At 37.7% G+C, this 142,429-nt stretch overlaps 14 protein-coding genes, 1 non-coding gene and 1 pseudogene across 16 annotated transcripts; 2 read left to right on the top strand and 14 right to left on the bottom strand.

The window, feature by feature from the left end:
• Positions 1-5,400: 5,400 nt before the first annotated feature.
• Positions 5,401-13,128, bottom strand: LOC141594136 (uncharacterized). Its single transcript, XM_074414327.1, has 5 exons — positions 13,022-13,128; positions 12,173-12,720; positions 11,756-12,131; positions 6,290-6,448; positions 5,401-5,834 (listed from the first exon to the last, which is right to left on the bottom strand). The coding sequence occupies exons 2-5, from the start codon at positions 12,190-12,192 to the stop codon at positions 5,562-5,564; spliced, it is 828 nt and encodes a 275-aa protein (XP_074270428.1). The 5' UTR covers positions 12,193-12,720; positions 13,022-13,128; the 3' UTR covers positions 5,401-5,561.
• A 2,097-nt stretch (positions 13,129-15,225) lies between these two features.
• On the bottom strand, positions 15,226-17,034 carry LOC141594719 (uncharacterized). The gene is made up of 4 exons (XM_074414714.1): positions 16,537-17,034; positions 15,936-16,178; positions 15,629-15,784; positions 15,226-15,507 (listed from the first exon to the last, which is right to left on the bottom strand). Exons 1-4 carry the CDS (start codon positions 17,032-17,034, stop codon positions 15,226-15,228), a joined length of 1,179 nt encoding a protein of 392 aa, XP_074270815.1.
• A 1,984-nt stretch (positions 17,035-19,018) lies between these two features.
• On the bottom strand, positions 19,019-20,620 carry LOC141594717 (F-box/FBD/LRR-repeat protein At5g56420-like). The gene is made up of 3 exons (XM_074414713.1): positions 19,676-20,620; positions 19,384-19,542; positions 19,019-19,294 (listed from the first exon to the last, which is right to left on the bottom strand). Exons 1-3 carry the CDS (start codon positions 20,618-20,620, stop codon positions 19,019-19,021), a joined length of 1,380 nt encoding a protein of 459 aa, XP_074270814.1.
• Positions 20,621-29,469: 8,849 nt separating this feature from the next.
• LOC141594716 (uncharacterized) lies at positions 29,470-31,751 on the top strand (annotated as a pseudogene).
• Positions 31,752-36,263: 4,512 nt separating this feature from the next.
• On the bottom strand, positions 36,264-38,998 carry LOC141594135 (F-box/FBD/LRR-repeat protein At3g26920-like). The gene is made up of 4 exons (XM_074414325.1): positions 38,898-38,998; positions 37,280-38,231; positions 37,003-37,161; positions 36,264-36,830 (listed from the first exon to the last, which is right to left on the bottom strand). Exons 2-4 carry the CDS (start codon positions 38,210-38,212, stop codon positions 36,564-36,566), a joined length of 1,359 nt encoding a protein of 452 aa, XP_074270426.1. The 5' UTR covers positions 38,213-38,231; positions 38,898-38,998; the 3' UTR covers positions 36,264-36,563.
• Positions 38,999-48,866: 9,868 nt separating this feature from the next.
• LOC141594715 (uncharacterized) lies at positions 48,867-51,265 on the top strand. The gene is made up of 3 exons (XM_074414712.1): positions 48,867-49,517; positions 49,613-49,973; positions 50,055-51,265. Exons 1-3 carry the CDS (start codon positions 48,867-48,869, stop codon positions 51,263-51,265), a joined length of 2,223 nt encoding a protein of 740 aa, XP_074270813.1.
• An 11,467-nt stretch (positions 51,266-62,732) lies between these two features.
• Positions 62,733-62,839, bottom strand: LOC141597749 (small nucleolar RNA R71). The gene has a single exon (XR_012522968.1). It is a non-coding gene; the product is annotated as a small nucleolar RNA R71 (small nucleolar RNA).
• A 13,064-nt stretch (positions 62,840-75,903) lies between these two features.
• LOC141594134 (uncharacterized) lies at positions 75,904-103,222 on the bottom strand. Its single transcript, XM_074414324.1, has 5 exons — positions 103,111-103,222; positions 102,569-102,830; positions 81,952-82,652; positions 81,460-81,618; positions 75,904-76,406 (listed from the first exon to the last, which is right to left on the bottom strand). The coding sequence occupies exons 3-5, from the start codon at positions 82,324-82,326 to the stop codon at positions 76,134-76,136; spliced, it is 807 nt and encodes a 268-aa protein (XP_074270425.1). The 5' UTR covers positions 82,327-82,652; positions 102,569-102,830; positions 103,111-103,222; the 3' UTR covers positions 75,904-76,133.
• LOC141594713 (uncharacterized) lies at positions 86,946-88,493 on the bottom strand. The gene is made up of 2 exons (XM_074414711.1): positions 88,005-88,493; positions 86,946-87,908 (listed from the first exon to the last, which is right to left on the bottom strand). Exons 1-2 carry the CDS (start codon positions 88,491-88,493, stop codon positions 86,946-86,948), a joined length of 1,452 nt encoding a protein of 483 aa, XP_074270812.1.
• Positions 94,298-96,117, bottom strand: LOC141594712 (FBD-associated F-box protein At4g13985-like). The gene is made up of 3 exons (XM_074414710.1): positions 95,008-96,117; positions 94,701-94,856; positions 94,298-94,579 (listed from the first exon to the last, which is right to left on the bottom strand). Exons 1-3 carry the CDS (start codon positions 96,115-96,117, stop codon positions 94,298-94,300), a joined length of 1,548 nt encoding a protein of 515 aa, XP_074270811.1.
• Positions 96,834-98,997, bottom strand: LOC141594131 (putative F-box/LRR-repeat protein At5g41630). 2 transcript variants are annotated; one of them, XM_074414321.1, is made up of 4 exons: positions 98,921-98,997; positions 97,686-98,653; positions 97,439-97,569; positions 96,834-97,246 (listed from the first exon to the last, which is right to left on the bottom strand). In XM_074414321.1, the coding sequence occupies exons 2-3, from the start codon at positions 98,634-98,636 to the stop codon at positions 97,540-97,542; spliced, it is 981 nt and encodes a 326-aa protein (XP_074270422.1). In that variant the 5' UTR covers positions 98,637-98,653; positions 98,921-98,997; the 3' UTR covers positions 96,834-97,246; positions 97,439-97,539. The 2 variants fall into 2 exon arrangements, with proteins under 2 accessions (XP_074270422.1, XP_074270423.1); XM_074414322.1 differs by lacking the exon at positions 98,921-98,997 and adding an exon at positions 98,768-98,909.
• On the bottom strand, positions 100,838-102,867 carry LOC141594133 (F-box/FBD/LRR-repeat protein At5g56420-like). The gene is made up of 3 exons (XM_074414323.1): positions 101,896-102,867; positions 101,415-101,573; positions 100,838-101,291 (listed from the first exon to the last, which is right to left on the bottom strand). The coding sequence occupies exons 1-3, from the start codon at positions 102,811-102,813 to the stop codon at positions 101,019-101,021; spliced, it is 1,350 nt and encodes a 449-aa protein (XP_074270424.1). The 5' UTR covers positions 102,814-102,867; the 3' UTR covers positions 100,838-101,018.
• Positions 103,223-110,137: 6,915 nt separating the features above from the next.
• LOC141594710 (uncharacterized) lies at positions 110,138-111,805 on the bottom strand. The gene is made up of 4 exons (XM_074414708.1): positions 111,308-111,805; positions 110,718-110,960; positions 110,406-110,561; positions 110,138-110,284 (listed from the first exon to the last, which is right to left on the bottom strand). Exons 1-4 carry the CDS (start codon positions 111,803-111,805, stop codon positions 110,138-110,140), a joined length of 1,044 nt encoding a protein of 347 aa, XP_074270809.1.
• Positions 111,806-112,490: 685 nt separating this feature from the next.
• Positions 112,491-114,370, bottom strand: LOC141594130 (F-box/FBD/LRR-repeat protein At1g13570-like). Its single transcript, XM_074414320.1, has 3 exons — positions 113,417-114,370; positions 113,137-113,295; positions 112,491-112,914 (listed from the first exon to the last, which is right to left on the bottom strand). Exons 1-3 carry the CDS (start codon positions 114,359-114,361, stop codon positions 112,639-112,641), a joined length of 1,380 nt encoding a protein of 459 aa, XP_074270421.1. The 5' UTR covers positions 114,362-114,370; the 3' UTR covers positions 112,491-112,638.
• Positions 114,371-131,495: 17,125 nt separating this feature from the next.
• Positions 131,496-132,754, bottom strand: LOC141594709 (putative FBD-associated F-box protein At5g56560). Its single transcript, XM_074414707.1, has 3 exons — positions 132,382-132,754; positions 132,018-132,227; positions 131,496-131,719 (listed from the first exon to the last, which is right to left on the bottom strand). The coding sequence occupies exons 1-3, from the start codon at positions 132,752-132,754 to the stop codon at positions 131,496-131,498; spliced, it is 807 nt and encodes a 268-aa protein (XP_074270808.1).
• Positions 132,755-133,021: 267 nt separating this feature from the next.
• LOC141596417 (putative F-box/LRR-repeat protein At5g02930) lies at positions 133,022-135,350 on the bottom strand. The gene is made up of 4 exons (XM_074416563.1): positions 135,229-135,350; positions 133,969-134,914; positions 133,695-133,853; positions 133,022-133,520 (listed from the first exon to the last, which is right to left on the bottom strand). The coding sequence occupies exons 2-4, from the start codon at positions 134,629-134,631 to the stop codon at positions 133,257-133,259; spliced, it is 1,086 nt and encodes a 361-aa protein (XP_074272664.1). The 5' UTR covers positions 134,632-134,914; positions 135,229-135,350; the 3' UTR covers positions 133,022-133,256.
• Positions 135,351-142,429: the final 7,079 nt, after the last annotated feature.

The following is a 142,429-nucleotide window of genomic DNA, read 5'->3' as shown; positions in this document are numbered from 1 at the left end:
GAGGGAGAGAATATGGCGAATAGTTGTGGGTTTAATAACGGGGCTAAATGTTTCGGAGTAGTCGAGGCCGGGTCGTTGATGAAAACCTTTGGCTACTAAGCGGGCTTTGTGTTGTTTTAGTGTACCATCGGGATTGTATTTGATGCGGTAAACCCATTTGCAACCAATGGTATTTGGGACAGAGTCAGGGGAAACGAGTTGCCAAGTGTTGTTTCGGGTTAAAGCGTCATATTCGTTTTGCATAGCAGCTCGCCAAAGGGGATCGACAAGGGCCTGCTTGACTGTAGTGGGGGTGATGTAAGAAGAGGGAAGGGTAGCTAGTTTGGCATATTTGGGATTGGATTTTCGGATATTATGGGAGAGACGAGTGCCATGTGGATGGGAAGGAGGAGGAGGGGGTGGTGGTGGTGGTGGTGGCGGGATAGAGGATGGGGAAGTGGTATGGGAAGGGGAGGTGGATGTGGTATTGTCGGGGTGAATTGGGTTAGATGCAGCAGCCTGGTCAGGAGAGGTAGTGGAGGTGTGTTGCGGGTCAGATGTGGGAGACGGGTCAGAGGTGGGACTGGTGGCGGGAGGAAGATCAGCAAGTATGGGAATAGAGAAGTTACACCATTCATTTGGGGACATAGCTGATGGGGTCGAAGAGAGTTGGGCTAAGCGAGAATATGGAAATTCATCTTCGATGAATCGGACATGTCGAGATACATAGATGCGAGAGGTAGTCGGGTCTAGACACAAGTAGGCACTTTGAGTAGGAGCATAGCCGACAAAGACACACTCAAGGGAACGGGTTTGAAGTTTGTGAGAGTTGTAGGGTCGTAACCAAGGAAAACCAAAATTATGGAGTTTTAAATAATTAGGTTCTCGATCAAATAATTTAGAGTACGGGGATTGATTTTGTAGTGACGGAGTGGGTAATCTATTAATTAAGTAAGCAGCTGTGGAGAAGGCATATGGCCATAAGGTGAGAGGTAAACACGCATGGGTGAGTAATGACAGCCCAGTTTCGACAATATGACGATGGCGACGTTCGGAGAAATCATTATGTTCCGGGGTATGAGGGGGAGAAGTGAGATGAGTAATTCCATCGAGATTGAGGTGAGGCGTAAGGGTAGTGTATTCGCCGCCATTATCGGAGTAGAATTTTCTAATGGGTTTGTTGAAATACTTTTCGACAATAGCTCGAAATTTGTTAAATGTGACTTGTGTGTCGGATTTACGTTTTAAGGGATAGAGCCAAATGTAATGGGTGAAATGGTCGACAAAAATAATATAGTATTTGAAGGAGTTGGAGGAGAGCACTGGTGACGTCCAAACATCAGAATAATTTAAATCTAGTGATGAATTAGACAGTAAGGTATTGTTGCCAAAAGGAAGTTTGTGGCTCTTATTTAAATTGCACGAAATACATGAAGCGGAATCAGAAATACGTAAGTGAAATTTGGAATTAATAAACTTAAAATTTTAGAGGACGGGTGGCCAAGGCGATGATGCCAGGAAGCTTGACGCGGGGAAATAACGAGATGGGCTGATGGTTGAGGATGCGTCCAAAGATACGTGCCATCAACGAGTGGCCCCTGGAGTAGGATCGCTCCCGTCTGATTTTCCTTAACATAAAAAGACGAGGATGAGAACACAGCATGAGCATTATTATCGGTACAGAATTGAGATATAGACAAAAGTTTGCGAGATATAGACGGGACAACAAGAACATTTGTAAATAAAAGAGAAGAAGTGGAGGAGGGAATACAAAAAAGAACCGGTATGAGTTATTTGAAGAGCGGAGCCATCGCCGATGACTAGGTCATCCGGACCATCATAAGCTTGATGAAGGGAGAGGGTTTGAAGGTCGTCAGTGATGTGGTGAGAATCGCCACTGTCGACTGTCCAAGAACGATGAGAGTGCGGGTTTGAGGAGGAGGCAGAGTGGGCTTGTGGTGGTGGCCCTCGGGGCTTGCGAGAGGGAAAGACAAAGGAGGGGTATTTGGATTGGAGGTCGGGGCAGTCAGAGGCAACATGGCCAACAGTGTCGCAGTATTGACAGCGGCCTTTAAAGGGTTTAGGAGAGTAATTAGGTTGGGTCGTGGTGTTGGATTTCGGGGTATAAGCAGAACCACGGGTTTGATAGTTGGTACGATTGTTGTAGCGAGAGTTTGCAGCGTGGGCTGATGGGGTGAAGACCGAGGAGGAGGAATCATTTTTAAGACGAAGCTCTTGTTGAATGAGTTTCTCATGCAACGCTTCAAAGGAGATAGGGGTATCACGGGCTCGAACGGCTTCAATAACGGACCTATACTTGCCATAGTTCAGTCCGTTAAGAACCTTGGCAGTAATATCGTCTATGTCCATCGGGTGTTCTAATTGGGCTAAATCATCGGTGCAAGATTTTATTGCGGTCATGTAATCGGTAATAGACATATTATCAGTGTGTGAAAGGTTGTCTAGACGATCCTTAATTTGCAGACGGTGTCCGCGAGAGGAGTTTGCAAAGGTTTTGATCAGTGTGGACCAAGCATCGTGAGAGGTTGGGTCGTTGGCAATAAGGGCAGCTATGGGAGGGGCGAGAGTACCGGCAAGAGCACCAAGGATCAGTTGGTCCTGACGGTACCAGGTTGTGTATGCGGGGTTGGCTTGGGTTGTAGTTTCAGTGGCGGGTGGGGTGGGTTCAACAGTGATGGTTGGGGCAGGGGCCGGGTTAGAGCCGTCAAGGAATGAGAACAAGGCGAGACCATTCAATATGGCGCGAACTTGGAAACGCCATTGTCTGAATGTGACGGAGTCCTTAAGTTGGATGCAATTGGCAAAGGTAACAATGGTGAGAGGGTGATTTGGTTGAGCGGGGTTGGCGAGTTGAAGTTGATGAGCCATCGGAATGATTGATCGGGTCGAGAAATTGAATCGTGAATAAGCAGGATGAAAAAAAAATTTGTTTGATCGTGAGGATCTAGTTAGGCGATACCATGTAAACGTTTAATGTGATTATTATTAATGATTAAAGCTATTGTTAGATACAGTATATATAGTATTAGGTTACATAGGTTAACAAGCTAACAAACTACCTAAATACAAGATATTTGCATGATACTAGGAGAGTTACAAGGAAGACTAATAACCATAATAATTGACTAAATAATATCAGTTAGGATATTTCCTTAATAAATATAACCAGCACAAAATAAGATTTAAAAAAAGAGTAATTTAATAATTACACCCTTTTATATACCACTTTTCAAAAATTACTCCCTTTTGAAAACTTTTTAATAAATTACTCCCATAAAATGTTCTCAGGTTAAAAATTGCACCCATTTGGACATTCCGATGAAAAAACGTTTTTTATGACCGTTTTGCCCCTCCCTTTCCTTTCTTTTCTTTTCTTCAAACTGAGCTCTCAAAAAAGCAGCAACAATGCCAACAAGGCTCTTCATCGTCCCAAATTATTAGAAATCAATCACCATCAACTACGAACCTTGTACCACCATTCCCACAATCAATTGTTCACTTCATTCATCCCTCTTCATTTCTTTTCTTCAAATGAAGAGCTTCCCACAATCAATGAGCATTTGTTGTCCAATTCCCACAATCAATTGAGCTCTCACACATAAACGATCATTTCCAAAATCAATCACCATTTTCGGTCCAACTTTGAACCCAATCAACCTGCATCTCGCTCCACCACACTCGACAACCTCGTGCTCAATCGCCAATTCGAGCCACCATCAACGAACCTCAAGCTGTCCCTGCATCACGCCATTAATCAATGTCGTTCACGCCGTCACCTGGTACCACTGTGTTCAACAACCAGCACTACTAATTTGAAGCAATCGCAAAGGCAAATGAAGACCAAAATTGCAATCAATTTCTGGGTTCAAAACCATAATTTATTGGTGTATAACCCTAAATTGTGTGCTTCAAACCCTAATTTATGTGGTTTAATGTCTAATTTCTGGGTTTGTAGTTCTAATTATTTATGTGTTTTAAGTCCAATTTCTGGGTTTGAAACCCAAATTACCTGCGCTCCCCAATATCGGAATATAACGGGACTTCATCAAACATCAGCTCTTCATGTCCCAAATCATTAGGAATCAGTGACGTTGATGATTACATAATTTAAGAAGAGGGATGAATGAAGTAAAAATATAAGAAGAAGATTGAATGGAGAAGACATGAAAATATATGAAAGGGTAAAGAAGGGCATTTTCGTCATAATTTTAGGCTTTAAAACAGAAAATTTGAATTTTGACGGAATATGTCATCGGAATGTCCAAATGGGTGCAATTTTTAACCTGAGTACATTTTATGGGAGTAATTTATTAAAAAGTTTTCAAAAGGGAGTAATTTTTAAAAAGTGATATATAAAAGGGTGTAATTATTAAATTACTCTTAAAAAAAATTATAAAAAGCGGTTATCAAAAAGACAAAAATCCATTTGCAAAAATTCTTGTATAAGGCCGTCTTACCAAAGAATTTGTGCCATACACATCAAATGACAACCCACTTCATGATAATCGCTAAGAAATTGTTGGAGAAATAAAATAGGAAGTTTTTGAATAATTTATTGGAGGGAATTGATCATCAAAATAAAGCATGAGGATGAAGATGGCGCAGTTTACCTGATGAACAATGACGGTTTCCGAAGGAGACTATGATGGAACTAGGTTTGGTGCCAGACTCCCACCTCTAATTTATCCTCAAAATTTACTTTTATGAAATAAACCTAAAGGTTATACTTGTCTAATTCTGGTCAAAAGTGCGGGTCGACCCGGCCCGTACGACCAATCCCGACCTGTCTCCCAACCCGGCCCGCCCCGTCCTATATTTGGGTCGGTTCCGGGTCCCCAAATCTCAAGCCCGACACATCCCAACCCGGACCCGCCCCTAAACCCGCTTAACGGGTCATCTTTAACCCGGCATGGCCAGCCTCGACCCGTCCCGACCCGTCCTCTATCTCGGGCCGGTTCCAGGTCTCCCAAGTCAAACCCGACCCGCCCCCTGACCCGGACCGAATCCGGCCGACCCGCACCATTGACCAGCCCAAATATTCCATACATTTAACATTTACCACGGTTACTATTGTTTCTTTAAATAATTCTGCTATTTTCACGGTTAAATTGACTACCTCAAATTTAACAAACTTTAGTCGACCTATTTTTTTTTTTTTTGAGGGGAACTTTAGTCGACCTATTGGTCAACCTGGAACCCGCCTGCCTTTAATTCATTTTCTAGACAAAATTCCTTTATAGTAAGCCAAACCTGTATAAACCCACATTTTCCAAACCCAATTCTACACCCGACTTATATTTTACCTGAACATTAATTTCACGAATCTATGATAAGTCTAACGATTATTTGATTGGTGATACAGGATTTTTGGCATACCGCATATGCAAACCCTTATAATAATCGAAATTTTATGGATTGCGGTACCGTCTTAAACAAGAAATGGTGTTTCTGAATAGTCCTACGTCATTTTGGTAAATCACAAGTTCAGAAACTCTACAACACAATCATGATACATTATCAGAACCTCTAGTCATACTATCATATACAGAGTACTATGCTTGTCAAGCAAAGATTACCCTGGCACTTGGTGAGGCCTTCGGGAAGCTCAAAAACTTCTTAACAAAGTCCAGCTCTTCTGCTTCCGTCAGTCGACGTTTCATGGGGACAATTACCAATTTTTCCAAAACAGCTGCACTTTTGAGCAAGAGTTTTACAAGTTGAAGCTGACCTTTCCAAGATTTCTCATAGCCATGCAGAGTGATGGTCTTAAGTTGTGGTGTCACATATGAGGAAGGAAGTTCTACTCGGAGCAAATTGGCACTGGCCTTGAAATCCTAATATTATAGAAGAGAAGAGACTAACCGTTAATTTGAATAGGCTACTAAATCATCTACATAATCTTGCACATTCTTATATGAAACGATATGAGAGAAAATTGTCATTTGATATGTGGAATCGTCCCACAATAAGTTAAACGAGTGAATAAAAACTAGCTGTCAATTTGAGTAGGGAAATAAATCATCTATACGAACTCAACACATTTCTTACATGAAACGATCTTTTATTTAGATAAAACTATTATTTGAAATGTGCGAGCGACCATTCTAATTTCTATTGTGAAGTGGTCAGACAAAAAGTTACGCCCTCTATACCAGTCATTTGTTTACCTTTGATTAAAACACGCATCACAAAGACTAAAAAAACGTAACCAAATGATTGGGACGGAGGGAGTACTAGTGTACTACAAGACAAGCTCATACTAAGAGGTACGGAGTATTAAAACACTTACTTCTGTGGTGTATATAACGAGTTCTTCCAAGTGTTTTAAACTATTCATCAAATGATAAACGCCTAAGAGGCAGCTTTCGCAGAAGTCCTGCAATTCAAGAACAATACGCCTCCATCTACATTCGAACAACTGCAAATTTTGTATCTCATCGAGGAATTCCTGAAATGGAACGGAATGGTCCTTGGTAATCTCAATCAACGCCATATATACGAAGTATATAGCAATAAGTCTAGTGATAAGTAATAGACTCCTATGATCACGGCTCAAAGAGCCGTTGCACACAGCCTGGCAAATCCCTCAAGATCAAGGCAACAATCCCGACTTTCCTATTGTAAATATTTTATAGCTGTTGGTTTATTTACTTCCGCAAATAGCTTGTTCATATTGTATTATATATAGACTACAAACTTATGTACAAACACACAGTGAATCAATACAACGATACAATTATTCCATATGCTATATCATCCATACAATTATATTATGGTATCAGAATAGGGTTTTATTTTTTTTTACTGCCTCCGATTTCTTTTCGATCTCGATACAATGACAAACACTGATGCAAATCAAATCATCGACTCCTCAAAAACTACTTCACATTCATATATCCATGTCGAAAATCCGGGTGCTAACATCACTCAAGTCATGTTCAATGGCCAAAACTACGATGAATGGTCACGAACGTTTCACCTTGCCCTCCTCGCTAAGGGGAAACTCGGGTATATCGATGGTACGATCTCAAAGCCGGCCACTACGGCATCGAATTTTGAGTCCTGGCGTTCCGCTAATGCTTTGGTCACCGCTTGGATTTTTAATTCACTCGAATTCAGCATCCGCAAGTCGATTTCTCTCCGTCCCGAAGCCAAGCAGGTATGGCTTGATATTCGAAACCGTTTTTGTCAAAACAACGATGCTAGAATCTATAAATTGCAGGCAGAATTGATGGCCTGTCGACAAGGTCCCACGGAGTCCCTCATGACATACTATGGTCGTCTCATGAGCCTTTGGGACAACATTCAGGAAGTCGACACTATTCCATCGTGTGATTGCAACCCCTGTGCCTGTAACTGGCTCACTATCATCGACGCCCGTCGCGACAAGAAACGGGTACGTGATTTTTTAATGGGTCTCGATAGTCGTTTTGATAATGCCCGTTCTCAGCTATTAGGCATCAATCCCCTGCCTTCCCTTGACTTAGCATATAACATACTTCTTCAAGAAGAAGGAATCCGTTCCATTACCTCTGTCACCACTGAAACTAGACCCGACACCATGGCTTTTGTGGCTCGCACTCAGACTGGACCACGACCTGCAGGGGGGGGACGTGACCCCAACCGTCCCTTTTGCATAGCATGTCGCCGCTCTGGTCATATATACAAAATCTGTTTTCGTGTTACGGGAAATTTTCCCGATTGGTGGGGCGATCGACCCCGCGATCGTATTTATATTAATGAATAAGATATGAGTCGAACGGTGGTTCCGGATGTTCAAGGACGGGCCCAATATGAGCGTAATAAGCAAGTGGGACCGTCTGCAACACCTTCATCAAACCATCAATCTGCCCGTGCTCACATGGCTTCTGGCCAGTCACAACCGAAAGCAACCACTGGTGATGGTTCTTCCTCATCTCGCTCCTTCACCAAACTCGACAAACTCGACCTCAATAATTTAAGTCCGTCCGAACTCGAAGAAATCTCCCAATTATGGCAGGCTCGAAAACAGGAAGCATCGAATGATCGTCTGAACGGTAACTATTTATTTAATTGGATTATCGACACCGGTGCATCGCACCATATGTCGGGTTGTTTATCTCAATTTACGAATATTCGAAAGATAACCCCGTTATCAGTCGGGTTACCGAATGGTGACTTAACAATCGCCACTCAAAGTGGCGACATTTATTTGTCACCTCGATTAATTTTAAGAAATGTATTGTATGCAGCCAATCTTACGTGCAATTTAATCTCTGTTTCAAGCCTGTTACACGATACTTCTCTAACAATTCAATTTTCTTATAAATTATGTCTTATTCAGGACCGTTCCTCGAAGATGGTGATTGGTGCGGGTGAGCAAAGCGAGGGGCTATACTATCTAAAGGGTGTTCGACACGATGATGTTCACGCGTGCACAATAGGTACCATTGACACAACCGAGCTTTGGCATCGGAGGTTGGGGCACCCATCTTCCTCTATCTCACATTTTCTTCCTTTCTTTAATAATAAAGCTAGTTTTCAAAGCAAACATTGTGGTATTTGCATTCGAGCAAAACAGACTCGAGAACATTTTTCCTTAAGTTCGAACATTGCCAATGGTATTTTCGATTTAGTACATTGCGATTTATGGGGTCCATATTCTGAAAATGCCTCGTGTGGCTCACAATATTTTTTAACAATTGTCGACGATTTCTCTCGCTCTACTTGGGTTTATTTATTGCGTCGGAAAAGTGACACTCGTCAAACTTTACTTAATTTTTTCGCCATGGTCGAGCGTCAATTTAATACAAAAATCAAAACCATACGTAGTGATAATGGTAATGAGTTTACATGTCTTAATTTTTTTAACGAAAATGGTATTTTGTTTCAAACTTCTCAAGTCGACACTCCTCAACAAAACGGTCGAGTCGAGCGAAAACATCGTCACATTTTAAATGTCGCCCGCGCTCTCCTTTTTCAAGCAAGTTTACCTATTTTATTTTGGGGAGAAAGTATTCTTACGGCAGTATATCTTATAAATCGAACTCCCTCGACTATTCATAAGGGTAAAACACCGTATGAAATTTTATTTAATAAACCGCCACCCATGGACCATATTCGTACCTTTGGGTGTCTATGCTATGCGAAAAATATAAATCGGTCACGAGACAAATTCGCACCTCGTGGCCGTAAATGTGTCTTCTTAGGATACCCATTTGGAAAGAAAGGATGGCGGGTTTACGACTTAGACACAGGCACCTATTTCTCATCTCGTGACGTCATTTTTCTCGAACACGAATTTCCCTATGAACACCTCAATATACACGACTCTCCACCTGAACACTCGTCCTCACTAGCTGACACTCTCATTCCCATCGACCACCTCTTTGTCCCAGAAACCCCTTCCGACACACCTACGACCTCCACCACACCCTCCACGGACATCCCTGAGCCATCCACCGAGACCACCTCATCACCGGATCCATCATCTGACCCCATATCACCAACCACACCCGACACGACCACCCAACAACCCACAAACGACACACCCAACCCCGAGCTCACACACTTGGGCAAAGGACATCGACCCAAGATCCCAAACTCACGGCTCAAAGACTTTGTGGTCCCCTCTCGACGCCCCTCGACACACTTGCTCAACGCCCAATCGTCATCATCAGGTACAAAATATCCTATCTCTCATTTTATTAATTACGCAAAATTTTCATCTAACCACAAAATTTTTCTGTCGGCCGTGACAAAAGGATACGAGCCAAGTTTTTATCATGAAGCTGTGCAGGTACCCGAATGGCGAACGGCGATGAAACTCGAACTCGATGCCCTCGAAAAAAACGGAACTTGGACCCTCGAAACTCTACCACCGAACAAGAAAGCAATTGCATCGAAATGGGTGTATAAAATAAAGTATAACGCCGATGGAACAGTCGAACGTTATAAGGCTCGCTTAGTGATTATGGGAAATCGACAAGTTGAAGGAATTGATTATAATGAAACGTTCGCTCCGACAGTAAAACTTGTCACAGTGCGAACTCTCCTCGCTATAGCTGCAGCTAAGAAATGGACTCTACATCAAATGGATGTCCACAATGCTTTTCTCCATGGGAACCTTCATGAAGAAGTCTATATGAAACCACCACCCGGATTCCATCCTTCGACCAATGGGAAAGTTTGCCGATTAAGAAAATCTTTATATGGCCTCCGACAAGCTCCACGATGTTGGTACGCAAAACTTGCTTCCGCCCTTAACAATTATGGTTTTAAACAATGTCCGCTCGATCACTCACTTTTTTCCATTTCTACACCCAACATCGAAGTTCACGTTCTCGTCTATGTAGACGACCTTGTCATTTGTGGCAACGACCCAACTCTAATTGCAAAATTTAAAACCTATTTGAGCACATGCTTCCACATGAAAGACTTGGGCCAACTCAAATATTTTCTTGGTCTTGAAATAGCTCGCAACGACTCAGGGATTTTTATATGTCAACGCAAATATGCCCTCGATATTCTTACCGAATCCGGCTTACTTGGATCAAAACCAGCGCCTATTCCCATGGAACCCAACCATCACTTGGGTCTATCAAAAGCCGATCCCATGAAAGACCCACAACCTTACCGACGCCTAGTGGGCCGGTTGGTCTATCTCACTATCACTCGGCCTGAACTCATTTATTCGGTTCATATTCTTGCCCAATTCATGCATGCTCCCACCACGGATCACTGGAACGCTGCCCTACAGGTTGTTCGTTATCTTAAAAACTGCCCGGGACAAGGCATTCTTCTACGGTCTGACGCTAAGCTTGCTCTCCACGCATATTGTGATGCTTCATACGCCCCTTGTCCCACCAGCCGCCGCTCCTTAAGTGCATATATCATATTCCTGGGTAGTTCCCCTATCTCCTGGAAAACGAAAAAGCAACACACCGTGTCTCGATCTTCATCCGAAGCCGAATATAGAGCAATTGCATACACGACTTGTGAACTTAAGTGGCTTAAGGGACTCCTCTCCTTTCTCGGTATCCATCACACCCAACCGATACAACTCATGTGTGATAACAAGTCCGCCCTTTACATTGCTCGCAATCCCGTTTTTCACGAACGCACCAAACATATCGAAGTGGATTGTCATTTTATTCGTGACGAGATACAAAAAGGCGTTCTATCTTTGAGCTACGTTCATACAAAGCAACAACTAGCCGATATATTTACAAAAGCTCTTGGCCGCCTTCCATTTGACGATTTACTCTCCAAGTTGGGCGTCTCCGACCTCCACGCTCCAACTTGAGGGGGGCTAATAGACTCCTATGATCACGGCTCAAAGAGCCGTTGCACACAGCCTGGCAAATCCCTCAAGATCAAGGCAACAATCCCGACTTTCCTATTGTAAATATTTTATAGCTGTTGGTTTATTTACTTCCGCAAATAGCCTGTTCATATTGTATTATATATAGACTACAAACCTATGTACAAACACACAGTGAATCAATACAACGATACAATTATTCCATATGCTATATCATCCATACAATTATATTAATAAGCAGTAAAGAAAGATTGATAGAAATATCATAATCCAAGAATTATCAGATACTCAGGTTCTCTTTTTTCGGACTATTTTTCAATTCTATTAATTTAGTTAAGTTCAATTCAGACTTTTAACTCAATTCGTGAGTACCACTATGATCAGTTATTACGGAAAAGCTATCATTTATCGAAAACATCATGACAATCGAAAAAATATAGGAGAAGGACATACCTTAGAAGCATCACATGATAATTGAAAAACTTCGATACCTTCAAACGTTCCTACCAACACATGATTTATCGTAGGTACTTCTTCGTCAAAATTCATGAAAAAGATCAATTTTTTGATGTAGATGTTGCGGACAGATGAAACATCAATGATATTTAGTAGCCAACCATTTTTAATTTCCAAATACAAATTTTGGAGGTTGGGGAAGTAAAGCAACATAGGCCGACTCCATTGATCTTCGTCCGTAAGAACAAGTGATAATTTATCAATATTTGGAGCAAATATACTCAGCTTTTTCATCCCAAAAGGATTTGCAATAATGAGTTCCTGTAACGACGGGCATCCAGATATAAATCTTTGGAAATTTTCATCAGTCATCCAAACATGGCTAAGTGACTTCTTCTTTAAGCATCCTAAGTCGACTTGAAATTCTCCCTCATATGCACAAGAATCGAGTTCAAGTGTGACAAGAGATTGACTCGTGAACTTAGGCAAGATCAAACTGGTACCAAAGTCATTGTTGCATTCATCAGATATTTTGATTTCCTTGGCTTGTCGACACAACGCAAACTTCGACCACATACTTATATCAGGACCAGCCATGCGTCTTTCATAACAAGAATCGAAATCAATACAAACATGAAATCTATCAATGCAGAGGTTTTGATGAAGTATGAGCACATTGCGGACAAAACGACAGAACCACTCAATATGTTTGCTATTGCATTCCCAACGACAGAAATTGTTAAGGTATTCACTCATATCAAACTCAAGGGTATGAATCCAGGTCCAAAGGTTTCCAAAGCGACGAAGTAAAACAGTTCTAACAGCATCAATGATAGGCAGACATGAAAGAATGCGCACGAGTACATCATCTAGCATTTCACTCAACCTATCTCGGTCGACATTATCCTCTGACAAACGTATACGCTTTTGCGTCCTTAATGTCATGATTTTCAAGTGATAACCTGATAAAATATAACAGATCGATTCATATTCATATATCGAATTGGTCTTCTGTGAGGCAGTTTTACATTTAAGATACAAAAACGAATATGGTTAAAAAATTTTAAAGAGCGATTACCAAAAACTCGTTTGCAATAATTCTTGTGTCATACACTCATACATCAAATGAAATGACAACCCACTTCATGATAATCAACAAGAAATGATTCAAGTAATAATGAAATAAGAAGTTTTTAAGTAGTTTACATATGGAATGAATTGAATATCAAAATAGAGCACGAGGATGAGGAAGAGGCAGTTTACCTGATGAACAATGAGGGTTCCTTTGATACTGGTTCTGGTCTTTTGAAAAATACAAACCTAAATAAATTTTTCCTGATTTGGTAACCGTTGGTAAATTAAGTAGATCTGCCAAAGGCGTGAAATATGTTAGTTTTCATCATAATACCTCGGATGATAAGATAAAAATTAAAGAAAATATAAATTAAACTAAATGTTCTATCTTTTCTGACTGTCGGAGAGTTGCTGTTTATTGCGTCAATATTTTGTGGATCGACATAACTCAAGGATAGACTTGACGGACGGGTTAATTACGTCAAGTTAGTTCCGGTAGGATCACTTTGAGATTGCAAAAATTCGGGTCATATTGAATCAAGGTGGATCAGTTTGGGTTAGAGTCATTTTCGGACTAGTTGTTGTCAAGTTATTTGGGAAAAACCTAAGTGACCTGGCAAACTGGTCAATTGGATCGAGTTATGGTGGGGTCAGTTCGGGTCTCATTGATTTCGGGTTAATTCGGGTCCAGTCGGGTTATTTTGGGTTTCGGTTCTGTTTTGGGTTTGTTGGTTGGGACTGTTTTAGGTCAAGCGGTTCGGGTTATTTTGGGTCGGGTCAATGAATAAGAGAGAAAAAGTCATTTCAAACCTTTTGGGTTCAACTAGAGTTATATTTTATTGGGTCATTTTCGGGTTTGGTGGTTTCGGATCAGTCATTTTCGAGTCAGGTTAGTTACGGGTTAAGAAAGCTTTGGTCATGTTCGGGTTGGATTGGATCAATTCAGGTTTCGGGTCACATTCGAGTGATGTAGTCTCGGGTCAGCCTTTTCGATTCGGGTCAATTGGGTCGGGTTTCTTTTGCCAGGTCTATCAGTATGCGATAATAACATTCAGGTCTGGTTGAATAGAATCAGATCAATTCGAGTTTTGGGTCAAATTGAGGTGCGGGTCTTATTCCTATTCGATTACAGTTGAGGTCGGGATATCTGATTGGATTACTATTACCCATGTTCTTTTGAACTTAATTTCAGCTAATTTCACTGCAGTCGGGTTTTGACCCCAAAATTTCAGCCGCAATTTTTTCCCTAAGTGGAACGTCCTTACGAGATCTTCAGTTTGGAACAAAATTCGTGTTTTTCTGACATCTTAGAACGGAGTAACGACTTGTAAAAGTTTATTCGTTCAAGAAACTTTGACTAACTTTTATTTTCGACCACATGCAGAAAATGAGTTTTTTTTTTTTAAATGTCGTTTCGAGATCTATAATTTTAGAAAAAGAATCGCGACTTTACGAAATCGTGACCGAGAGATATGAGCGGTTAAAGTTATTTTTCAGAAAAGTACGGGCATTTGAGAAAAAATGCAAACTTCAAGGATGCCATGGAAATTATCCCTAAAATAAAAGTCGTCATAATTTATACTCTGACCAGTATTCTAAACCTAATCCGACCCGAGACTTATATAACCCGACCGTAATCTACCCGATCTGTATTCTAACCCGACCGGCCGACCCAAATAACCCTACTTGGAATCCAACCCATCCGACCCATTTAACGGTATGATCTTACATACTCTAAAAAACTAGGGTATGTGTGGTTCTCACATGCGGGCATTATGAAAATCACGAGTGGATAAAATACGAATTGTATAATACTCCCTTTGGTCATTTGTTGTTCTTTTTCATATTGGAGGTATTCAGTCAATTGTCGTCTTTTCTATTTTAAGAATGAATTTGATGAACAATTTTATCATTTACACTCAATTTGTGCCACTTGTCATTTAGCAATTGGCTCCTTCCTCTTTTCTTGGTATTTGTGCCAAAACCAAATGACAACAATTGACCAGAACGGAGGGAGTATATAAGAGAGCCTTATGCTTATCTAATTTGCGTACGTTAATTCAAGACAATTGCACAGCACTGAAAGGAAAAGTTCGAGCATGACTGAGTTGTTCGTCTGTTTGATTGTTTTATACTAGCAATTCAATTATAATTGAGTAGTTCAGCGATATTTTCCGATTAGAGTCCGATGACACGATCCATCACAACCGGAAATTAATAGCATGAGGAGATAGACGGAGCCACGGAGGTAGTTGCTTTGAAAGTTGAGGGAAAACGATAGCTCATCACATTCTAAATTCGAATGTCTATTAGACCATTGTCCATTAATAAAGTTCATTTCCATTAGATTCGTAACGAAAAAACAAGCATAACACTCATGTAGACTATACTTGTCAAGCAAAGATTACCCTGACAGTTGGCGACGACATCTCGAAGCTCGAGACATGGTTAACAAATTCAACCTCCTCTGCTTTCTTCAATGACTTCACGGGGACAATTACCAATTTGTCCAAGGTAGCTGCGGTTTTAACCAAGAATTCTATAAGTTGAAGCTGACTCGTCCAAGACTTCCTCCAGGACTTCAAATAGCCATGCAGGGTGATGGTCTTAAGTTGTGACGTCGCACAGGGACGAAGAAGTTTGATACGATCCAAATCGATACACGCTAGGAAATTCTAATTTCATATAGAATAAAAGACTAACCGTTAACTTAATAGACAAATGAATCGGTTAATATAGATTCGGACATTCTTATATGAAATAAAAGTTATCGTTCGACATGTATGAAAGACTTACCTTTGTGGTGTATATAATGAGTTCTTCCAATTGTTGTGAGCTTTCTATCAAATGATACATGCCCGAGAGGCAGCTTGCGCAAAAGTGATCCAATTCCATGACTACTCGCTTCCATCGACTTTGTAAAGCCTCCAATTCTATTGAATGGAGAAATTTCTGAAACGGAAAAAATGGACATTAGTAATCTCGATAATTTAGCAATCAACACCATAATAGCGATAATTTCAGTTCCGTACAGTTCAATTCAGAAAAACCAAGACTTTAATTCAAAATAAAAAAGAAAGAGGAGAAGAACTAGTAAAATTACCTTAGAAGCATCACGGGACAGTTGAAGAACTTCTGTACCTTGTAACTTTCCGAACAACATTTGATTAATTGCGACTACTTCATCGCGATTGATATGGAAGGTTGAATAATTGACGTAGCAATCACGAACAGATGAGACATCAGTTATGTTTAGTAGCCAGACATCAAATTCCAAATACAAACTTCTAAGATTAGGGACGTTAAGTGACAGTTGATGGACAATGTTATAATAATCATCATCATTCTTCATAATAACAAGCGATAATTTATTAATGTTTGGAGCACTAAAACTTATGTTATTCATCCAAAAAGGATTCACAATAAGCAGTTCTTGTAACGAAGAGCATCCAGATACAAACTTTTGGAAATTTGCATCACTCATACAAACAATGGTTAAGTGACAACTTCTTTAGAGATACTAATTCGACTTGAAACTCTCCCTTGAATATGAAATAATCGAGATCAAGTGTAACAAGAAATTGACTCGATAACTTAAAATTATTAGGGAAAATCAATCCTCGATTGTAATCATAGTTGGAGGTAGATAATCTGATTTCTTTAGCTTGTCTTGTGTCTAACGCGGATCTCAACAATACTCTTACATCAAACTCCTCCCTGTCGTCAGACCCTATACAAAGATGAAATATATCAATTGAGAGGTTTTTGTGAAGCATCAGCACATTGCGGACGAAAGAACAGAACCACTTAATATGAGGATTGCCAGTGTTTTTATAATCCCACATGGTTCTAGGGTAATAATCATCCATGTCAGACATTGGAGAATCATAGTAATCATCCATGTCAGACAGCGGAGAATCATAGTAATCATCATCCATGTCAGATATCGGAGAATCATAGTAATCATCCATGTCAGATATCGGAGAATCATCCTGAAAGATTGCAAGGTATTCATCCATGTAAAACTTAAGAGAATGAACAAAGGTCCAAAGATTTCCAAAACGACGAAGTAAAACAGTTCTAACAGCATCTATTGTAGGCATACATGAGAGAATGTTAATAATTATTTCATCTGGCATTTCACTCAACCTATCTCGGCCGACATCGGAACATACACAGTTTTGAGGCCTTGATTTCGTCATCGCTCCTAAATCTCAGGTCTGATTTGCCCTATTAACAAGTTTAGGAGATAGGGAAATATAAATAGTGTGCTCTAAATATTTCAATAAAATACTTCTATTAATCAATTACCTAATAATTAGAATATCGGCTTGAGGATCAAGGAGAGCGTAATTTACCTGATAAAGATTAGGGTAACTTTTATGGAAGGTGAGTCGAAAACTTGACCCGGCCCTATCCGATTGACCATCGGAGGCCCACCCGCTTTAGACTCAAAATCCCTAATATACGGCCCTGACCTCTATAAATTCGTATTATTTTTCAAACCTAAAATACACTTGGTTTGTATTTTAACCGATCCCTAGATTAACGAAGTCATACATATAACCGGTCCGACCGTCCCATTCGATAGATATACGGGGAAGTGGTGATTTACCCCATAACTTTGTGCAATTGTGAAATTAACCCCCATAACTTTCAATTGGAGTGATTAAGCCCCGTAACTTACATAATAAGTGAAATTAAACCCCTTTGTCAAAATCTCGCGAGAAATTCAATCATATCACATAAAAATGGTTATGTTTTTATGAAAAATACAAAATAAAAGTTTAAATTAATAAAAAAAATTAAAATATACTCCCTCCAATTCATTTATTTCCTCCCTCATTCTTTTTTAGGTAAGTCGGGGTTTCTTCCCTCTTTCCCTCTTAATTCTTGTGCAAAATAGAAGGAGGGGGGGGGGGGATAGGGGAGTATTAGATAAAAAAAATAAAATATTTTACGAAAACAAATAGTTTATTATTTTTATATAATTTCAATTTTTTTACTGTACAATTTTTGTAAAAAAAAATTCAATTGCAAAATATTTTGTTAGATAGTTGTCTTAAAATTAGAAGTCGGAATAAAATATTTCATTACAAAAAATATAAAAAATATAATAAAAGGGTAAAAAAATATTCTGATTTTTCTATTTTTCAACATTTCAAAATGATTCGCATAAAATTGTTAATTGTTTTTTTTTTTTCAAAAATCATACCGAATTACATAATTTAAAAAAATTGTTTGTTTTTGTAAAATATTTTAATTTTTTAATCTAATATATTGCTATTTTATTTAATTAATTTTTTAAACTTTTATTTTTTATTTAAAAAGGGGTTCTATTTGCATTAACATCAGAACATTTTGATAATTTTTGGATGGCCTACAAACATCTAAAACGACCATGAATGGTTGTAGATGAATCAAATTGGTTCAGTCTAGAAAATCCTAATTTATGGTGCAGAAAAGACTAACCATTATATATTTCGGGGATGTAGCAAATTACCCCCATTATTTTCATACTATGTGTAAATCAACCCCTTAAGTTTCACTTGTAGCAAATTAGCCCCATAAGTTTCCAAATATGTGTAATTAAGTACAAATCAAATTTTCTACCATTTTTTTTAACTAAAATTAATATTTTCTATTATAAAAATGATTTTAAATATATCTATTAAAAATTAAATATAATATATTTCTACATATTCAACGGAAAGCGCAAACGAAATTTAATTTAAATAAAAATTTGGTCATGTAATTTTGTAACTTCACTTAAATTCTCATATTGTGAACATTTTTTCACCAAAATAAATAAATAAATATTATAAAAATATATTTGAACATGTATTTTTGATAATTAGGAATTTTAGAATTTATAATTGATTAAATATTTGGACTTTCAATAATAGTATAATAATTAATTTAGTAAATTTTATTCCTAAAATAAAATTTGTGGTTAATTACACATTGAGAGAAACTTATGGGGGTGATTTGCTACATTTATAAGTTAGGGGGCTTAATTGCACCTAGTATCAAACTTATGGGGGTAATTTGCTATATTTATATATTTATATAAACTCGCACACTAAATTGTTTTCATCTAGAGATGCGGGATGAAACCAAAATTGGTTGTTACATCGTTTTGTCATTCCTCGAATAGTTGCTATACTATGAAGTAAAGAGTGCTTCTCAAGCAAAGACTACCCTGGCACTTGGTGAGGCCCTCGGGAAGTTCGCAACATTCTTAACAAATTCAAGCTCCTCTTCTGCTTGTAATCGATGACCTTTCATGGGCACAATTACCAATTTGTCCAAGGCAGCTGCGCTTTTGAGCAAGAATTCTATTAACTGAAGCTGACTCCTCCAAGTTTTCCCATCGCCATGCAAGGTGATGGTCTTAAGTTGTGGCGTCACATAAGGAGAAGGAAGTTCTAGTCGGTGTAAATCTGTACTAGCATTGAAAGCCTGGTATTACATAGAGAAATGAGTTACCGTTAATTAAGTAGGCAAATGAATAACTTATCATTAGACTTGTAGGTACTAAACACACATACCTTTGTGGTGTATATATCGAGTTCTTCAAAGTGTTTTAGACTTCTCATCAAATGATAAATGCCTAAAAGGCAGCTGTCAGAGAGCTCCTGCAATTCCAAAACTATACGCTTCCATTTATGTCGTAAAAGCTGTACATCTTGTATTGCATAGAGGAATGGCTGAAATGGAAGGGAATGGACATTAAATTAGTAGTCACAATAATTTCTCAATCATCGTTGCATAGCAATACGTCGATACAAAAAGAGTTCTTTTCAAAAGAGAAAAACATGAGAAGAAAGGTGGAGTACATACCATAGAAGCATCATTTGACAGTTGAAAAACTTCAATATTTTCAAGTTTTCCAAACATTTTTTTGGGTATAAATGGTTGATTGTCATGTAAATTCCCAGGAACTTTAAAATATTTGACATAGATATCACGAACTGATGAAACGTCAATGATGTTCAGTTTCCAAAAGTCGATTTCCAAATACAAACTAATAAGGTTGGGGAAATTAATCGAAAAAGAATTGACACACGTAAGAAAGAGAGATAATTGGACCTCAAACGTAAGAAAGAGAGATAATTTTTCAATGTTTGGAGCACTAAAACTTAGGTCATTCGTCCAATAAGGATCCTCAATAACCAGTTCTTGTAGGGAAGGACATCCAGATATAAATCCTTTGAAAATTTCATCACTCATATTAATCGAGTAAAGTGACAACTTCTTTAGAGATCCCAAATTAACTTGCAACTCACCCTCTAATTTGCAATTCTCGAGTTCAAGTGTAACTAGAAATTGGCTCGTCAAGTTACGCAAGATCGAACTGCAATCAATATAAAAATCACATTCATCACTTCCATTAAATAATCTGATTTCCTTGGCTTGTCTATCCAACGCAAACCTGAACCATTCACTCAGATCATCCACAGCCGCCTTGTCGAACTCTATACAAAGATTAAATGTATTAATGGACGGATTTTGGTGAAGCGTCAGCACATTACGGATGAAACGACAGATCCAGTTATGTTGGGTGTTTCCCTTAATACCTAACTTGTCCCAAAATTCAACATAGTCAAAGTTAAGAGTATGAATAAAGGTCCAAAGGTTTCCGAAACGACGAAGTAAAACAGTTCTAACAGCATCTACAATAGGCATATAGGAGAGAATGTTGACAATAAGATCATCTGGTAATTCACTCAACCTATCTCGGTCATCCTTTGACGAACATATATGCTTTTGAGGACAAAATTTCATGCTTATCAAGCGTAATTACCCTAATAATTATAAGAGATATAAGTTTGTGAATAAAAGTTGTAATTAACATTGAAAGGGTTACAAGTATTTATAGTGTACATAGGTGAGCAATTATGGTAAGGAGGTAATTTACATAATAAAGAAAACTATACTTTCAATATTTACATGATCACTTTATACAATTTCCTAGATATTTGGTTAATAATAATAACAATTTCAAATTAAAAACTTTCAGATATTAGACGACGACTCAACTCATAAAAATCAGGGTTATGCTGACACTTCCAACTTTCCAATTATTTGTTTATCTCTAATTTAAATATTCCTCCCAATAATCAAAGAATCAATCAATACTATATATTAAATCCAGAAACCAAGGGACTTCAATGTAATTAAAGAAAGATATACAAATTAATTATACTATATAGTTTTAAATCAATAGCACCGTGTGATGGACCCGATTAAGGGATCTCAATGCAAATATTATATAATTTGGGTTAAAATTAAATTATATAAAAACTCGGTAATTTTCCTAAACATGGTCAATTTCCTTAAAATAAAATAATTAATTAAGATGGTCAATTTTTTTAAAATAAAATAATTAATTAAGATGGTCAATTTCAAGGAGACTAAGTAACTTTCCTAAATATTTAAATAAGACTAGAAGATGGTCAATTTACTTAAAATAAAATAGTTAATTAGTATAAACATGCACAGTTATGGTATTAATTATTATCATCATAAAATTATATATTAAATTTAAAATCTATGGAATTTTATTAAACTTTATAGTTTATTAGATGTATAGAAATGTTAATTATTTAACATACAAAATATAATATAAGTAGGTTATAAATAATTCAAGTTAGATTCAATAATATATAATCTTGCATAATTCTTTCGATTTGATTTAATGCATATATGTAATATATTTATATAAATATATAATCTTCTTAAAATTGCATGCCTAAGTAGTAAAAGTAATTTCATCAGTAAAGAAAAGAATTGTAGTAACATTGGATATAGTTATATGATGGCAATCACTCATTTGAATAGTAAAAGTAGCAATATTATCAGCGAGATTAGTGAAAGTGGTAGAAACAACAACGGGAGTAGTGAAATAATCAATATTAATGCGGCAATAGTGAAAGTAACAATAATTACGACGGGAGTAGTGAAATTATCAATATTAATGCGGCAATAGTGACAGTAACAATAACAATAATTACGGCGCGAGTGTGAAAGTAACAATGATTACGGGCAAGTAGTGAAATATTATTACTATTGTTTCATTAATAAGAGTAAAATATTAATAGCGGGAGTAGTGAATTTGTCTTATTTCATCGTAATTTTAGGATATGTCATAGAAAAATATATTAATGATAAATTTATGGGTTATGCAACTTTAAATAATTTTATTTAATGAAAATAATAATAATAATAATGGTAAGTAGAGGTAGCCCGGGCGAAGCCGGGCACCAATACTAGTACTATATATTAAATCCAGAAACCAAGGGACTTCAATGTAATTAAAGAAAGTTATACAAATTAATTATACTATATAGTTTTAAATCACTAGCACCGTGTGATGGACCCGATTAAGGGATCTCAATGCAAATATTATATAGTTTGGAATAAAATTAAATTATATAGAAGCTTGGTAATTTTCCTAAACATGGTCAATTTCCTTAAAATAAAATAATTAATTAAGATGGTCAATTTCCTTAAAATAAATTAATTCAAGTTAGATTCCATAATATATAATATTGCATAATTCTTCCGATTTGATTTAATGCTTATATGTAATATATTTATATAAATATATAATCCTCTTAAAATTGCATGGCTAAGTAGTAAAAATAATTTCGTCAGTAAGGAAAAGAATTGTAGTAACATTGGATATAATTATATGATAAAAATCACTCATTTGAATAGTAAAAGTAATAATATTATCAACGAGATTAGTGAGAGTGGTAGAAACAACAACTGGAGTAGTGAAATAATCAATACATATATATAAAGCAGAAACTTTTCGAGCGATTATAGGGAGTCCAACTTTTTTAGATTACCTAACGTGAATCGAAATTAATTATTAATCGTAGTATAATAATGTGCACTTCTACGTATAAAGGGTCTCTATGCCATAAACTAGAATTTGTAGAACCTTATAATTCTTCACCTTACAAGTATGATGTTGATTAGCATACAAACTATCATTATATATAAGTTTCCTACGACCAAAATTGTTTTTATATGAAATTTTGTATGCAAATATCCCCTCCCCTATTTCCCTTTCCATATTATTTTTTTGAAACGTAAATTATTGTGTACACCTAATGCGTAAATTAGTTGTTTTTTATCCATTTTTTATTATGATTCTTAACAATGTTTCTTATTCTATGCAGGCTGAAACATATATATTTAATGAAGAAAGAAAATACTAAAAGCCAAAAGATCAAAGAGCATTATCTACAAATTTGATCTAATAACGTAAGATATACTCCATTTGTCCCAGTGAATTGTTTACAATGGTTCATTAGTTCAATTATACTGAAATTCAATAATGAGATTTTCATCGAGTTGTTTTTTAAATTTCTTATTTTTTTTAGGTAAAAGTCATACTTAAATTGTGAAGATTTCAACATAATAATAGCAATCTGATGATGCTAGAAATTCCACATACTTTTCTAATGATATATGTGCGACTATGCCTTTAATATCCTACTCCTACTCCTATTAAGAAATAAGCTATACCATTAAATGATGGTGAAATAAGATCATGCAGTTGACAAAATATTTGTTTATAAACAAATATTTTACTCATACACTCAGAAATAAGTCGTGGTTAATGTGAGTATGAGTAGTCATTGTTGAACTCTTATTCCCAAATCTTTGATGTTTTTACTCATTATTCCATGGTTAAGAGTTGGTCAAACTCCTATTTCAATTCTTTTTGTTAGGACAATATATTATTGATTATATAGGATGGTGCAATTAGACGTTTTCAAGCCTATCAAAGTTAGACGTTGTACACTTGCTTTAATCACACCTTCACCTTATAATTGTAATTTGCCTAAGAAATCTCCAAATATCAACCATCAATGCCATCTGGTAGCTTAACTCGATGTAAAATTGTCAAGACTCAGTAACACCGTACTCATCAAGGCATAACCCACACATCAAAAGACGAAGACTGTCCCGTCATATTAGCAAAAGAGTATGTAATTACCAAGGGAGTAGTCTTCTATCATAATTAAATATTTGAAAGGATTTTATTAAACATTATATACAAGAGAGAAAGTGAAATTGTGAAGAAACAGGTAACTATTTGAGTGTTATCCCACTTTGACGAAAGAGAAGTGGATTTACTACTTTATAAAGAAAGAGGCTACTTCTCTATGGCCAATTGGCTTTAGAATTGAACTTTCTTATTATGAAGAGGGGTCTCTTTCATCCATTATGAAGAGGGGTCTCTTTCATCCACTATAAAATTGGAGGTAGTACATCAGATGTATAGTCCTCTTACTGCGTCACCAAGGGATTAAAGTTCTACATTAATGATAGGGAACAAGTGCATTAAGGCCACACGAAAAATATTGTTTACAAAGAATTTTTCACATTTCTATTAAATTAGGTGTCGTATTATATATTTTGCATGAAGCTATAAGGAATCTCAGTCTTAATTGTAAATAGTCAAAAACATTATATTGTGCCTTTCAAAAAACAAACATTCTATTGTTTAGAGATCTAACAATTTTTTCAAACAAGCTTCATATATAATTGAGATACTTGTTGTTTATGTAACACCATTCAGCTTTTACACTGAGTAATTGAGATACTTGTTGTTTATGTAACACCATTCAGCTTTTACACTGAGTATACTATAATATATTGGTAGGTGTTGTAGGTTAATCTAATTTGCGAGTCTCATAAAAGTCCCTCTTAGTCGTTACCACGTGTTCATTTTGGGGAACAAAATAAACCACATTTCGACAATAGCGCTTTATATTAACTAAAAACAGGTGGTGCGTGCAACAATAGAAATAGGTAACTACATAATACAACAATGTGTTTGAATGTGATACAACTGATATAATTGATAACAAATGAAGTAGCTTTTATGTTAAGCGGATTGATGATTCATCAATAATCAACTAAATCAACCTTTCAGAGAGTTTCGCAATTTTCAACATAGTAATACTTTTTTATTTATCAACTTAGCTGACTTCTATTATCAAAACATAGCAACGTAAACCAACGTTTACGATATGTTTTGTTCATCAAATTCTTAAAATATGCAACACGCATATTGTTAAAGATGATCCTAATCGGAGCCCCGTGCATTGCACGGGCTTTTCAACTAGTCAATATTAATGCGGCAATAGTGAAAGTAACAATAATTACGGCGGGAGTAGTGAAATTATCAATATTAATACGACAGTAGTGACAGTAACATAAATTACGGCGGGAGTAATGAAAGTAACAGTGATTATGGGTAAGTAGTAAAATGTTATTACTATTATTTCATTAATAAGAGTAAAATATTAATAGCGAGAGTAGTGAATTTGTCGAAAAATTTATTTTATCGTAATTTTAGGATGTGTTATAAAAAATATATTAATGATAAATTTATGAGTTATGCAACTTTAAGTAATTTTATTTTATGAAAAAAAAATTTAAGGGTAAATAGAGGTAGCCCGGGCGAAGCCGGACACTAATACCAGTACTATATATTAAATCCAGAAACCAAGGGACTTCAATGTAATTAAAAAAAGTTATACAAATTAATTATACTATATACTTTTAAATCAATAGCACCGTGTGATGGACCCGATTAAGGGATTTCATCAATGCAAATATTATATAGTTTGGGTTAAAATTAAATTATATAGAAGCTTGGTAATTTTCATAAACATGGTCAATTTCCTTAAAATAAAATAATTAATTAAGATGGTCAATTTCCTTAAAATAAAATAATTAATTAAGATAGTCAAATTCAAGGAGACTAAAAGAAACAAGATGCCTGGTAATTTTCCTAAATATTTATAGAAGACTAGAAGACGGTCAATTTCCTTAAAATAAAATAATTAATTAGTATAAACATGCACACTTATGGTATTAATTATTATGATCATAAAATTATATATTAAATTTAAAATCTATGCAATTTTATTAAACTTTATAGTTTATTAGATGTATAGAGATGTTAATTATTTAACATGCAAAAATATAATAAGTAGTTATAAATAATTCAAGTTAGATTCCATAATATATAATATTGCATAATTCTTTCGATATGATTTAATGCATATATGTAATATATTTATATAAATATATAATCCTCTTAAAATTGCATGCCTAAGTAGTAAAAGTAATTTCGTCAGTAAAGAAAAGAATTGTAGTAACATTGGATACAGACAATATAGTTATATGATAGTAATCACTCATTTGAATACTAAAAGTAATATTATTATCAACGAGATTAGTGAGAGTGGTAGAAACAACAACGAGAGTAGTAAAATAATCAATATTAATGCGGCAATAATGAAAGTAACAATAATTACGACGGGAGTAGTGAAATTATCAATATTAATGCGGCAGTAGTGGCAGTAACAATAATTACGGAGAGAGTAGTGAAAGTAACAATGATTACGGGCAAGTAGTGAAATGTTATTACTATTGTTTCATTAATAAGAGTAAAATATTAATAGCGGGAGTAGTGAATTTGTCTCAAAATTTATTTCAGCGTAATTTTAGGATATGTTATAAAAAATATATTAATGATAAATTTATGGCTTATGTAACTTTAGTAATTTTATTTAATGAAAAAAAAATTAATGGTAATAAGTAGAGGTAGCCCGGGCGAAGCCGGGCACCAATACTAGTATTGTGAAATAAAGAAAACATATAAATATAATATATAGAGAGTAGAGAGAAATTTAATATAGAGACAAGATAGTGAAAAAATAAGGAAAACAAAACTATATATTCTTATTCCAAGGGTATATTATTAGTATATATACTAGTTTTAAACCCGTGCAATTTGCACGGGTTTATTATTTAGCATATTGTAACAAAGTGTGTTACTAAAGGTTGTTCTTTAATTGAAATCATATTTTATGTTCTCAATGTCTATCATAATTCCGTTTCCAATTACCAAATTTGTACCTATTGGTGTCTGAAATATGGTACAACAAAAGTAGACAAATTTGAATGAAAAAAAAAACAGCAATAAACTATTACGGTGTACAATCATAAGTGAATATTTTACAACAATGAACTATTACGATGTTCCTAAGAAGCATCGCTATAGCGAAACCGTATTCTGACCCTGACCCGACCCGAAACTCATATAACACGACCCGTATTCGACCCGATCCGTATGTTGACCGGGCCCATATTCTGCCCTGCCCAACCCATTTGACAGGTCTAATCTAAGACGATAATTATATGCTCAAAGTTAACAAATGTACATTCTATTCCCCGCGTCTTAGTCATTTGTTTAAATATTCTATTTTATGGCGTCTCATTCATTTGTTTACCTTTCTATTACTGGAAATAATTTTTACGTGTAATATGATAATCCAATGAGGCTATTGTCCACTTTTCATTCATTAACTATAATTACAAATTTTCTCCTCTTCCTTTCTTTTATTCTTTGCGTTAAAAGTAAAGGTAAACAAATAATCGAGAGATACCTTCCATTACCTCGTAAAAGCATTTCACCACTACTTGCATAATTATAGCCACTAACTCCATGTTTATTGCCATGTTTATGGTGGAGTTATGCCACTATCTTTGTGATTATGATGTTAATTAATCACTATAAATATGAGAAATGTAGTCATTTGAGATATACATCTTTCATATATCTATACTACTTCTCTATGATAATTTTGAGTATATCATATGAGTTCCAACTCCTAATGGTTGAGTACACAACTTTTAGGAGTGTTGTGTGACCTTGGGGACGACGCCTATATCGATTTGTACCGTAATCGGGGCGATTTCGTTTCTCATTCAGTGGCCTCCATACCACGACACAACAACAAATATTCTCTAATTATATCTTCGCCCCTATAGTGATACTATATTTCCAACAATTGAGAAACGAAATTTTATCGCTATTATTGTTGTTGTGTTCATTATTTTTGTCATTTGAATTATTTCTATTGGCCAAAAATATTGTTATTCGTATATAAGAGGCAGGCCGCGGAGGGTGAGACAGCAATTTGGTATTTTGGCCATAACTCGGTCTCTGGAGCTTTGTTTGAGGCGTGTAAGATGGCGTTGGAAAGCTAAGAAGAAGGGCTACAACTTTGTAGTTGAAGCCGTGAGCATATTTGGTCATCTACCATGCTTAAAATGGACAACAATGTCATGGTAGTATGCTAAAAGTTTTTATGAAGACTTATAAAAGAATGGTATTATCTATAATTTTATTGCTCAATTCCATTCTTGTGGTTAAGGTATGTTCTCGAGACTTTCCTTTAAAATATTTATGATGATAAATATGAAGGTTTGGTCAAATTATATATGCCTTAATCGTTCGTATGTTTAAGCTACTACTTTATTTGGTATGATATGTCTATAATCTTGGCAAAATTACTCTTCGATAATTGATTTCAAGAATATGTGAATGAAATTGTTCCAGGATTTTTGATTGACAAGTAGTTAGAATGATTAAGTGTCCAAGATATTGTTATGTGTACAATATGTTTATCAAGCAAAATATTTCACACATTTGGATGGCAGGGCGGTCTTTGGGCCTGTGCAGCCCGGGCCGTCGCACAGGGCCCCAAATTTTTGAGCCCAAAGTTGGTAAAAGTTAGCCTTTATCGATAAAAAAAAAAAAAATTTGAGTAAATATCAAACACAGCACACGTTTTCCCTAACTTCTTCAGTTCTTCCAACTTCCTCTTTTAATTTTTTTCTTTCCAAAATCTTATATTCTTACCTAATTTCAAGGCTAGAATCAGTCAATATTCCTAAACAATCTCCTTCCCAATTTTTCAATCTTGCAATTTCATTCCAAGATTTCCAACGGTGCAATTCTTGGGCTCTTGGTATATAATATCAATGATTTTAATCCTCAAACTCAATATTCTCATCTACTGTAGGAATTTAAGGTAATTTTTTTGCTTATCAAAATTCTGAAAGATTCAATGTTCTTCGGTTCTTGTTATGGTTTGATTTTTGTGGAGAAATCGGCTGATTTTTGATTTGTAGTATATTATAGCGATTTTTAAATTATTTGTATAATTGTATAATATTGTTCCAACATCAATTAATTTTGTTTATTTTTGTAATTGTTTTGCAGAAATAATAATCAAATTGCAACAGACGAAGTGACGAACAATCAAATTGCAACTGACGAACAATCAGTCGAGTCAAATCGTCAATCACTTACGAAATTAAGGTTCAATCAACAAATAGGTGCTTTCTTAACATCTTACTGATATACGGTTTGATTTTTTTTTTTTGTATTGCTCGTTTTTCTGATTTTTTGTTTTATCTGTAGAGTCATGTCTTCTAAAATGAGAAAATATGATTCCGGTTCTGAAAAACGTAAGAAAAAACAAAAAATTGAAGAATTAACTCGGTCTCAAAAAGGAGCTCTTGATAAATTTGTGATAAGAAATGTTGATAATTGTGATCTTGGTAATAATGTGGATTTGAATGAAACTCTTGGTAATATTGCTGTCAATCTGGATGTTAATGAAACTTTGCCTCATGAAAATGTAACCGAGGTGCCTCACGTCAATGTTGAAAATTTGCCCACCGAAAATCTTGACGACTTTGTTAATGAAACTATTGAAGATGATGTTAATGTAGATCATGTTCCATGTAGTGATAATGTAGAGTCTGGACCGTCTGGTATTACGATAGATATATATGATCCTAGAAACTCGGACAATTTGAATGCGAAATCGAAAGATAGATTAGCAGTTAATGGTCCAAAAAGAGATTTAACAATTGAAAAAGGTCCCTATGATCAATCTAAAAGACATTTTTCATCAAAATTTTATACTAGAAAATTGCCTAATGGGGAAAAATGGGATAGAGAATGGCTTGTTTACTCAATTTGATCTTGATAAGGTTTTTGTTTTTTTTGTAAATTGTTTGGAACATGTCAAGGAAGGAATGTTTTAGTAACAAAAGGATATAATGATTGGACTCACCTTAGCGAAAGGCTTAAAGAACATGAAGTTAGTGCGCGACATGTAAAAAATATGACGATATGGTATGAATTGCGTTTAAGGTTAAAAACGAATACAACAATTGATGAAAAAGCCCAAGGCAGATTTCGGAAAGAGAAAGAACATTGGAAAAATGTATTGTTGAGAATTATTTCAATCGTCAAATTCCTTGGAAAGCATAATCTAGCATTCCGTGGCTCCAATAGTAAATTGTATGAAGATAGTAATGGGAATTTTTTGGGGCTGGTTGAAATGTTAGTAGACTTTGATCCTATTATGCAAGAACATGTTAGCCGTATAGTAAATAAAGATACTCATGTTCACTATCTTGGTCATAATATCCAAAATGAACTGATTCGATCGCTTATTTTGCTTCTAAAATAAAATCTAAAATCATTGAGAGAATTAAGTGTGCGAAGTACTTCTCTGTTATTTTAGATTGTACCCCTGATATTAGCCACAAAGAGCAAATGACTATGATTTTACGTTATGTGGATGCATCTTCTGGTGAATTTTTAATTAAAGAATCGTTTTTGGGATTTTTGAATGTGTGTGATACTAGTGGTCTAGGACTTTTCGATGCTTTACAAAATGAACTAAAATCACTTGGCCTTGATATAGATAATGTTAGAGGTCAAGGCTATGATAATGGTTCTAACATGAAAGGAAAACATCAAGGTGTACAAAAAAAATTGTTAGATTTAAATCCTAGAGCCTTTTATACTCCTTGTGGTTGTCATAGTTTAAATCTGACATTATGTGACATAGCTAATACTTGTGGCAAGGCTAGAGACTTTTTTGGAATTATACAACGCATATATACAATATTTGCACATTCAACAAAGAGATGAGATATTTTGAAGAGTAATGTACAAGGTTTGACTCCTAAACCGTTGTCAGCAACCCGTTGGGAAAGTCGTATTGATAGTGTAAAAGCCATAAGATTTCAAATGCAAGAAATACAAGAAGCTTTACTAGAAGTTGCGGAGGTTGATAATGATTCTAAGATTAGAAGTGAAGCCAAATCCTTAGCCCTTAATGAACTCGGTGATTTTGAATTTTTAGTGTCAATAATTATTTGGTATGAAATATTGTCTTTTGTTAATGAGGTTAGTAAACATCTACAAACAAAAGATATGCTTATTGATGTTGCTATTTTACAAGTAAAGGCATTAATTTCTTGTTTTGAGAAATATAGAGAATATGGTTTTCGCAAGGCATTAGATACGGCAAGGACCATTGTAAAAGATATGAATATTGATCCCTTTTTTCCTAAAAGGCGTGAAATTCGAAGAAAAAAACATTTTGATGAAAATTCGGATGATTCTCCACGATTATCCGAAGAAGAATCATTTCGGGTTAATTATTTCTTATATCTTATTGATCAAGCAATATCTTCGCTTAAGAAAAGGTTTGAACAATATCAAGAGTATGAAAATATATTTGGATTTATGTTCACAACAGATAAGTTGTATTCTTTGGATGATTTGGAATTAGAGTCTTGTTGTGTTAATCTTGAGAATATGCTTAGGAATAATGATGAGTCTGATATTGATGGAAAAGCATTATGTGTTGATCTAAAATTTTTCAGAGAGTTTATGCCTAAGAAACAAATGGGTTCTATTGCTATTTTGAATTACATGAAACAAGTGGGTGGCTGTTTTCCTAATGCGGTAATTGTTTATAGAATTTTGTTGACGATTCCCGTAACGGTTGCATCCGCCGAAAGAAGTTTTTCCAAGTTGAAGTTGTTGAAATCATATTTGCGCTCAACAATGTTGCAAGATCGGCTAAATGGATTGGCAATGATAGCTATCGAGAATAATCTTTTAGAGAAAGTTACTTACGATGAGCTAATTGAGGATTTTGCTTCTGAGAACGCAAGTCGAGCTTTACTTTTAAGAACTGATGAAACTTTAGAAAATATTTAAGAACTTATGTAATATTTTGCCTTAAATATATTAAAAATATATGATGCATTTTGTATTAATTAAATTTTTTTAACATCGCGAGGGCCCCATTTTTAAATTTCGCACGGGGCCACCTAAATTGCCGAAACGGCCCTGTTGGATTGGTTATTTAGTTTTGATTATGAGACAAACTAAAATTGATATTTGAGTTATGAACCAAATGTGGGGATTAAATATTTTGTTTTAAATTGATATAGTATCTTGGACATGTGTGACAAAAAATTGGAAATGATTATTTGTCAAAGCTTCATAAAAGTAGATTATGGAGAATATTATTTGTCAATGATTATGTGATATCTAAAAGTTGAGATGATGAATGAATGAATAATGTGTATATTTTGTTTGAACGATTATGTTTGTCACTAATTTGTGGCGTGACAACATGTGGGAGAAGACGTTCAACATATTTGATAAATTTATTCATCAAGTTTAGAGTTGATATCTTATAATTTGTTAAGAGTATGTATATCTTTGATTGTGGGGGTGTAGAGAAAATGATAATCGCATGTTTTATACGTGACTAATTGAACCAAAATTAGAAGTATTAATTTGTTGGATAGTGGCTATGTCAATAAATAATGGTTGCGTAAGGTTCAATTATTTATGTTACACTTTGCTTACACCACACTATATGAGATTATGAAGATTGATTTTATGTTTGTAAGAAGTCAAATTCTTTTTGTAAAATATTGTGGATTTGCAAAGAGTAAATATAAGTGAAACAATCATCGAGATTCGTTTTTTTCTAATATAAGAATGATGATGTATATAGAGCTTTTAGTAAATAAAATGATTTTGGGTGCAAAATCACAAATACTACGTGTATGCTTTATTCTATGTCAATTTATTAAAAAGAGAAAATAATAAAGAAGGTTATTTGTTCTTTTAAACGACATGAGAGTGAAGCTCTATATTTAATTAGAACAATGATGCTAATGAGTTATAAGAGAACATGTTTTGACTATTGTGAGAAGTTTAATATGTATAATTATAGTTGCTTCAATGTAGTTTATGCAGCTAAGTACATTTTGTTTGTGTATTCATTACCAAATTTTATCATTCACATTTGGTGAAGTGCCTAAGGTGCAATATTAAGAATTGCACTATGTTGGATATCAATAAAGATATTGGATCGACCAAAAGGTAATGACGATCGACAAGGTGAGATCTATGGTGAGTAGTACTGTACTATATATTTCTACCTTTAATGGTGATCTTGTTTTAAGTCTATTGAGAAGACTATTATAACCTTGTCTATTGTGCAAGCATATTATATTACTCTTGATGTATGGGTAAGATGCAGGGTGATTGTGAAGCTATTATTAGCAACTACTTAATTGTGGGGGCATGGAGTTTTGCCTAATGTTTATCTTTAGCATAATACTAATATCAACTTAATAATGCTAAAATAATGTGTATAATGACTTGCAGATTTACTCATTTTATGCAGATTTGATTTGAGAAAGTTGATTGAGAATAATATGCTCACAAATTATTATCTTTGTGAAATTTGAGTGAAGCATATTTAAGCTAATGGACTAAGAAAGAAAGAAGTCCTAGAATTGTCGAGGGGAATGGGCAAAAGCCTATTAGTTGAGGAATTTGTGGTGGATACCAGAACTTGCTATGCAAGGGTGGTCTAACGAAGCCATAGATAACTCATACTTGTGTACACATCCTATTCCTATGACATGTACACTATTTTGGAAGGTTGAGCATATAGCTCTTAATGGTCTTATAGCCCAAAATTGGGTGGTCCTTGTGAGACGGACTTGATGAGATCACCGTAATGATGGAGGTTGAGATATTTCTCTTAATGAATCTATATCCCTTTATTTGGGTGGTCCTATTGAGAAGGACTTGATGGATTCACCGCTATGTTGAAAGGTTGAGCCTTATAGCTTTTAATGAATCCATATCCCTTTATTTGGGTGGTCTTATTGAGAAAGATTTGATGGATTCACCGCTATGTTGAGAGGTTGAGCCTTAGAGCTCTTAATGATTCTATAGCTCATGCGTGAGTGGTTTATATGGAGATAGACTTGTTGGAATCACCTACGCGAGTGTGAAGGATTGGCCTCCTTCTATGAGAGACTAGGCTATCTCTCTAGAGCACTCGTGAGAATCCCAAGGTTCATTTGGCCATAAATTTGTTGAATTGTATCGCGGAACTCGTTTGGAACTTAAGGTGAGGTATGTGTTTGGAATTTACCCCGGAGTCTAGGAGTTCAAAATTCGTTCACTCTCTAGATGATGAAAGAATTGTTCCATTTCACTAATGTGTTAGTTCAAGTCGAAAGACACTAATACTTAAGTATCAATCCTTATTAATGTGCTCAGAATTTTTGTCTATCCTTTGCATTAGTGGGGATTGTTGGAAGTAATGCTAAGGCTAGCAATGTCGTCTAAATACATTGTATTAGAGAGATGCCTTCCATTACCTCGTAAAAGCATCTCACCACTACTTGCATAATTATAGCCACTAACTCCATGTTTATTGTCATGTTTATGGTGGAGTTATGCCACTATCTTTGTGATTATGATGTTAATTAATCACTATAAATATGAGAAATGTAGTCATTTGAGATATACATCTTCCATATATCTATACTACTTCTCTATGATAATTTTGAGCATACCATATGAGTTCCAACTCCTAATGGTTGAGTACACAACTTTTAGGAGTGTTGTGTGACCTTGGGGGACGACGCCTATATCGATTTGTACCGTAATCGGGGCGATTTCGTTTCTCATTCAGTGGCCTCCATACCACGACACAACAACAAATATTCTCTAATTATATCTTCGCCCCTATAGTGATACTATATTTCCAACACTATGATTAATGATATAAACCATCAAGACTATACTTTTCAAGAAAAGATTACCCTGACAGTTGGCTAATACCTCTCAAATCTCGAGATATGGTTAACAAATTCAAGCTCCTCTGTTTCCTTCAATGGCTTCATGCTGGGGATAATTGTCAATTTGTCTAAGTTAGCTGCGGATTTAAGCAAGAATTCTATAAGTTGAAGCTGACTCGTCCAAGATTTCCAATAGCCAAGATTTCCTCCAATTGTGTTGGATGGAGGAAGTTCTGTAATGGAAGGAAATGGATTTTACCAATCAAAACCATATAACAGTTAATTAAGTATTTGGAAATTAACGTATTTATAGACCCCGTTCTTTTTGACATACTTTTACTTTTATTTCACTTTAGTTCAAGCTCGGTCCTATAAAGTTCAGTTAAGTTCAATTAAGTTTTGGGATCCTTGCCGTAATGGATTTCAAGAATGAAAGGTGTAATAATTCAATGGAAAACATTGTGCTCGAAAAAAGAGAGGAGAAAAACATACCTTAGAAGCATCAAGTGACAGTCGAAAAACTTGAGTACCTTGTAACTTTTCGAGCAACATTTGATTAATTGCAACTACTTCATCGTCATTCATACGGAAGGTTGAATATTTGATGTAGAAATCACGAACAGATGAAACGTCAATTATGTTTAGTAGCGAAACATCAAATGTCAAATACAAACTTCTAAGATTAGGGACATTAAGTGACAGTGGATGGTTCCGGTAATTAAAATCATTAATAATAAGCAGCGATAATTTATCAATATTTGGAGCACTAAAACTTAGGTTATTCATCCAAATAGGATCCACAATAACCAGTTCCTGTAAAGAAGAGCATTCAGATATAAACCTTTCCAAAATACCGTCACTCATACCAGCATGGTTAAGTGACAACTTCTTTAGAGATCCTAACTCGACTCGTAAGTTTTCCTTGAATCCGCAATAGTCAAAATCAAATGTAACAAGAAATTGACTTGTTAAGTTAGAATTAAGAGAAAACAAACGTCCAGTAAAAATATTGTTGGACTTAGATAATCTGAATTCCTTTGCGGACCTCAGCCATACTCCTAAATAAGACGCAGTCGGGTCAGGCTCTATACAAAGATGAATTCTATCAATAGAGAGCTTTCCGTGACGTATGAACACATTGTGGACGAAAGAACGAACCACTATTTACGACGAGGATGATTGCTAGTGCATTCATCCAAGTAAAATTTAAGAGAATGAACCAAGGTCCAAAGATTTCAGAAACGACGAAGTAAAACAGTTTTAACAGCATCACTAGTTGGCATACATGAGAGAATGTTTACAATTATTTCATCTGGCATTTCACTCAACCTATCTCGGTGGACATCGTCCTTTGAAGAACGTACACGCTTTCGAGGCCTTAATTTCATTATCGCTCTCAAATTTCAAGTCACAGACAATTGAGATACAGTGAAATAGAATATCAAGAGATATATAGATTTGACTCGGTTTCGGAGATATGGAAACAGAAATATAGATCTAAATTCTTTTTAATAATATAATATCAGATTCCAAATATTCAATAAAATACTTCTAATAATATTAAACAGCGGAGACGATGCATTCTTTTTCTTAAGCATTTGCACATTGATTTGATGAAGGCCTCTCAACAAGTCTATAATATCACAAAATCTGATGAGATACATCCAAGCACGCTGTCTTTTAAATGGGTCTAGTATCATAATGCAAGCTTAATATCGATGCCCTCGTAATTTTTAAATGACACTAATAATCCCTCCAATCCAATCCAAAGTACCCACTTTAAGAGGGTCAAAATGGTAATGACATAAGGTACACTCGGAAAAATTTCGAAAATTTTAACTAAAAGTTCTGAAATTTCCGTCTACCGTAGGGGCGAGCGCCCCTACTAACCCCCTAGTTCCACCACTTGTCAAGCAAAGATTACCCTGGCACTGGACGTCCTAGGGAAGCTCGACACATGCTTAACAAATTCAAGCTCATCTGTTTCCTTTAATCGACATATGGGAACAATTACCAACTTTTCCAAGACAGCCGCGCTTTTGAGCAAGAATTCTATTAGTTGAAGCTGACTCTTCCAAGATTTCCCATAGCCATGCAAAGTGATGGTTTTAAGTTGTGGCGTCACACACGGGGAAGAAAGGTCGATATTTAGCAAATCAGCAGTAGCTTTGAAATCCTGATATTATATATGAGAAAAGACCAACCATGAATAATTGAACAATTGCAGGCAAATGAAATAATGGATCAACTCAAAGTAGAATGACAGTCTTACACGAGTTGATAAATCTCAGGAAATCCTAATTTTATATTGCAGAAAAGACTAACCATTAATTTAAGTAGACAGTTACCTTTGTGGTGTGTATAATGAGTTCTTCCAAGTGTTTTAAACTTCTCATCAGATGATACATGCCTAAGAGGCAGCTTCCACAGAAGTCATCCAATTCCAGAACTACCCGCTTCCATCTACTTTGTAGAAGCTCCAACTTTTGTATTATATGAAGGAATTGCTGAATGGAAGGAAATCGACATTAGTAATCTCAATAGTTTATTAATCAAAGAATTAGCAGATTAAACAATTCAGAGTGTAAATACCACAATGCTCTGTTGTTCCAGAGAATAAAATACCTTAGAAGTATTACATGACAGTCGAAAAACTTCAATACCTTCAAACTTTTCCAACATTTGATTTAATGAAAGTACATCGTCGACATTCATGAAGCGCATTCCATATTTGATGTAGATATCACGAACAGATGAAACATCAATTATGTCTATTCGCCAAACAACAAATTTCAAATGCAAACTTTTAAGGTTTGGGGAATTAAGCGAGAACCTAGAACCATCATAGCGAAGAGCAAGATATAATTTCTCAATTTTTGGAGCACTAAAACTTAGCTTCATCATCTCCAATGGATATTTAATAACCAAGTCTTGTAAGGAAGGGCATCCAGATATAAACCTTCGAAAGTTTTCATCAGTCATAGCAACATATTTAAGTGACAACTTCTTTAAAGATCGCAACTTGACTTGAAATTCTCCCTTGAATTCACAAGAATCAAGATGAAGCGTAACAAGAAATTGACTAGTGAACATATTAGGCAAGATCGAACTACACCCAAGTTGATATTCATATTCGGAGTTATCAGATAATCTGATTTCCTTGACTTGTCTATCCAATGCAAACCTCAACCATTCTTTTATATCATCACCAGCCCTGTCTCTTTCGTCATGATAATTGAACGCTATACTAAGATGAAAACTATGAATTGAGAGATTTTGTTGACGCATCAGCGCATTTCGGACGAAACAACAAAACCACCTAATACGTTTGACATTGCTTTTCCAATTACAAAAGTTATCAATATAATCATCATAGTCAAAGTTAAGATTATGAATCATGGTCCAAAGGTTTCCGAAACGACGAAGCAGAACAGTTCTAACAGCATCAACAGTAGGCAGACATGAAAGAATGCGCACAATTACATCATCTGGTAATTCACTCAACCTGTCTCGGCCATTCTTCGACAAACATATACGCTTTTGGGGCCTTAATTCCATGGTTCTCAAGTGTGATTACCTAATAACAAATTCAAATTAAAAACTTGCTTCAGTTATCAGACGACCACTCGCCTCATAATAAACAAGGCTTATACACCCTTTGTAGTTCATAAACAAGGGTTATACTCCCTCTGCGGTTCATAGACTACTTCATAGACTATAAAGTGTTTGAGTACATTTACTAAAACACTACAATAAAAAAATATAATATTGCTCAAAAACTATATTTATAAATGGTAATATGCTCAGAAAAAAATGTGTATATGCTCAAAAAGTAGAGGTACTATGCGTAATTCTTTTTCTCCTCCCTCTGTTCCGGTCATTTATTTGCCTTTGATTTTGGCACAAATTGAAAACTTGACTCAGTTATCAGACGATCACTCACCCTCATTATAATAATCAAGGGTTATGCTAATACTCCCAAAGTCCAAACCTTTGTTTGCCTTGAATAAATGATTGAGACGGAGCGAGTAATACTACCTCCGATTCTATGGAAATGTTGCATTTGTTTCACAAGTTATATGAAAAATGGGGGAAGTCGAGTGGAAAGGCCAAAGACGGAAAATGAGGTAATAAAATAGCAGAATCGTAACTACTTTGAACAATTAATTATTACTCGAGTAGTTGTTGGAGAAACAATTAGTAAATGCATGAATCAAATATCAAAATTGAGTATAAAATTTACCTGATGAAGATTAGGGTTTCCTTATTGCTGGCAAATGCAAACAAAGGTTTAAAAGAGTACAGAAATGGAGGAGGGGAGAGAGAGAGAAAACAGAAGTGATTAGAGGCTTAATATCCGGCCCAAACCTTAACTAATCCCGATCCACACCAAAATCTGACCCGAAACTCAAATTGGCCAAACTCAAATTCAATTTAAAAGTGATTATGGGCCGAGCCTGTGTGGGCATGGGCCGGCAAAGATAACAAAAACGGCATATTTGTGTGGGATGGGCTGGGTCGGGCAAGTACGTGGGCCTACTAGGTAAGCTCAAACCCGACCCTTGGGGGATAAATTGGGTTTTGGGCCCGAAAATTTCAAACTTATCCAAAATAATAATTAACCTAATACGTCTAACTAGTATTTTATTTAATAACATGCTTTAAAAACAAGAGTTGACATCAACGGTAAAGAGTCCATCTTCTGACCATGAAGTCAGGGATTCGATTCTCATTAAGTTAAAATATAGCCCTGTTAATAGGTGACCTGTAAACACCGTTTTAACTCCTCAAAGAGGCCGACAGCTTTGGCCTGGGTAAGGCCCACACTTGAACCTAAACTTTTCTGCACCAAAAAAACATACTTGATTTATAAAAATTCGTATGAACTATGATAAAGTGTATATGGAATGTTATCCACAATAAAATAAAGACAAATATCGCCACTTTACAATGATTAATCATGTAACTCATAGATATAATTTATGTTATGTAGACATCATTTTTGAATCTTAATAATACACACTAATTTGTCAAGAATTTTTAATATGTTTAACGCTACTTTACGAAAATTTATAAGAAAAGATATTCCTCTTCTAATAAATGTAGGCTGGGCCGGGTCGGCCGAACACCTAGCTCAAACCCGGCCCAAAGGTATGGGCTTTTTTGGGTCAAAATAAAAGGCCCAATCCCTTTATAAAATGAGTTGGGCCAGGTCAGGCGAGTGGACTTGGGTCATTAGATATCCTCTACATTAAACCGACTCGAATATTTATTATTGCAGAGTGAGTGTTATTTCCAAATAACTTGATAAGAACCGATTCTGCTATTCATAAAACTCCATGACTTCCCATACCCATACGGGATGATGATCTGCAGTTGTGGACTTGTGGCATCACAACTAGACAAGGACAAGGATATTCCAGACAAATCCGATCGGTATCGTCTTAAAGATTAACCGTCAACTTTAAGAAGGCAAATGAATTATTTAAAATAAATTCGCACATTCTTAGATGAAACGATCTTAAGATAAAATTACAGCTTGACATGTAAGGTACGCCGTATTACAAGACAATCTTATTGAACAATTGATTAGTATTCTTCCAAGTGTTTTAGAATTCTAATCAAATAATAAAAGTCCAAGAGGCAGCTTTCACAAAAGTCATGCAATTCCAGAACTATACACTTCCATCAAGTTTGGATTTCAAGGGGAATTGCTGCAATGAAAGGAAACGGACATTAGTAATCTCGGTGATTTCTCAATCAACCCGATATACAAATAATTCTTCTGATAAACAGTTCTGAAAGACTGATAAAAAAACAGAAGTTTGTCATAAATGACAAGATGAGCTGAAATGGCGCACTCCTAGAGTTCTGTTCACATCCTCACATTTGGGAAGGAAACCAGTGGGTTAAAGTCTTCATCTCAAAATCAGGAGTCCTAGCTAAATCTTGGGTGTTGCACCACATATGCGGTTGGTACCGTATCAAAATACGGATGTGCTAAATTTTAGATCATGTACAACCTAATCAAAATATAGGCTATGAGGAGACGAATGGAGGTAGTTACATTGAAAGTTGTCAAGTTGAGGTGTAAGATTTGAACCCACGGGTTTCCTTCCATTAGATTTCTTGAAAGTTGGGGTGTAAGATTTATTTAACACATCATAAAAGTTCCTTTCCATTAGATTTCTTAAAACAAGAAAGCATATCTGAATTAAAAAGATGCAACCCTCATAAGTCATACTATCACTATATTGATATACATGAGACTTACCCGTGTCATTTGCAGGAGGAGATGTAACAAAAAATTTGCGTTTAAATTTGCAAACAAGAGATAAAACACAAACAATGCAACAAAATAATAATTTTATTAATCAAAAGGATTTCGGGTACAATCTACTAGTTATTCTACTGATTCGATTTCCGCAATTGAAAGAATAGGAGGGTCTTGATTTGAAGACTTTGTTCTCCTGTGACGATTTTGATTTGCTTCTCTTCAACTGACTGCAATGGATGCTTGACGTCGGGTTAAAGAATAGTCCTTTCTTTTTCTCTAGTTTTCTCTTAGGAGAGATTTTTGTAGAGATGTAAATGTATTTTATTTTCTCTTATTTTCTCTTGGGAGAGATTTGTTTAGAGAGTGTTTTTGTAGGGAGGTTTTGTGTGTTTGTAGTGTATTTTTGTGAAAAATATGTTAATTTTTGTAATTGTGGTGATTATGGAGATTATGGAGATTAGTCCTATGAGAATGAATACTCTCCGAATTTATAAGACCAAAATAGCTCTCTTTTTGTTTACAGTAAACATGCAAACAAGTGAAACAACTTTCCACTATTCTCGTTGACTTTCTCTCTGGATTTGTGCTCACTTCCCATATTTAGTGGAACCATAATATTATTGTTATTGACCAAGCCCTTCCCTTCTGCTTATCATTATCACATAAGATAATGATATATGATATATGCCAAATGGACCCTGAACCACTTCAACCATGCATACATTGTTTTATTTTTCGGAAAACTTCGTGGGCTTGCCATCCACAATTTCATGGGCTGCTAAAGCCATAGTTCAATTTCAACTTAGCATCGTTACTCTCGAACACCTTATTTTACACCTCATACTTCGTATTAGAAATATAGCACAATCCATTTTCCGAGTGGACCTGATTTTATGTCTTGACAAGATGGATTAAATACCATATATTTATTCGGGCTAAAATCCTCCGACCCACTTCTCAGACGATAGACTTTCACATAAGTCAATATTTAACTTTGACTAATTTTAAAAATGTAAGACATATTTTTATGTCTACAGGAGAACTTGTCAAACAAACGGTACCCTTGCACTTGGTGAGGCCCTCGGAAAGTTTGAGACATTCTTAACAAATTCAAGCTCCTCTTCTGCTTTTAATCGATGACCTTTCATGGGGACAATTACCAATTTGTCCAAGGCAGCGGCGCTTTTGAGCAAGAATTCTATTAGCTGAAGCCGACTCCTCCAAGTTTTCCCATAGCCATGCAGCCTGATGGTCTTAAGTTGTGACGTCACACAAGGAAGAGGAAGTTCTAGTCGGAGTAAATCGGTACTAGCATTGAAATCCTGGTATTTCATAGAGAAAAGACTTACCGTTAATTAAGTAGGCAAATGTCCGAGTTTATACTCGCACATTCTTGTATGAAACAACTTTTAGATAAAACTCATCATTAGATGTGTGAGTGACCATTTTGATTTCAATGTTTGGAGCACTAAAACTTAGGTTATTCGTCCAAAAAGAATTCATAATATCCAGTTCTTGCAAGGAAGGACATCCAGATATAAATCTTTGGAAAATTTCATCACTCAAATCAACCCAGTAAAGTGACAACTTCTTTAGAGATCCCAAATTAACTTGCATTTCTCCCTTTAAAGTGCAAAACTTGAGATCAAGTGTAACCTCTGATGCTCGGACTCTTCACCTGACCCTGAGAATCCGGTGGACAGGATCCAGACACGGATCCGGACATGGATCCTTGACGGATCCTTCTATGAGAAATCGGTGTGAGAGTATTTTGTTCTTACCCTCTGTTTTGTACAGCGGCCCTATATCAACAGTGATCTTCACATGAATTTAATGCTGTAATAAAGTTTTCATTCATGTTAAACATGAAGAAACTATTTTCCTTTCTTTTCTTTGTTTTTTTAACTAATAATCAATTTTTTCAGAAAAAAATAAAAATTAGCCGAGTCCAAATTTAAATTTGGATCCTCGTATTCGAGTCCTTGTTTTTGAGATTTCAAGGATCCGACACTTGGATCCGTACCCGTGTCGGATTCTTGTATCCAAGTCCGAGCATCACAGAGTGTAACTAGAAATTGGCTGGTAAGGTTAGGCAAGATCAAACTGCAATTCATAGCAAAATCATCACCTACATCATTTAATTGGATACTCTTGGCTTGTCTACCCAACGCAAACCTAAACCATCCTCCCAGATCATCCACAGCCTTGTCGAATTCTATACAGAGATTAAACGTATCAATGGAGGGATTTTGGTGAAGTTTCAGCACATTGCGAACGAAACAACGGTAGTAGCACCCAATAAGAATGCCACTGCTTTCCCAATTAGAAAAGTTGTAAACATAATCACTTATGTCAAATTTAAGATATGAACCACAAGGTCCAAAGGTTTCCGAAACGACGAAGCAAAACCGTTCTAACAGCATCTACAATAGGCAAATATGAAAGAATGTTCACAATAACATCATCTGGCAATTCACTCAACCTATCTCGGTCATTCTTTGACGAACATATACGCTTTTGGGAGCGAAGTTTCATGCTTGTCAAGTGTGATTACTGATTACCTAATAACAATTTCAAATCAAAAACGTGTTTCAGTTCTCACCTCATAGTAATCAAGGGTTATGATGATGATTGTAATATCTCGATCATTTGTTTACCTTTAATTAAAATTAGGGTTTTTCTACCGTGTACCCTCCAACTTTTTAATTTTCTATCGTGTACCCCTATTTTTTCCAGATTATATGTGGTACCCTTAAGTTTCATTAACTACTCTAAACCGTGACCTAATGTCACTTGGCTGTTAAGTTGATGACAATTCCGTCAACTTCAGTGTTACGTGGCATATGACTAGCATTATGGATGATGAGTTGTAAAGTTTACCCTCCACCAAATTCCCTCCATTTTTTTATCATATTTTCCATCCACCAAATTCCCCCTTTTCTTTTATTTATTTCACTGACTTCTACTTCATTCCTCTTTCTACTGTTTGGAGAAATAAAATGGGAGTACATCAGTTTTTTTATCATATTTTCCATCCACCAAATAAAATATTGTTAAGAACACCATTAGCCATTAAATTTGCGCAAAAAAGAGTACATCAGTTTTTGTATGGTGTTTGACGAAAACCAAATTACATTCAACAAAGGGTGTTCCTAAAACCAAAATAAACTACAGCTTATGCCATTAAAGTGTTTGCCTAAAACCAACTTTCTGCAAAAAGGAGTACGTCAGTCCCATTTGTGGTTGTTCAAAACAGTGGCTTGACATTGTTTAAAGCTGCAGTTCACCCTTTTTATGCTCCCAGCCAGGTCGTCTTCCTCTTCTTTCCCATTTGTTGTACTTCTTGATTTGAAGTACTGGCAATTTGAGATGCTTGTGAACTGGTTACTATATCACCTTCTAGAGCTCTTAGTGATTGATAGGGTGAGATGTAGGAATCCTCTGTCAGTCCCTTCTTAGATCTGCTTTTGCGAATCTTTCCTTGCATTTCATCCCTCTCCTTAGCTGTATAACCCCCCTTGCAAGTTTTTGAGTTGTGCCCAAAGCAGTTGCACTTCTTGCATTTGACTGTAATGGATCTTTTGCCCTTCCTTTTCTCCCCTTGCTCCCTCTTCCTATTCCTTGATGGTCTTCCAATAGATCTCCTTAGTGTAGGGGGCTCAAGAGTAGGGACATCAAACTCTGGCCATTGTTGTGCATCAGGCATAGGGCTAATGTTTAAGCCATATGCTTCTCTATACCTTTTGACTGAAAACCATTCACTAACAAAGTCAGATGGTTCCTTGTTAGCATCTATTATAGCTCTAATGGCATGTTTACAAGGAATACCACTGATTTGCCACAAACCACAAATACATGTTCTGTTGTTTAAAGACACAGGTAGATAAGTCCCTCCATCTTTAACCTCATATTCACCAGGGGCAGAAAAAAAGGCTGTACATCCTCTTGAGTCTTTGGTCAGCTTCTTAAGCCTAGTTAAGATGTTGGGACATACTCCATTGTCATCCCATGACTCAGCTATGTGTTGCCTTGTGGCATGTCTTACCATACCCAGTCTACGGATACCTAATTAACAGTCATCAAAATTAACAGAGAAATTAATTAGGTTAGTATACACAGATGAATTAACATTCACCAAAATTAACAAACTTACCCTCGAGAAGACTCAGCACTGGATTGGTTCTGTGTATTCCTAGTGTACTGTTGAAGCTCTCAACAAAGTTTGATGTATTATCCTCAGCACATATTATGGGATCAAACATGTGCTTAGTCCATAGCTCCTTGTCTCCTAAGTCTAAAAGCCACCTAGCAGCACCTCTTCCTCCATGTTGAACAATCAATTCAAGGGCCTTCTTGAATGAAAATTCTGAAGTTGCATTAACTACTCTCCAAAAGAGCTTATTCATTAGGACTCCAGGGTAATCAGACTTGAAATTTTTGCACAAATGCCTTGCACAAAATCTTCTATACGCCTCAGGCCAAACATTGTTTAAAGCCAGTATAGTATGATCCTCCTCTTCTAAGTCAGTCATATGGGCATCATCCTCAACTGTGTCATCATCATCAGATGGCTCAAAACTATCATCAGTTTCAGAGTCAGTCTTACCCCTTGTTGATAACTTATTATGATCCTCCTCTTCTAAGTGAGTCTTACCCCTTGTTGATAACCTAGTACTTCGTCTTTCATTTACTTCTACTGATGGTGTGCTTTTAGGAACATAAATTCCTCTCTTCTTAGCTGTTGCTTTTGGCATTTTAAATCTGTTCTGAGATACTTGGGTTTGACATGAATTATGTATTTGAGACAATGATGAAAAAACATCTTCAGTGGGGATTGTTTCACGAGCAACCAAAACAGGAGCACCTGTAAAGTGCTTTTGAGGTCTCCTAATCTGTAATTTTTCCTTAAAAGACCTATCAGCAACAATCCTTACAACTTCTTTATCCTTGGAAACACCTTCTTGGCTTTCCCTTAGATTCCTAGCCAAAGTGAGAACATGTGATGGTGTAGTATCACACCCAATCCAAATATCAATCTCCTTCCTCCCTTCTAGCCTACTAAACATTTCCATGAGTGTCTTATCATCCTTTAACACATGATTTTTCATCTTATAGCTATATCCTAATGATGGGTGTCTAGGTAGAGGAACATTATGCTTCTTAGCCTCATCAAGGAGATCATTAACCACATCGATTAACAAACATTTGTCAGTGTCATCTACTATGACATCAACATAGTCACCTCTGAAACGCATTTTCAGTACAACCCTCTCCATTCTGCATTTAAAAATCACTAACACAAAATCATGCTACTTTAACATGTAGACAATGCATATAATAGACAAACGATCAAACTGGTTTTCATACTAATAATCTACATAAAGCTAAGTAAATACTGCTTAATCTAGTAAAAAAGATCACATACCTGGAGATGAACAGCGATGGTGAACGATTTTGATGAATATTTAGGCAGTTTTAGAGAGAGAATATATTAATACGGTTTTGTGGAATTGAAGCGTTTGAGTAGATGAGAAGAACAGGGGGAGCTGAAGGGGTTTGTTTAATATAATGGGGGTTTGTTTAATATAATGGGAGTTTGAGGTGTAATATCCAAGTCAGCAAAGGGATGCCAGGTCAACACTGAAGTTGACGGAATTGTCATCAACTTAACAGCCAAGTGACATTAGGTCACGGTTTAGAGTAGTTAATGAAACTTAAGGGTACCACATATAATCTGGAAAAAATAGGGGTACACGATAGAAAATTAAAAAGTTGGAGGGTACACGGTAGAAAAACCCTTAAAATTATCTCTCCGAAAAATGAAAGAATTAAACAAATGATGGAAATGGAGTGAGTAATAATTAAATAACAAAATCGTAACTACTGTGACCAATAAATTGTTGGAGAAACAAAATGGGAAAATAATCAATAGTAAATTAAATGGCATGAATTGAATTTAAAAATGGTGCATAAGGATGGAAGAGAGCAAAATTAACCTGATGAAGATTAGGGTTTCCTAAAATGTAGGTTCTTAATTATCCTGGACAACGAATGACAAATTGTTGGTGGCAAATGCAAACCCTTGTTGTCGGAATATTTTTGATGTGTGAGTGAATTTGCGGTATCTCTCGAGCTTGTTTTTGGCTAGCCAGAGCACACAAGGGGCAAAAAAAAAAAGAGTAAAGGTATGTTTAGAGAGCCAGACACGTTAAGTGGCTCGAGTCGTGTCGGATTCAGGTGTATGGGTGAGTCAGACCGGTTCGGATTCTCTTCTCCCCATTGCCCTCCTTTCCATTACTTATCTATTAGTTATCAATAGACCGGATTGCTTCTGAGGACAAAATCAAGGGCCCGGATTAGTTTTAAGCATTTTAATCTCCACCTCAATTTTTATACAATCTTGATAAATCTACACCGTTAATTTTTTTCTTCAAATTAAATCCTACCCATTAATAGGAAATAGAGAGGAGGTAATGGTGAGGATCCATATGCGAGTCCGACTAAGTAAAGGTTTGATATACTTATGGGGGTTATAAGTTGGGAATATTATTTAAAAACAGTTTCTAAATTCTTTTTTTTTGTCTCCTTCTGCCCTATTATTTATTTGTCTTTGTTCAACATAACATTTATAAAAAAAACAATCTTCCTTAAAAAGGGTACATTTGCCTTAAGACTAAAACGGGTCAAATGCTATACCACTTGTCTAGATAAGACAATTATCTTACTAGTATTCAGGAACTTTTCTTTTGTCTTATCCTAACTATTTGACCCGCCCCAAAATGAGAATTTGTGTACAAAAAATAACAAAGACAAACAATTGACTGTAACGAATGGAGTAAACCCAAATGATCTGGCCTGGTAAGCCTAATCCAAGACCCGAAAGTGACCCGAACTGAACCGACCCGTAATGATCCGACTGGAAGTGACCCAATTGACACGAGATGACATATTTTAAGCAATATCCAAACCTGAAATGAGCCAAACGACCCGTCTAGAGTGATCCGACCCAAAAATGATCTACTTAAATACCCCATTTGTTAGGTCTAGACTCTAGAAGCCAAGAAGCAGGGCCGGACCAGGGGCCGTGCAAGCGGTGCGGCCGCACAGAGCCCCTGACTTGAAGGGGCCCCAATCGTAAGAAATTACTTAGTTACTTAGTTAATCTCGGGTTTGATTCCTGCCTTAAGAATAATTTTTTAAAATTTTTTACACAATGGAGTTGTTCAATATTTAGCAAAATAAAGCTGCTACGGGGAATCGAACTCGGGTGGTATTGCCACTTTATCATTTATCTAACCATTATACCACTTAGTTGTTGCTGAATAATGGAAAAGAAATTTGTTTATGTACTACATTCCTTCTAGAATGAAGAAAAAAACTAGTCATATAAAAGTACTCAAAATAGTAAAAATACATTTTTCCAATTATTCTATTAATAAAAATGGTGCCCGGGCCCCTTTTTAAGATTTCGCACAGAGCCCCCAAAATTACCGGGACGGCCCTGCCAAGAAGGGAGTATATTTTAGACTAAATCGTACGGAGTAATCTTTATTAATATTTTAACAACTCTTATAATCGTCTTAACTTATTAACGAAGTATTGGTCTATTGTCAAGAATGATGTTATTAGCGGAGCTCTCAATATTCTTAATTCGGGTACTGTTCTTAAGGATTTTAATAAAACCTTTATTGTCCTTATTCCAAAAAATGATTGCCTTGAGAGAGTTGGGGATTTTCGGCCGATTAGCCTATGCAATGTTATTTTGAAAATTGTCACAAAGTGCATAGCTAATAGATTGAAAGGGGTTATGGATGATCTGGTCAGTCCATTTCAAAGTGCCTTTGTTCCTAATAGAAGTATTGCGGATAATATTGTTGTTGCCCAAGAAATTATTCACGCCATCAATCATAGGAGTTATGGTAAGAAGGGTATATGATGGCATTAAAGGCTGATATGAGTAAAGCATATGATCGACTGAACTGGAATTTTATAAGAGGGGTGCTTTCTTACTTGAATTTGCCAGACTCTATGGTTCATCTCATTATGAGTACTATTGAAACTGTCTCCTATGAAATCCTTATTAATGGTGCTCCTATGGAAATTGTTGAACCTTGCTGTGGGATTCGGCAAGGTGATCCTTTATCCCCCTATATCTTCGCGCTGTGTACGGAAGTTCTCTCCCAAATGATTCTCTATGCCCAGGATTGTAATCTCATTAAGGGTATTAAGATTTGTAAAAACGGTCCGGAAATCTCCCACCTTTTGTTTGCAGATGATTCACTCTTCTTTTTACGTGGTGACTATGAGAATATGGACTTTCTTATGAACCTTATTGCTGAATATTGTGCTGCCTCTGGACAATGCCTTAATAAAGATAAGTCCTCTATTCTTTTCAGTCCAAATTGCTCACTCATGATGGTCAAAAAGTGCTTGACTGACTTTAAACTTGCTTCTAAGCATGATCTTGGTAACTATCTTGGCTTACCACGAGTATTGGGTCTTCTAAGAGGGAGCTTTTTAAATTTCTTGTCGAAAAAACTAAGCGAAGGCTATCCTCCTGGAATAATATTCTTCTTTCTTCGGCTGGTAAATTGACTCTTATTCGTTCTGTTCTCTCTTCACTATCCCTTTTCTCTCTATCGGTATTTCGCATACCGGTAAGTGTAACATCAAAACTTCAGTCTTTGATGGTGCATTTTTGGTGGAGTGGAACTAGAGCTAATAAGTCTATTCATTGGTGTAGTAAAGAATTTCTTAGTAGGCCTGTGGGAGAAGGGGGCCTTGGTCTTCGCAATATTGGTTGCTTTAATCAAGCTCTCCTTGCTAAATCTGCTTGGAGAATCTTATGTGATCCGGGTAGTCTTATCAGTATGGTGATTGGTCCCAAGCTTGGTATCCAAGATGATATTTTATTCCAGAATCGTTGGAAGGCTCCCAATGCGCCGTCATGGGCTCTCAAAAGCCTTGTCTGGGGTTTCGATCTTATCTACAATAACATAGCTTGGTCAATTGGATCTTCATCTCGACTTAATGCTTGGAAGAGTAAATGGATATAGGGTTGTAGTCTTCATGATCTTTGCGGGGATTCTTTTGACGTTCCTATTGGCTCCACGCTCTTGGTAGGTGACCTTTATGATAATCACAGAAGATGGGATCTTTCCTCTCTTGGTTTTGATCCGGGTGAGGAAGTTACAAAGAAAATCCTTGCAACTTATATACCGTGTCAACCCTTGGATGACTCCGTCTATTGGAAATTTTCTAAGCATGGTGTCTACACTGTCAAGTCGGGTTACTATGTTGCTAAGGCCTTATCTGATGGACCTACCACGGGTGCTGATCGCTCTAGAATGCCTCCGACCATTGTGGCCTTCTGCAAATCAAAGCTGTGGAAGTTACCTATCTCTTACAAACTAAGGGTGTTTTTATGGAAATTTATGGCTAATGCCCTCCCCGTGGGGTCTGAATTTCTCAAACGCAAGATGAGTTGGCGCTCCTCTTGTACTCTCTGCGATGGCTTACCTACTTGCGTGGAATCTATCTCTCACCTTTTCAGAGATTGTAGCTTTGCTAAAGCTCTTTGGTTTGGCTGCCCTTTAGGAATTAGAATCACTGGGGAGGTGGATATTGATGTCAGGATTTGGGTCATAAACTGGGTCAATTATTTCTTAATTGGCCCAGATCCTACCTCCCTCCTTTTTCCTCTTATCGCTACCCTTTGGAGAATTTGGTGTTGTAGGAATGATATGGTCTTCAGGAGTCGTCGCCCTTGGCCAATGGGTGCCCTCAATTCTATTCTTGGTGACATTGAGTGTATGAATGAGGGTGTGTGCAATAAGGATGCTTGCCTCCTTCAAGCGTCTTTGTTGGACTTCTCTTCTGATTTTGAACTAGCAAAGAGAATTAGGAACTCATTTCCCTATTGGATTGTTGGGGGACCTATGTGCGGAAATGTTTGTACTATCAAGTGTGAAGCTGCTTGGAGGGCTGATAGAAGTTCTGGCATGGGGTGGTGCTTGTTGGACGGTGATGGGTTTTTAAGAAATTCTGCGCATGCTCGCTCGTTTGCCTCCTCTGCCCTGCAAGCTGAAAGTCAGGCTGCAATCCAGGCGCTAAAATGGGCCTTGGAGGAAGGGTATCTTCACGTTAGACTGGTTACGGATTGTCTTGTCTTGGTTTTGCAGGTGGCCGGGGCGGATAAGCCTATTGCGTCTATTACTTGCATTATCCAGGATATTAAGCCTATTGCGTCTCGTTTTCACTGTTGCTCTCTTAGCTTTTGTCCTAGGGGAGTGAATAGGATAGGTCATAATCTTGTCCAGGAAGCTCTATTGTAAGCTATGCTATTTGTTGCTGTCAAAAAAAAAAAAAAAACTTATTAACGAAGAGGTGTTGTGCAATATCATCCCCGAAAAGTTATTTAGTTTGAATCACCTTTACTTTTTTTTCTCTAATACAAAAACATTTAATTGTTTCTAGTTGGATTTTCTTAACATGTGCCTAATAGACACGTTAAAGAAAACTCGTATATTATTTAATATTTCATATAAGTTCAAATTAAACACAAATTAAATTGGTCTTGCACTTCCATTTTGGTTGTATGTAGATGATCCTTGCATATATAATTTCGTTTCAATAGCATACACATGGTATTGTTCGATTTTTTTGGGGTACTGGACCTCCAGTGGAACTGGAGAGGAGCCGGACTCATAAAAAAGAGAGGCTCAGCCTCAATTACATGGGAATCAAATGAGCGGAAGCAACTCCAGACGCAACATCTTATTATTAGGCCCTGTTCTTTTGGACTTAATTTCAGTTCTAATAAGTTGATTTAGTTCGATTCGATTCAATTGACTCTATTAAGTTGATTCGATTGATTCTCAGCTCCATTCGATTCGATTCGATTGAGATAAGTTGATTCGATTGATTCGATTCGGGGTAGTTTATTTCAACATTAATATTATTATTCTTATTTTATATTCTTATTGTTATCATAATAATATCATTATTATTATTATATTAATTTATTTACTATTGTTATTATTTTATTAAAATTTATTTTTAATATTTATTATATTACTATTTACATTTATTATTATACTATTATGATTAATCGCAATATTAGGGTATTAATATTTTATTATTATTATTATATTTTTATATTATATTTATTATTTTATTAATATATTCATTTTTATTTATATTATTAATAACATATTTATTATTATTATATTAATTAATTATTATATTACATCTGTTATTATTATTATTATTATTATTATTATTAATTATATTAATTATTATTATTTATAATATTAATATTATACTTATCATATTTGTTTTTTAGTTGTTATTATTAATATATTATAATATTTAATATATTATAATATTATTAATAATATTATTTATATTACTAATATATTATTATTATATTTATTATTATATTACTATTTTGTTATATTACTTATTAGATTATTATTATAATATATTGATATTTTATTATTAATAATAATAATGAATAATATTATTATAAAATTTATTATTATTATTATTATTATTATTATTATTATTATTATTATTATTATTATTTATTTGATTCGATTCGATTTAGTTTAGTTCGATTCGGCTCGGCTCGGCTCTATTGATTGATTCGATTCGAGACAAGTTCAATCCAAAAGAACAGGGCCTTAGGCTATGTTTGGCAAGGCATTTCAGGTACCTGATTTGACCAAGCAACCTGATTTGACTAATATTTCAGGTAGTTGTTTTAGTGTTGTTTGGTAAAGTCATTTCAGGTACCTGAAATGTCATTTCAGGTACCTGAAATGACTTTTCAGGTACCTGAAATAAAAAGCTACTCCAGGTAGCTTTTTCAAGTTTCAGTTAGCTGAAATGTTCTACTTTACATATTTACCCTTTATTTAAATTAATTTATTATAATTATTAATGTTCTTTTATGTCATTTTATAAAAAATCAGTTACCTTTTAAGTTAGTTTTACCAAACACTTTACAATTAATCAGCTACCTTATCAGTTTTCAATTTTCAGTTAGCTTTTCAGGTACCTTTTTAATTTCAGTCACCTTATCAGGTTTAGCGACTTTTCGGGTTTAAGTGACTTTTCGGTCGGTTTTAAAAACAGCCTTAGTCATAGTACGGAGTCCACAACCAACAAAATCATCTCAGAAACAAGCATGCGGCAAATTAAAATGAGACAGTCCAGCGTTCTGTTCGTATCCTCGTACACTTTAGAAAGGAAGCCCATTTGATTGATCTCAAAATCAGTGGTCGCAGTTTAATCTCTGTTTCGTACATTCGTTGCACTATATATATATATATGCAACGATAACTTCCAGAGCATTTACAAGACTACAAGTCAATCATGATGCATTATCACAACCAAAATATTACACCATGAAGAAACACTACATGCATGAAGGTAGTTGCTTTTAAGTTAGGGGCAAGGACAGTACATTCTAAACGCCATTTAACACAATCATAAAGTACCTTCTCCATTACACTCAAAATAAAAGGCACATATCGAAAATAAAAGACGAGTCTCTCACGTAGTCAAGCTGCCATACACATTCAGTGATTCAGAGTTTCAGACTCGCCAATGTCATTTCTTTCTTGGGGAAGTTATCTTCTTTCTGGGCATGGGCAGAAACTAAACGGAGTTCTCGTCAAGCAAAAATTAACCTGGCACTTGGCGAAGCCCTTGGGCCTTGGGAAGTTCGAGACATGCTTAATAAAATCGAGCTCCTCTCTTTCCTGATACTCCGTATTATATAAGAATAAGACTAACTGTTAGTTTTAAGTACACAAAAAGTAAATCATCTGTAAAAGTAGCACAATTATTTTATGAAACGATCTCTTAACAAATTTATGATTTTGACATGCGTGACTGACCATTCTATTTACTTGTAGGAGATTCCGTCACTCAGAAGTGTTAAATAAATTTACCTCTGCATAAACTATCACGAGTTCTTCCAAAGGTTTTAAAGTTCTCAGCAAATAACAAACGCCTACGAGGCAGCTTTCACATATGTCGTGCAATTCCAGAACTATACGCTTCCATCTATTTTGTAATACCTGCAAATCTTGTATTTCATGGAGAAATAGCTGAAATGGAAGGAAAAAGCCAAGACTTATTAACAATCTCAATAATTTCTCAATCAACACCATATAGCAATAAGTCTTCTGAAAAACGGTCATGAAAGATTGATATAAAGCACCATAGTCCAAGAATGAGCAGATTAACATAATTTGGTATGTGACTAATGTAACCACAATGATAAGTAGTCCCTCCGTTCCAATCATTAGTTTACCTTTGATTAAAGTACCACTCACAAAGAATAAAAAAGGTAAACAAATGATTGGGACGGAGGCAGTAATACATAGTATTCAAAAGGAAAAAAGAAAGGAGGAAAAAACATACCTTAGAAGCACAAACTGACAGTCGCAGAACTTCAGTACTTGGAAACCGTCCAAATATCATTTTATTTAATTCAATTAAGTCATTGTCATCGTAAGGATAGGTATAATAATTGATGTACATATCTGAAAGAGATGAAACGTCAATGGTATCAACATAGTTAATGTCAATTTCCAAATACATACTTTTAAGGTTTGGTGCATTAATTAACAGAGGACGGTCCCGATTATATTCCTCCGTAAACACTAGAGATAGTTGCTCAATGTTTGGAGCACTAAAACTTAGTTTCTTCACCCCATAAGGATCCACAACAACCAGTTCTTGTAAGGACGGACATCCGGATATAAAGCTTTGGAAATTTTCATCACTCATACTAACATGCTCAAGTGATCACTTCTTTAGGGATACCAAGTTGACTTGAACTTTTCCCTCGAATCTGCAATGATCGAGGACAAGTGTAACAAGAAATTCACTCGTGAACTTAGGCAAGATAGTAATGCAATTAGGATCATAGTTGGAGTTATCAGATAATCTGATTTCCTTGGCTTGTTTACCAAATGCAAACCTAAAAAATATTCTTATATCATCAGCAGCCTCGTCTCTTTCGTCATCAGAATAGAACTTTACACAAAGATGAAATCTATCAACAGCGGAGGGGTTTTGGTGAAGCATCAACACATTCCGGATGAAACAATAGAACTTTTCTTCTGGCCAGAAGTTACTACGTAATTTACTCATGTCAAACTCAAGAGTATGAATGAATGTCCAAAGGTTTCCGAAGCGACGAAGTAAAACAGTTCTAACAGCATCAATAGTAGGCATACATGACAGAATACGCACAATTACATCATCTGGCATTTCACTTAACCTATCTCTGTCAGAATCAGAATCATCCTCGGAAGGACATATACGCTTCTGAGGCCTTAATTTCATCATTTACAAGCAATTACCTGATAATAATTTCAATATAAGAGCCTGATTCAGATATCAAACAACAACCCAGCTCATTCTTAAAATAGAAATGACAATAATTGACTAAAGCGCCCCAAAATGGAATAGAACAACAAATGACCGGGACAAAGGGAGTAGGGAGTAGGGAGAAGGGGCGGCATTCGCTACCCAAAATCCCAAAAGCATACTTCAAATTATTGATTTGTTACCCCAAATCTCTAGAAAGGCGGTGTTAACAAAGATACTAAACTACAAGAATAAATTATTGATTTGTTACCCCAAAAGTTTGTTTCGGCCCTACTTGCATGTGACCGTCTTAACTTAAGACGTCTTACAACCACAAATATTACTATACAACCAGTTGTATAATAAGCATTATACAACCCTATATATTAATCCGAGCTAATGTGTAATTTTTCTGAGTTTTGGGAGAGTTTATTTTTTTATGTTTAAGTGTGTGAGTTCAAAAACTTTCTTACAAAGATCATTCTCGATTCTTTTAAACAAAACTCGAAAACTTTAGTACACAGCTCGGATTCTACATCATACAACTGTATACAACAGGTTGTATAATCTACTCATTGTCTTACAACCCCTTTCCTTTATAACACTATTTAAATCGGTTGTTAGTGCCGTCATAAGTACTAGTGACCGTCACAGTCACAGTTAAGAATTTGTGTAAGATAACAGTTACATGCATGATGATTCAGTAGCAGAATCTTAATTACTGTGATCAACAAATTGTTGGAGACACAAAAATACAAGAATCTAAATAGTACTCTTCTGTTAACCAGTCATTTATTTACGATTATGGCATGTTTGGGAACCTATAATTGGAATGAGTTCCGGAATCGGATTTGGAATTAGATTTTCATACGTTTTGATTTCTACAATTGAAATGATGAAAATGAAATCAATTCTGAGTTCCCAAACACTACATTAATTAAAATGACATGAATTGAAAATCAAAATTGAGGGAGACTGAATTTACCTGATGAACAATGAGAGTGGCTCCTTAACTTCCTTTGATACTACTTTTTGTGGTGCACATAAATGTGATATTGTAAATGGCAGATGTAAACCTTTATATTCTCCGTAATAAAGATTTTTCGGACTGCCGTAAATTCGTAGTATTCCGAGTCCCGTCATTTGTCTACCTTTGTTTTGGCAAGACAAGTGAAAAAAAAATGACTAATTATTTGATGATAAATGGAATAAGGTGGCCTAATTGGGTGAAGATCAAATTGCTTATTAAAAGCATTCCCAAAATATAAAGGTAAACAATTGAGTGAGATACCCAAAATAGAATAGGTAAACAAAGGACGAGACATAGGGAGTATATAGCGTATACACAAATTCTCATTTGTGATGGGCAATATCTGTCACAAGCTTGTGACGGGTCAATTAAAATTCACTTGTGTGGATAAAGACAAGTTATTTGTGATTCTTTAAATACTCTTATTTTTATCTTATTTACTCAAATGGGTTATACTTGACCCGTCACAAGCTTGTGACGAATATATCCATTATAAGGGAGACTTATTGTTAGGTATATAACTTCCCCACTGAGTCCATCTAAGCCCAAGGTGTCTTATGTAAGGCCGTCTTAGACCATTCCCACGCAAGGCCACGAGAAAGGTCGTGACCTTGTTGGGTCGCCTTAACCAACAATTAAGCACGGGATTAGCGTGACCTTTTGGTGAAAGAGGTTAACTTGTGATCTCTTTGATTGCTCTTGACCCTATTGGGTCAATTGGTGACCCAATAGGTGTCACATTATCATTGGTTGTAAACAAAACAAAAAGGGTTGGAAGGTGGAAAATGATTGGGTTGATGACCTAGGCTGCGACCTTCTGCTTATGAGGGTGAAAATGGGTCAAGGTTAATAAAGTGGGTTTAAGAGTAAAATCGGATCGCGACCTAATTAGCGCGACCACTGCTTAGGGACGATGGTCTTAAAGTATTAATGTGCTCCGTATATTAAACTAACGTATATCCAAACAAACACAGGCTAAGAGACGATACTTCACTCACTTTTACAATGAAAGCAAAAATAATACCAAAATTAATAAAATTGATATGTCTAATATAAGTTAGAACTAAAGTAAATTAATAATCACTCTTTTAAAAACTTTTTAATAATTTACTCCTATAAAATGTTCTCGGGTCAAAAATTGCCCCCTATTTTTACATTCCTGTACATATTCCGGCAAAATTAAATTTTTCTCTTTTAAAACCTAAATTTATGACGAAATTACCCTTCTTTATTTTTTTATATATTCGAGCTCTTCCCTTCTCTCTCACTTAATATATATAAACATAAAACATCAACCCTTTAACTTCACCCCTCGGAGTTCAGATTTCACCCGCCTGAAACAATCTTGATTTTTGGTTTGATTCTTGCTCGAATTTCGATCTGGTTACTCCCGAGCAGCGGGTGGACGTGATTGGTGGCTTGACGATTGGTGAGCTTGATGGCGAGGTGATTGATTGGTGATGGTGATCTAGAATTGGGTTGGTGCGCTGAGTTGATGGGTAATGCATGCAGTGATCGATGGTCGTTAAGGAATGGTGGTGGATTCGATGGTGAGAACATCGATGGTGGTTGACGAGTGGTGCTGTTGCTGCAATGGTGCGTTAATGGAGTGGTATCAATTTCAATTCCTAGCTCGAAGGCAGATAAGTGGCATGGGAAATGGTGCTGCTGCTCGGATCTAGAGGCTGCCATGATGGTGCGGAGGTGATGATGATTGAAGGAGTAGGTGTGGGTACCACGGTAGTAGCAACGTGGTTGTGGCAAGACGAAGGTCCGATTTCGAGTTCGCAATTAAAGATGGAGATGGTGGTGTTGACGAATGGTGCTAGAAATCTAGAACACGTTTTACAAATGGGGAACAAGATATAAATTTACACAGGGGCAAAACGGCCATTAAAAAAGATTTTTGACCTAAAAGTGCAAATGGTTACAATTTTTGACCTGAGAACATGTGACACCCCCATACTCCAAGTGCCTTACCAGGACCCCTCATGTATAAGGACGTCACCATCTCGGTTACCCGAGACAATGATAATCATAAGACAATAAAGGAACGTACTTAAAAAGTAAATATAGTTTAAGTGATTACATGTTCAAATCCCAAACTGTTAACTGAAATACAACGAATCCAAAACTGTCTACTAACAAAACTGAACAACTAAAGGACATCGTCTGACACAGCGGAAGACTCTTCTAACTGCCAAGTGATGACTCATCCCAGCTAGCCCATATGCATCATATCAAACCTTCTCAACAACTGCTCACCATCCCCGAATGGATCACCACAGTTTTACAAAACAAACAACGGAATCAGTACTAATTACACGATACAAACCAACATGAAGCAAATGCCAAACAACTCAATCAACACATCAAACCCCAGTCTCCATCACCAATCTCCACACAACTGACTACACACTAAAGTGTGTAGCCCTGCCAGAGTACCCATCGCAACAGATACTCCACACCGCCAGTAGGGGACCACAGCCGTACCCACCAAATCCCCGCTCATCAACCACTGAGCGAATAACCCAAGTTTCCTTAATGTGCACATCCCTCCTGTGGCGGGTTCCACATAAGGCGAACCAAGGGCGTGAAGCCACTTCCGCAAGTTACTCCACTCAGCCAGGGACGCGCCCCGAAGATCACAGACAGATACAACAACAATCAACGATATTAATCAACAATCGTCACAATCACCAGCAGTATGATAAATCATCAATAACAATACAACCACCACACACATCATGTAATTAATACCGAGTAGGGCAACCGTACCTGGAATGCAATCACAGAATCAGACGATCTAGCAGCTGTCTCAAAATCTCTCCTCTACGAATCCTCCTCCTATGCATACATTCATACAATTATTACCTTAAGCACATAATCATAAAAACCCCCCAAATCCTCAAATTAGGGTTTAACCAACATTAACCAAATGCTATAAAAATGATATGTAGAACTTACCCTTGACGCAAGGATCACAACGGTATAAACAACAAAGGAAACCGACATCTCTAGCTCCGGGATTTGCTAATAATGCGAATGAATCGATCAACGTAACTTGAAATCTCTCCTTTTTGTGTTTTTAGGTTTGTAAAAGTGTTTAGGAAAAAGATGACGGAGTATTATATAGCTTTCATGCCTCTTCGAATGCACGAGCCTTCTAAAAAGGGGGCTCATAATTAATGAACAAGAGGAAGATATGAAGAGTCGTTTCGGGCAACATGCTCGCAGGGATCGTCGTTTGATTCCCCCCTTGTTTACCGTCACGCGCCAAGACTCTCGACTGAGGCTGGATGCTGCTATTAATCCGCATTATTAACAAACCCGTCGCAAATCACCCGATAACCGACTTACTCGATCGAGTGACCCTTACTCGATCGAGTGACCCTTACTCGATCGAGTGCCAATCTTACTCGATCGAGTACCCTACAAGCAGACTACTGTTTTGCGTAACAAACCAACTTACTCGACAGAGTAAGCCCCACTCGATAGAGTACCCTAAGACTCATAAAACCGTAGTATTACAGAATATTTTCTGGTAGTAAATTATTAAAAAGTTTTCAAAGGTGAATAATTTTAGAACAGTGACATATAAAAGGATCCGAAATTAAATGTCATTGATATACGATTATTTTACTTCCATTTCCCTCTTTCTTTTATGCATACCGACTCATAACGAGTCGGTTTCGGGTGTTTTTCTTTGCTTTTTGTGCCCAATGCCCGTACTTGTTACCTTGTGCATCCTTTTGTAGGAAACGGCCCAAGTATGGAGGAATTGGGGCAAGAAAGGCACCCCATTGCCTTTACATGAAGAAGAGGTGAAGAAATGGAGACTGTGTGTTTTGCCGGCAGACCGGCAGCCGGTCTAGCCGCCGGCAAAACACACCCCAGAGAATCACTCAAGAAATTTGAAGAAAAGCTGAAGAAGGTGCTTTGCCGGCAGGCCGGCAACCGGCCCACCGGTAAAGCACAACATGTGGAATTAAAAAAGAATTGAAGGAAAACGAGCTTGGCCTCGCGCCGTAGTAGGAGCACCCGGCGGCCGGTCAACCAAGCATTACGCACCTTGAAGAAAAAGAAGAAGTCTCTGAAGAAGGTGTTTTGCGGCGGGCCGGCAAGAACCGCCCACCGACAAAACACAAATGCCAGCTATTTTTAAATCTTGCGGTTTTACGCAGTAAGACCACCCATTGCCGGTGGACCGCAAAACACAAAGAAAGACGGGATTTGGGCTTTTCTTCCTTTTTCTTCCTAATCTTGTACAAGCCTATAAATACCCCCTCTTAAACCCTTTTGTACAGCCAACCCTAGATCTGAATTATTTCCTTTTCCAAGTTTGAAACTTTGTTAATTATTTCACTAATCATTTCCTTAATTAAAGTAGTTCTTCAATCAATTAGTGATTGAATTTGGGTTTGTAAGAAGATTGAAGGATTTCCTTCTTTATTATTTCTATCCAAATTCCTCTTTCACTATTTTGTTGGTATTAATTCTCTCCCTATCTTCATTTGTTTACATTTGGTTCTTCTTTTATGCTTGTTTGATTGTTTATGTTAAAATCGTTATTGTTGTTTGTTTGTTGTTGTTATTTCCATCATTGTTCATCTTTTTATTGTTGATCTTTCCTTTGTTTCTCTTTCATTTGTTCATCCTTGGGTAGTTGTCCTCAAAGACTTAATCTTTGAGTTGATTTGGTTAAAGATTGTGTCTTTAGGTTTAATCACTCTCATTATTAGATTAAATCATCTTACCTTACACCCATTGTTAGATTGTTGCATGTTTAGTAGTGAATTTCATCTTCTCACCATGTTTATGACCAAAGTTTCCATCTTTATTGTTTATTTTGCAATTAGGACCATGATTAGTGAGTAGTCTTCCACTAGGGCTCGGTTTGACCTAACATGAGTAATTCCATTAGTTGAATTTCATAAAGGCTAATTATTTGGGGAAATTGGTGAGGGTAGTTTAGAGGAATGACTTGGTTTATGGGTTGACTTTTGGGTAGTGTCGACTTACGACCCTTGACCACCAACGAGAGTTGGTTAGGTTGTGATTTGGATACCCGAGAATTGACCCTATTGTTGACCTCGGTTGAGACCGAATGGGAGAACCGGGGTAGGACACCTCTAAATTAGCGTTTGAAATCGACCCTCGAGAGAGGGAGTGGGATGACCCGGGAATTGACGGGGCTTAATGACCTTAGCAAATATTGGACTACCTTGGGAATAATGCATGTTTTTGGGGTAGTCGGGTATTGAGTTAGGGATTCCGACCTTCGAACCCGAGAGGGGGGTTGGTGGGTAGTGCTAGTGTCCTATTTCGAACCCGAGAGGGGGGTCTTAGGCGAATTAGAGCCGTCACCTCCTCACCTAACTACCCTTGTGATTAGCCTAGAGATTTAACTATGTGGAATTGTGAAATGTTTGGGAAGAACCGAGTCTTAGGCCGTTTAATCATTTGAATTACAATTTATCCTTCATTCTTGCTTATTTTCCTTACTTTTGTTAAGTTCGCATTTCATTTTGTTTTAGGTAGCATTAGTATAACAATCATCATCTTTTATTTTCGACTTAGCTAAACGATCGGATTAGAACAATTAGTAATCTTTTCAACTCCTTGTGGGATCGACCCTTAATAGTGTACAACGATAAAATCGTGCACTTGCGAGGTATAACTTGATACCATCAAGTTTTTGGCGCCGTTGCCGGGGAGTTCGGCTAGATATTAATTGTTTTCGTTCTTGTTTAGACTAAGTCTTTTGTTACTAATCTTTCTCTTGAGTGTGTAGGACTTCTTGCATGAGAAGAAGAAATCGAAGAGGTCAACCAATTAGACCGATTGACCACGAGATCGAAGCAACCGCGAGAAGACTAAATTCACTCCGTAGAAGAGGGCTTATAGAAACACCGATTCCTCAAGAAAATCCAGTAATTGAGAACCTTCAAGAAGGACCACGGGTCTTTGAAACTTTCGAAAATCCTTTTGCAACACCGGAAACGGAAGTAACAATGGCCGCGGTCCCTATGAGAGATAACTTGGCTCCGAAAAAGGTGGTGAATCCGAGTATTGTGAAGCCACCTATTCAAGCCAACAATTTTGATGTGAAAGCCACCTTGCTACAATTTGTCCAAGGGAATCAATTCGGAGGGGGAGCCACCGAAAACCCCAACGAGCATCTCAACGAGTTCTTGGATAGTTGTGACATGTTCAAGGCCAATGGAGTCACGGAAGATGCCGTACGCCTTAGGCTTTTCCCTTACTCTTTGAGGGGAAGTGCCAAGGAATGGCTTAAAAGTTGTGAACCCGACTCTCTTCGGACTTGGGACGATGTCTCTAAGGCTTTTCTCAACAAGTATTTCCCACCCCAACGAACCGCAAGAATTAAGAGTGAGCTCCAAGGGTTCACCCAACAAGAAGATGAGACCCTTTATGAAGCATGGGAGAGGTACAAGGGCCTCCAAAGGCTATGTCCTCACCACGGTATTGGAGATGATGAGCTCATCAACAATTTCTATGAAGGGTTAAACAATGATATGAAGATGAACCTTGATTCCGGCTCGGGGAAGGGAGCTTTGGATAAGATAGACCACAAGACGGCGAAAGAACTTATTGAAGAAATGGCTTCTCGTACCTTTCATTGGAACAATGATAGGCACAAGAGGAAGGGGAAGTCAACGGTCGAGTCGGCCAACAATGTGGAAGTGAAAGAGATGATAGAAGAGCTTAAGCAACAAGTTGCCTTGATGAGCTCAAGCAAAACATCTAGCAATTCTTCTATGAGGAACCAAGTCTATAGTTGTGAGCTTTGTGGAGACCAAGGACACCCACCCAATGAGTGTCCCTTGGTGGTTGGAGATGGAAGTTGTATGGAGCAAGTGAACGGGATATGGGAGTCTAGTCCGGCCAAGCAAGCATTTAACAACAACCAATATCACCCGGGATTGAGAGCCCACCCAAACTTCTCCTATGGCTCTCAAAATGTCCAAAACCCAACCTTCCAACAAAAGTCACAACAACCAAACTTCCAAACTCAAAAACAAAACACAACATTTAATCAAGGTCCACCGGGTTTCCAAGGGAGAACCTTCCAACCAAGGCAACAACAATTTCAACCACTCAACCCACCAACCAACCCACCTTTCCAACAAACCACCCAACCTTTCCAACAAACCACCCAACCTTTCCAACAAACCACCCAACCAAAGTCAAGTTTGGAACTCATGATGGAACAATTGATGACTTCACAAAACCAACTTGTCAATACTCAAACACAATTCATCAACCATTCCACTCAAAAACATGACGAGACAACCTCATCCATCAACCAACTTAGGACCCAAATGCAAGCTTCTCAACGGATGACGGACAACCAAATCTCCCAATTGGCTACTCAAATGAGCCAACTTCAAGCCTCCCAAGGGAAATTCCCGGGTAAAACCGAGGAAAATCCGAAAACTATGAATGCTATCCACTTGAGGAGCGGTAGGGATTTGGAAGACCGGGAATTTGTCAAGAAAAGGAAGAGTAGTAGACCGGGTAATGTCATTGAACCTCAAGTTGTGGTTGAACCTCCTAAGGTAATTGAAGAAAAGGAGGGAGAAGAGGAACTCGTGGAAATTGTTGTGGAAACTCCAAAAGTGATTGATGAACCAACAAGGGTAGTTGAAGAGCCTCAACAACAAGTGGTAAGAACTTATGTACCACCGGTTCCCTTTCCACAAAGGTTGGCAAGAGCCAAACTTGAACAAAAGTATGGGAAGTTCATGGATATGATGAAGGGTATCAACATTACTATGCCTTTCATTGATGCCGTAAAGGAGATTCCAAGCTATGGCAAGTTCTTGAAGGAGCTCATCTCTAACAAAAACTCCTTGAGCCCGACAACCACGGTGAACTTATCCAAGGAGTGTAGTGCAATTCTCATGAATGAGGCTCCTCAAAAGCTTGAAGACCCGGGAGTTTCTCCATTCCTTGTAAGATTGGGACCGTGCACATTGAGAGGGCTTTGTGTGATTTGGGGGCTAGCATTAGTCTTATGCCCCTCAAAATTTTTAAGAAGTTGAAAGGTTATGAGCTTTCACCAACAAGGGTTTCTCTCCAACTTGCGGATAGGTCGGTAAGATACCCTATTGGTCTTGTGGAGGATGTCCCACTCAAGGTGGGGAAACTTGCATTTCCATGTGATTTCTATGTAATGGACATCCCCGAAGACTCAAATATTCCCATCATATTGGGGCGCCCATGCCTTGCTACGGGGGGTGCCATGATTGATGTGAAGAATGGGAAGCTTTCTTTGCAAGTGGGTGAAGATAAGGTTGAATTCTCCTTGAACAAGGCTATGAAAGAGCCTTCGGAAGAAAAGTCTTGTTATATGATTGATGTGGTAGAAGAATGGGTTGATATGAAGAAATTTGATGAAGACAAGGGTTTGCAAGGGTTCCTTGAGGGCAAGGTAAAGGATTGCAAGGAGCACCGGGAGTATGCTTTAGCTATGGAAGCAACAATTGAAGAAGACCCGGACAAAGAATTTGAAAGCTTGAGAGGAGATGGTAAAAAGGAGGAGAGATCTACGCCTCCTCAAGTGGAGTTGAAACCTCTTCCTTCTACTCTTAAACATGCTTTCCTTGGCCCTAATGATACTTACCCTATTATTGTCAATAGTGCACTCAATGACACCGAACTTCAAAAATTACTTGATGTTGTGAGAAAATACAAAGATGTCATTGGGTACTCAATTGATGATATCAAGGGGATTAGCCCTTCTTTTTGCACCCATCGCATTCATTTGGAGGATGAGAGTGCATCTTCCATTGAGCCTCAACGCCGCCTTAACCCCGCCATGAAAGAAGTGGTTAGGAAGGAGGTGTTGAAGCTCTATGATGCAAGCATAATTTACCCTATCTCCGATAGTGCATGGGTGAGCCCGGTGCATGTTGTGCCAAAGAAGGGCGGGGTCACGGTAGTCACCAATGATAAGAATGAACTAATTCCAACAAGAGTCACTACCGGGTGGAGAATGTGTATAGACTATAGGCGCCTCAACAAGGAAACTAGGAAAGACCATTTCCCCCTCCCTTTCCTTGACCAAATGTTGGAAAGACTTGTCCAACATTCTCATTTTTGCTACCTTGATGGGTTTTCGGGGTTTTTCCAAATCCCGATTCACCCTAATGACCAAGAAAAGACCACATTCACGTGCCCATTCGGCACCTTTGCTTATAGGCGCATGCCCTTTGGGCTTTGCAATGCGCCGGCCACATTTCAAAGATGCATGCTAGCTATATTTTCCGAATATGTTGAGAATATCATGGAGGTGTTTATGGACGACTTCTCGGTCGTAGGCACCTCATTTGATGGATGTCTAGCTAATTTGGGTAAGGTCTTGAAAAGATGTCAAGAGAGTGGTCTAGTCTTGAATTGGGAGAAATGTCATTTCATGGTGACATCCGGGGTTGTTTTGGGTCATGTAGTGTCAAGTAAGGGCTTGGAAGTTGATCAAGCCAAGATTGAAGTGATCAAAACACTACCCCCTCCCACTAATGTAAAAGGAATTAGGAGTTTTCTTGGGCATGCCGGTTTTTACCGGAGATTCATTAAGGATTTTTCTTTGATTGCCCGTCCTTTAACTTTGTTGCTTGGAAAAGATGTGCCATTTGAATTTACTAATGAGTGTTTGGATGCATTCAATAGGTTGAAGGAAGCTCTCATCACCGCTCCAATCATGCAACCTCCCACTTGGGGAGAACCTTTTGAGTTGATGTGCGATGCTAGTGATGTGGCGGTGGGAGCGGTGCTAGGACAAAAGAAGAATGGTAAACTTCATGCCATATATTATGCAAGCAAGACCTTGGATGAAGCTCAATCACACTACACCACCACCGAGAAGGAGCTTTTGGCGGTCATATATGCCATGAACAAGTTTCGTTCTTATTTGGTGGGCTCTAAGGTAATTGTACACACCGATCACACGGCATTGAGGCACTTGCTAATCAAGAAGGAATCAAAACCACGCTTGATTCGGTGGATACTTTTGCTACAAGAGTTTGATATTGAAATTAGAGACAAGAAGGGTGTGGAAAATGTGGTAGCCGATCATCTTTCTCGGCTACTCCATGTCAAGGGGAAGGATGGATTGCCAATTGACGATTCCTTGCCGGATGATCAACTATTCGCACTTGCTTTGATGGATGTCCCTTGGTACGCGGACTATGTGAATTATTTGGTATCCGGGGTCATCCCGCACGGTTATGACTCCCATAAGAGAAAGAAATTCTTCCATGACCTTAAGCAATATTTTTGGGAAGAACCGTGCCTCTACAAAGCTTGTGCCGACGGGATAATTAGAAGATGCATCCCCAATGAAGAAGTCCAACCCATAATCTCTCATTGCCATGACATGCCGAGTGGAGGGCATGGTAGTTCATGAAAAACCGCCGCGAGGGTGCTCCAATGTGGATTCTTTTGGCCTTCCCTATTTCACGATGTGGCCACCTACGTCAAGAAGTGTGACAAGTGTCAAAGAAGTGGTAACATTTCAAAGAGGCATGAAATGCCAATGAACTACATACTTGAGGTGGAGTTATTCGATGTATGGGGCATTGACTATCAAGGCCCTTTTCCCTCATCAAATGGGAATGAGTATATTCTTGTTGCGGTGGACTACGTGAGCAAATGGGTTGAAACAATTCCAACAAAGACTTGTGACGCAAAATCAGTGACCAAACTAATGGAGACAATCATATTCCCACGGTTTGGAGTTCCACGAATTGTGATAAGTGACCGTGGAACTCATTTCCGGGAGAGGACTCTTGATGCTTTACTCAAGAAGCATGGGGTGCAACATAGGCGGAGCCTTGCCTATCACCCACAAGCTAACGGCCAAGCCGAAATCTCTAACCGTGAAATCAAGATGATCCTTGAAAAGACCGTGAGTCGGTCAAGGAAAGATTGGTCTACCAAGCTTAATGATGCATTGTGGGCTTACCGGACCGCTTTCAAAACACCAATAGGAACTTCACCATTCCGGTTGGTGTATGGGAAGCCTTGCCATTTGCCGGTTGAGTTGGAGCACAAGGCACATTGGGCCATCCGACTACTTAACTTTGACTTGAAGAGCGCCGGAGAGAAGCGGTTACTTGACCTCAATGAGCTTGAAGAATTTCGATTAGAGGCTTATGAGAGCTCTAGGTTGTACAAGGAAAAGACCAAGCGATTCCATGACAAAGCTATTATAAGGAGGGAATTCAAGGAGGGGGACTTGGTTCTCCTCTTTAACTCCAGGTTCAAGCTATTTTCGGGAAAACTAAAGTCAAAGTGGTCGGGGCCTTTCACGGTGGTCCGAGCTTTCCCCTATGGGTCGGTTGAGGTATCCGATGGAGACCAAACATTCAAGGTAAATGGACAACGGCTAAAGCACTACATTGCCGGAACCCCCATCATCAAGAGTGTGAGCTCCATTGCTACCTACCTTCAAAATTATTGATTGTCATTCATAACTCCGTCGAGCCTACGACATAAAACAAGGGCGCTTCATGGGAGGCAACCCATGCATCTTTGTATATAATTTGCATCCTAGACTAGTAGTGAGAAATTTGGAATCGTATTTTGTCTATTTGGATTGGTGACGGAGGTCACTTTTGAAGAACACAAGTATTTATTTTCGTTGACCCGAAATCCCGGCATCATGCGTCGGAGTAGTTGCGGAAAACAAGAATCCCGGGGTCAATGAAAAAGGTCAAAGTTGAGTTGAAGAAAAATTGAGCAAATTTGAAGAATACAACGAAAAATGGCTGAGTGTTGTGTTTTGCCGGTGGACCGGCAGCCGGTTGGTCCACCGGCAGCGAGGCCAAACAAATTTTTGCAAAATTGAAGAAATGGTGTGTTTTGCCGGTAGGCCGGCAGCCGGCTCACCGGTAAAACACTCAAGTATTGAAGATAGGAAGTCGAAATTTGAGTATGGAGTGTGTTTTGCCGGTAGGCCGGCAGCCGGCTCACCGGCAGACCACGCCTGATATTTGGAAAAATCAATTGAGGAGAGTGCTTTGCCGGTGGACCGGCAGCCGGTTGGTCCACCGGTAGCGAGGCCAATTTTCTGAAGGAGAAAATCAAAAAAATAGAAAAAGAGGGAGTGCGTTTTACCGGCAGACCGGCTGCCGGTTCGCCAACCGGCAAAACGCACACGCAGACCACAAAATAAACCCACGAGTTCCCCTTTTTCTCATTTCATTTCTTCATTTCTCCTTCATCTTTCCTCCATTATTTTTCCCCCTTTTCAACCCTAACTCCATTAAAACTCAATCAAACTCCCTCAAACCTTCACCAATCTACTCCAATCATCAAGATGTCGGGAAGAAGGACAAGAGCCGACATAGCAAGGGACCAAGAGGCATTGATTGCTCGGGCCGCAACCGATACATACCCCGATCCGGACTTTCCCACTGTCGAGTTTACCACACCTACGCAGAAGGGTAATTTTATTCTCTTTAAAAATCGTCCCCTCACCCCTACTAAATTTCTTCATCATCCGTCTTTGTGCACCCTTGGGATTCTTTGGGGAGACGGAAGCTTTGTTTACGGGTGTGGTATGAGGGGCATATTTTCCATGCATGAATACACTTACCCCCGGATTACATGGGAATTTTTGAGTAGTCTTAAGATTACCAAGCACCGGCAAACGGGGATGGTGGCCACTCTTAGTTTTAGACTTATGAACCGGGAACACAACATCACTTTGGGTAGGTTGGCTCAAATTTTTGGGCTGGAAAATGCGACATCGCACACCCCGCCCATTGACTTTCACTATTCCCGTGTATGGAAGGCGATTTCGGGCCTTGATGATCAACCTGGGGTAAAAAGGCCCGCGATGAGTTGCCAAAATCCCGCCATTCGGGTGTGGCATAGATGTATGGGGTGCACCGTTCTTGCGGTAGATGAGCCATGGGTGTTTAGGACCCACGAGCTTGAAATTTTGGGGTCCTACTTGTTCACGAAACCCACCCCCTTCCGAATTAATGTGGCTCACTACCTAGCCCTTAATCTATCCAAGATTGCTAGTTCTCCGGGGCATAAAACCCCGATACATGTGGGTGGCATGATCACCCGAATTGCCCGCAACATGGACCGTCCGGTTGACCTTTCCACGATGAATTGGATACCCGGGGACACTCACTTGACAAAGCACTACTTAACTACAAAGCTTGAGTGGCTCAAAGAGAACCCCAATGACGGCCTTGAATATTGGCAAATCAATCACAAAAACTCCATCCGGCTTCCAAATGTTACCGCGGTAAAAATTGAAAAGGACAAGGAGTTCTATCTCCTTGATATTGAAGAAGAGCCTCCCACCGACCAACCTCCTCCCACTATTCCACAGGTTTATTCTAGGGACCGTAGACGCGACACTCCCTCCTCCCTACGATACGCCGCACCTCAAACTCATCAACCTCCACCGTGGCACTTTCAACAAGGTGAGGCGTCCTCCTCGACCCCTCCTCCCTTGCCACCTTCCCTCACCGAGTGGATGGAGAGGATGGACATTGCCACGGCGAAAGCCGCTAGTGAGAGGGACATTTTGGGGAGAAAGTTGGACCGGATATATTATGATCAAGCTACCGGTACTTATCCCATCTATGATGATTTTTGTCGACGGGAGTACGTGGGTTATGAGCACCCTCACCCCTCCTACTTCACTTGGCCCGATGGGAACTACTCGAGAGAGGATGGGAGTATGGTCCGCGGAGGTCTTAACCTCCAACCGGACTACTTTGCGCGACCCGTTTTCCCGCCTATGCCCGAGTCTAGACCGGAGGGGCATGAGGCCCAATGGTTTGGGGGAGTTCGGCCCTATTTTGCTAGTGATGCGGGTGCGTCGGGATCCGGTGGTGGTTTCACGGGAGGAGATAGCGGCGTGATGAATATGAGTGGTGATTTCACGGGTGGTTTTCCGGGTGACGGCGGTAGTGGAGGTAATTTCACCTTCAACCCCGATGATTTAATCCAAGGCTCCGATATAAACACCGGAGATGATATAAATGATGAAGATTTTGATGATGAGATGGGGTCTTAGTCCCCGAATTGATGGCTTTCTATCCTCCCAATCAATCCAAATGACAAGTATGATTTCTCCCTTTTATCCAAATTTCTCATTCATGTTTACATTTTTCGCATGCATTTAGTTGATAACTCATTTAGTTGCATTCATATAGGATTGCATTAGATTTCAATTGTGTAATATATTGTCACATGTAGTAATTGCATTCACTTAGCATAATTTGCATTGTCATTTCAATTTAGCATATAGAATAGAGCATGCATTGCATTTTCAAAATAAAAACCAACTAAAAATTGAAAAAAATGACCAAAAAACCAAAAACATGTTAATTTATTTCACTAATATGCCCTCCCATGTCTATAAATAAGTGTGGGGAGGGCCTAAAAAAAACAAAAACATGCTTTTAATTTGAATTCCCTCCACACATTTATTTCCATTTGGAAGTAATGTAAATAAATAAGTGTGGGGAGGGAGTTCTCATATCAAAAAAAAAAAAAAAAAAAAAAAAAACCCAAAAATATGTCTTTTTAATTTTTCAAAACCAAAAAATCCCAAAAATATGTTATTTTCCCTTTGAAAAATCAAAAAACAAAAAATATGTTCATTTCTTTTCCTTATTCACTCCCTATGCTTTTGTCCATTGAGGACAATGTACATCTCAAGTGTGGGGAGGGAAATATCCACTCTTGTGCATATTTGTTTATATTTGTAAATGTTTATAAATTAGAGAAAATGCCTAAAAATCGAAAAATTTCTGAAAAATTCAAAAAAAATTGCATTGTATATATATGTTTTGTCTAACCTTTTGGCTTGGCACATTGACCACTTGAGGCAAAAAGGAGCTAGAAGACCGCTTGGTATAATCCTTCATATCTATTGCTCCTTTTACTATTCTTTCTTTTTGGTATCTTTGATATTTTGAAGGAGGATGGGAATTTTGTTGCTTTGGGTGTCTCCTTGGGAGACCGTTTGGAATTTTGGTGTTGATGTGCTGCTAGGTTTAGCCAATTTGTTGCACGTTTCATTTCATGTCTGTTTGAATTTCCGCATGCATTTGTTCACATGTAAATACTTGTTGCATTTCTTTCTTTTGCATTGAGTTTGTAAATAAGCTTTTAAGGAAGAACATGGTCAAAGGAAGGGAACCAAGTACCCCCGTGATGAACTAATGTGCCCAATTGTGCCTTTCCCCTCCTCGTGACTCGCACCCGTGGCCTCTTAGTTAGCCGAGGAAGGAGGGCTTGACCAAAGAGTTTAGACCAACCTTGTGAGACCTAGGGCCGTAGACTAGACCTTTGGCTCGACTTAGCTACTCAAAGGTAAGGGTAGAGCCTCCTAGGGTGGGTACATCCATACCCCGCCCTCATCTAGGTTTGAGAGTAGGTCTCCTCGCAAGGCGTGTCACATCATTACGCATAAGTGTGTCGCATCGTCCTTAGATCATGAAATTGCATTACATTTTTGTGCATATGATTTGAAGCAAAAATCAGTTTATATGAACCTCACATAGCCAAATAGCCTTGTTTTATTCCCTACATTGTTTCCCTTTTTGATTCACCCCCTTTGAGCTTAGCCTTTTCATTTGGCAAACCCACTAAAATAGCTACATTCCATAACCACCCTTCCTTAATCAAGAATTGGTCGGTTTTTGTAGTTGTGTTGTATGAGGTGATTTGGGGCATAGTGACGGATAGTATACATCTCCGTTTGGGTCGGAATTTGGTATAATTTGGCATTTTATATAAATAAGAGGTTTTGAAAAAGGAAATAGAAAAGTGAAAAAAAAAAGAGTCAAGAAAAATCAAAAAAATGAGTTAGTTGTGTTGTAAATATTTGTTTGTTGTCAAGAAAAAGAAAAAGGCAAGCAACACCCCTACTCATCATTTAAAGGGGTAGAAAAAGCCGTTGCTAAATAAAAAGGGGCAAATTGATGTTTTTCCAAAATGAGTCGGGTTTACACAATTTTTGCATAACTTGGGAAACCGAGTCGTTGTTACGGTGTAGACGTTACCATTTGTTGAAATAAAAGGAGTTTTATCAAATTTTTCCTACTTGAGTTGGGTTTATGCAATTTTTGCATGGTTTTGGTCATCAATGCTATGTTAGGGCATAGACGTGTCTCATGTGTTGCAATAAGAGATGGGATGTGATGTGTCGACGATTCTTGATTTGAACCCCACATGTCCAGACGGTGCTTGCACCAATCCCGTTTCGACCTTCTCCTGAGCCCCATTGTAACCCTTGCTTCATGTTTTGTGCATTTTTCCCTTTGTTTGCATTTCATTGGACATAGGACGGTGTTACACATTAGATTGCGGGCACGTTTTCGCTGGTCGAGTTAGTTGAGTGATTTTGGTTACTTTTTGTCACAAAAATCACCTTGTTCTTTCATTGAGTGACGAGTGAAAACCGTGAGGATGTCGTTGCCTTGGTCTCCTTAGTCATGGGTCCTTTGGTTGAATCTTGTGTCGGTTTTGTAATTCTCGGCGGACTCGCCTCTCTTCCCTTTCCCCGCTCTTGAATTTGTTTATTGAGCATTGGTCACACAAGGGTTGCTTTTGTCACATCTAGGGGGTTGGCACCTCAATTGGCACTCCTGAGACGGTACTCCCGACCGAGACCATGTTTTGTTGTTTGAAAAATCCGACCACTTAGATGAGGAAAGTGGGTCATTTTGTTAGATGCATTCTATTTGTTGATTACGTGCTTTCATGATGAATGTGTCAAAAGTTTTGTAGCAAAACCCGACTTGCCTTGCAATAGGGCACTCTCCCCTCATGGGTGTCAAATTGTGAGTTGAAGGGGCGTTGAGTGCGCTAATACTCGATCGGCTTTAGTAGTAGTTTAGTTGGGTGATGCTTATATTGTGCATCCACTCTCCATATCTATCATAATAATGTTTTGTACATTTTGTTTAAGGACTTACTCGGGGACGAGTAAGGTTTAAGTGTGGGGAGGTTTGATATACGATTATTTTACTTCCATTTCCCTCTTTCTTTTATGCATACCGACTCATAACGAGTCGGTTTCGGGTGTTTTTCTTTGCTTTTTGTGCCCAATGCCCGTACTTGTTACCTTGTGCATCCTTTTGTAGGAAACGGCCCAAGTATGGAGGAATTGGGGCAAGAAAGGCACCCCATTGCCTTTACATGAAGAAGAGGTGAAGAAATGGAGACTGTGTGTTTTGCCGGCAGCCGGTCTAGCCGCCGGCAAAACACACCCCAGAGAATCACTCAAGAAATTTGAAGAAAAGCTGAAGAAGGTGCTTTGCCGGCAGGCCGGCAACCGGCCCACCGGTAAAGCACAACATGTGGAATTAAAAGAAGAATTGAAGGAAAAACGAGCTTGGCCTCGCTGCCGGTTTGGCCTCGCTGCCGGTAGGAGCACCGGCAGCCGGTCAACCGGCATTACGCACCTTGAAGAAAAAGAAGAAGTCCTGAAGAAGGTGTTTTGCCGGCAGGCCGGCAACCGGCCCACCGGCAAAACACAAATGCCAGCTATTTTTAAATCTTGCACGGTTTTACCGGTAAGACCACCGGCTGCCGGTGGACCGGCAAAACACAGCAGCACGGGATTTGGGCTTTTCTTCCTTTTTCTTCCTAATCTTGTACAAGCCTATAAATACCCCCTCTTAAACCCTTTTGTACAGCCAACCCTAGATCTGAATTATTTCCTTTTCCAAGTTTGAAACTTTGTTAATTATTTCACTAATCATTTCCTTAATTAAAGTAGTTCTTCAATCAATTAGTGATTGAATTTGGGTTTGTAAGAAGATTGAAGGATTTCCTTCTTTATTATTTCTATCCAAATTCCTCTTTCACTATTTTGTTGGTATTAATTCTCTCCCTATCTTCATTTGTTTACATTTGGTTCTTCTTTTATGCTTGTTTGATTGTTTATGTTAAAATCGTTATTGTTGTTTGTTTGTTGTTGTTATTTCCATCATTGTTCATCTTTTTATTGTTGATCTTTCCTTTGTTTCTCTTTCATTTGTTCATCCTTGGGTAGTTGTCCTCAAAGACTTAATCTTTGAGTTGATTTGGTTAAAGATTGTGTCTTTAGGTTTAATCACTCTCATTATTAGATTAAATCATCTTACCTTACACCCATTGTTAGATTGTTGCATGTTTAGTAGTGAATTTCATCTTCTCACCATGTTTATGACCAAAGTTTCCATCTTTATTGTTTATTTTGCAATTAGGACCATGATTAGTGAGTAGTCTTCCACTAGGGCTCGGTTTGACCTAACATGAGTAATTCCATTAGTTGAATTTCATAAAGGCTAATTATTTGGGGAAATTGGTGAGGGTAGTTTAGAGGAATGACTTGGTTTATGGGTTGACTTTTGGGTAGTGTCGACTTACGACCCTTGACCACCAACGAGAGTTGGTTAGGTTGTGATTTGGATACCCGAGAATTGACCCTATTGTTGACCTCGGTTGAGACCGAATGGGAGAACCGGGGTAGGACACCTCTAAATTAGCGTTTGAAATCGACCCTCGAGAGAGGGAGTGGGATGACCCGGGAATTGACGGGGCTTAATGACCTTAGCAAATATTGGACTACCTTGGGAATAATGCATGTTTTTGGGGTAGTCGGGTATTGAGTTAGGGATTCCGACCTTCGAACCCGAGAGGGGGGTTGGTGGGTAGTGCTAGTGTCCTATTTCGAACCCGAGAGGGGGGTCTTAGGCGAATTAGAGCCGTCACCTCCTCACCTAACTACCCTTGTGATTAGCCTAGAGATTTAACTATGTGGAATTGCGAAATGTTTGGGAAGAACCGAGTCTTAGGCCGTTTAATCATTTGAATTACAATTTATCCTTCATTCTTGCTTATTTTCCTTACTTTTGTTAAGTTCGCATTTCATTTTGTTTTAGGTAGCATTAGTATAACAATCATCATCTTTTATTTTCGACTTAGCTAAACGATCGGATTAGAACAATTAGTAATCTTTTCAACTCCTTGTGGGATCGACCCTTAATAGTGTACAACGATAAAATCGTGCACTTGCGAGGTATAACTTGATACCATCAGTCATGCATGCAACTCTTATCATTTAGAGGCTACGTGCTGCTATTATGGTCAATCCTTAATTGTTAAGGATGTGACCCACCAATGACATTACTTGATGGCTAAGGAATGTTTGCCTATAAATAGCAATGGTAAGTTGCAATTTATAGATACAAGAAATTGTCTTACGCTCATACATACACTAAAGTGAGAAGAGTGTTTTCTCTATTATTCGAGGTTGTCTTAAGGGTTGAGAACGTTAGTCTATTTACCGGTGTGGATATACTAGAGACTCCGTATTTTCGGGTTAGACCAATTTATTGTTTGCCCATAAAGTATGTGCCTTTTTACCTAGTTTTTACAAGTTTTTAAATGCAATAGGTCTCAGAAGGACCGCATTTTTATCTTCCGCTGCTACATGTGATGTACCGCGGTCTCTTCATTCCGGAACCTCAATAAATGTTTAACAAATTCGAGCTCCTCTTCTTCCTCCAATCGATGATTAATGAGATGTCATACAATATCGTTTTATTTTCATCTCTATTTTAATCAGGTGTGAGGGTCGTCTTAGGTTAAGACAGTCTTAAACAAGAAATGGTGTTTCCGAATAGTCCTACGTCATATTGGTAAATCATAAGTTCAGAAACACTACAACTCAACCATGATACATGATCAGAACCTCTAGTCATACTATCATATACAGAGTACAATGCTTGTCAAGCAAAGATTACCCTAGCACTTGGTGAGGCCTTCGGGAAGCTCGCCAACTTCTTAACAAAGTCAAGCACTTCTGCTTCCGTCAATCGACGTTTCATGGGAACAATTACTAATTTGTCCAAGGCAGCTGCACTTTTGAGCAAGAGGTTTACAAGTTGAAGCTGACTCATCCAAGATTTCTCATAGCCATGCATTGTGATGGTCTTAAGTTGTGGTGTCACATACGAGGAAGGACGTTCTACTCGGAGCAAATCGGCACTGGCTTTGAAATCCTAATAATATAGAAGAGAAAAGACTAACTGTTAATTTGAATCTGCGTTACTCAGACACGCCGACACGTGTCGACGTGCCGGACACGGCTATTTGGGGTGAATTTTCATGTTTTGTGGTCTAAATTGAAGTGTCGAAGTGTCGTGTCGTGTCAGACACTGACACGTGTCTGACACGCGACACGGCAGTTAAGTGAAGTGTCGGAGTAACATAGATTTGAATAGGCTAATAAATCATCTACATAATATCGCACATTCTTATATGAAACGATATGAGAGAAAATTAATCATTTGATATGTGGAGTGGTCACTCAATAAGTTAAACGAGTATTATATAAGACTTAGGTTTTGATTGTTAATCGAATATATTATTTACCAAGGATCGATACATGTATTTATATGTATTACAAAGAGGAGAACTTAACCTAATTCCAGAGATATAAGAAATATACACTTTCCAAAGGTACAATATTTACTTAATCTTTGTCTTGGAGAATAAGGCAGGATCTTGAGGAATAATCTTTTCCTTAGTTGAGTCGATATGGTTAATACGCCCCCTCAAGATGGACGTCCTAGGAAGGAGGCCAATCTTGCCACGTAATTCTTGAAAATGACTTCGGGACAGGGGCTTGGTGAGAGCGTCAGCTAGCTGATCTTTGCTTGCAACGTGTTGAATGCGGATCGTACCAAGCTGGATATGTTCACGGACAAAGTTGAAGGAAATGGCCATATGCTTCATGCGAGAGTGAAAGACTGGATTTCGAGCATAAAGAGTGGCTGAGATATTGTCACAGAAAATTGCTGGTGGTGCCGTGACATTGAGGTGAAGCTCAGTAAGCAGGTTTCGAAGCCAAAGGAGTTCGGTTGTGACGGTTGCGACAGAGCAAAACTCTGCCTCAGTGGTTGATAGAGCAACGCCTTTCTGTTTCTTGGAGGACCATGAAATGGGGTTTCGTCCAAGATAGACAATGTAGCCAGAGGTTGAGAGGGAGGTGTCTTTGTCGCCACCATGATCAGCATCGCAGAATGCATGGAGTCGAAGTGGGGTTGAGCGATAAATTTGAATGCCAAGGTCGATGGTTCCATGGAGGTAGCGCAGAAGCCGTTTGAGCGCAGTCCAATGGGTGATAGTAGGATGATGAAGGAACTGGGCAAGACGATTTACAGTGAAGGCAATGTCAGGTCGGGTTAGTGACAGATATTGTAAGCTCCCGACTATAGCACGGTAGTCGGGTTCGTTGTGAATGGGGTTGTGATCCTCACGGTTTAATCGAGGTTCGAGAGCCCTAGGGGTAGAATTTGGTTTGGCTTCTAACATGTGATATTTGTCTAAAATATCTGTAATGTATTTTGATTGGTTTAAGTGCAATCCAAGCGAATTTGGAGTAACTTCGATGCCTAAAAAATAAGAGAGGGGACCAAGGTCCTTTATTGAAAAACGATTGGATAATGTAGCAATGAAGGTTTGTAATTGGTTAGGATGGGGTCCAGTGACGATAATATCGTCAACATAAACTAAAATGTAGATACAGGAGGTTGGAGAATGTAAGGTAAATAGGGAAGAGTCAGATAGTGATTGTTGAAAACCATAGGTGAGAAGGAACGATTTTAACTCGTTGTACCAAGCTCGAGGAGCTTGCTTTAAACCGTATATAGCTTTGCTTAATTTGCAGACATAATCGGGTTTCGTTGGGTCAACAAAGTCAGGTGGTTGGGTCATAAAAACATTATCAGTCAGATTACCTTGTAAAAAGGCGTTATTGACATCGAGTTGTCGGAGAGACCAAGATTTGGTGACAGCGATAGCTAAGACTAAACAAACTGTGGTGGGCTTGACTACTGGACTGAAGGTTTCACTATAATCAATGCCGGGTCTTTGATGAAACCCCTTCGCAACTAGCCGGGCTTTATGTTGCTTAAGAGTCCCGTCAGGGTTGAACTTATTTCGAAAAACCCATTTGCAACCTATGACATTTTGGGTCGAGGATCGTGGGACAAGATGCCACGTTTGGTTTCGTTCAAGAGCGTTGAATTCTTCTTGCATGGCGTGACGCCATTGAGGAAGAATTAAAGCTTGTTTGACGGTATTGGGAAGATGGTCATGGGTCGAAACATGAGCTAGATTGTTGGCATAGCGAGGGTTGGGTTTTCTAATATTGTTTACTAGGCGAGTAGTGATGGTTCGAACAGGTGGTTGTGAGGAGGTTGTGGTTGTCGGTGGAGAGGGGTCGATGGTAGGTGGTGCAGCGGAAGTGGAAGGTTGTGCCGAGTTGGTGGGGTCAGCGGAAGAAGAGGGTGCGGGAATGGGAGTGGAGTGTGCAATTGTGGTTGGATTTGATGCGGGTGTGGAGGGTCTAGGAGTGCGCCTAGTGTAAACGATAGTGACGGGTTTGGAGGAGCCAAAAGTGGTCTGTGATGGTGATGTTGGTGGAGTGTCGGGGTGAGGAAGGAGAGGAATATGAAGCGAGCACCAGTCATCCAGTTTAGTTGTAGGTGAAGGAGACGGGTCGGTTTTGCGAAGTGGATATTCATCATCGATAAATTTCACATGGCGAGACGTATAAATTCTATGGGTTTTGGGGTCTAGACAGTGATAGGCACTTTGGGTTGTCGAATAACCAATGAATATGCAAGGTATGGAGCGATCTTCGAGCTTGTGTTTGGTGTAAGGTCGAAGCCACGGGTAACAAAGACAACCGAAATTGCGTAGGTTATTGTAGTCGGGTTTTAGGTTGTGCAATTTAAAGAATGGTGAGTCTCCTTGTAGGGTTTTGGTTGGTAGACGATTGATGAGATAAACTGCCGTGCTAAATGCAAACGGCCAATAGGATATGGGTAGGGCCGCGTGATGTAGCAAGGCAAGGCCGGTTTCGACAATGTGACGATGGCGTCTTTCGGCATAGCCATTATGTTCTGGGGTATGGGGTGGGGTAGTGAGGTGGGATATGCCTTCATTTAGAAGTGAGTGATTTAATTTGATATATTCGCCGCCATTGTCTGAGAAGAAGCGACGTATGGGTCGATTGAAGTATTTTTCAACGAGGGCCTTGAATTGGTTGAATACTTGCGTAGTTTCGGATTTTCGTTTTAATGGATATAGCCATACATATTTTGTATAATGGTCTACAAAGATGACGTAATATTTGTAGTGGTCGCGAGATGGAGTTGGACTAGTCCATAGGTCGGAAAATAATAGGTCTAACGGTGCATTCGACGTGAGAGTTGAAGTTTTGAATGGCAATTTCTTGCTCTTCGAAATACAACAAGCATGACAGTAATCTAAATCATTCGTTTGCGAAAATAAATTTTTATTGATAAGTTTGAGTACATCGTTTGAGGGATGCCCTAACTTATGATGCCACGATTTTTGCGTGGTTCCTTTTTTGATAGCCGCGAGATGCACGGGTTGGGGGGGGGGGGACACCATTCATACGTCCCCTGACTTGCTCGGCCCTGAAGGAGAAGCTTCCCGGTTTGCAGGTCCTTTACAAAAAACGAATTGTGGGTAAATAAAACATAAGCATTATTATCGTTGCATAGTTTGGAAATTGAAATAATATTGCGCGAAATCTTTGGCACATGAAGAACATTGTACAAATTGAGATTATGAAGAGTAAATGAACCTGTATTAGCAACGTTGAGAGTGGAGCCGTCACCAATAACTAAGTCATCGAGGCCGTCATAAGGTGAATGAAAGGCCAAGGTGTCGAGGTCATGGGTAAGGTGATGGGAGGCACCACTGTCGAGTAGGAAATTTTGGTTGGGGTGGGGGTTGCGATAGTTGGCGAGATGGGCATGAGGCTGGTTTTGGGGTTGGCGATATGCGGGTTCAGGAAACACGAGGTTTGGGAATAGCTTGCGAAAGAGAGGGCAGTTAGAGATTACATGACCGGTTTCGCGACACCACTGACATCGGCCTTTGAAAGGACGAGGGGCAGCAGTATTGGCGGGGTTGGGTTGGTTGGAGTTATAAGAGTAGGAGGGTGTGGTGTTGGGACGCTGCTGGCCACGGGTGTAGGACTGGTTGTGGCGATAGGCGGGGTTGGCGGATGGAGCAAAGTGATTCGAGGTGGGTTCATGTTTCATTATAATCTTATGTTGGAGGAGTTTTTCGTGAAGAGCCTCGAAGGTAATTGGTGTATCTCGAGCTCGAACAGTGGTTATGACAGGTTTGTAGGACTCGTAATCGAGACCTTTAAGTACTTGTGCAATAACGTCCTCAGGGTCGATGGTTTTACCCATGAGTGCGAGTTGGTCGACACAAATTTTGATAGAATTCATGTATTCAGAGATGGTTTGATCGGTTGTTTTCGCGAGAGAATCAAAGCGTTGTTTTAATTGCATTATGTGAGCTCTCGAGGGGTTAGCGTATGTTTGGGCAAGGAGGTCCCATGCCTCACGTGCGGTTTTGGCGCGAACAATTAAGGGTTGGATGGCAGAGGTGAGGGTACCCATGAGGGCACCAAGGATTAGACCATCTTGCTTAAGCCAAGTCAAGTAGGCCGGGTTGGGTTGGTCTTTTTTGTCGGCAGTGGTAATTGCTGGTGGTGGTGGAGATTCGGTTCCATCGACAAAGCCAAGGAGACTAAAGCCGAAGAGGATATTGAGTAGTTGAAAGCGCCAAGCGGTGTAGTTAAGAGGGTTCAATTTGACACAATGGTTGAGGTTGAGAGAGGTTAAGGGTTTGGTGTTTTCGTGTGGGTTGGGAACATTGGTGTCGGTGTGTGGTGCAGTCATGGTGATGGCGGAAGGTAAGGTGGTGGAGCGTTTGAATGTTGCTGGGCGTGGACGAAGAAGGAGGTTGGATCGATGGCCTTTTGATACCATATAAGACTTAGGTTTTGATTGTTAATCGAATATATTATTTACCAAGGATCGATACATGTATTTATATGTATTACAAAGAGGAGAACTTAACCTAATTCTAGAGATATAAGAAATATACACTTTTCAAAGGTACAATATTTACTTAATCTTTGTCTTGGAGAATAAGGCAGGATCTTGAGGAATAATCTTTTCCTTAGTTGAGTCGATATGGTTAATATATTACACTTACTTCTGTGGTGTATATAACGAGTTCTTCCAAGTGGTTTAAACTATTCATCAAATGATAAACGCCTAAGAGGCAGCTTTCACAGAAGTCCTGCAATTCGAGAACAATACGCCTCCATTTACATTCTAACAACGGCAAATTTTGTATCTCATCGAGGAATTCCTGAAATGGAACGGAATGGTCATTAGTAATCTCAATCAACGCCATATATACGAAGTATATAGCAATAAGTCTAGTGATAAGCAGTAAAGAAAGATTGATAGAAATATCATAATCCAAGAATTATCAGATACTCGGGTTCTCTTTTTTCGGACTAAATTTTAATTCTCTTAATTTAGTTAAGTTCAATTCTGTTTAGTTCAATTCAGATACTCAGTTTGAAAGAACAAGACTTTTAACTCAATTCTTGAGTACCACTATGATCAGTAATTACGGAAAAGCTATCATTTATCGAAAACATCATGACAATCGAAAAAATATAGGAGAAGAACATACCTTAGAAGCATCACATGATAATTGAAAAACTTCAATACCTTTAAACCTTCCTACCAACAATTGATTTATCGTAGGTACTTCGTCGTCAAAATTCATGAAAAAGTTCAAATTTTTGATGTAGATGTTGTGGACAGATGAAACATCAATGATATCCAGTAGCCAACCATTATTAATTTCCAAATACAAATTTTGGAGGTTGGGGAAGTAAAGCAACAGAGGACGACTCCATTGATCTTCGTCCATAAGAACAAGCCATAATTTATCAATATTTGGAGCAATTAAACTCAGCTTTTTCATCCCAAAAGGATTTGCAATAATGAGTTCCTGTAACGACGGGCATCCAGATATAAATCTTTGGAAATTTTCATCAGTCATCCAAACATGGCTAAGTGACAACTTCTTTAAGCATCCTAAGTCGACTTGAAATTCTCCCTCATATGACAAGAATCGAGTTCAAGTGTGACAAGAGATTGACTCGTGAACTTAGGCAAGATCGAACTGGTACCAAAGTCATTGTTGCATTCATCAGATATTTTGATTTCCTTGGCTTGTCGACACAATGCAAACTTCGACCACATACTTATATCAGGACCAGCCATTTGTCTTTCATAAAAAGAGTCGAAATCAATACAAACATGAAATCTATCAATGCAAAGGTTTTGATGAAGTATGAGCACATTGCGGACAAAACGACAGAACCACTCAATATGTTTGCTATTGCATTCCCAACGACAGAAATTGTTAAGGTATTCACTCATGTCAAACTCAAGGGTATGAATAAAGGTCCAAAGGTTTCCGAAGCGACGAAGTAAAACAGTTCTAACAGCATCAATGATTGCAAACTTCAGGGATGCATAGGAATTATCCTTAAAATAAAAGACGTCGTAAACTTATATGTGACTAGCTTGTATTCCGACTCGAGACTCGTATGACCCGACCATAATCGACCCGTCTGTATTCTAGCCCGACTTGGGATCCAACCCGCCCGGCCTGTTTGACAAGTCTACACGTACGACTAAATGAACTAGATTATGTGTGTGTGTGTTCTCACATGCGGGCATTATATATGGAATAATGGGTGTTGGGTTTTTGGGTGGACGAGTCGTTGCCATGGTCCTAACCCCATAACCCGTCATCATGTGAGTTTTTTGCCATTAGATAAGGAATTTAATACGTGGTTAAGTCTAAGGATAATTTTGTTCTTAGTTCGGATTGTTAAGTTGTTATGAAACTTATTTACTCTAATATCATATCATCCATTTGTGTCCTCTTGCTAATGTTATTATGGAGTGCAAAGAACTCCTAAAAACCTCTTCATATTAAAGATTCTATTGGCAAAAAGATTGACAAACTTAATCGCTGACTCGCTTGTCCGTTTCTCGATTCAAGACTAGTCTTCATGTGATGGAAACTTCCGTTGACATAGTGCACCAAACTTTGTTAAGTCCCTATGTAAAATAGATTGTCCTAATGTAATTTTATCGCCCAACCCGCCGCCCTAATGTATTTTGTAAAGTTGGCTTCCTTTAATTAATCTCGTACTTTTTCGCCAAAAAATAAAAATAAAAATTACAAGTTCGAGCATGATCGAGTTGTTAGTCTCTTTGATTGTTTTAAATAACTAGATGAGTAATTGAACATGCCATGCTATTTGTGTTTTGTTATTTAGGTATTAAATGTTAGTTTATTAAATAAAATATGGATTTAAGAATTAGATGATGAAGTGTTTGTGTAATAGATAACAAAAGAAAAAGGCGTCAAAAGTCATAGGAGCAATGACGTTATGACGGAAGTTGTCAAATTGTATTCTGGGAAAGAAAAAGGTGAACACAGGGGTCCCATTTGTAGAAACTTAAAATTAGGGGTACCATGTGTAATCTATCAAAGTTCAAGGTTACCATGAGAAATTTTCAATATTATAATGATATACTTAATCAAATTTTCATTTAAAAGAGAGAGATATCCGTACCAATAAAACAATAAAGGGGTATTATTTTTTAATTGTTATTTTATTGCCACGCCATCAAACATAACGTCTATTTAACAGCCTTTATATTAGGGGGTACCATGGGCAAAAAAATGGAACTTCAAGGATACCATAGGCAGATTCTTAAAAGTAGGGGTAACATGGAAAATCTGACAAAATTAAGGGGTACCACGGAAAATTTCCGTATCTCAATTATGATAAAAAAATGAAGAAAAACAACGACAAATATTAATGGAGAGTACTTGATCATATTATTAAATTTAAATATAACTATTAGATATAATGAGTAACAATTAACCGTATTCGGTATTCGGGATCTGGTTGAATGTCGAACTAAGTGCAAAAAAGATGGTGTAATTCTGAGTATGTTATTTGTCCCACATTGAAAAACAATGCAGATTTGATGATATACTACGTATAAATAGTAGAATTGTCCCACATCAGAAAAATAATCCAAGTTTGGTGAATATATTACTTATAAATAGTAGAATTGTCCCACATCGAAAGATTAGTATAAGGTGGGGTGATTATATGATTATAAATAAGAGTTACCCCATGTATATATTAATCTTTTATTTTTTTTGAAAGAGATATTTTAATAATATGTAAACAAATCATTAGACATAGAATGTAAACATTAAACCCTTATGTTTTTTTTTGCATTATAAATAAGTTAATTACCCCGTTGCAACGCACGGGCATTCAAACTAGGTACCACACAAACTAGTTTGAATGCCCGTGCGTTGCAACGGGGGTAATTAACCTATTTATAATGCAAAAAAAAATGTTATAAGGGTTTAATGTTTACATTCTATGTCTAATGATTTGTTTACATATTATTAAAATATCTCTTTCAAAAAAAATAAAAGATTAATATATACGTGGGTTAACTCTTATTTATAATCATATAATCACTCCACCTTATACTAATCTTTCGATGTGGGACAATTCTACTATTTATAAGTAATATATTCACCAAACTTGGATCTTTTTCTGATGTGGGACAATTCTACTATTTATACGTATTGTTTTTCAATGTAGGACAAATAACATACTCAGAATTACACCATCTTTTTTGCACTTAGTTGGACATCCAACCAGATCTCGAATACCGAATACAGACAATTGTTACTCATTATATCTAATAGTTATATTTAAATTTAATAATATGATAAAGTACTCTCCATTAATATTTGTACGTTGTTTTTCTTCAAAAAAAATTTAACATAATTTAGATACTGAAATTTCCCGTGGTACCCCTTAATTTTGTCAGATTTTCTATGTTACCCCTACTTTTAAGAATCCGCCTATGGTACCCTTGAGGTTCCATTTTTTTGCCCATGGTACCTCCTAATGTAAAGGCTGTTAAATGAACGTTATAAAATAACAATTAAAAAATAATACCCCCTTTATTATTTTATTGGTACGGATATCTCTCTCTTTTAAATGAAAATTTAATTAACTATATCATTATAATATTGGAAATTTCTCATGATAACCTCTTTGATAGATTACACATGCTACCATGGACGTTTGTTTTCTATTTTTTTTTATCATAATTAAAATATGTGCAAATGATGGGAACCTATACTCTAATGATAGAATATTTTTTAACACAATTCTAATTATATTATTTAAACGTAGTATATTTACCACACCTAAATTATTTTTCAATATGGGACATATAAAATCTATAAGTAGAAAATATAATGATATGAAATTTTAAGAGTTCTCCAAGACAATACTTAAGAGACTCAAAAGATTTTGGGTTGATGCCTAACTTTCAAGGATGCCTCATATTTATAATCTTAGAATCACCCACCTTATGCTATATTTCGATGTGGGAAAATTCTATTTTTTGTATGTAGTTTATTTATCACACGTATATTATTTTTCAATGTGGGACATATAACATACTATGAAATACACCATCATTAATATGGGCAAATTATATAAAGGCAATTGAAACCCTTAAGTTTAACTAAAGGTGAAATTAAGCCCCCTAAGTTTCATATGTAGCAATTAACCCCCTTAAGTTTAACAAAGGGTGAAATTCAACCCCTTTCAATTTCTCCTCAAAATCTCATGAGAAAATCAACTATTACCTTTTACACTCAGATTTTTATACGTATAAAAATAAGTATACAATTAAAGTATACGACACATACACTGCAGCACTTTCCTCTTTTATCCTCTAAGTCTAACTGAGTTTGACTAAACTCATTCTTTCTAAAGTTCTACATCTCCATCTCCCTCATTTCTCTGCTAAACACCAATTAATTTCTTGAGCTTGATTGTTTAACTACAAATCTCAATCAATAGAAGTGTAGGATAAAAAAAAACCGCAGAGAAAAACTCGTATCTTTAGTTTTCAATTACTTGATGAAGTAATCATCACTTTACATTCTCTGCCATGGCATCATGAATTGGGCAAAAAAGTTGTGGAATACAATTTGATGTTTGATCAACAATTGCTTGATGCATGTGATAGATCATAGCTCAAAGAATAGTTCGTACAAGAGTAAGATCTCTTTTCCCCTTTCTTCTTTTAGTTAGTCTTGTTTGAGACCGTCTTAACAAGTGAGAGTCATCTTAAGTTAAGACGATCTTAAATAAAAATTGGTGTTATGTTTAGTTAATATTGTTAATTTAATCGACTTTGTAAATTTGAAGCAGCCATTTTCTAGAGTTTGTTTGCTAAATCCCAAACTCCTGCCATAATTCTATCCCACTGTAAATTTGTTTAGATAAGAAAAGGGTAATAATGGAGCACTAATAATACTAGCAAAATGTTAAGAAACCAGTACATGAATTGGTATGCTAATTGAAGAAATCCTTCCATGTCTCATACACATATCAATTTTCATCAATCTAGGAAAAAAACGTGCCAAATGCAACATTTACGAAAAATGGAGATTAAAGCGGAATTCAGTTTTGATTGCAAAAAAAAAAAAAAAAAAAACGTGCCAACAGCAACATCTGTGGCAAATGGAGATTAAAGCGGGATTCAGCTTTGGTTGCTTTGTGACGGATTCACAGGTACCTTATATTTGCATGTGCGACTCTTATGACCTGGTTCCTTACAATTAGAGCATAGTTGTTTTCCGCCTTTTGGAATTCTATATGTATTTGTCTTGCTCTTGCGTTCCCCGTATGCTCTTTTCCTTTTGTTCGGAGGCCGTCCGTACTTGACTCTTGGATCACTTGGTAAAATTTCTCCTCCATCAATTTCCTGCCACATGCTTTGGCCATTTAATGGCTCCAAAGATAATGTATATGATGTCTCATAAGCTTCCTTACTATACCAAAATGACACATAGCTCTCTGGATTTTCATTCTTTGAGCAAATTGCTGCGGTTGCATGTTCACAAGGAATCCCATTTATATCCCAATATCTACAAGTACAAACTCTTTCATGTAGCTTCACTGCAAATGTGAGCATACTATTGTGAACATGTGCTACTTCATACACATTTTCACCCGCTTCTATAGCATTCCAGTTCCTTGTAGCTTGCATGTGATCATTTATTGTTGCTAGAACTCTAGGTGTAACAATGCCCTTACATTTATCAGCTTGTTTTTTCTTCTCCACCATTCTACACATAACCTTACGCCTTATTTCTTCTAGCATGGTTAAAATAGGTTTTTCTCTAGCTTCAAGGATCCATGAGTTGAAAGTCTCTGCCATATTATTGCAAGTAACCCCTGTACACGCCCATCTTTTATAGAAGCATCTACAAAATCTTGTAACATCTCTTGAACGCATTTCTAGATGTGCTTTTGGACTTTGTTGTTGTAACTCGCTCATTGCGTAATTGAAACCTTCCTCTGTGTATGATTTCACGGCTTTCCAAAATAGATTATGTAAAGGAGCACCTTTAACAACCTTAATCCAGTTAGTGAAAATGTGTCGTGCGCATAATCTATGCTCGACTTCAGGTAACAAGTCAGCAATTGCAGGCAACAAACCCTGGTTTCATTTTTGAATAAAATTTTAATAGTATTACCTAGAAAATATATCAATTTGTATGAGATAAAAAAAAAAGATAAGATACCACAAGCGTACCTTTTGTTGATCAGATAATAAAGTCCAATTTTCACCAGTTTGAATTTGTAGATCCTCTATAAGATGTCTAAGAAACCAAGACCAACTCTCTTTAGATTTCGATTCTACTGACCCATGCGACGGGAACATTTGATTGTTAGCATCCCTAGCAGTGGCACATAATAGCTCGCCTTTACAATAACCTTTGAGAAAGGCGCCATCTAAACCAAGTATTCTTCTACAACCATCCATGAATCCTTTCCTTATAGAAAGAAAGCTTATATAGAACATATGAAATTGAGGAATTGAGCGTGATATATGAGGCTTCAGGGCTAAAAAAACACTAGTACCCTTATTGGATCTCGTCAATTCATGCATATAATTTCTAAGGGAACCATATTGTTTTTGTACTACCTTTGCACAAGCGGACAATGCATTTTTTTTAGCACGAGAAGCTTGCCATCTATCAATTTTTACACCATATGTGTCTTCGACGTCTTTCATGAACATTTTCAATTTCCATGTAGGATGTTTAAGGAGCTTATCTTGGTATTCTTCAGCAAAAAAATTAGCATTGGCCCTTTTATTGATCTTAGTTGGCGCACAGGTATGAACGTCTTTGATAAATCGTATTTGCAAGCATCCATACTCTTTTGTATATCTGGCGCTTATTTTCCATTTGCATCTTGGATAAGCTTTGCACTTTACGAGCACCCTTGTTGGTTCATTATGGCAGTAGTTCCATGCTTTGTTTGTTTGACAGCTGTAGTAAATTAGTGCTTTTCTAAGCACGTCTACTTTGTCAAATAATTGCCCTAGTTCAAAGTTTACCGACCCGAATGGTGTGTTATGATCATACATAGGCCACTGAGCTTTGTCATGAATTTCAATATTCTCCTCGTCATCGCTTATGCTCAAAGGGCCTTCGTCATCCGAATCTCTTTCGCATAACTGTTGCTGGCAAATTACCTCATAATCATCTTCATCTTTACCCCAGTAATCATCCTTTACTCCTTTGACCCTCTGATCTCTTACTTCCTTATGCTCGGTGTTCTGATTTTTACCCGAGTTATTTCTCATGGAAATCCAGTGTTTTTTTTTTCTCTTGTGCGTCGATAAATTCTTCATCACTACTACCCGCTTCTTGGTCATGAATAACCTCTTCGGGCTCACTCCAACATATTTCCTCATCATCAGAATCTCCACTAACATTCTCAATTCTCTCTATATTATTAGTAACCCTTACTTGCACTTGAGAATTGCTTTGTGGATTAATCTCATTCGAGAAATCAGCCCCCACATTCATATCTTCGAGAGGCTCCCCATCAAAATACAGTTCAATAGCCCCATGTTTAGCCCCTTCCACTTGCAACTCCTCTATGGTTTCTACATCGCATAATAGTTGCATACCCACTCCTTTAACGAGATAAAAACATATTGAGTCTCGGTGACCATAAATCTTCTCAGCCATGTCTTCTACTCTTTTTAAAGTTAACTCAAAGATATCCAAGGTGTACTGAACAGACGATCCACCCACATACTCAATAGTGTTATCTATGGCCGATAACTTTCCCCCATAATTACAATTGCAAGTAACGATATTTGCAGAGGTATCATCTATCAACAAAAGTATAAAACAATATCTCAAAATTTGTTCAAGTGTTTGGAGTATTTTAGCAATAAATATATCATTTAGCCTGTTTTAGCAACGTATCATTTAGCCACAACTATTCTAAATTGTTTTCTTGTATTTTTTCTATGTAGCGAGTAATTTAGCTTTAATGAAATGCATAACTCGTAGGTAAATTATCCTATAATCATACTTATGAATTTGTTGTTTCTTAACCCTAATTGTACACAGAGATATTCAAGCACACAAGAGCACACAACTGACTGCACATCAGAATTTCAAAGTAAAAGTAAGAAAGTAAATCGCAAATTTACCTTGAGTAAAAGTCGACATTGAAGGAGAAGAAGAAAGAGATTTAGATTTCCTCTGATGTATATATTGTGTATCTTAATCTTAATATCATCTGTATGTAACTTAGGTTTTTTTTTCCCATTGTGTATATCAGTATTTGAAGTAGTTGAATAGTCATGTATAATTTAATTGTATACTTATTTTTATACGTATAAAAATCTGAGTGTATAAGGTAATAGTTGATTTTCTCATGAGATTTTGAGGAGAAATTGAAAGGGGTTGAATTTCACCCTTTGTTAAACTTAAGGGGGTTAATTGCTACATATGAAACTTAGGGGGCTTAATTTCACCTTTAGTTAAACTTAAGGGTTTCAATTGCCACTTTCGCGTATATATATATATACTCTAATGATAGCATTTCTTACCATGAATCTAATAATATTATTTTCATAATATTTTTACCGACATTATTTTGCCAAATGAAATGTAAAAGTTTTTATATAAAAATTAAAAACATCACTTGAATATAAAATAAGAAATAATGAGTATATATTATAATAACTAAAAGATTTTCCAAAGATTAACTTAAGTTAGAAATCATTATTGTAGAGACAGTAATACAAACTCTTTTAAGAGCACTCTCTGACAATACTTAAGAGAATCAAAAGATTTTGGGTTATGACTTCTATTTATAATCATAAGATCACTCTGCCTTATGTAATCTTCCGATGTGGGACAATTCTAATATTTATACATAGTATATTCACCAGATTTACATTACTTTTCAATGTAGGGCAAATAACATACTAAGTACACCAAATTTTTTTTGCACCTACTTTGACATCAACCCGATTTAATAATGAGAAAATACAATACAATACAATCTACACTCTAATGATAACATTTTTTTGTCACAATCTAATTATATAATTTTCATACGATATTTTTTTGTCAAATGAAATATAAAGTTTTTATATCAAAATTATAAACATCACTTTAATATAATATAGAAAATGTATATATATGTGGGACAGTTCTATTATTTATACATAATATATTCATCACACCTACATTATTTTTCAATGTGAGATATATATCATAAAAGTACATATCTTTTATATCAACAAATTTTGGGTTAATACCTAAGTTTCAAGGATGCCTCATATTTATATTTATAGAATCACCCTACCGTATACTATTATTTCAATGTGAGATACATAATTTAATTATTTAGACGTAGTATGTTCATCATGCCTACATTATTTTTCAATGTGAAAGATATAACATACCAAAAAATACATGTCTCTTCTTAAAAAAAGCTAATATTGTATACATATTATTTTTCTTTGAAGGTAAAACCACTTAGTCTCGATCATTAGATAGGGATCTCTACATCGTACATATAACGACTCATTAACGCTCTATTACTGCATTCAGAAGACAACCATTAGTAAAATCTTTAGTACTGTGTCAGGAGACTACCATTAGTAAAATCTTTATTTTTTGAATTAGTAAAATCTTTATTTTTTGATTTTCTTGTTCATGTTCTTAACTCTTTGCAAGGTAGTTCCCTGCAACGATTTTCATTTATTTTTTATATCATATCGTAGATAATGATAGAAAATCTTAAGAGCTCTTTAAAACAATAATTATGAGACTCAAAATTTTTTGGGTGAATACATAAGTTCCAAATATGCCTCATATTTATAATCATAGGATCACATCACCTTATACTAATCTTTCGATGTGGGACAATTCTAACTATTTATATGTAGTATATTCACCACTCCTATTTATTTTCCAATGTGGGACAAAACATACTAAAAAGTACACAATTTTACGTATTAAGAAGTACATCATTTTTAATATGTACAAATAATATGAAATCTATACTCTAATGATAGCATTTTTTTCCACAAAGCTAATTATATTATTTTCATAATTTTTTTAACGATATTTTTTTGCCAAATGAAATGTAAAAGTTTGATATAAAAATTGGAAATATCACTTTAATATAATTTAGGAAATACACATATTATAATAATTAAAAGATTTTCCACTTTATTTTTTACATCAAAATTTATACTTTCCTAAATTGATTTTTGATGATGTGGACGCTCTCAGATCGCTCGAAAAAACTCTCTTTTATATATACATCATCAAAAATAAATTTAGGAAAGTATAATTTTTGATGTAAAAAATAAAGTGGTGAATCTTTTAATTATTATAATATGTATATTTCCTAAATTATATTCAAGTGATATTTCCAATTTTTATATCAAACTTTTACATTTCATTTGTCAAAAAAATATCGTTAAAAAAATTATGAAAATAATATAATTAGTTTTGTGGTAAAAAATGCTATCACTAGAGTATAAATTTCATATTATTTGGACATATTAAAGATGGTGTAGTTCTTAATATATAAAATTGTGTACTTTTTAGTATGTTTTGTCCCACATTGGAAAATAAGTAGGTGTGGTGAACATACTTCATAAAAATAAGTAGAATTGTCCCACATCGAAAGATTAGTATAAGGTGGGCGATTCTATAATTATAAATAGGAGGCATACTTGGAACTTAGGCATCAACCCAAAACCCTTTGAGTCTCTTAAGTATTGTCTTGGAGAGCTCTTAAAAGTTCATATCATTATATTTTCTACCTATAGATTTTACATGTCTCATATTGAAAAATAATGTAGGTGTAGTAAATATACTACGTTTAAAATATACTACATTTAAATTATATAATTAGAATTGTGTTAAAATATACTACGTTTAAATTATATAATTAGAATTGTGTTAAAAAAATTCTATCATTACAGTATATAGGTTCATATTATTTGCACATATTTTAATTATGATAAAAAAAATAAAAAACAAATGTATGAATATTAATAGATATAATATGATATTTGCTTATTATTAAATCGGGTTGGATGTCGAATTAGGTTCAAAAAATATGGTGTACTTTTAAATATCTTATTCGTCTCACATTGAAAAATAATGTAGATGTGATAAACATACACTACGTATAAATAGTTGAATTGTCCCACATCATAAGATTATCATAAGGTGGGGTGATCCCATGATTATAAATAGGATTTATCCTTAGAACTTAGGTATCACCCCAAATATATTAAATCTCTCAAAGTAATACTTATTATATAAGAGACTTTAAACATAAACTTGAATTAAATGTTAAATTTTCAAAGTTGTAACATTTTTTTAGGTGTGAGAAAGATCGATAAAATGGTCAATATTATAACATATTTTAATTATGAAAAAAACAAAAAAAAAACGTATGAATATTAATAGATAATATAGTATTTGCTTATTATTAAATCGGGTTGGATGTCGAATTAGGTTCAAAAAAATATGGTGTACTTTTAAATTTGTTATTCGTCTCACATTGAGAAATAGTGTAGATGTGATAAATATACACTACGTATAAATAGTTGAATTGTCCCACATCATAAGATTATCATAAGGTGGGGTGATCCCATGATTATAAATAAGATTTATCCTTGGAACTTAAGTATCACCCAAAATATATTGAATCTCTCAAAGTATACTTATCATAAGTCGTGACTTTATATTCATTCGTTTGTTTTTTATTTATTTTTATCATAATTAAAATATGTGCAAATGATATGAACCTATACTCTAATGATAGTAGTATATTTACCACACCTATATTATTTTTCAATGTCGGACATATAAAATCTATAGGTAGAAAATATAATGATATAAACTTTTAAGAGCTCTCCAAGACAATACTTAAGAGACTCAAAAGATTTTGGGTTGATGCCTAAGTTCCAAGTATACCTCCTATTTATAATTATAGAATCACCCACCTTACACTAATCTTTCGATGTGGGACAATTCTACTATTTATATGTAGTATGTTCACCACACCTACTTATTTTTCAATATGGGACAAAACATACTAAAAAGTATACAATTTTTCATATTAAGAAGTACACCATCTTTAATATGTGTAAATAATATGAAATTTATACTCTAATGATAGCATTTTTTACCACAAAGCTAATTATATTATTTTCATAATTTTTTAAACGATATTTTTTTTGACAAATGAAATGTAAAAGTTTGATATAAAAATTGGAAATATGACTTGAATATAATTTAGGAAATATACATATTATAATAATTAAAAGATTCTCTACTGTATTTTTTACATCAAAAATTATACTTTCCTAAATTTATTTTTGATGATGTGAACGCTCTCAAATCGCTCGAAAAAACTCTCTTTTATATATATATATATATAGATTAGATCATTAATAAAGTTCATTTCCATTAGATTCGTAACAAAAAAACAAGCATAACTCTCATGTAGTCACATCGTCATACCTAAAGACTATACTTGTCAAGCAAAGATTACCCTGACAGTTGGCGAGGACATCTCGAAGCTTGAGACATGGTTAACAAATTCAACCTCCTCTGCTTTCTTCAATGACTTCACGGGGACAATTACCAATTTGTCCAAAGTAGCTGCGGTTTTAAGCAAGAATTCTATAAGTTGAAGCTGACTCGTCCAAGACTTCCTCCAGGACTTCGAATAGCCATGCAGGGTGATGGTCTTAAGTTGTGACGTCACACAGGGACGAAGATGTTTGATACGATCCAAATCGATACACGCTAGGAAATTCTAATTTCATATAGAATAAAAGACTAACCGTTAACTTAATAGACAGATGAATCGGTTAATATAGATTCGGACATTCTTATATGAAATCAAAGTTATCGTTCGACATGTATGAAAGACTTACCTTTGTGGTGTATATAATGAGTTCTTCCAATTGTTGTGAGCTTTCTATCAAATGATACATGCCCGAGAGGCAGCTTGCGCAAAAGTGATCCAATTCCATGACTACTCGCTTCCATCGACTTTGTAAAGCCTCCAATTCTATTGAATGGAGAAATTTCTGAAACGGAACAAATGGACATTAGTAATCTCGATAATTTAGCAATCAACACCATAATAGCAATAATTTCAGTTCCGTACAGTTCAATTCAGAAAAACCAAGACTTTAATTCAAAATAAAAAAGAAAGAGGAGAAGAATTAGTAAAATTACCTTAGAAGCATCACAGGATAGTTGAAGAACTTCAGTACCTTGTAACTTTCCGAACAACATTTGATTAATTGCGACTACTTCATCGCGATTGATATGGAAGGTTGAATAATTGACGTAGCAATCACGAACAGATGAAACATCAGTTATGTTTAGTAGCCAGACATCAAATTCCAAATACAAACTTCTAAGATTAGGGACGTTAAGTGACAGTTGATGGACAATGTTATAATAATCATCATCATTCTTCATAATAACAAGCGATAACTTATTAATGTTTGGAGCACTAAAACTTAAGTTATTCATCCAAAAAGGATTCACAATAACCAGTTCTTGTAACGAAGAGCATCCAGATACAAACCTTTGGAAATTTGCGTCACTCATACAAACATGGTTAAGTGACAACTTCTTTAGAGATACTAATTCGACTTGAAACTCTCCCTTGAATATGAAATAATCGAAATCAAGTGTAACAAGAAATTGACTCGTTAACTTAAAATTATTAGGGAAAATCAATCCTCGATTGTAATCATAGTTGGAGGTAGATAATCTGATTTCTTTAGCTTGTCTTATGTCTAACGCGGATCTCAAAAATACTCTTACATCAAACTCCTCCCTGTCGTTAGATCCTATACAAAGATGAAATATATCAATTGAGAGGTTTTTGTGAAGCATCAGCACATTGCGGACGAAAGAACAGAACCACTTAATATGAGGATTGCCAGTGTTTTTATAATCCCACATGGTTCTATGGTAATAATCATCCATGTCAGACATTGGAGAATCATAGTAATCATCCATGTCAGACAGCGGAGAATCATAGTAATCATCATCCATGTCAGATATCGGAGAATCATAGTAATCATCCATGTCAGATATCGGAGAATCATCCTGAAAGATTGCAAGGTATTCATCCATGTAAAACTTAAGAGAATGAACAAAGGTCCAAAGATTTCCAAAACGACGAAGTAAAACAGTTCTAACAGCATCTATTGTAGGCAGACATGAGAGAATGTTGATAATTACATCATCTGGCAATTCACTCAACCTATCTTGGCCGACATCAGCTTCATCTTTTGACGATACACGTTTTTGAGGTCTTGATTTCGTCATCGCTCTTAAATCTTAGGTCTGATTTGCCCTAATAACAAGTTTAGGAGATAGGGAAATATAAATAGTGTGCTCTAAATATTTCAGTAAAATACTTCTAATAATAGAATAATATCGGCTTGAGGATCAAGGAAAGCGTAATTTTACCTGATAAAGATTAGGGTGGTAGCTTTTATGGAAGGTGAATCGAATACTTGACCCGGCCCTATCCGTTGGTCGGGCCCGCCCCTTTTTGACTCAAAATTCCTTGTATATATACCCGACCTGTATAAATTCGTATTTTTTTTTTCAAGCCTGAAATTCACTTGGTTCCTATTTTAACCGATCCCTAGGTTAACGAACTCATACATAACCCGTTCGACCTTTCCAATTGATAAATATATGACTACGTATAATAGCAGACAAAGTATTAGGAATCGAATTCAAAACCCATCTCTCGCTGTTTTGATTCGTGATTGCAAACTCGCTGTTTTGATTCGTGATTGCAAACTCGTACTATTGGATGAATTAAACATTATGCATATATCTCACGCTATTTTAATCTCGTGCGTGGCATTTGCATTAACGCACACACGTCACACACAAACATCTGATATGAATGAGGCGACTCAATATAAGACATCAGAACATTTCGAGAATTTTTGGATCAATATTTGGCCTACAAACATCTACAATGACCACGAATGGTTGAAGATGAATCAAAATTGGTTCAGTCTAGACAAGACTAACAATTTGTTGAAGTAGATAAATAGCAAATGAATAAGTTTATATAAACGCGGGATGAAACCAAAATTAGTTGTCACATCGTTTTGTTATTCCTCGAATAGTTGCTATACTACGAAGTACAGATTGCTTGTCAAGCAAAGACTACCCTGGCACTTGGTGAGGCCCTCGGGAAGTTCGCAACATTCTTAACAAATTCAAGCTCCTCTTCTGCTTTTAATCGATGACCTTTCATGGGGACAATTACCAATTTGTCCAAGGTAGCGGCGCTTTTGAGCAAGAATTCTATTAACTGAAGCTGACTCCTCCAAGTTTTCCCATAGCCATGCAAGGTGATTGTCTTAAGTTGTGGCGTCACATAAGGAGAGGGAAGTTCTAGTCGGTGTAAATTCGTACAAGAATCAAAAGCCTGGTATTACATAGAGAAAAGACTTGCCGTTAATTAAGGAGGCAAATGAAAGAGTTTATATAGGAAATAAATATAATTGTTAGACCTCAACCATCACCGTAAAATTTTGGTTGAGATGGATCATCTATCTACATTCTTGTATGAACAACTTTGATTTCAGTTGCAAAGTGGTCACACAATAAATATACATACCTTTGTCGTGTATATATCGAGTTCTTCCAACTGTTTTAGACTTGTCATCAAATAATAGATCCCGGAAAGGCAGCTGTTAGAGAGCTCCTGCAATTCCAAAACTATACATCTTGTATTGCATGGAGGAATGGCTGAAATGGAAGGGAATGGACATTAAATTAGTAGTCACAATAATTTCTCAATACGTCGATACAAAAAGAGTTCTTTTCAAAAGAGAAAAACATGAGAAGAAAGGTGAAGTACATACCTTAGAAGCATCATTTGACAGTTGAAAAACTTCAATATTTTCAAGTTTTCCGAACATTTTCTTGATTGTAAATGATTCATCGTCATGTAAATTCACAGAAACATAAAAATATTTGACGTAGATATCGCGAACAGATGAAACGTCAATGATGTTTAGTTCCCAAATGTCGATTTCCAAATACAAACTAATAAGGTTGGGGAAATTAATCGAAAAAGAATTGACACACGTAAGAAAGAGAGATGATTGGACCTCACACGTAAGAAAGAGAGATAATTTTTCAATGTTTGGAGCACTAAAACTTAGGTCATTCGTCCAAAAAGGATCCTCAATAACCAGTTCTTGTAGAGAAGGACATCCAGATATAAATCCTTCGAAAATTTCATCACTCATATCAATCGAGTAAAGTGACAACTTCTTTAGAGATCCCAAATTAACTTGCAACTCACCCTCTAATTTGCAATTCTCGAGTTCAAGTGTAACTAGAAATTGGCTCGTCAAGTTACGCAAGATCGAACTGCAATCAATATAAAAATCACATTCATCACTTCCATTAGATAATCTGATTTCCTTGGCTTGTCTATCCAACGCAAACCTGAACCATTCACTCAGATCATCCACAGCCGCCTTGTCGAACTCTATACGAAGATTAAATGTATTAATGGACGGATTTTGGTGAAGCGTCAGCACATTGCGGATGAAACGACAGATCCAGTTATGTTGGGTTTTTCCCTTAATACCTAACTTGTCCCGAAATTCATCATAGTCAAAGTTAAGACTATGAATAAAGGCCCAAAGGTTTCCGAAACGACGAAGTAAAACAGTTCTAACAGCATCGATGATAGGCATACATGAAAGAATGCGCACAATTATTTCATCTGGCATTTCAGTCAACCTATCTCGGTCAACGTTCTCCTCTGACGAACGTATACCCTTTTTGGTCCTTGTTGTCATTGTTTTCAATTGATATCCTGATAACAAATTTAATATAACCAGCACAAAATAAGATTTAAAAAAATTATAAAAAGCGGTTATCAAAAAGACAAAAACCCATTTGCAAAAATTCTTGTATAAGGCCGTCTTACCAAAGAATTTGTGCCATACACATCAAATGACAACCCACTTCATGATAATCGCTAAGAAATTGTTGGAGAAATAAAATAGGAAGTTTTTGAATAATTTATTGGAGGGAATTGATCATCAAAATAAAGCATGAGGATGAAGAAGGCGCAGTTTACCTGATGAACAATGACGGTTTCCGAAGGAGACTATGATGGAACTAGGTTTGGTGCCAGACTCCCACCTCTAATTTATCCTCAAAATTTACTTTTATGAAATATAAACCTAAAGGTTATACTTGTCTAATTCTGGTCAAAAGTGCGGATCGACCCGGCCCGTACGACCAATCTCGGCCCGTCTCCCAACCCGGCCCGCGCCCGTCCTATATTTGGGTCGGTTCCGGGTCCCCAAATCTCAAGCCCGACCCATCCCAACCCGGACCCGCCCCTAAACCCGCTTAACGGGTCATCTTTAACCCGGCATGGCCAGCCTCGAGTCCTCGACCCGTCCCGACCCGTCCTCTATCTCGGGCCGGTTCCAGGTCTCACAAGTCAAACCCGACCCGCCCCCTGACCCGGACCGAATCCGGCCGACCCGCACCATTGACCAGCCCAAATATTCTATACATTTAACATTTACCACGGTTACTATTGTTTCTTTAAATAATTCTGCTACTAGTATTGGTGCCCGGCTTCGCCCGGGCTACCTCTACTTACCATTAAATTTTTTTTTCCATTAAATAAAATTACTTGAAGTTGTATAACACATAAATTTATCATTAATATATATTTCTATGATATATTCTAAAATTACGATAAAATAAATTTTGAAACAAATTCACTACTCCCGCTATTAATATTTTACTCTTATTAATGAAAAAATAGTAATAACATTTCACTACTTGCCCGTAATCATTGTTACTTTCACTACTCCCGCCGTAATTATTGTTATTGTCACTACTGCCGCATTAATATTGATAATTTCACTACTCCCGCCGTAATTATTATTACTTTCACTATTGGCGCATTAATATTGATTATTTCACTACTCCCGTTGTTGTTTCTACCACTTTCATTAATCTCGCTGATAATATTGTTACTTTTACTATATTCAAATGAGTGATTATTATCATATAACTATATCCAATGTTACTACAATTCTTTTCTTCACTGACGAAATTATTTTTACTACTTAGACATGCAATTTTAAAAGGATTATATATTTATATAAACATATTACATATATGCATTAAATCAAATCGAAAGAATTATGCAATATTATATATTATGAAATCTAACTTGAAATATTTATAACCTACTTATATTATATTTTTATATGTTAAATAATTAACATCTTTATACATCTAATAAACTATAAAGTTTAATAAAATTGCATAGATTTTAAATTTAATATATAATTTTATGATGATAATAATTAATACCATAAGTGTACATGTTTATACTAATTAATTATTTTATTTTAAGTAAATTGACCATCTTCTATAAATATTTAGGAAAATTACCAAGCATCTTTTTTCTTTTAGTCTCCTTGAAATTGACCATCTTAATTAATTATTTTATTTTAAGGAAATTGACCATCTTAAATAATTATTTTATTTTAAGGAAATTGACCATGTTTTAGTCTCTTACAAATGTTGGAAAATTACCAAGTTTCTATATAATTTAATTTTAACCCAAACTATATAATATTTGCATTGAGATCCCTTAATCGGGTCCATCACACGGTGCTAGTGATTTAAAACTATATAGTATAATTAATTTGTATAACTTTCTTTAATTACATTGAAGTCCCTTGGTTTCTGAATTTAATATATAGTATTGATTTTCACGGTTAAATTGACTACCTCAAATTTAACAAACTTTAGTCGACCTATTGGTCAACCTGGAACCCGCCTGCCTTTAATTCATTTTCTAGACAAAATTCCTTTATAGTAAGCCAAACCTGTATAAACCCACATTTTCCCAACCCAATTAATTATACACCCGACTTGTATTTTACCTGAACATTAATTTCAGGAATCTATGATGAGTCTAACGATCATTTGATTGATGATACAGGATTGCTGGCATACCGCATATGCAAACCCTTATAATAATCGAAATTTTATGGATTGCGGTACAGTCTTAAACAAGAAATGGTGTTTCCGAATAGCCCTACGTCATTTTGGTAAATCACAAGTTCAGAAACTCTACAACTCAATCATGATACATTATCAGATCCTCTAGTCATACTATCATATACAGAGTACTATGCTTGTCAAGCAAAGATTACCCTGGCACTTGGTGAGGCCTTCGGGAAGCTCGACAACTTCTTAACAAAGTCCAGCTCTTCTGGTTTCGTCAGATGACGTTTCATGGGGATAATTACCAATTTGTCCAAGGCAGCTGCACTTTTGAGCAAGAGTTTTACAAGTTGAAGCTGACTCATCCAAGATTTCTCATAGCCATGGATTGTGATGGTCTTGAGTTGTGGTGTCACATATGAGGAAGGAAGTTCTACGCGGAGTAAATTGTCACTGGCTTTGAAATCCTAATATTATAGAAGAGACAATACTAATCGTTAATTTGAGTAGGCTAATAAATCATATACATAATCTCGCACATTTTTATATGCATGAAACGATATGAGAAATTAAACGAGTGTTACACTTACTTCTGTGGAGTATATAACGAGTTCTTCCAAGTGTTTTAAACTATTCATCAAATGATAAACGCCTAAGAGGCAGCTTTCGCAGAAGTCCTGCAATTCAAGAACAATACGCCTCCATCTACATTCTAACAACTGCAAATTTTGTATCTCATCGAGGAATTCCTGAAATGGAACGGAATGGTCATTAGTAATCTCAATCAACGCCATATATACGAAGTATATAGCAATAAGTCTAGTGATAAGCAGTAAAGAAAGATTGATAGAAATATCATAATCCAAGAATTATCAGATACTCAGGTTCTCTTTTTCGGACTAAATTTCAATTCTCTTAATTTAGTTAAGTTCAATTCTGTTTAGTTCAATTCAGATACTTTCGGTTTGAAAGAACAAGACTTTAACTCAATTCGTGAGTACCACTATGATCATTTGATCAGTAATTACGAAAACATCATGACAATCGAAAAAATATAGGAGAAGGACATACCTTAGAAGCATCACATGATAATTGAAAAACTTCAATACTTTGAAACCTTCCTACCAACACTTGATTTATCGTAGGTATTTCGTCGTCAAAATTCATGAAAAAGTTCAAATTTTTGATGTAGATGTTATGGACAGATGAAACATCAATGAAATCCAGTAGCCAACCATTATTAATTTCCAAATACAAATTTTGGAGGTTGGGGAAGTAAAGCAACATAGGACGACTCCATTTATCAATATTTGGAGCAATTAAACTCAGCTTTTTCATCCCAAAAGGATTCGCAATAATGAGTTCATGTAACGACGGGCATCCAGATATAAATCTTTGGAAATTTTCATCAGTCATCGAAACACGGTTAAGTGACAACTTCTTTAGGCATCCTAAGTCGACTTGAAATTCTCCATCATATGCACAAGAATCGAGTTCAAGTGTGACAAGAGATTGACTCGTGAACTTAGGCAAGATCGAACTGGTACCAAAGTCATTGTTGCATTCATCAGATATTTTGATCTCCTTGGCTTGTCGACACAACGCAAACCTCGACCACATACTTATATCAGGACCAGCCATTTGTCTTTCATAACAAGAGTCGAAATCAATACAAACATGAAATTTATCAATGCAGAGGTTTTGATGAAGTATGAGCACGTTGCGGACAAAACGACAGAACCACTCAATATGTTTGTTATTGCATTCCCAACGACAGAAATTGTCGAGGTATCCGCTCATATCAAACTCAAGGGTATGAATCAAGGTCCAAAGGTTTCCGAAGCGACGAAGTAAAACAGTTCTAACAGCATCAATAATAGGCAGACATGAAAGAATGCGCACGAGTACATCATCTGGCATTTCACCCAACCTATCTCGGTCGACATTATCCTCTGACAAACGTATACGCTTTTGCGTCTTTAATGTCATGATTTTCAAGTGATAACCTGATCAAATATAACAGATTCATATTCATATATCCAATTGGTCTTTTGTGAGGCGGTTTTACATTAAGATACAAAAACGAATCCACCAGCACATAATATGGTTTAAAATTTTTAAAGAGCGGTTACCAAAAACTCGTTTGCACAAATTCTTGTGTCATACATCAAATGACACAAAAATTTGCGTCATACAACAAATGACAACCCAATTCATGATAATCATAGTTTATGGAATGAATTGAATATCAAAATAGAGCATGAGGATGAGGAAGAGGCAGTTTACCTGATGAACAATAAGTGTTCCTTTGATACTGGTTCTTGTCTTGGAAAAATACAAACCTAAATGAATTTTTCGGATTTGGTAGCAGTTGGTAAATTAATTAGATCTGCAAACGTGTGAAATACGTTAGTTTTCATCATATAAAATGTCGGGGTGATAGTGCGATAGGATAAAATTAAAATATAAATTAAACTACATGTTATCTTTGGGCTTCTATCTTTTTTGGACAGTCTTTTGTTATATGACGGTTTTATAGGAGACTTGATGTTTATTGCGTCTCTCCCAATATTTTGCCGATCGAGATAACTCATGGATAGACTTGACGGACAGGTTAATTACGTCAGCATGAGTCAGGTTAGTTCGGGTAGGATCACTTCGAGATTGCAAAAATTCGGGTAAAATTGAATCAGGCTGGATTGGTTTGGGTTAAAGTCATTTTCGGATTGGTTGTTGTCCGGTTATTTGGGAAGAACCTAAGTATGCGATAATAAACTTTTGGGTCAGGTTGAACAGAATCAGTTCAATACGAGTTTCGGGTCAAATACAGGTGCGGGTTGTATTCCGATTGGATTACTATTCATGTTGGGATGTCAGATGGGGCCAGTTTATAGTTTTAATATACTCTTAAGCTAGCTCGGACAATTATTAAAATTAAGAGTAATTATCAATAACTCCCTTTTAAAATACACGTTTTAAAATTTACTCCCTTTAAAAAAAAAAGTTTAAAAATTACACCCAAAATATTGCAAAAATTTAAAAATTGCCACCAAACCCCTATATTTGCATTTTTATGACAAAATACCCCTTGTTTCTTTTCATATTACTACCCAACTCTATTACAACTAAAGGACTCCATGGCTAACCACCACAATCCTCCGCCAAACTTCACCACCGTACTCGTCATATAAGAAATAAAATAAGTGGCATTTTTGTCATAAAAATGTAAAAGTAGGGGTTTGGGACCAATTTCTAAATTTTTGCAATATTATGGGTGTAATTTTTAAACTTTCTTTAAAAAGGGAGTAAATTTTAAAAAGTGTATTTTAAAAGGAAGTTATTGATAATTTATAAAGGGGAAAAGGTAGTGCTTGACGACTTGTAAGTTGTAATCATGGTTACTTGATTCGCTATAAATGCATCCTTACTAATTCAAGATATGCTCTTACAAAATGTGTGTGATATGTATTTTCAGTAAATAACATGATAAAATTCGCTTTTAAAAATTCGCGATTCGTAAGGTACCAAGCGAATTCGGTAATCATGGTTGTAACAAATTGGTGTCTCTTTATATGGCATATATGTAGACCTGTTAAAACATGACCCGATTCGTAAATATGATCCGACCCGACCCGATTTTTTTAGGCTCAATGACCTGTAAATCTTGACCCGCGATACAAATCCGAGCCCGAAATGGCCCGTTACTTTGGGGTCGAAACCGACCTGACCCGAAGGGTCAAAGATAAATTAAGAATATTATTAAAATATTAATATTTGTATATTATATTTGAAATAATAAATATAAAATATATTATTTAAAATTTGAAAAATAATTTTAAAACTCAATTTTATATAAATTTTATATCATTAAATAATAAATTAATTATTAAAATAATGAATATCATAATATTATTAATTTTAAAAAGTATGTTTTTCAGCTGAAAAATGATAAAATAAAGGGATAATTCCCATGGTACCCTTAAATTTTGCATTTTTTTGCCGGAATACCCTTACCTTTGTAAAAAAAACGTTTGAATAGTCATTATCTCTTAGATAAGAGATCGAAAAGCCGCGATTTTTTTTTCTAAGTAGAACGTCTTTACGAGATATTCAGTTTGGAAAAAAAATCGTGTTTTTCGGATATCTTAGAACGGAGTTACGTCTTGTGAAAGTTTATTCGTTCAAGAAACTTTGACCGATTTTTATTTTCGATCACATATGCAGAAAATGAGGTTTTGTTTTTCAAGATGATTGTCTTTTCGAGATCTAAAATTTTAGAAAATGAATCGCAGTTTTACGAACTCGTGACTAAGAGATATGAAGAGTTAAAGTAATATTTCAGAAAAGTAAGGGCATTTGGGTATAAATTGCAAACTTCAGGGATGCATAGGAATTATCCTTAAAATAAAAGATGTCGTAAACTTATATGTGACTAGCTTATATTCCGGCTTGAGACTCGTATGACCCGACCATAATCGACCCGTCTGTATTCTAACTTGGGATCCAATCCGCCCGGCCTGTTTGACAAGTCTACAGTACACGTATGAGCTTACGACTAAATGAACTAGATTATGTGTGTGTGTTCTCACATGCGGGCATTATATATGGAATAATGGGTGTTGGGTTTTTGGGTGGACGAGTCGTTGCCATGGTCCTAACCCTATAACCCGTTATCATGTGAGTTTTTTGCCATTAGATAAGGAATTTAATACGCGGTTATGTCTAAGGATAATTTTGTTCTTAGTTTGGATGGTTAAGTTGTTGTGAAACTTATTTACTCTAATATCATATCATCCCTCTGTGTCCTCTTGCTAATGTTATTATGGAGTGCAGAGAACTATTAAAAACCTTTCCATACTAAAGACCCTATTGGCAAAAAGATTGACAAACTTAATCGCTGACTCGCTTGTCCGTTTCTCGATTCAAGACTAGTCTTCATGTGATGGAAACTTCCGGACATAGTGCACCAAACTTTGTTAAGTCCCTATGTAAAATAGATTGTCCTTATAAGACTTAGGTTTGATTGTTAATCGAATGTATTATTTACGAATGATCGATACATGTATTTATATGTATTACAAAGAGGAGAACTTAACCTAATTCTAGAGATATAAGAAATATACACTTTCCAAAGGTACAATATTTACTTAATCTTTGTCTTGGAGAATAAGGCAGGAACTTCGATGCCTAAAAAGTAAGAGAGGGGACCAAGGTCCTCTATGGAAAAACGGTTGGATAATGTAGCAATGAAGGTTTGTAATTGGTTAGGATGGGGTCCAGTGACGATAATATCGTCAACATAAACTAAAATGTAGATACAGGAGGTTGGAGAATGTAAGGTAAATAAAGAAGAGTCAGATAGTGATTGGTGAAAACCATAGGTGAGAAGGAACGATTTTAACTCGTTGTACCAAGCTCGAGGAGCTTGCTTTAATCCGTATATAGCTTTGCTTAATTTGCAGACATAATCGGGTTTCGTTGGGTCAACAAAGCCAGGTGGTTGGGTCATAAAAACATTATCAGTCAAATTACCTTGTAAAAAGGCGTTATTGACATCGAGTTGTCTTAAAGACCAAGATTTGGTTACAGCAATAGCTAAGATTAAACGAACTGTGGTGGGCTTGACTACTGGGCTGAAGGTTTCACTATAATCAATGCCGGGTCTTTGATGAAACCCCTTCGCAACTAGTCGGGCTTTATGTTGCTTAAGAGTCCCGTCAGGGTTGAACTTATTTCGAAAAACCCATTTGCAACCGATGACATTTTGGGTCGAGGATCGTGGGACAAGATGCCACGTTTGGTTTCGTTCAAGAGCGTTGAATTCTTCTTGCATGGCGTGACGCCATTGAGGAAGAATTAAGGCTTGTTTGACGGTATTGGGAAGATGGTCATGGGTCGAAACATGAGCTAAATTGTTGGCATAGCGAGGGTTGGGTTTTCGAATATTGTTCACTAGGCGAGTAGTGATGGTTCGAACAGGTGGTTGTGAGGAGGTTGTATTTGTCGGTGGGGATGGGTCGATGTTAGGTGGTGCAGCGGAAGTGGAAGGTTGTGCCGAGGTGGTGGGGTCAGCGGAAGAAGAGGGTGCGGGAATGGAAGTGGAGTGTGCAGCTGTGGTTGGATTTGATGCGGGTGTGGGGTTTCTAGCAGGGCGCCTAGTGTAGACAATAGTGACGGGTTTGGAGGAGCGAATAGTGGTCTGTGATGGTGATGATGGTGGAGTGTCGGGGTGAGGAAGGAGAGGAATATGAAGTGAGCACCAGTCATCCAGGTGAGTCGTAGGTGAAAGAGACGGGTCGGCTTTGCGAAGTGGATATTCATCATCGATAAATTTCACATGGCGAGACGTATAAATTCTATGGGTTTTGGGGTCTAGACAGTGATAGGCACTTTGGGTTGTCGAATAGCCAATGAATATGCAAGGTATGGAGCGATCTTCGAGCTTGTGTTTGGTGTAAGGTCGAAGCCACGGGTAACAAAGACAACCGAAATTGCGTAGTTTATTGTAGTCGGGTTTTAGGTTGTGCAGTTTAAAGAATGGTGAGTCGCCTTTGAGGGTTTTGGTTGGTAGACGATTGATGAGATAAACTGCCGTGCTAAATGCAAACGGCCAATAGGAGATGGGTAGGGCCGCGTGATGTAGCAAGGCAAGGCCGGTTTCGACTATGTGACGATGTCGTCTTTCGGCATAGCCATTATGTTCTGGGGTATGGGGTGGGGTAGTGAGGTGTGATATGCCGTCATTGAGAAGTGAGTGATTTAATTTGATATATTCGCCGCCATTGTCTGAGAAGAAGCGACGTATGGGTCGATTGAAATATTTTTCAACAAGGGCCTTGAATTGGTTGAATACTTGCGTAGTTTCAGATTTTCGCTTTAATGGATATAGCCATACATATTTTGTATAATGGTCTACAAAGATGACGTAATATTTGTAGTGGTCGCGAGATGGTATTGGACTAGTCCATAGGTCAGAAAATAGTAGATCTAACGGTGCATTCGATGTGAGAGTTGAAGCGTTGAATGGCAATTTCTTGCTTTTCGAAATACAACATGCATGACAGTAATCTAAATCATTCGTTTGCGAAAATAAATTTTTATTGATAAGTTTGAGTACATCGTTTGAGGGATGCCCTAACTTATGATGCCACGATTTTTGCGTGGTTCCTTTTTTGATAGCCGCGAGATTCACGGGTTGGGGGGGACACCATTCATACGTCCCCTGACTTGCTCGGCCCTGAAGGAGAAGCTTCCCGGTTTGCAGGTCCTTTACAAAAAACGAATTGTGGGTAAATAAAACATAAGCATTATTGTCGTTGCATAATTTGGAAATTGAAATAATATTGCGCGAAATTTTTGGCACATGAAGAACATTATAAAAGTTGAGGTTATGAAGAGTAAATGAACCTGTATTAGCAATGTTGAGAGTGGAGCCGTCACCAATAACTAAGTCATCGAGGCCGTCATAAGGTGAATGAAAGGCCAAGGTGTCGAGATCATGGGTAAGGTGATGGGAGGCGCCACTGTCGAGTAAGAAATTTTGGTTGGGGTGGGGGTTGCCATAGTTGGCGAGATGGGCATGAGGCTGGTTTTGGGGTTGGCGATATGCGGGTTCAGGAAACACGAGGTTTGGGAATAGCTTGCGAAAGAGAGGGCAGTTAGCGATTACATGACCGGTTTCACGACACCATTGACACCTACCTTTAAAGGGACGAGGGGCAGCGGTATTGGCGAGATTGGGTGGGTTGGAGTTGTAAGAGTAGGAGGGTGTGTTGTTGCTACGCTGCTGTCCACGGGTGTAAGGTTGGTTTTGGCGATATGCGGGGTTGGCGGATGGAGCGAAGTGATTGGAGGTGGGTTCATGTTTCATGAGAATTTCATGTTGGAGTAGTTTTTCGTGAAGAGCCTCGAAGGTGATTGGTGTGTCTCGAGCTCGGACAGTGGTTATGACGGGTTTGTAGGACTCGTAATCGAGACCTTTGAGTACTTGTGCAATAACATCCTCAGGGTCGATGGTTTTACCCATGAGTGCTAGTTGGTCGACACAAATTTTGATAGAATTCATGTATTCAGATATGGTTTGATCGGTTGTTTTTGCGAGAGAATCAAAGCGTTGTTTTAGTTGCATAATGTGAGCTCTCGAGGGGTTAGCATACGTTTGGGCAAGGAGATCCCATGCCTCACGTGCGGTTTTGGCGCGAACAATCAGGGGTTGGATGGCCGAGGTGAGGGTACCCATGAGGGCACCAAGGATTAGACCATCTTGCTTAAGCCAAGTTAAGTAGGCCGGGTTGGGTTGGTCTTTTTTGTCGGCAGTGGTAATGGTTGGTGGTGGTGAAGATTCGGTTCCATCGACAAAGCCAAGGAGACTAAAGCCGAATAGGATATTGAGTAGTTGAAAGCGCCAAGCGGTGTAGTTGAGAGGGTTCAACTTAACACAATGGTTGAGGTTGAGAGAGGTTAAGGGTTTGGTGTTTTCGTGTGGGTTGGGGACATTGGTGTCGGTGTGTGGTGCAGTCATGGTGATGGCGGAAGGTAGGGTGGTGGTTCGTTTGAATGTTGCTCGGCGTGGACGAAGAAGAAGGTTGGATCGTAGGCCTTTAGATACCATATAAGACTTAGGTTTGATTTTTAATCGAATGTATTATTTACGAATGATCGATACATGTATTTATATGTATTACAAAGAGGAGAACTTAACCTAATTCTAGAGATATAAGAAATATACACTTTCCAAAGGTACAATATTTACTTAATCTTTGTCTTGGAGAATAAGGCAGGATCTTGAGGAATAATCTTTTCCTTAGTTGAGTCGATATGGTTAATAGTCCTAATGTAATTTTATCGCCCAACCCGCCGCCCTAATGTATTTTGTAAAATTGGCTTCCTTTAATTAATCTCGTACCCTTTTCGCCAAAAAAGAAAATAAAAACTACAAGTTCGAGCATGATCGTGTTGTTAGTCTCTTTGATTGTTTTAATATACTAGCAACTCAATCATGATTGAGTAGTTGAGTAATATCTTCCGATTAGAGTCCGACGACACGATGCATTATCACAACCGGAATTTAATAGCATGAGGAGATACACGGAGGTAGTTGCTTTGAAAGTTGACGGGAAACGATGGCTCATCTCATTCTATTATAATGTCTATTAGATCATTAATAAAGTTCATTTCCATTAGATTCGTAACAAAAAAACAAGCATAACTCTCATGTAGTCACATCGTCATACCTAAAGACTATACTTGTCAAGCAAAGATTACCCTGACAGTTGGCGAGGACATCTCGAAGCTCGAGACATGGTTAACAAATTCAACCTCCTCTGCTTTCTTCAAGCTGACTCGTCCAAGACTTCCTCCAGGACTTCAAATAGCCATGCAGGGTGATGGTCTTAAGTTGTGACGTCACACAGGGACGAAGATGTTTGATACGATCCAAATCGATACACGCTAGGAAATTCTAATTTCATATAGAATAAAAGACTAACCGTTAACTTAATAGACAGATGAATCGGTTAATATAGATTCGGACATTCTTATATGAAATAAAAGTTATCGTTCGACATGTATGAAAGACTTACCTTTGTGGTGTATATAATGAGTTCTTCCAATTGTTGTGAGCTTTCTATCAAATGATACATGCCCGAGAGGCAGCTTGCGCAAAAGTGATCCAATTCCATGACTACTCGCTTCCATCGACTTTGTAAAGCCTCCAATTCTATTGAATGGAGAAATTTCTGAAACGGAAAAAATGGACATTAGTAATCTCGATAATTTAGCAATCAACACCATAATAGCGATAATTTCAGTTCCGTACAGTTCAATTCAGAAAAACCAAGACTTTAATTCAAAATAAAAAAAAGAAAGAGGAGAAGAAGAACTAGTAAAATTACCTTAGAAGCATCACAGGACAGTTGAAGAACTTCTGTACCTTGTAACTTTCCGAACAACATTTGATTAATTGCGACTACTTCATCGCGATTGATATGGAAGGTTGAATAATTGACGTAGCAATCACGAACAGATGAAACATCAGCTATGTTTAGTAGCCAGACATCAAATTCCAAATACAAACTTCTAAGATTAGGGACGTTAAGTGACAGTTGATGGACAATGTTATAATAATCATCATCATTCTTCATAATAACAAGCGATAATTTGGAGCACTAAAACTTAGGTTATTCATCCAAAAAGGATTCACAATAAGCAGTTCTTGTAACGAAGAGCATCCAGATACAAACTTTTGGAAATTTGCATCACTCATACAAACATGGTTAAGTGACAACTTCTTTAGAGATACTAATTCGACTTGAAACTCTCCCTTGAATATGAAATAATCGAGATCAAGTGTAACAAGAAATTGACTCGTTTACTTAAAATTATTAGGGAAAATCAATCCTCGATTGTAATCATAGTTGGAGGTAGATAATCTGATTTCTTTAGCTTGTCTTGTGTCTAATGCGGATCTCAACAATACTCTTACATCAAACTCCTCCCTGTCGTCAGACCCTATACAAAGATGAAATATATCAATTGAGAGGTTTTTGTGAAGCATCAGCACATTGCGGACGAAAGAACAGAACCACTTAATATGAGGATTGCCAGTGTTTATATAATCCCACATGGTTCTATGGTAATAATCATCCATGTCAGACATTGGAGAATCATAGTAATCATCCATGTCAGACAGCGGAGAATCATAGTCATCATCATCCATGTCAGATATCGGAGAATCATAGTAATCATCCATGTCAGATATCGGAGAATCATCCTGAAAGATTGCAAGGTATTCATCCATGTAAAACTTAAGAGAATGAACAAAGGTCCAAAGATTTCCAAAACGACGAAGTAAAACAGTTCTAACAGCATCTATTGTAGGCATACATGAGAGAATGTTAATAATTATTAAATCTGGCATTTCACTCAACCTATCTCGGCCGACATCGGAACATACACAGTTTTGAGGCCTTGATTTCGTCATCGCTCTTAAATCTCAGGTCTGATTTGCCCTAATAACAAGTTTAGGAGATAGGGAAATATAAATAGTGTGCTCTAAATATTTCAGTAAAATACTTCTAATAATAGAATAATATCGGCTTGAGGATCAAGGAAAGCGTAATTTACCTGATAAAGATTAGGGTGGTAGCTTTTATGGAAGGTGAATCGAATACTTGACTGGGCCCTATCCGTTGGTCAATCGGAGGCCCACCCCCTTTTGACTCAAAATCCCTTATATATATATCCGACGTGTATAAATTCATATATTTTTTTTCAAACCTGAAATACACTTGGTTCCTATTTTAACCGATCCCTAGGTTAACGAACTCATACATAACCCGTTCAACCGTTCCATTTGATAAATATATATGACTACGTATAATAGCAGACAAAGTATTAGAAATCGAATTCAAACCCCATCTCTCGCTGTTTTGATTCGTGATTGCAAACTCGTACTATTGGATGAATTAAACATTATGCATATATCTCACGCTATTTTAATCTCGTGCGTGGCATTTGCATTAACGCACACACGTCACACACAAACATCTGATATGAATGAGGCGACTCAATATAAGACATCAGAACATTTCGAGAAATTTTGGATCAATATTTGGCCTACAAACATCTACAATGACCACGAATGGTTGAAGATGAATCAAAATTGGTTCAGTCTAGACAAGACTAACAATTTGTTGAAGTAGATAAATAGCAAATGAATAAGTTTATATAAACGCGGGATGAAACCAAAATTAGTTGTCACATCGTTTTGTTATTCCTCGAATAGTTGCTATACTACGAAGTACAGAGTGCTTGTCAAGCAAAGACTACTCTGGCACTTGGTGAGGCCCTCGGGAAGTTGGCAACATTCTTAACAAATTCAAGCTCCTCTTCTGCTTTTAATCGATGACCTTTCATGGGGACAATTACCAATTTGTCCAAGGCAGCTGCGCTTTTGAGCAAGAATTCTATTAACTGAAGCTGACTCCTCCAAGTTTTCCCATAGCCATGCAAGGTGATTGTCTTAAGTTGTGGCGTCACATAAGGAGAAGGAAGTTCTAGTCGGTGTAAATTCGTACCAGCATCGAAAGCCTGGTATTACATAGAGAAAAGACTTGCCGTTAATTAAGGAGGCAAATGAAATAGTTTATATAGGAAATAAATATAATTGTTGGACCTCAACCATCACCGTAAGATTTTGGTTGAGATGGTTCATCTATCAGTTTATACTTGTACATTCTTGTATGAACAAGTTTGATTTCAATTGCGAAGTGGTCACACAATAAGTTATAACATGACAACAATTATACATACCTTTGTCGTGTATATATCGAGTTCTTCCAACTGTTTTAGACTTCTCATCAAATAATAGATCCCGGAAAGGCAGCTGTTAGAGAGCTCCTGCAACTGCAAAACTATACGCTTCCATTTATGTCGTAAAAGCGGTACATCTTGTATTGCATAGAGGAATGGCTGAAATGGAAGGGAATGGATATTAGTAGTCATTAGTAGTCACAATAATTTCTCAATAAGTCCATACAAAAAGAGTTCTTTTCAAAAGAGAAAAACATGAGAACAAAGGTGAAGTACATACCTTAGAAGCATCATTTGACAGTTGAAAAACTTCAATATTTTCAAGTTTTCCGAACATTTTCTTGATTGTAAATGATTCATCGTCATGTAAATTCACAGAAACTTCAAAATATTTGACGTAGATATCGCGAACAGATGAAACGTCAATGATGTTTAGTTCCCAAATGTCAATTTCCAAATACAAACTAATAAGGTTGGGGAAATTAATCGAAAAACAATTGACACACGTAAGAAAGAGACATGATTGGACCTCACACGTAAGAAAGAGAGATAATTTTTCAATGTTTGGAGCACTAAAACTTAGGTTATTCGTCCAATAAGGATCCTCAATAACCAGTTCTTGTAGGGAAGGACATCCAGATATAAATCCTTCGAAAATTTCATCACTCATATCAATCGAGTAAAGTGACAACTTCTTTAGAGATCTCAAATTAACTTGCAACTCACCCTCTAATTTGCAATTCTCGAGTTCAAGTGTAACTAGAAATTGGCTCGTCAAGTTACGCAAGGTCGAACTGCAATCAATATAAAAATCACATTCATCACTTCCATCAGATAATCTGATTTCCTTGGCTTGTCTATCCAACGCAAACCTGAACCATTCACTCAGATCATCCACAGCCGCCTTGTCGAACTCTATACGAAGATTAAATGTATTAATGGACGGATTTTGGTGAAGCGTCAGCACATTGCGGATGAAACGACAGATCCAGTTATGTTGGGTGTTTCCCTTAATACCTAACTTGTCCCGAAATTCATCATAGTCAAAGTTAAGAGTATGAATAAAGGTCCAAAGGTTTCCGAAACGACGAAGTAAAACAGTTCTAACAGCATCTACAATAGGCATATAGGAGAGAATGTTGACAATAAGATCATCTTGTAATTCACTCAACTTATCTCGGTCATCCTTTGACGAACATATATGCTTTTGAGGACAAAATTTCATGCTTATCAAGCGTAATTACCCTAATAATAACAATTTCAAATTAAAAACTTTCAGATATTAGACGACGACTCAACTCATAAAAATTAGGGTTATGCTGACACTTCCAACTTTTCAATTATTTGTTTATCTCTAATTTAAATATTCCTCCGAATAATCAAAGAATCTAAACATTAATTAAAATCTATTTATAAATAAGTGTATTTAATCAATTTAGTTTGTGTAACCGTTTTTTAATCATCCAGCTAAACTTCTTATGTGTTTCACTTGAACTGCAAAAAGACTAAGATAAAATTATTATATAATAATTAATTAATGAGAAAATTGTTGATTACAGCCTTTTATAAACCTCATTTTGAAAATTACAGCCTTATATAATTTTTTTTGAAAATTACATCCAAAATATTACTTTTCTTCTAAAATTGCACCAACTTGAGTTTTGCGGTGAATTTTTATGATGTTTTTATGATGTTTGGGGTGATTAATTGGTTTGTGTTAAGGAGAGGTAAGAAATTTGGGTAAGTAGGCTCTCAAATAATAAAGGGTACATCATAAAAAACATCATCAAAAATCACCAAAAACCTCAAGTTGGTGCAATTTTAGAAGAAAAGTAATATTTTGGATGTAATTTTCAAAAAAAATTATATAAGGCTGTAATTTTCAAAATGAGGTTTATAAAAGGCTGTAATCAACAATTTTCTCTTAATTAATTAATAATTATTATTATAGATAGAATTGTAATTAAAGACTTTTGTTCCCAGATCCTAAACCAATTCATCAATTGGTACCCAAACACCTATTCCTAAGTATAAATATGTATATATACTCCCATGGTATTTCTAGACACCCTCCCCCTGCCCATATCATTGATATTCACATTTTTGTTTTGATCTTCTTTATTATAGTCGATTCTACTATTTATTTCATGTGTGAATCATACTAATTATTAATTATTAGTTTCTTTTTATTATGGACAGCTTGCTATGTGGATTGCAGCGAGTGATGGATATATATAAATAGAGAAGGTATGCACTATAATTTGGTTTAATCTTATACTCCACTGTCTCCAGGTTTTGCTGTGTTGATTGTTGATTGTTTAATTTGATACTCCATAATATATGAAATTAATATATAATCTTAATAGTTTCTTTTATGATTTAATATTATCCTAGAGATTTGTGGTTTGAATTGTTTTTCGGTTACGATATTTAATTGTACTTTTTATAGGAAATGTTAAACATCAGAATAATCAAGATTGATCACCAAGATGAACATTCGTGAGTGATCATGACACTACGGAGGCACATTACATCCTCAAAATACAAGAGAATTGCAGAAATATAAGATGAAAGTTTGAGAATTAATTTGAACATGATTTTAATACGAGTACATGATTTTAAACGGAAGGCAAGAATTTTATTAGACATATAGTAAAAGTTTTTTATTAGACATGAGTTTTCCACTTTATGAACTATTTTCTACTCCCTCCGTCCCCATAAATAGTTTACACTTCTTTTATTTTTATGAAGGGAAATAAAATAAGTATAAACTATTAAGTGGGACGGAGGAAAATACTGAATATGCTATTTAATCGAGATATTGTGGATGGAGTAAGAAAAAGATATCTTACAATTTGATTAGGTTTCCAAGTTTGCTTTTTAATGTGAATGCAAACCAGCGAAACTGATGAGCTTGACTCGAGAAAATTTCTTAGAATGCGTTAACAATTACTTTTCACATTTTATTGAGTTTTTTACGTTTACTTTTTACACAAATATATCTATATTTTCATATGTTGGATTACCAAAATAACCTCATGTATGGCCCATAATTTTACTGTCATTGCAATCACCAAAGGAGTAATAATAGGGGTAGTTTGGTCAATTAGTTGATTAAAGAAGATCCGTATAAGGAAACGTAAACAATCAAATAAAATGTTCCAAAACGAAATACGCAAAGAACTCAATGAAACAGAGGAAGTACAAATAATAGGTGAATGCCAATATTAATATGATACAAGTAACTCATGTACTTCATAATTCCTATATTGAGCTTAGTCCCCATAATGTAATACGTGCAATTTTAAGACTCATGAGCAATGTATTACACTCCGTAAGTTTTGAGTAAAAATATTCATCTTTCACGAAAAAATGTATTATGATAACAGTTCAATCAACATAGAATTAGCATTTGAATTGAACCTTTTCATGAGTAGGATTTGATATGGTGGTTTCCTATAGCATGATGAGGTTTATTAAATGTTGGGTTTTTCTACGTGATAACCCTATATTTTTTCAAATTCTACATGATAATCTTACTTTTCAGAGAACACACATGGTAACTATTAACTCTGTTAATACGCATTGCCGTGACCCTTAACTTTTTTTCCGTCAGTTTTATCCGTTAAGTATATGACGTGGCCAATTGAATTTTGAGATTTTCTATAAGGTAACCCTATATTTTTAAAAATTCTACAAGTTAACCCTACTTTTTCTACCGATCACATGTGCATAAAAATATAATCCCCTAATCATTTTTTTCACAATTTTACTCGATTACTCCCAAATTGTCATATCCACCCTCATTACCCTTTAATTAACCGAGTTTTTAAAGAAAAATCCAATAAGAACTTTGTTCAATATCAAAAATTAAGATAGTCTAAATACCAAGTAGAAGTACTCTATTTCGAACATTATAATAATCAATCCCAAATTTGATTCATAGGATTTATCTAATTAATAAACTTTTGTTTTCAAGACCTCATCAAATACGACAAAATTTAAAATGTTGTAAACACAATAATAACTTACTTCAATTATTCGACAAATTTACACAATAAATTGACACAATAAAGTTGGGTAAAATTAAGGAGTGGAGACTCATTTTTAAACATTGACTTAATAGTGGATTTCTTTATTAATTATTGAACCCGGTTTTTGAAAATTTATGGTAATGATACCTTAAAGAGATGATGATATTAAGAGTTGATGTTTTTTGGAGTAATCGAGTGAAAAATGTACTAAGAATGATAAATTTATGAACTAAGGGAGTATTTTTAAGAGTGTTTATCTTGTAAAAAAAATGAATAGGGTTATTTTGTAGGATTTAAAAAAACAGAGGGTTACTTTGTAGAAAGTCTCAAAATTCAATTTGCCACGTCACATACTTAACGGACAAAATTGACGGAAAAAAAGTTAAGGCTCACGGCAATGCGTATTAACAGAGTTGAGGGTTGCCATGTGTGTTCTCTGAAAAGTAGGGTTACCATGTAGAATTTGAAAAAACACAGGGTTACCATGTAGAATAACCCTTAAATGTTTATAAAACCAAATATTACAAGTGGCCCGTGCATCGCACGGGCATTAAATCTAGTATTGTGAAATAAAGAAAACATATAAATATAATTGTTCCGGGTGTAATTCCAAAGCAAGTATTGTTACCACCCGTGGCTTTTAGAATAATGTCTTGAGTTGAATCCTTCTTGTCTTTATCGTTCCTCTCGGCCTCTCCTGCAATAATGAACGAACTGAGGGCTTGGCTTTGTGCCAAGCGTACTCACTCCGACGCTCAAGTCAGTAAACTTAAGGGATAAGTTGTTGTTACTTGACTAAATGTATATTGTAGAGAGATAAGGAAGATAATACCAGATGAATAGTGTTTCTTAGGTTAAGTTGTGGATCCTTTCCTCAATGATAGTTGAGGAGTATTTATAGACTTTCACCTTTTGTCACGTAGTGGCCAAGTGGCCAAGTGGCTAGCAGGTGGAAAGACTGATCTACCCCTCGGCCGAGGGACCTATGGCAGGCCGGCGGGCCCTGTTGACTCACCGCCGAGGGGTCTTTGGATACGAGTACGCGGGTATGTGTCCCGGCTGGCAGGTTGCCATGCCGAGACCTAGGCTGACAGGCCGATGGGCTGCATCGGCTAGGCTGTCTAAGTCGTTGACTTGTTGTGGATATCTTTGACCTTGCTCGATATGTTGACTTGGTCAGCGGTGCAGAATATGCCCCATCAATTTGCCCCCAGCGTAGTCTATGTCGTGGTATGGGCTCCGATGTACGTTTGAGCGTATATTCTGCGCAAGTAATTTGTAAAAAATGTTCTGCATCGGCTTCTTCTGCGGCGGCTTCTTTTACCTCGGCCTGGTCTTTCTTAGACCGTACCATATCCCCCCTCCGCATGGATGCGTAAAGGGCATCCGATGTGGAAAAGAAAGTGACGCTGGCCGAGACCAGGGTTGAGAGTGCCGGTTGTTTTTGATTGCCCCCGGCCGGCGCTACTTAGCTTGGTTGATCATGTGGCCGGCGGAGAACAGATGCTTGGGAATTTGTTGAGGAAGATGGATAGGCGGAGAGATATGAATGGGCGTGTTGGAGACGCTTGGTCACTGTTGCATTGATTGACGTCTAACTGTTGCAACGATTGACATCCCGTGGTTGCATGTCCGACACGTGTCTGTTCGCTGATTGGATGACGCTTCATGGGCTGTTCTCTGATTGGTCCTTCTTCATGGGCTTTTCCCTATAAATAGGGCAGTTATTCAAGGAAATTGGCCACCAATTTCATTCTCCAAAATTTTTCTTCTCTCTAAACTTTCAAGGGCTTCTCTGTCTTCTAATTTTCAGAGTTGTTACTCCGGCGAGTGTTTTTTCTCCAAGGTAAACAAACAAATTTCTTCACTTTTTATTTTGTTAAACAATTTGTGCTTTTATGTCTTCTGCTGACGCCGGAACTAGCACTTCTGCGCCGGAGGGTTCCCCGTCGCGTCTTGATGGGGAGGGGATACTAGACGCCATCCCGATAAGGTTTGAGGGCCCTAGGTCTCCTTCTCCCGTAGTCGATCCACCAATTTTGGAGGAACGGGAGGATGAGGATGACGATGCTGATGAGGATGAGGGGACTCCTTCTGATGGTAGGAGGCTGTCTATCCCGGGTCACGGCGAGCCCTGCACGACTGGTCTTGACCGTGCTTGGTCCCATAAGTTCGCCAGTTGTTCCGGCGAGACACTTTTCGGAGGCCATTTCTCCTTCGGTGAGGGGTACAAGATCGTTATCCCTAAGAAGGGTCAGGCGGTCTATTGCCCTCCACCGGATCACACCGGCGTGTACATCAGGCACCTGGAGTATGGGCTGCGGTTTCCTCTGAATAAATACGTCATGGCCATCATCAAAGCTATGAACGTCGCTGTGGCCCAACTTCATCCGCTGGCCATGAGGACGATAGTTGGCTTTGTGTGGCTCTGTCTTTTTAGGGGGGAGATCCCGACAGTCAACTTATTCCGCCGCCTTCATCATCTACGGCCGTCAATCGCTGGTAAAGTGGGTTGGTATAGCGTGCGGCGGAGCCGGCCGTCTCCGTGTCCAAGCTTACTTCTTGCAAAGACTGGCAACGGCGATAGGTGTATGTTCAAGTGCCGGAGGACTACCCCCTGCCCCGGTCTTTCCAGAGCCCTGTTTACTTGCGGTGTGAGAACCGGGAAGAGTATGAGGAGTGTACCTCCCGGGGTAAAGTTAAAATGGACGCTTCGATGGTCCCTCTTACTGAGGACGAGAAGCGGACGATGCAGCTGTTTGATGCTGAGAAAGGATGGCTGCCCCCGACTCAGATCATTCTTCAGGATGAGCTGCTCTGCCACGTTGGCCTCATACCGGCCCTCATCCAGGGTGAGTGGGGTCGGTGTGAGGCCCATCTTTGCCTGTTATGCTCTTGTTTCAGAGCTTTGTTTTACTTCTTTTATGTAACCTTTGTTTGATTTCTTGCAGACCGGTTTGGCCAGGATCTGTCCGAGAGTACCTTGAAGAGGATAGGCCTTGATAAGGACGGGAAGGTCATTGAGCAGCATCCTACGGCTGAAAAAAGTGATCGTAGACCGGCTCCTAACGACCTCATGGAGAAGCAGCTGAAGTCATTGGATCTGACGGCGGCCCAAGCACGGGTTCTCGGAGGCGTGCCGAAGAGAACAAAGAAAGCGGCGTCCAGGTCGGCGGCGGCGTCTGTGCCAGCTCCCTCTTCTACCCCAGTGGTTCAGGAGTCTGTGGAGGTCATCGAAATCGCTGATGGGGCGGTGACCGTTGCTAAGGTCCTTTCTCCTCCGAAGAAGAGAAAAGAGCCCCCGTCTGCTTCCATCGTTGCCGGGGAGAAGACTGACTCAGCCGGCCCTCGAACGAAGAGGGTCCAGACTGGTACGGATCTAACTTGTGGTTCAGATTTAGTTGGTTCGTTGGACATCCCGGATGACCGGCTTTACGATGTGTCAATGCATGGTGACATGGATGCTGTGTAAATTTTTGTAGATCCTCCTTCGGCACCGCCGCTCTCTTTGAACGGCAAATAGGGAAGCAGCCTGAGAAGGCTATTGAGAAGGCGGGTGACAGAAATGTCATCGTTGACTCCTCAGCCCAGCAAATTCCTGCCTCCGAGCTTGTGGCAGAGGGTGTGAAGTTGTATAAGAGGCTGGCGAAGTGGACCCAACAAGCCGTCTCCTACATCACGGAGCAGGAGAAAACCATGGCCCAAGCTGCGCCACTGATCGCAAAGCTTAAACTTGACCTCTCTGCCGCAAGGGGGGAAGCCGGGAAGGCTAAGCTGGATCTCTTCGCTGCCAAGAAGCGCGTGGAAGAAACTGAGAAGTTGCTAGCGGCCGAGAGGGCCAAGGTTGAGGAAGCTGATGCCGCCACTGCCAAGATGATGGAGGAGCGGGACAGGTACAAGGATGGTTACGACGCCGTGGTTGCCAAGGGGGAAAAGTGGAAGGATCTGTTCCACAACCAGGCGGAGGCGCTCAGGGACGCGCAGGCTGCCCTTGATCAAAAGGAGGAGGCGACCAGGGAGGCAATAAGAAGGCTCGTCCCCGAGGGCTCTTTCCCGTGGGATAAATTTGACCAGCTTTTGGACGAGATGGCTGATGCTGCGGAGGCAGCGGCTGCGGAGAAGTCGGAGGCGGCGAAGGCGGCTCAGATTGCTGAGGCCAAGGCGGCCTATGATGCAAAGGTGAAGGAGGGTGACAGGCTAAAGGCACTTGAAAATGTCGAGCCCTCTTCTGAGCCGGCCACCGAGGATGCTGCTGGCGATGGAGGGCAAAGACGAGGCATAGGGAGACGGGCGGTCGTCACCAGACTCACCCGGCGTCTCGGATAGCTTTAGCTGTTCGGGGGCCAATTATTGAGCCTTCTCTCCCTGCCATCTTTTGGCGCTTCAAATCCCAAGTCTGTAACCTTTTGTTTTTTTGTTTCCTAGCTTTTTGTAAAGCTTTGGTAGGTAGAGTTTAGGCTATCCCTAAGGGGACGGCCGTCGTCTGTACTCTCCTTGCAATCATTTCCAATAGAGTTTTATCTTTTTGGTCCTCGGCTTGGCCGGGACTTTGATCACAAACCTTTACTTATCTTCTTGCGTTATTAATTGAGTGCCTTCGTTTTTACCGTCGGCATGGCCGAGTCAGTTAGAATGCATATTTCAACTGCGTAACGTCTTTAGCATTTCTTCTAGCGTATCGGTCATTGTGTCCCCGTCGCTCTCGGCTAAGGCCGAGGTAATCGGGGTTATGGCTCGATAGCAATTCTTCTAGCGTATCGGTCATTGTGTCCCCGTCGCTCTCGGCTAAGGCCGAGGTAATCGGGGTTATGGCTCGATAGCAATTCTTCTAGCGTATCGGTCATTGTGTCCCCGTCGCTCTCGGCTAAGGCCGAGGTAATCGGGGTTATGGCTCGATAGCAATTCTTCTAGCGTATCGGTCATTGTGTCCCCGTCGCTCTCGGCTAAGGCCGAGGTAATCGGGGTTATGGCTCGATAGCAATTCTTCTAGCGTATCGGTCATTGTGTCCCCGTCGCTCTCGGCTAAGGCCGAGGTAATCGGGGTTATGGTTCGATAGCAATTCTTCTCTTTGAGTGCCCGCCTGGTGGCAATTTTGTGGAGGGGACGAACACTCTGATGGAAAACTTGGGTGATTCATTTGCTTGTTATGATCGTGCGTTGGGGTGTTCACAAGGGGTTGGACACCTCCGCCGCTATACAAAGTATTTCCTTAAGTTATCGGTGTTCCAATGGCTCATCAAAGGCACACCTCCCATGTCTGTCAGCCGGTATGTGCCCGGCCTCATCTCTTCAACCACCTTGTAGGGACCCTTCCAGTTGGCCGTCAGTTTACCATGAATATTTCCTTTGTTGGTGGCAGCCGACTTCCTTAGGACTAGGTCTCCCACTTTTAGGTCCCTTTTGTGGACTCTTCGGTTGTAGGCTCTTTTCATCCGGTTTTGATATACTGCCAAGTTGAGGCGTGCTGTATCTCGGCTTTCTTCGACCAGGTCTAAGGAAGCTCTCAGGCCTTCCTCGTTTTCAATCGGGTTAAAGGTAGCCGTTCGAATGTTGGCACCGTCGCTTCAATTGGTAGGATCGCCGGGAACCGTAGACTAAGTGGAAGGGGTGTACCTGTTGCTTCTTTCTCCGTGGTCCGAAGGGACCACGGGACACCGGGTAGTTCATCGGCCCACCTTCCCTTAAGGTCTTCAACTGTCTTCTTCAAACCGTTGAGGATTGTTTTGTTGCCGCCTCCTCCGCCCGTTGCTCGTGGGTGGGGAGACGGAGGAGTACGCATACTTGATGCCAAGCTCTTCTAACCAGTTCATTATCAGGTCGCTCCAAAACTCTCGGCCGTGGTCAAATACCATAACTTGGGGTAATCCGAAGCGAGTTATAACATTTTCCCAGATTACCTTTCGACGGCATTTGTGGTCTTCGCAGCATCTGCTACAGCTTCAACCCATTTGGTGAAGTAATCAACGGCGACGATCAAGAACTTCCTTCCTCCGGAGGCCGTTGGGAACGGCCCTAGCATGTCCATCCCCCACTGTGCGAAAGGAAGGGGACTAAGCACCGGTTGTAAGTCTCTGGAGGGAGCGTGTATCACCGGGGCATGCATCGGCGCGATTCGTGCACTTCTTGGTCTTTGTTTCGGAATCTTGAAGCATGGTGGGCAGAAGTAGCCAGCTCGGAGAGCTTTGTGGGCTAGTGTTCTTGCCCCCATGTGGTGTCCACAGATGCCTTCATGAATCTCTGTCAGTATCAGCTCTGCGTCGGCTGGACCGACACACTTCAAGAGTGGTCTTATTACGGATCTTCTGTATAGTTCCCCTTCGAACACCAAGTACCTGGCGGCGATCCTTTTTATTTTGGCCGAGGGATTGCGGTCCTCCGGCAATTCACCTGTAAGTTTGTATTTCATTATCGGAGTCATCCACGTTGTCTCGGTCTCTATGTTGCCCACCATGCCGACGGTCTCAGTGATGCTCTTCGCATTCCTGATATCTACCAGCACGGTTCGGCTGACATTCTTGATGGTTGAGCTTGCAAGTTTGGAGAGAGCGTCGGCCCGGTTGTTCTCGGATCTGGGAACGCATTGGATTTGGAAAGATTTCAATTTTGCTATGTCGGCTTTTACCCTCTCTAGGTACCTTACCATTCCGTCGTCCCGCGCCTCAAACTCCCCTCTGATTTGGTTAGTAACCAACAGTGAGTCTGTCTTCAACACGATGTGTTCTGCTCCGGCAGCCCTAGCTAACTCGACTCCGGTTATCACCGCCTCGTATTCGGATTCGTTGTTCGAGGCCGAGAAGGTGAATTTCAAGGCGTACTCAAACTCGTCCCCGTTTGGGCTGATGATAAGGATGACAGCTCCTGAGCTGTTCGTCGTGGAGGAGCCGTCGGTGTAAACCTCCCATATGCCTGGGTTTGGCTCTTCTTGATATGTGCATTCGGCCAGGAAATCTACAAGTGCTTGCCCCTTTATCGAAGGCCTTGGTTTGTACTGAATGCCGAAACCAGAGAGTTCCACTGCCCATTTGATGAGCCTGCCGGATTGTTCGAATTTCTCCAAAGCTTTCTCTAATGGCTGATCGGTTAGGACCGTCACGGGGTGTGCGTCGAAGTAGGGTTTTAACTTCCTTGTGGCAACGACGACGGCGAAGGCTGCTTTTTCAATTAGTGGGTAATTTCTCTCGGCGGGCAACAGCGTATGGCTGACAAAGTAGATTGGGTGTTGCTGTTTGTCTTCTTCCCTGATGATCACGGCGCTGACCGTGGCCGAGGTAACTGCTATGTATAGGTATAGCGTCTCCCAAGATGTCGGCCGGACGAGTTGGGAGAGTCCGAAGATGAGCTTTCAGTTGCTTGAAAGCCGTGCTCTGTTCCTCCCCCCAGCTGAAGTCTTTATTCCCTTTCAATACTTTGAAGAATGGGGTGCTCTTGTCGGCTGACCGAGAGATGAAGCGGGCGAGAGCCGCCATTCTCCCGGTCAACATCATAACCTCTTTTCGATTCCTTGGTTCCGGCAGGTCTAGGATTGCTTGGATTTTTTCTGGATTTGCATCGATGCCTCTGGCACTGACAAGTACGCCGAGGAATTTACCTGCCCGGACACCGAAGTTGCATTTCATTGGGTTGAGCTTCATCTTGTATTTTCTTAGTGAACAAAATGTTTCGTGTAAATCGGCCAGGTGCTCGCTGTCGGACTTGCTTTTCACAATAGCATCGTCGACGTAGGCCTCAATGTTTCGCCCTTTTTTATTTTGGAACACTTTGTCCACCAGCCTTGTATATGTTGCGCCGGCGTTTTTCAAACGAAATGGCATCATTTTGTACATGTATGTGCCGTTAGCGGTGATGAATGCGCATTTAGGCATGTCCTCCTCAGCCATGAATACCTGGTGATACCCCGAGAAGGCGTCTAGCAGGCTCAGCATGGTGTAGCCTGCTGTGGCGTTGATTAAGCTATCTATTCGAGGCAAAGGATAACAATCTTTGGGGCATGCTTTATTAAGATTGGTAAAATCTACACACATTCTCCATGCTCCCGATGATTTCCTTACCATCACAACATTGGCTAGCCACTCAGGATAAGTGCAAGGCATAATAAAACCCGCCGTAAGTAGTTTATCTACCTCGGCTTTGATGGCCTCATCTTTCTCGACTGAGGAGTTCCTCATCCTTTGCTTGACGGGGCGAGCGGTGGGAAGTACGTTTAGCTTGTGAGTAATTACCTCCCGGCTCACGCCCGGCATCTCGGCCGCTGAGTAGGCGAAGACGTCCTTATTTTTCCTTAGCAGGTCCAGGAGTTCGGCCCTGAATTTTGGTTCCAGGTTGACACCGACGGTTACGGTGCGGCCTGGATCAATCTCCACCTCCTCTGTCTCTGCTCCTTCAACCATGCTGATGGTTCGGTCTTTCTCGGACCTGGGAGTGTCTTTGTATCGGAAGGATTTTAATTTTGAAGCGCCGGCTCTCACCCTCTCTAGATACCTTGTCGTCCTATGGTCCCGAGCCTTGTACTCTCCTTTGATCTGGTTGGTCAATAAGAGCGAATCTGTTTTCACCACGACATGCTCCGCCCCGCGGCTCGGCTAGCTTGACTCCGGTTATCACGCCTCGTACTCGGATTCGTTGTTTGAGGCCAAGGAGGTAAGCTTCAAGGCGTGCTCAAACACGTCTCCGTTCGGGCTAAAAATAACGATCTTTGGCTTTCGAGCTATCCGTCGTGGAAGGGCCGTTAGTGTGTATCTCCCATACGCCGTGGTCCTTCTCGTTCTTCGAGACGAGTTTATGTGCTTCCCCCCGGTCCGAGATGTATATCAATGTCGGGGCCGGATGGATATCACGGCGTCGATTTCGCTCAAAGTGACCCGACCTATGAGAACGTTGTAGGCGGACGTGCCGTCGATGACTACGGTCGGACATAACATTCTTGTCGCACCTCCCCCGCCGAACCTCACCGGCAACTGACCGACCCTGTGGGTACCGGACCGGCCCCTTAAAAGCCGTACAACGGGTTGGTGCGGGGCTCAAATCTTCAACCCTCGGACCGAGGCCGAGAAAGCATTCTCTCGTACATAACGTTCGTGTAGGCGCCGTGTCAATCGGGCACTTCTTCACCAAGTGGTTGGCTATGTCCAGGTGGATGTAAGTGGGTTTGTGAAGAGCGATGACTCCCTCATAGTCCTCCTGCCCGATGGTCATATCGGGGATGTTGGGAGCGGGGGTGGCTGTGTTGGGCACAAAGTTGATGGCCTGATATGGTTCATCCAGGTGCCGTTTGTGCCCATGAGCGGACCCATCGTTCCCGTTGCCCCTGATGACAACATGGATTACTCCTATCCGTTCAAAGACGGACTTGCTATTTAACCCGCCGGCATCCGGTTTTTGGCCTCCGGCAACATATTTGCCGAGGCTCCCCTTCCGGATCAGTTCTTCAATGGCATTCTTCGATGCCGTGATCGTTGGTTAGGTGTCCGGTGTGGCCGTGGTACTCACAGTACTGGCTCGTGTCACCGTCACTCCTTGGCCTAGGGGTCTTTCCCACTTCGGCCCTCGTTCTTGCTCAACGCGAAGACCTCGGCGGCCGATACAACTAGGGGGTGTGATCATCGCACCGTTTTTGTAGTACGTTCCCGAGTTCCCCGGCATCCGCCGAGTTCATTTCTGGCGGGTTTGTCGGACCGTGACCTATTATTCTCACGGCGTCGTCATCGGACCGTGACCCGTTCTTTGTCACGGCGTCTTTCATCCGGGTTGTCCTCCCGGTGGCTCTTCTTTTCGGAGTGCTCGGCCTCTCTGGGGCCTACCCAGGTCTTGTGATAGTCTTCTACCTTGATGGCCTGGTCGGCCATCCTCCTGGCGGCATCCAAGCTCAGGCCTCCGCACTTGATGAGCTCATTTTTTAAGTCTCCCCTTGGGAGGCCCTTCATCCGCGAAGGCCGCCGCGGTTCGGGATTAATTTCTCGAATCTGCTGGACCTTTCCATCGAACCTCTTCACATAGCTTCATAGAGACTCGCCCCCCTCCTGTTTGATAGTTAGGAGGTCCGATGTCTCCACGGCCCTTCTCTTGTTGCAAGAGTACTGGGCTAGAAAGGCGTCTCTTAGGTCGGCGTAATAGTATACCGAGCCGTCGGGAAGCCCTTTGTACCAACTTTGAGCCATCCCATGCAAAGTTGTTGGGAAAACTCGGCACCAGACCTCATCGGGCTGCTCCCATACCGACATGTAAGACTCGAAAGCCTCAGCGTGGTCGGCTGGATCACTATCTCCTTTGTATGATAGGGGTGGCAACTTGAGCTTGGTTGGCACCTGGACCTCTAGGACGTAGGCGTTGAGGGGCTGTCTGACCACGTGTCGAACGACACGCGGCGATCGGCTCCTCGCAATCCTAATCCGGCTCCTCTCCTCGTAGCGGGAAGGACTCCTTCTTCGACTCGGACTTCTTCTCCAACTCTGCTGAGTCGGACTCCTCTGGCTCCTTTGGGGTAAGCCTCGTTCGTGCTGCGGGGACGCTGTCCTCCCATGAGCGCGGGAAGGACTTAGGTCTACCACGCCCACTTTGGGCTCCCCCGGCGACTTGACTGGGTCAGCTTCTCCTAGTGCTCCGTTCAAATTTCTCGGAGTCACATTTTGGGCCCTGGTCTCCTGGACGGTTTCCGCCGCTCTTGTCGGCGTGACAGTGTGAGCAGGCGTATTACTAATTAGGTCCAGGACCATTTTCGGTTTTTGCTATGTCAACCACATGTCCCATGATGGTGACTGGTTGTCGGGCGGCGTGTCCGTATTATTGGCATCCCGAACTCCGGTTGGATTACTCGCCGGTGGAGGGCCGCACAACTCCAGAATTGTTGAAGGTATCATCTTGGTAGAATGCGGTTTCGTCGGTCACGACTGCGTCTTGTTGTTTCGACATCTTCTTAGCTTTTTGGGTGGGTTTTTGTTGTTTTTTTTTTGTTTGGGGATGAATGTGACTAGCTTCTAGTAGCGATTCCCCACAGACGGCGCCAATTATTCCGGGTGTAATTCCAGAGCAAGTATTGTTACCACCCGTGGCTTTTAGAATAATGTCTTGAGTTGAATCCTTCTTGTCTTTATCGTTCCTCTCGGCCTCTCCTGCAATAATGAACGAACTGAGGGCTTGGCTTTGTGCCAAGCGTACTCACTCCGACGCTCAAGTCAGTAAACTTAAGGGATAAGTTGTTGTTACTTGACTAAATGTATATTGTAGAGAGATAAGGAAGATAATACCAGATGAATAGTGTTTCTTAGGTTAAGTTGTGGATCCTTTCCTCAATGATAGTTGAGGAGTATTTATAGACTTTCACCTTTTGTCACGTAGTGGCCAAGTGGCCAAGTGGCTAGCAGGTGGAAAGACTGATCTACCCCTCGGCCGAGGGACCTATGGCAGGCCGGCGGGCCCTATTGACTCACCGCCGAGGGGTCTTTGGATACGAGTACGCGGGTATGTGTCCCGGCTGGCAGGTTGCCATGCCGAGACCTAGGCTGACAGGCCGATGGGCTGCATCGGCTAGGCTGTCTAAGTCGTTGACTTGCTGTGGATATCTTTGACCTTGCTCGATATGTTGACTTGGTCAGCGGTGCAGAATATGCCCCATCAATAATATATAGAGAGTAGAGAGAAATTTAATATAGAGACAAGATAGTGAAAAAATAAGGAAAACAAAACTAGTATATATTCTTATTCCAAGGGTATATTATTAGTATATATACTAGTTTTAAACCCGTGCAAATTGCACGGGTTTGTTATTTAGCATATTGTAGCAAAGTGTGCTACTAAAGGTTGTTCTTTAATTGAAATCATATTTTATGTTCTCAATGTCTATCATAATTCCGTTTCCAATTACCAAATTTGTACCTATTGGTATCTGAAATATGGTACAACAAAAGTAGACAAATTTGAATGAAAAAAAAAAAACAGCAATAAACTATTACGGTGTACAATCATAAGTGAATTTTTTACAACAATGAACTATTACGATGTTCCTAAGAAGCATCGTTATAGCGAAACCGTATTCTGACCCTGACCCGACCCGAAACTCGTATAACGCGACCCGTATTCGACCCGACCCGTATGCTGACCAGGCCCATATTCTGCCCCGCCCAACCCATTTGACAGGTCTAATCTAAGACGATAATTATATGCTCATAGTTAACAAATGTACATTCTATTCCCCGCATCTTAGTCATTTGTTTAAATATTATATTTTATGGCGTCTCATTCAATTTGTTTACCTTTCTATTACTGGAAATAATTTTTACGTGTAATATGATAATCCAATGAGGCTATTGTCCACTTTTCATTCATTAACTATAATTACAAATTTTCTCCTCTTCCTTTCCTTTATTCTTTGCGTTAAAAGTAAAGTTAAACAGATAATGGAGACGGGGAGTAATAATAAATTAAATAACACGTTAATTGAATAAAATACGAACTTTCCTTCAAAAAAATAAAATACAAACTTAAACAATGGGCTCTCAAACCATCAGAGTTTGGGCCAAAATATGACAACCCTTATCTATTACAAACCCTATTTGACCCATCATATTAATAATCCTAAAAACACTCACGCTCACCTTTTACCAACTTTATTTGATAAAAGGCATAAACTGATGGAGATCATAAGCAATGCCCTCTCTCATTCCATTATTTTTTATTTTACAAAAAATATTTATACCACAAATTCAAGTCTACAATTGTGTCAAAATCCTTTTATTTTGTAAGGGTTGGTGTTATTTGTTTGAAGAATTCAAGGGTTGTATAATTTATTTTTAGATTTAGAATATTTTTTTTTTCTGTTAATTCATATTTAGAATATCCGTGATCAATTCTTATATTTGTATTTATAAGTTTTTAAAATTGTAATTTTTTTTTGTTTCAGTTGAAGTTTGAGTTTATGATTTATTATAAGCAATTTGTTGAATAATTAGTTATTCCGTATTTGTCAAATTTAGAATAAGAAAGTCTGATTATAGTGTATTTGTGGGGTTTTTTTTATATGGTAAATTGGTAGTGGTATTGTTTCAGTTATTGATTTTGTTAATTTTTATATTATAATTAAGTTAATAATATACTCAGATTATTAATACTCCATAGCTATTTTATTCAATTTAATTAGTGCGTAAATTACAACAACCATATACCACTAAATGTTCATTTCAGCAGTATGATGGTTGTCGTTGCCTATACGGAGTAAAACATAAAAGATGGATTTTCTCTGATATAAAATATGATTAGAGAACGTGGGGGACATGGTGGGACCTTTGCTTAAAAAATAACACAAAATCTCATTGAAGACGGGCGATGTGACGGATACTGTTTCCTCTCACAAAATATCCATTGAGAGGTGAGTGGGAAGCATATGGGGGATGTCCCACCTTGTCCCCTCTCCCTTTTGTGTCCCTTTTGTGAGAGGTCACAAGCTTATGACGGGATTAGTCCGTCACAAGCAAGACTAGCTGAAAAAAGCAAATAAACGAACTTTCAAACACAGGCTGACACATCAGATCTATGGTAATAAATAGGATACACATATAGGGACGTTTCCATAAGATAATTTATTTCAGAATTAACTAGCAAATGGACAATACGATTATACATTCAGCTGTACCCTAACAAGGTATAACAACTCGAACTTATATGTATTTTTTCTGAGTTAATTCAAAGTTAATGTTTTTAATGTGCAAATGGATGAGTTCAATACGGTCTCTCATGAGACCTATTGAAGTACACAAAAACTTCAGAGAGAGGTCTCTCAATAACGTTATTGAGATACCGTCTCTCTGAAGTTTTGTGTACTTTCTAATAAAGTTCATATTATTTAACATACAGATTGATACATTATCACAAAGCTTGGATTCTACAGCGTCCAACATATACAACTGGTTGTATAATCCGTGAATTAGCAATGGAAGAACCGAAAACGGGTTTGTCTTGTCCCATCCACAAATTTATGGATGGGACAGGAAATAGACAAATTTGTGGGACAGGTGATCCGAACTGGTATAACAATCGCGATCACGCCAGTTATAATAGAAAGCATGTCTCGCAGCCCGGTATACTGGGACGATGCAAGAGACAACATATATTGTATTGAGACCGCAGACGATTTCTTACTGTAAATCAATATGCAATCTGATGCACAACCTTTTTAAGCTTTGAGAATTTATAGTTGAACAAAAAAGATCATTTTCATTTTCTATGTCAGCAACGGTAGTACAATACAATGGGAGAGGGATTCAAACTTCCGATCGATCCTCCGAACTAATGTGGATTACTATGATTAATGATATAAACCATCAAGACTATACTTTTCAAGAAAAGATTACCCTCACAGTTGGCGAAGACCTCTCGAAGCTCGAGATATGGTTAACAAATTCAAGCTCCTCTGCTTCCTTCAATGGCTTCATGCTAGGGATAATTATCAATTTGTCTAAGTTAGCTGCGGATTTAAGCAAGAATTCTATAAGTTGAAGCTGACTCGTCCAAGATTTCCAATAGCCAAGATTTCCTCCAATTGTGTTGAATGGAGGAAGTTCTGTAATGGAAGGAAATGGATTTTACCAATCAAAACCATATAACAGTTAATTAAGTATTTGGAAATTAACGTATTTATATACCCCGTTCTTTTTGACATACTTTTACTTTTATTTCACTTTAGTTCAAGCTCGGTCCTATAAAGTTCAGTTAAGTTCAATTAAGTTTTGGGATCCTTGCCGTAATGGCTTTCAAGAATGAAAGGTGTAATAATTCAATGGAAAACATTGTGCTCGAAAAAAAGAGAGGAGAAAAACATACCTTCGAAGCATCAAGTGACAGTCGAAAAACTTGAGTACCTTGTAATTTTTCGAGCAATATTTGATTAATTGCAACTACTTCATCGTCATTCATACGGAAGGTTGAATATTTGATGTAGAAATCACAAACAGATGAAACGTCAATTATGTTTAGTAGCGAAACATCAAATTCCAAATACAAACTTCTAAGATTAGGGACATTAAGTGACAGTGGATGGTTCCTGTAAGGAAGAGCATTCAGATATAAACCTTTCCAAAATACCGTCACTCATACCAGCATGGTTAAGTGACAACTTCTTTAGAGATCCTAACTCGACTCGTAAGTTTTCCTTGAATCCGCAATAGTCAAGATCAAGTGTAACAAGAAATTGACTTGTTAAGTTAGAATTAAGAAAAAACAAACGTCCAGTAAAAATATTGTTGAACTTAGATAATCTGATTTCCTTTGCTTGTCTATCTAACGCGGACCTCAGCCATACTCCTAAATAAGACGCAGTCGGCTCAGGCTCTATACAAAGATGAATTCTATCAATAGAGAGCTTTCCGTGACGTATCAACACATTGTGGACGAAAGAACAGAACCACTGTTTACGACGAGGATAATTGCTAGTGTATTCATCCAAGTAAAACTTAAGAGAATGAACCAACGTCCAAAGATTTCTGAAACAACGAAGTAAAACAGTTCTAACAGCATCTCTAGTTGGCATACATGAGAGAATGTTTACAATTATTTCGTCCTTTGAAGAACGTACACGCTTTCGAGGCCTTAATTTCATTATCGCTCTCAAATTTCAAGTCACAGACAATTGAGATACAGTGAAATAGAATATCAAGAGATATATAGATTTAGACTCGGTTTCGGAGATATGGAAACAGAAATATAGATCTAAATTCTTTTTAATAATATAATATCAGATTCGAAGAAATTCAATAAAATACTTCTAATAATATAATATCAGATTCTCAAATTTCAAGTCACAGACAATTTAGTGGATTAAACAGCGGAGACGATGCATTCTTCTTCTTAAGCATTTGCACATTGATTTGATGAAGGCCTCTCAACAAGTCTATAATATCACAAAATCTGATGAGATACATCCAAGCACGCTGTCTCTTAAATGGGTCTAGTATCATGATGCAAGCTTAATAAACTATCGATGCCCTCGTAATTTTTAAATGACACTAATAATCCCTCCAATCCAATCCAAACTACCCACTTTAAGAGGGTCAAAATGGTAATGACATAAGGTACAGTCGGAAAAATTTCGAAAATATTAACTAAAAGTTCTGAAATTTCGGAAAAATTTCGAAAAATTTCGACACATGCTTAACAAATTCAAGCTCATCTGTTTCCTTTAATCGACATATGGGAACAATTACCAACTTTTCCAAGACAGCCGCACTTTTGAGCAAGAATTCTATTAGTTGAAGCTGACTCTTCCAAGATTTCCCATAGCCATGCAAAGTGATGGTTTTAAGTTGTGGCGTCACACACGGGGAAGAAAGGTCGATATTTAGCAAATCAGCAGTAGCTTTGAAATCCTGATATTATATATGAGAAAAGACCAACCATGAATAATTGAACAATTGCAGGCAAATGAAATAATGGATCAACTCAGAGTAGAATGACAGTCTTGCACGAGTTCAGATAAATCTCAGGAAATCCTAATTTTATATTGCAGAAAAGACTAACCATTAATTTAAGTAGACACTTACCTTTGTGGTGTGTATAATGAGTTCTTCCAAGTGTTTTAAACTTCTCATCAGATGATACATGCCTAAGAGGCAGCTTCCACAGAAGTCATCCAATTCCAGAACTACACGCTTCCATCTACTTTGTAGAAGCTCCAACTTTTGTATTATATGAAGGAATTGCTGAATGGAAGGAAATCGACATTAGTAATCTCAATAGTTTATTAATCAAAGAATTAGCAGATTAAATAATTCAGAGTGTAAATACCACAATGCTCTGTAGTTCCAGAGAACATACCTTAGAAGTATTACATGACAGTTGAAATACTTCAATACCTTCAAACTTTTCCAACATTTGATTTAATGAAAGTACATCGTCGACATTCATGAAGCGCATTCGATATTTGATGTAGATATCACGAACAGATGAAACATCAATTATGTCTATTCGCCAATCAACAAATTTCAAATGCAAACTTTTAAGGTTTGGGGAATTAAGCGAGAACCTAGAACCATCATAGCTAAGAGCAAGATATAATTTCTCAATTTTTGGAGCACTAAAACTTAGCTTCAGCATCTGCGATGGATATTTAATAATCAAATCTTGTAAGGAAGGGCATCCAGATATAAACCTTCGGAAGTTTTCATCAGTCATAGTAACATATTTAAGTGACAACTTCTTTAAAGATCCCAACTTGACTTGAAATTCTCCCTCAAATTCACAAGAATAGAGATGAAGCGTAACAAGAAATTGACTAGTGAACATATTAGGCAAGATCGAACTACACCCAAGTTGATATTCATATTCGGAGTTATCAGATAATCTGATTTCCTTGACTTGTCTATCCAATGCAAACCTCAACCATTCTTTTATATCATCACCGGCCTTGTCCCTTTCGTCATGATAATTGAACGCTATACTAAGATGAAAACTATGAATCGAGAGATTTTGTTGACGCATCAGCGCATTTCGGACGAAACAACAAAACTACTTAATACGTTTGACATTGCTTTTCCAATTACAAAAGTTAACCATATAATCATCATAGTCAAAGTTAAGAGTATGAGTCCAAAGGTTTCCGAAACGACGAAGCAGAACAGTTCTAACAGCATCAACAGTAGGCAGACATGAAAGAATGCGCACAATTACATCATCTGGTAATTCACTGAACCTGTCTCGGCCATTCTTCGACAAACATATACGCTTTTGGGGCCTTAATTCCATGGTTCTCAAGTGTGATTACCTAATAACAAATTCAAATTAAAAACTTGCTTCAGTTATAAGACGACCACTCGCCTGATAATAAACAACGGTTATACTCCCTCCGTTCCGGTCATTTGTTTGCCTTTGGTTTTGGCACAAAGACCAAGGAGAGAGGAGGGGGACAATTCACTCAACTTGAAGATTAGGGTTTCCTAAGAATCGGAGGGAGTAATAAAATAGCAGGATCGTAACTACTGTGAACAATTAATTATTAATTGTTGGAGAAACAATTAGTAAATGCATGAATCAAATATCAAAATTGAACATAATAGGATGAAGGAAAACAAAATTTACCTGATGAAGATTAGGGTTTCCTTATATGCTAGTTCTTACGACATTGTTGCTGGCAAATGCAAACAAAGGTTATAAAGAGTACACAGAAATGGAGGAGAGAGAGAGAGAAGGAAAAGGGTGAAAACGGATGGTTGGTGGCTTGAATCTGACCCGAAACTCAAATTCAAATTCAATCTAAAGGTGATTGTGGGCTGGGCATGGGCCGACAAAGAAAACAAAAACGGCCTATTTGTGGGATGGGCTGGGTCGGACAAGTATGTGGGCCAATAAAATAAGCTCAAACCCGACCCTTGGGGGATAAATCGGGCTTTGGGCTAAGAGGGCTTTTTGGGCCCAAAAATTCACTTATCTAAGAAATCAATCCCCCCTACTACTAAGAGAATAAAATTCTCTTAGTATTTTCCCGCTCAAGTGTTTTCCCACTTTGAAGGGCCTGCCTTATGAATTGTAATAAACAGCACAAAACACGTTCTAAGTTGGACCCTCGACTTAAACTAATTGATTTACATTGATTTGGCATCATTACTAAAATTCTATTCTTGGAATCTTATACATGGAAATAAATTATGCTTTGACTTTTCTAATTATACAATCCTATATGGAAACAAACTATAATTTGCCCCACAAATTATGAATATACTAACAATATTATTTCGAAAATCTCAAATCACAATAAATTACCCCCAATATACAATATCTCATATCAATTCATCAGAGATAAAATTCGAAAAAATAACATCAAATCATTTACCCCTAATATATTATACAATCTTTACAACATATCAATCCCCCTTCCCCTTACTACTAAGAGAATAAAACTCTTAGTAGTTTTCGCGCCTAAATTGCATAATCCTCATATGAGCCTATTTATTTTGATATTAAATCATTGGGAATGGGAATGAGAATGGATAACAGCCCACTAAATTGTAGTTAAACGTACATGCATCCCACTATATTATGATAGTATAGGGTATTATTATACAATCTCCATAATTACGCACTAAAATTATTATGCAATCATCTCCATAATTATCATCCTTCATCAGTTAATACATATTTGATCCGATGATATAAATCTCACAAAATTTATGCCTTCAGTGAATATAATATTTATTTTTTGAATAAAGTTGACAAAGTAATTCAAGTAAAATTCATTAATTTATTCGGATTAAAAGTGTTGACTTTCCTATTTTATTTATTTCAATAGTAAAATTTTATCAATATGATCCCCAAGAAACTGAAAATGAGTTGAAACTAATACTCTAAATGCAAACATATCTAGCAATTACGTTTAAAAGTTACCGTGCTGTAGCATGGGGTCTATACTAGTTAACCTAATACGTTTAACTAGTTCTTTAAAAATATACTTTAAAAACAAGAGTTGATCTTAATGCTAATTAAAGAGTCCACCTTATGGTTGTAAAGTCAGGAATTCGATTCTCATTAGGGTTATTTAATGAAAATATTCTAAACTATTAAGGTCATTCTTAAAATACTCTATACTTTGAATTAACTAGGAATACTACCAACTATTCAACTAATATATACATCCCCTCCCTTCTAACAGAATCACACTTTAAGATCTTCATCTTCTTCCCCCAACATTGTCGATGAATACCTGCAAATTTATCCTCATATATGAATTCTGAATCTCTCTTCTCTTTTTTATTCTCATATATACCGCCTCTCTTCTTTTCAAATTAAGAGTCTAATTAATATAGTTGTCGCCTTTAGCTAATAAGTACCTTTAATTAAGAGACTAATTAGTAAATCCCCTTAAACTAAAAGAATAAGAGATTCTCAAGTTTTCCCGCCTAAATGAGTTGCTCTATATTGGACTTTGGACTTCATTATATCCTATCTTTGACTAGGCCATACTGATTTATTTCATACAATAAATAATTCTGTGACATTTTAAAAGAAGATAATATTTTTTCAACTTGCATTCCCCTTTATTTACTACTAAGAGAATAAAATTTAATTGGCTAAATAAGGAAACAAAACTCTATTTTTATTAAATTATTATCTTTTAGTTAAGATATAATCTTTAATCATTATAATTTTTTGTATAAATTATAATCTTTTAATTTAAAAAAAAACAAAACTGGTATAAATCTAAAATTCATATATGAAAAACCGAAAAATTTGATATTATTAGTTTCGCATAATTTTTTTTACTAAGTACGAGTATTTAGTTCATATAAAAAATTATAAACTTATATTATTAATTTCTTGACAAAAAAAACTTTAAAATTATTTGAGATAATTTATTAATTGAAATCATTAGTTTTGTGTTGAAAAATTTCATTAAAATATACATTTCATGAATTTACATAATTCTAAATATGAAAAATTAATAATACATCAATTTTAAATCTTAAATAATACATTATAAAGTAAATAAAAGATCTATGAATACCGCGCATGTGTGCGCGGGATCCATACTAGTTTTTATAAATTGCTTAACTGTTCATCAACTTTGGGTCTTTTAGTGGAATTTGTCCACCAGTGTTTAGTATGGAGGATGGAGTTACGTAAACAATAATGTCCAACATTTTATTGTAATTCAAGGAGCTTGTTTGCTTGGGATTGCTCCAATTCCTCTTTTCCTTTCCGTACCCCTTATTCTTTTTTTGGCTCATGATGCTGATCATGCAAGTGATCTTCGTTTTCATACTTCTTGTTCTCCATTTCTCTGGTATTAATTTTAAAATAGTTTTTGCTTAGAAAACTCAATCCGGGTGATACGAAAATTGCGCGGAAGCGGTTTAACAGAAAACGAACAATAATGATATAAGGATATTTGCTTCGAAATCTGTCTTGAAATCGAAACAATGGGATATTTGCGCGATCTAGACCTATAGATCGAACATTGGTGAACCATAATCAAGACCTATTGATTATAACTCGGGTTAATGCTTAAAAACGCGTCAAACAATAACAATTTTGGAACGAACTCGTCGAACCGAGGTTTACAATTGTAAACGAAAAACTCACTGTTTTTGTTCAATAACTCAATCTGTGTTTAAAACGTAGCACACCTGTAATAACCCAAATATTTTAATACTTCAATTTTAAAAAAAAAAACGTAAATTGTGAACTAAAACGCTAGTCATCCATTTTAAGCGGTCCTTTTTGTTTTCTGATGACACTTATCACATTGGAGTTGTGATAGGGCTGCCTTCAGGTCGAAGGATGAACCTCTTCAAATAATCAATTATTCATTTGGTACAAAAGCTTGCAGCTATGTTTGTCAATCAATTTCCCATATTTGGCCAAGATTAGAGATGTCCACAATCACATGAGCAACAATATTCCGATTCTTTACCTTCCTGATTTCTGATTTCCCAAATTCATAGTCACCGCTATTCTCGAGTCAGCCGCATGAATTGACCTTCCGTCGAAGGTAACACGATTGTGGAGTCTATTGATCGAATACGAAAGAGGGGGGGGGGGGGTGAATTGAGTATTAAAAACGATGACCGCTTTTTCGAAATATATGATATAAATTAATTACTTGATTTTATTGATTAAAATCAACTAATTAAATTATTAACAATAAACGCAAAATCGAAATAACAATAATAAAGAGAGAGAGAAAGAGAGACACACAGGATTTTGAAGTGGTTCAGTTTCACAAGTCGAAACCTACGTCCACTATTCTCGATTAATAATTTTTAGTACCTTTCTCCGGATTACAAAAATTACCAATCCACTCGTATAATCAACTATATGATTATAACTCAGATTGAGTATCGCTAAATACTCTAGGTTGCTCTTACGTTAATAAGAAAAATACAACGATAAATACTAATCTCACGTTATGCGAGTGAGTATACTATCCTTGTGTATTTATTATCCAATAACGATTTTTCTTCGAGTGATTGACAAATTTGATGCGTGATTTTTGTATAAGCAAATATGAAAATAAGAATTAAAGCTCAAATGATTTTTGCTTAAAAATATTTTTCTCTCTTGAAATTTGTAGATGTGTGTGTCAACAATTAATGTTGAATGAATGAGAGTATTTATAGTAGAGAGGATTAGGGTTTGGAATGTTCTGGAATTAGGGCATAGGAATGTTCTGGAAATATAAAACTTGATGAACAAGTAAGAAACAAGAGGAAGGAGTTTGGCCTCCCTAGGGATTCGGCCACCCTAGGGTTTCGGCCTCCTAGAGCTCGGCCCACCTAGGGTTCGGCCACCTAGGGTTTGGCCGGCCTCTAGGCCTCCATCGGTCCATTACTTGCTTCTTTAGCCCGCAACAAATCGAGATAGAATTTAGTTAAAGCCCTAGGTTGCATGACGATATAAATATCGTATTACAAACCAATAGTTTATTTAACTTAAATTCTAATTAATTAATTCCAACCAAATAAATACTCTCTTATTTTTATAAACCATTAAAAATATATTTTCCAAAAATTAACGCATCATTTTTGTCTAGCAATGAAGTTATGTCTATTAGGTCATAACTTCACTAACCTTTAAATCAAACAAAGTAAAACCATTCTGGGATGACGACCTATACTAACTAATCTTGGTAGATCTTGACACGAATCGTCTCTTCACAAGTCTCTCATCTTGAGTCTCGTGGTTGATTTCCAATCTTGATCTCGCTTGAAAACATCGATCAAGTATATTTGAAGTTGTACCTCCTTGGTCCAAACTTCAAGCTTGCGTCATTGTAATTGTTCCTTTCTAAATTAAAACTTAAGCACACAATTACACGCATATGTTTATATATTAAGTCCACATACAAATCATTCTTTGTCATTATCAAAACAATTAATTAGGACTAAAGGTCCAACAAATTCCCCCTTTTTGATGATGACAAGTCTCCTATGATTTGTGTCTAAGTCTAGTTCCCCCTCAACATAATACTTCCCAAATTATAGAACAGTTGAGCGCAGAAACTAATAATCTCTTCAAAGTTATAACTATAGAACGCCATGAGAGAATTAACGTTGAGACGGTCGCAAATCATAAAAACAATTCCCCCTCTTGGCATCATTGAAAAGATAAGAACAAACATAAAACGACCAGAATAATATATTATGAAACAAGAAATAATCATGAAAAGCATATTATATTAAACGCAATCTAGTTCTTAAGTAGCATAATAATATTATAAACTGAAATCACACAAGGAATAATGCGGAATTGAAAAAGCTAATATCCATAAGAATGGATTTTTATTGTGAGCAAGGGTTGAAAAGATAAGGCTAAGGTGAATGGATTAGGGCAAATCGATCAAGGGTAGCGAGGGCTCGGTGGGTTCGACCTAGGACGGGTACGGTACTCCAAGTCCTCGAGTCGCGCATGACAATGGTCGAGAAGTGCAGCTTGAGCAGTTAATCGAGTATCGAAGTTACCAATCCTCAAGGTCATTGCTTTAACTGCTTCATATATAGTTTGCATCTCAGACCTCATCTCCTTCCCAGATTGCAAAAGATCATCACCAAACTTAACCAAACTAGCCATACCTTCCTTTATTTGAACAGGACTCGAGTGAGTTCTTACCGCGGCCTTACAAACACTTTGCCGAGGCGCGTTTCAAACCGTGACAACACGGTCTTGATGTGAGCATTGCTAACTTCACTTGGTCCACTAGTATCAATTCTCCTTTGCTTTGTAATTAGGTCAAACAATTCTTCCAATTTCTTGTCTTGTTCATTAATTCGTCCAAGAATAGAAGTAAAGTTCGAATCCATCTTTGAATCCAACATATCAAAATTCACATAGCTTTTTCCTTCTTTTTCTCCTTTTTCTCCTTTTACCTCAAAACCTAATTCGTTGCCATTAATAACGAGCTTCATATAAGATAAATAAAGATCGCTCATCTCGTCATTAGTGATAACTCCATAACTCTGCTTCCCAATTACTCCTTTCTTCTCCAAAAGTCGAGAAATCCAATTCCCATAAGGCAAACTCAAAGTAGAAGCAAAATCATCCATCTTAGCCGTTACACTAGCTTGTATAATTTTATGAAACACAAGCAAGGGTAGACTAACCTTTTCTCCTTCAAGCCAAGCCTTCATTATAATCATCTCATGTGCCCCGAATTTGTCTCTACCTTCTTTTCTAGGGACAATAGTACTCCAAAGAAAGTTCAAAAAGAATCTCAATTTAGGCGGCAACTTCGCAGCTAAGATAGTCTCAGACGAAGTAGCATCTTGTTTGAAATATCGTTTCACTATCAACCTTTTTTCAGGTAACATACCTCCCCATTCTATGCTTGGATTGATCTCAGTTCCTCCTTCAGGAACTCGAGCCAAGTCGCAGAAATCACCAGGTGAGACTTTTATGGAAGTCTCATTGACCACAGCAAATAAATTTCCTTCCTTAAGATGAACAGAAGCATAAAATTGATATACCTCAATAGGAAAGACAGGACCACTTACAACAACAATATTTTCCCATCCTTGATCCTTGAGAAAATTTCTGAAAAACCCAAGTGCTTTGTATTTCTTTAACCAATCAATCGAATATACTCGTCCTGCGTGAATGCGATATTGAGCAACTTGATTGACATCTCTTCTTTCTCCTTGAGTTAGTCTAAGATTATTTAGTCCATTGTTGGTGTAATCATCCATATGCTGTGCGTAAAGAATACGTGAAGAACCATCTTGAAGTTTATAGTTCTCAGTCTTAGAACATACCTCAATTTCCGGAACCGTCTTTCCCTTACCCTTAAACAACTTTCGACGCTTGGTGAGGTTGGCCGGTTGGTCGGCGGCAGTCCGTGGGGAACGAGGGCGGTCGACCGGTGAGGTGGAGCGGGTTCTTGGTGGTGATTGGCTTACCTTCTTTCGAATAACAACATGTTTCTTTGATTGAAAACGGGTTGTAGGTTGATTAGTCATTGTGAGAATTATAGAAAGTAGTAAAAGGTAATTAGGGTTTAGAGAGTTATGATTGATGAGAATTAAGGTGAGATTAAAGGGGTATATGTAGTATAAGGAATTTGAGTTTAGGTAAGAATAGGTTTCCTTAAAAGATAGAGAATAATACCAATTTCCTTATTTCTTTAATGCCTTTCCTTTTTTTTTTTTCGGCATCTTCCTTTTTTTTTTTTTTGTTTCGTGCCCCTTTTTTTCTCGGCACTTTCCTCTTTTTTTTTTGTTTCGTGCGTTTTTCCCTCTTTTTTTTCCGCACTTCTTTTTTTTTTTTTTTTTTTTTTTTTTTTTTGGCATTATCT

The sequence above is a fragment of the Silene latifolia genome, chromosome 8, assembly GCF_048544455.1.
Source record: "Silene latifolia isolate original U9 population chromosome 8, ASM4854445v1, whole genome shotgun sequence".
NCBI lineage: Eukaryota > Viridiplantae > Streptophyta > Magnoliopsida > Caryophyllales > Caryophyllaceae > Silene > Silene latifolia.
Note: the sequence above shows the minus strand (reverse complement) of the source record. Positions and strands in the feature narration are given on the sequence as shown.

Bases quoted from the DNA above. Each gene is read 5' to 3' on its own strand.
- LOC141594709 (XM_074414707.1), bottom strand. From the start codon at position 132,754: ATGAAATTAAGGCCTCGAAAGCGTGTACGTTCTTCAAAGGACGAAATA. The intron at 132,228-132,381 runs GTTTGTTTTTTC...TATTTTGGAAAG, and splicing joins CAACAATATTTTTACTGGAC to GTTTATATCTGAATGCTCTT. The intron at 131,720-132,017 runs GTACTCAAGTTT...CTTCCATTACAG, and splicing joins ATTGCTCGAAAAATTACAAG to AACTTCCTCCATTCAACACA.
- LOC141594136 (XM_074414327.1), bottom strand. From the start codon at position 12,192: ATGAGGGAGAATTTCAAGTC. The intron at 12,132-12,172 runs GACTTAGGATGC...TAGCCATGTTTG, and splicing joins ATGAGGGAGAATTTCAAGTC to GATGACTGATGAAAATTTCC. The intron at 5,835-6,289 runs GTAAGTGTTTTA...CTATAATATTAG, and splicing joins TCGTTATATACACCACAGAA to GATTTCAAGGCCAGTGCCAA.
- LOC141594135 (XM_074414325.1), bottom strand. From the start codon at position 38,212: ATGGAATTAAGGCCCCAAAAGCGTATATGTTTGTCGAAGAATGGCCGA. The intron at 37,162-37,279 runs GTATTTTATTCT...CCTTCCATTCAG, and splicing joins TGTCATGTAATACTTCTAAG to CAATTCCTTCATATAATACA. The intron at 36,831-37,002 runs GTAACTGTCTAC...ATATAATATCAG, and splicing joins TCATTATACACACCACAAAG to GATTTCAAAGCTACTGCTGA.
- LOC141594719 (XM_074414714.1), bottom strand. From the start codon at position 17,034: ATGACGAAATCAAGGCCTCAAAACTGTGTATGTTCCGATGTCGGCCGA. The intron at 16,179-16,536 runs GTAAGAGTATTG...GTTATTATGAAG, and splicing joins ACGACAGGGAGGAGTTTGAT to AATGATGATGATTATTATAA. The intron at 15,508-15,628 runs GTAAGTCTTTCA...ATATGAAATTAG, and splicing joins TCATTATATACACCACAAAG to AATTTCCTAGCGTGTATCGA.
- LOC141594712 (XM_074414710.1), bottom strand. From the start codon at position 96,117: ATGACGAAATCAAGACCTCAAAAACGTGTATCGTCAAAAGATGAAGCT. The intron at 94,857-95,007 runs GTAATTTTACTA...GTTCCGTTTCAG, and splicing joins TATCCTGTGATGCTTCTAAG to AAATTTCTCCATTCAATAGA. The intron at 94,580-94,700 runs GTAAGTCTTTCA...ATATGAAATTAG, and splicing joins TCATTATATACACCACAAAG to AATTTCCTAGCGTGTATCGA.
- LOC141594134 (XM_074414324.1), bottom strand. From the start codon at position 82,326: ATGACTGATGAAAATTTCCAAAGATTTATATCTGGATGCCCGTCGTTA. The intron at 81,619-81,951 runs GTATGTTCTTCT...GTTCCATTTCAG, and splicing joins TATCATGTGATGCTTCTAAG to GAATTCCTCGATGAGATACA. The intron at 76,407-81,459 runs GTAAGTGTAATA...CTATATTATTAG, and splicing joins TCGTTATATACACCACAGAA to GATTTCAAAGCCAGTGCCGA.
- LOC141594715 (XM_074414712.1), top strand. From the start codon at position 48,867: ATGGCATTAAAGGCTGATATGAGTAAAGCATATGATCGACTGAACTGG. The intron at 49,518-49,612 runs GTAAATTGACTC...TCAAAACTTCAG, and splicing joins TATTCTTCTTTCTTCGGCTG to TCTTTGATGGTGCATTTTTG. The intron at 49,974-50,054 runs GTAAATGGATAT...CGCTCTTGGTAG, and splicing joins TCGACTTAATGCTTGGAAGA to GTGACCTTTATGATAATCAC.
- LOC141594710 (XM_074414708.1), bottom strand. From the start codon at position 111,805: ATGACGAAATCAAGGCCTCAAAACTGTGTATGTTCCGATGTCGGCCGA. The intron at 110,961-111,307 runs GTAAGAGTATTG...GTTATTATGAAG, and splicing joins ACGACAGGGAGGAGTTTGAT to AATGATGATGATTATTATAA. The intron at 110,562-110,717 runs GTAATTTTACTA...TTTCCGTTTCAG, and splicing joins TGTCCTGTGATGCTTCTAAG to AAATTTCTCCATTCAATAGA.
- LOC141594130 (XM_074414320.1), bottom strand. From the start codon at position 114,361: ATGAAATTTTGTCCTCAAAAGCATATATGTTCGTCAAAGGATGACCGA. The intron at 113,296-113,416 runs GTATGTACTTCA...CTTCCATTTCAG, and splicing joins TGTCAAATGATGCTTCTAAG to CCATTCCTCTATGCAATACA. The intron at 112,915-113,136 runs GTATGTATAATT...ATGTAATACCAG, and splicing joins TCGATATATACACGACAAAG to GCTTTCGATGCTGGTACGAA.
- LOC141594717 (XM_074414713.1), bottom strand. From the start codon at position 20,620: ATGAAATTTTGTCCTCAAAAGCATATATGTTCGTCAAAGGATGACCGA. The intron at 19,543-19,675 runs GTATGTACTCCA...CTTCCATTTCAG, and splicing joins TGTCAAATGATGCTTCTATG to CCATTCCTCTATGCAATACA. The intron at 19,295-19,383 runs GTATGTGTGTTT...ATGTAATACCAG, and splicing joins TCGATATATACACCACAAAG to GCTTTCAATGCTAGTACAGA.
- LOC141594131 (XM_074414321.1), bottom strand. From the start codon at position 98,636: ATGACAACAAGGACCAAAAAGGGTATACGTTCGTCAGAGGAGAACGTT. The intron at 97,570-97,685 runs GTATGTACTTCA...CTTCCATTTCAG, and splicing joins TGTCAAATGATGCTTCTAAG to CCATTCCTCCATGCAATACA.
- LOC141594713 (XM_074414711.1), bottom strand. From the start codon at position 88,493: ATGTTCATGAAAGACGTCGAAGACACATATGGTGTAAAAATTGATAGA. The intron at 87,909-88,004 runs GTACGCTTGTGG...AAATGAAACCAG, and splicing joins TATTATCTGATCAACAAAAG to GGTTTGTTGCCTGCAATTGC.
- LOC141596417 (XM_074416563.1), bottom strand. From the start codon at position 134,631: ATGCGTCAACAAAATCTCTCGATTCATAGTTTTCATCTTAGTATAGCG. The intron at 133,854-133,968 runs GTATGTTCTCTG...CCTTCCATTCAG, and splicing joins TGTCATGTAATACTTCTAAG to CAATTCCTTCATATAATACA. The intron at 133,521-133,694 runs GTAAGTGTCTAC...ATATAATATCAG, and splicing joins TCATTATACACACCACAAAG to GATTTCAAAGCTACTGCTGA.
- LOC141594133 (XM_074414323.1), bottom strand. From the start codon at position 102,813: ATGACATTAAAGACGCAAAAGCGTATACGTTTGTCAGAGGATAATGTC. The intron at 101,574-101,895 runs GTATGTCCTTCT...GTTCCATTTCAG, and splicing joins TATCATGTGATGCTTCTAAG to GAATTCCTCGATGAGATACA. The intron at 101,292-101,414 runs GTAAGTGTAACA...CTATAATATTAG, and splicing joins TCGTTATATACTCCACAGAA to GATTTCAAAGCCAGTGACAA.